The sequence below is a fragment of the Plutella xylostella genome, chromosome 17, assembly GCF_932276165.1.
Source record: "Plutella xylostella chromosome 17, ilPluXylo3.1, whole genome shotgun sequence".
NCBI lineage: Eukaryota > Metazoa > Arthropoda > Insecta > Lepidoptera > Plutellidae > Plutella > Plutella xylostella.
In genome coordinates this window covers 1,599,344-1,743,522 of record NC_063997.1, presented here as the reverse complement: position 1 = coordinate 1,743,522, position 144,179 = coordinate 1,599,344, and the positions used below count along the sequence as shown (strand labels likewise).

Below are 144,179 nucleotides of genomic sequence, written 5' to 3'. Positions count from 1 at the left end.
TTCCAATTAATAATAAAATATTCTTGTCTGCATACACTTTTCTCTTCTAACAATCAACAATATAAATTATGATTCGTCCATTAATTTACCATAGCATTTGCAAATCATCTTGCTTCGAAGCGGAATGCATCTCGTAATGGATTCTGAATGTGTAATTGCAAATGCAGCTCTGTCTGTGAATATTTTAGTGTTCAATTTGTTTAAAGAAATGCTAGAAGAGACGTTTGTAAGATAGTGAGGTGGAATAAATTATGAAGTAGCAACTTATTTTTGCGAATAATATTCATGTTTTTATAGTTAGTAAGGCATTACCACAGTAACTTAGATAGTGTATAGCAGATTTTTAGACCTGTCAAAAATATTTATGTTAGAAATATTATGTAATAATTACAATCTCACACGGCCATCCGAACCCAAACTAGGCAAAGCCTGTAATTTAATTCAATAATTAAAAGAAAATAAATAAATACCTAATTGTTTGTATTGAATATGCTCAGAAACTATAGGATCGATTTCAATAATTCTATCAAGAATATTATTATTATTTAATTAAACATTATCCCTGATAGTGCTTAATTAATGTATTTTATGTCTGTAATTAATAAAGTCATCAAGCTTTTGAGTAAACTGAAACCCATTCACATAAGTATCACGTTTTTAATACTCGTGTAAGTGCGTATATTATCATGTTATCACTTATCACACCAGCCATTGGATATATGATAATTTGTGATGCATATTTTTTACCTAAAAGTTTTTCGTTTTGAAATTTCGGATCAATTCATCGTCATTATTTTGATGTGTGAGGGTTGAAATGAAAAACATAAAGGTTAATCATGCAGGACATCATCTACTATGTGTTTGAAAATTTATATCAAAAGGATAGTAAAAGCCACTTAGCTCCACTTCGGATTTATTTCAATTAAAAGGTTGCTTGCACCGTTTCACCAAACATTTAAGTGCAATTCAATCAAATTATTTCTTGTTTGACAGTAGGTATAATGTCAGAGCAAGAGATCATACATTTAATTAAGATTAACTTTTTGGTGCAAGCCAGCCTGACTATAATTGTTGCGTCGACTACAAGATCGTTTTGGAAATCGCAGTCCGGGCAAGCGTCGGCATGTGGCCGGTCTGACCCGGCGATTCTACCCTAGGGGGGTCACTCTCTAAATCGACGAATGAATGATAGAGAAATTGTCACGCAATCAAACGCTTAAGAAATCGAGATAGTGATGTCGATTCTGAAGGCAGAAATTCTAAATTTAGTGCTGTCAAAACGTGAATTTCTTTGTTTAAAATTCGACTCTATGATTGTTTCCGCAAAAGTCATTTTATGCTAGCAATTTTTTTAGTTTGACAGCGTTAAAATAAGAATTTCTGCCTTCAGAATCGACATCATTATCGTTGTTAACGCTGCAGTTTTGTTTTTCCTAAGTTTCGGAGCGCCGCGCTAACCACAGCTCTATCTCGTGGTATTAAGCGTGCCGATTCCGTGACAATTCTCGCTCGTTCGTTCGTCTACTTAGAGAGTGACCCCAGGATGGTATAACAATTCACTCGAGAGCCGGCTGCTCCGCACACGACCATCAGCGCTGGTATCGAGTGGAACGAGACCGGGAATAATTACTATCGATTCGCAACGACTTGTCGACTGCAGGATTAGTCGCGTTTACACCGGACGAACTTGTTGCACGGATATGTTATTGACACGGTTAAATAATTTATTGAGAAATCAGTTTGTGTGTGATATCATATAATTACACAGGGTAAATAAAAACCCGATTATCCGCCATTTATACCGTATTTACTTAATATCACACTATTTTATTGAAATCGTGTTAATTATTTTGTTGAATATAATGATACAATGGCAATGAAATGAATGTAGTTGTGACAAGCTATTATTAAGGTTCTTATTATGGAATTTAAGAGTTATTTGCACCAAAAATTCAAATCTAAATTAAATCAATTTCTGGCTTACTCTTATAACTGTATGCAAGTCATCAATAGAAATTTTAAAAAATACGTCCTTATCCGTAAAATAATCTTGCACGTACCGCTCGCCCAGTGTAAACGCGCCCGCACTAGTTATTTACATGACAATATGGCAGAGGCCGTCGATGGGACGTATTAATGGAGCTCCGTCCCGTGGGACGCCCTCCTACAGCGAGCGCGGGGCCGTGACGTCGTGTGGCTACATCCACCCGTGTGGAAACGGCTTTATTGCCAGGTTTCTGTTTCATAATTTGCTAGTGCGTGTAATATGCCGTTTTCAGGGATCCGTACACGAATCTGTCTGTTAAGGTAAGTCCACCTGTCGGTATCGTTCGTATCGGACAAAACGGATTTTCATAAATACACTCACGTGCAAAGAAACAGTTCCAAATACAAAATGCAGACACCAAATGGCCCCAATTATTTTAAACATTGAATGTTTTTACAAAATATTTACGTTCTTAGTTGGTAATATTCTGATGCGCCGTAAAATGTACTTAAACATTGCAGATGGCGTCATTAAGTTAGCTTTTTCCGTTTAGAAGTAATTTGGGGATTTTCTAAATTGAACTTTTTCATTGCCCGTGAGCGCAACCCACAGTTTCATATTATTAAAAAAGTTAAGAAATTTTAATATTATCTAAGATACGAGTACAATTATTAAAAATAAAACTAAGCAAAAATTCAAAATTTAAAAATAATGGCAGAACTCTATTAAAGACTGAAACTTTTTTTTTACTTTACCGCAGTCGGCACGTATCGTCACGGGGAGGCTGGCAGCGTCCCCTTATCAGTTAATTACTGTTGATAAATAAATAAAAACTTTATCTATCTATACATACACCTACCTACATGGAAAAACTATGTTTGACTAACAAACTTCTTACATATCTGAAATATTTAGTGCCTAACAAAACAAAATCATAATTACCTTTATTATTAGGTATATTATTATCTAAATCATAAGCTCTGATTATGCTACAATTAGCCTGTTTGTTGTGGTATATAATTACATTAATTACGCACTGATCTAATATAGCCGTGGTCGCACGTCACTCCTGAATCCTGAAAGTTGACTGAATAATTTAGCTCTCAATTACCTGTGTCTGATTCACTCAAACAACTCCAAATTGAAGTTGGACAGATAACTGGAGGTGTTGTTGTGTGATTTTAACACCTATCGTGATCACTTTGAACCTATAAAGCAGATATTTATTAGCGATTGTGAACTTGAAATGGTGAAATTTAAACGCTTTTGTCTATCTGCCGTAAGTATTCACATCAAACTTTCGATTGTCGTACATACAACAATATAAAGCAAGTCACACAAGTAGGTAGACGTTTTCCTTGGCATCTTTTGCAATGTCGCTGCTGGCCCCATAATTAGTTTACAGAACTGATGACGTCATACGGAATTACTATCAGATGGACGCATAACCTGTACAAGGCCTTACGGAGAAAAGTTGTTTTAATTCGGCGGGACCTCTCTTATCAGATCACTCATATGCAGATTCACGGAGACTGCAACGTCTCCAAAATGATCACGATCGATATAATAATTAGCAACTACGGGGCTTACTTCTGTTTGAGCGTCTCACGCACTACTTAGCAGAGTTTAGTTGCTAATTTTCCGCTTGGCCGTTTGTTTAGATTGCTAATTAATGGCCAGTCGTCCCCCAGGTGCTGTGTTGATAGCTGCGAGACCAGGGAGCCAGCAGAGGCTACATGTATTAATGGATTGTAGTATTTGTGGTTAGCTAACATGCGCCCGGGGTGATTTGGAGATCTTGCGATGAAGTGCTTGTATGCTTTTGGTTAACCACTTCACTCGGTGGAGGACTGAGGTATGTGGCACTGTAGATTTGTGCCGAAGTTATGTCTACAGTACAGTAGTAAGTATGAAAAAGTTCCACAAAATGCCGACACGAAATAAGCCTTTTTTGATATTATTACCAATAAATACTCATAATATTTATATTTTTAGTTGATAATACTCTGATACGCTGTTAAATGTACTTTAATATTGCAGACTTGTCGTTAAGCTTTCATAAAAAATCCATTTTGGAATAATTTGGTGCTATGTCACAAGAACTTTTTCATTGTTCTCAGGTACTCTAGTACTATCATTTTAATTTTAGTACTAAATATAAACCTTTATTATTTTAAAATACGAAACTGGTTATTATAGCTCACATTAGTAATATTTCAAAGCCATCAAAATAAATCCCCCAAGACTCATATTTAAGTAGGTATCTTCTGGCTAGTAAAGGAATATTTAAACATGAGAGACTGGCACATATTATATTCAAAGCCTTTGCTTATTTGATGAGGATAATGTCGATAGAATCTGTAGCTTTGTTTCATTTTAAATGTACTAATGTAAAAGCTTTTTTAAAGACATATTATTCTGTTTTTTTGTTGTTGTTAAATCTGACTTATTTATTATATAGTTATGTTTCTTTATGTTAACCATTATGGGAGTGAGTCGGCGAGTTATTCTGGCCAACTATTACAAATTCGTGAAAAAATTGTACTCCTGTAGTAAAAAGTCACGTAGCCAACCTATCATTTTTCGGCATAATATTCTAAAGTACGTATTTAATGTTATTTCACTTGTCTCTTTAAGTAAGTACATCATACCTATTTATAAGCATTTCTACAACTAGCTTAAATCTCCGTGTCACCATCTTATCTTTAATTATACATTCCGCATCCTCTGCCATCACACCGACTGAAACTTAATATTCTGGCAACACCTTTAAGTGTTGCCAGCCGAGCGCTGAGCACCAAACATTTAATCCAGCTCATAACAGCACAGATTACAACGTAACGTCCGTCGAAACTGAGGCACAGATAAGCTACAGTACACAGTATACTCAGTATACTGTGTGTACCCACCGATAACCGCCATTGCTGATGCAAATGCAAGTACGATTGCACCCAAGATGGTCGTTACACGTCGTATTCGCCCACATGTGTGTGTGTGTGTGTGTGTGTGTGTGTGTGTGTGTGTGTGTGTGTGTGTGTGTGTGTGTGTGTGTGTGTGTGTGTGTGTGTGTGTGTGTGGGTGTTTTGATATTCGGTCATAGATGCCAGTTGTGTTGACTGGGCGGGCAGTTGAGGTAGTTTACATCCGGGAACCAACTGTGGTTTGCAAACAGCTGGGCGATTGTGTAACTTCATTACCGAAAGCTCAATGACACAAGGAGGTTATGGGTTATGTTTAAGTAGCTCCATAGATGGTGGTGATATCACCATCAGTAAAAAAATATCCGATGGTCATCGGTCCCGCGAACTAGAGGAAGTCTCACTCTTCTTTTGCTTATTCGTTTTATCCACTCGAAAACTCGTATTCGTAACTCTTCGTTTTAGAAAAATAATAAGGTTATTGAAAGGTTTATGTAGTCTAGGGTCAAAATAAGACCTAACAACTTGGCTATCATAAAATATTCCATAAATTAACGAAGTTCCTGTGCAGTGTCTGCGTCGTTAGATTGAAATTTGTATGTGGCATTTAGGGTTGCGTATAGTACACAGTCCTCAGAGAGATTATTATCATTGTGTATGGATGCAGCATGTATGTAATCTCAGTGAGATTGAGCCGACCACAGCCGACAGAAACTAGGTACTAGTGTACGATAGACAGGAATTAATTTCATATCCAATGGACTGCCATTGGACTTGGAACGCTGAATACAAAGCAAGGTTTAAAAAGGAACAGAATGATCTTTATTTTGCACCACGAAAGAAAATATTACAAAGTGAAAACTATTGATGAAGGCGGTCTTATTGCTTAAAAGAATCTCTAGCAGACCAACTTTGGATAGAACAGACCATTTTAACATAATTTAACATAACATAGTTTAACACTCATAGACCGGAAGTCGTCAATGTACTTTGTAATTCGTTGAAAAAGATTAACACATTTTCTTACGTTTTTAAAAAAATAAAAAAACACTTCGTGAAAATGCCAAGCTTCCGATAAAGTAATAGCACAAGACCTACAGGTCACTGAACAGCCCCATGGCTATTGTATTGAATTTTTGAAGGTGAAGTAATTTATTTTAAAGCTACCATGCCGCCATAATACCTCCTGTCTAAAGCTAAAATAATAAACTACAGAAATAAGATCTAACCACCACCTAAGTTTTAGTTGGGAAATATCCAATATTTTGTTTAATAACACGTTTCATAAGTTCAGCTTTAAGATATCGGGCGCTCGAGACCCTTCTAAATTTTCTATGACTATCAATGAACTTTTTTGGGTCGCATCCTTATTACTAAAAGGCTTCGCAAGTTTCATGCTCCATTTTCTGTCAATAGACGATAATAATACCGCCAAGCTAACTAAAAGGAACGAATTTGATAGCATCGATCTAGTTTAACGAAAAATACCCTACAGGGAGGAATTTCGATGTACCTACGTCAAGATAGCGGTTTTTGTAAGATGTAAGTACACTTATTTTTGTTTACGGTACCTTCGAGAAAATAATCTATGGGCAGGTTTTTAGCCATTAGTCTAGTCAAATCTCAAGCGTTAAGCATATGAATATTGTTAGTTTTTAAGTACCAAATGGTTGGCATTTCTCACCAATGTTTAATTTATCCACAGATAAAAAAAACCCTAAACATTTCGAAAATAAAGTACTACCTGTATTCTATATATTGTTATTAGTTAACCGTTCGGTTTATTTGCATTTCTCGATGTGCAATACTTAAGTATCTACATTTACATACAACTGAAAAACATCTCCCCACATGATCCGAGGAAAATTCGCACCCGCTACAATTTGCAGCGAAATTTTTCAGCGTAATCTACTTTGTAATAATAATATAATTTTCGGTATAGGATGAAATATTATCGCCTCGAGCGTTTTGTAAACAAAGTGAGCCCTCTTAGGTATAAATGTTTGAAAGGCGAACCGGGTCACGGCTCTTCAATGTCACATTTCATTACACAAATAATACGGAGATTAAAACTTCTGAGGCGCATTTCTATTTATATTTATATTTGAACTCATTTTAATCCCAATGAAGAGGGGATTTGTAATTTTGAAACTGAATTGCTTATTTTTTATACGTTTGTTATGTTATTATAACTGTGTATTTTTCTATTTGCCCCTGCCCCGACAAAGTAATTACGAGAACTAACTACAAAACATTCTAAATTCTCGTATTATTAGTGTAAGTAAGTACTTTTCATAACTACTTATAATAGAAATCGAAATGAAGCAATTAAATTTAGTTTCGAATGTATTGCAGTTAGATTAATAATCTGATTTCGTTAAATGTTTATTGACACTCACATTGACCCGCGTTGAAGGGTGTCTGACTGTACTCTGGCGCGGATAATCCAGCGGTTCCCAAACTTCAGACCGAAGCATCCGAGCGAAGTCGGCTTACTCGACACTTGTAACAAGAAGGTTTCCAAACTGTTTCCTGCTCGTGGGGCTTATAGGTTTGTGACCGCTGCCGCTGGAGCACAGTACCAAATAATTCAAGTGGCGAAATTTCACAGATAATCGGGCTTAAATTTTATATTATAATACTGAGCTTTTGTAAATTTTAATTGAAATAAATAAATTAGAGCTATTTGGGGTCGAAATAATGGTAAGTGGATCTTTTTCATTGCTCGTGAGTGTATAGGCTATGTAACTTCTATCCTTGTTTGAGGACAAATAATTAATGTTCTATCTATCTCCATATCTGTATAATGATGAGCCTTCGAAGGTCTCCGAGGACACAGTGCAGACTCTGCGGCCGCGGCACTGTGCCCGCGACTTGGCCACCACTGGAGTGTACTAAGATTGCAATAGTTTGCGCAAGTTTTGCTCGATACAATACCGAATCGATTGAGATTATCGCCATCGAAATCAAAATTTATTGAAAGGATCTGCCGAATATCCAACTACCTAACTACGAAATGTTTGATAAACAAAACAATGAGGTTATAAATAGCAAAGTATTTCATTGATTCTCTGACAGCCTGCCTTACTTAGTTATTTTATGATGATCATAATCATTCGCCATTTATAAGCTTTATTACATTTAGCCACCGTTTTAGGTCTTCTGTCCAGCAGACATCAGCACCTACCTCCACAGGGTGTTTCACTTAAGTAACCACTTAACTTTTAAACTTCATCTCTGAATTTCGAGACAGGAAATCAATGAACAAAAATCGGTATCTTCAACTGCATTCACGTAAGGTTGTTTTTCGCGCGCACCAGACAGCTTAGTCTTGCCGAGCTTCGTATTTAATCCTCGAAAAGTCGGATCTCACGTCCAGAGTCACGAGGGAAATCAGACCGTATGTCCAATGATAAGTTGCCACTTGAATATAAGTGTAATGTAATAGACCAGCTGAGAGTAATGTCGTGTGGAGGAGAAAATGAGGCAACTATTTTTAGTGGCGTATGATGGATTATTATGACTCTTGTTGGCAAGATTGATTGGTATGTACTGTGTTTTATTAAACAACTTCGTTTAATATTGTGTTGTTGGAATGTTTGGGGTTGTTAGGAAGGGATTCATCTTGTGCTATAGCTAATGTATACCTCGGGTGTTATACACAATGTATCTTCATGCATCATAATTTTATTTACAAAACATCGTTGTATAAAACTCGGCAAAGAGGAGTACTGTTTTGAAAATGTAAATGCTTATGCGCCGAGGCTGCAGTGTAGTGAACAACAGCAGCGTCGATTTTCATTATCATATGAAAATATTTGTGCACATATTTATGTTCAATTATCCCGTCAAAAGCATTCCATTTAGTAGCCATTTTGCTGCACATAGACTGCAGATGGTACTCTAACATCGTTATTTCAAACGTCCGCACCTATTATGTTTTTATATGGGTCCCATTATTTTGAACAGTTATGACTGTGTACATGGTTTTAGGTTCCGATGTTATACGTTTGTATGCATAATTATGTGTGTGTGTGTATGTATGATATTTTGTAGAACCTAAACGGATATTTCTTCTGGAAATAGATATTACCTACCCTCCTACCTACCTTACCTATATATATCGAAAAGTTTAATGCTGTGTTAAATTTTATCCCAAATATTATCTTATATACGAAACACAGATCCAGTTTTATTCTTATCTTTAAGTGCACAGACAGTGTAAATCGCACTGTGAAACCTTCAATATTTTATAACGTTCAAGAAAAGCCCCATGAATATTAACTAAAGCGGTGAGCACCCCATTCGGGCATGGGATCGATTCATTCATAATTGATCCGATCTTAAATAGAACCGAAAACGTGAAATTTCGAGTCGGGGTTTATATCACCCTGTATTGCTACATACTGACTTCCAATGGCTTAAGCTAAGCAATAAAATTAAATGTACGTAGGTTTAAAAAAGCGCTCATTTTACAAGACATTGCGAGGTCCAACAGAACAATGCCTGAATGGGTCAACCTAGCGCCCGATAGAGAAAAATTCAAGGCAGCAGCTAACGAGATACTAAACGAAAGTGAAACTGACACGGACCTATCCGACGAGGAACAACAAACCACACCACCAGTCACGTGAACACCTGGCACCAACACCCACAATACAAACACGCATCACATCAACGACATACCGCAGCTAAACCTATCTCAACCTCTAAAGGACTGGAACAGGATATCAGACCTGAGCAGCAGCAGCACGAAGAAGCATGAATCACTAGTACCCAGATATGCCAAGAAGGCTAATAACAAGTTACGCTCTCCACAAACCTTATTCCTACCCGTACCTTACCTCCTATATTGGCTTATTAGGGTGCATACTCGGTCGATTATACTCACTTTCCTTACCTATCCTTGAGCGTGTGTTCCCCCTCCCTTTAAGAAACTATGTGCTGCCTGGTTGGCCTGGCGTAATCTAGGATGCAGGGTAACTCCTGACTGGGTTTTGTGCAATACATACATACATACGTTGTACGTAGGTTTAAAAAAGTGTTTGTTTGTATTTAGGTAAAAATGTACTTTGTAACACCGGGCTGAAAATTTAATTTTTCTTCGTGCCGTCAATATCGGCTTACTTACTAAGTCACTGATAAAAATCATCATGTCATTTTATGTTTGTGACCTAATTAATTAGCAATGAATAAACAGAGTCTTTGATTGAGACATGACTTGACCGATAGAAACCTTTATTTTAGGTTTTACGGATACAGGAGTGACTTTTTAGACTTTTCATAAAAAAGTAATGTGTCCGGATATATTTCTACTAGGATGAAATTGCATAAAATTAATCTGTTACAGCTGGAAAAAATTACTTTTATCCATATTTTATCTTGATAAAACCGATCATGGCTTCAAAATATGAGTACTACCTCTTTAAATCCTTTGAGCAAAGTCTTTTTACGACTATCAGATGTAAAATTTTAATTTAAAGGTAATGGCTAATGCTGTGGTTCCGACCGTTAAAACCCCGGCCACTGGACTAGTAATAAGGTTAAATAAGATGTCTGAAAGACGGGTCAAGGTTTGAATCTCATCAGAATCCTCTACAGTGGCTCTTAATTACATTCTAGGTCTCGGTGCCCAAATAAATGAATTTAAATTGATTATTAGAGCCGAGATTTATTACTCTTCAGAATTGGAATCGATTGAGAATACTAGAAGTACTTAGCCAGTGGTAGGAATGGAAGATTGAGAATGGAGTGGATTATTGTTCTCTGATGATTACTGAAGTATATACGAGTAAGTTTCCAGCTTTCTTTATGTATACGGCCTAAGGCGTGTAGACAGCTTGATACGGCGTCGCGTTTTTTACAATGAGTGGTTGTTTTTTCTTTACGAATTTTCAAAAGTTCTTAAACAAAAATTGTTTAGAATTACCTCTTAAGTCCCATTTTCGGCTTACTATAACACCCTGTATAACTATTTAGAGTTCTCAGCGCGTCAAGCAATCAAAGCTGCATAATAGGCCGCACAGCCTCCGTTATCTAAACTGCACATCAAAATTTAGTACATCATGTATTAAATGGGTCGCATGCAAGTTCAATTTGCAAGAGGCCTACTCTGAAAAACTGGTACCCTGTGTGTATGAAATGAAATGAAATCGTTTATTTTTTTGACGTAGCATACTACAATTACTTCTCAAAAGTCATAAGTCAAAAAATTGATTTAAAATGTATGTTTTGACGATAATGTACGCTTACGTAATATTTCGCCTATTCTTATAGACTAGGCTGTGGTAACACATTCATTGAGCAAATAACAGAAGATGCAAGTATGTATGCAGTTTACAGATAAAATAAAAAAAAAAACATTTTTATGCAATAAAAGTGAAAGCTTTCATGTTGAACAACATTTCTTCTAGTAATTTTAGGTCGTGAAAACAACCTATCACAAAATAATCAATCACAGGACCGAAAAAAAAGAAAAAAAATTCTCTCTGATGGGCAAAACCCAGGAATTTTTATGTAATGAATTTTTCATCCAAATATATAAAAAAATACCTACATTGAAAGACCGTACTTACTACATCATTATCTTTTCAGTCTTTCCATAGCTGTAAGTAACTGAAATTTCGATATGTCCCTTTATTCTGAAGGTGTGTGTAGTTGTTCCTAAATCGGGAGTGTCCCTCCTGGTCATCTAGGCTTATGTCCATGGAGATAAGATAATCCGGATGTCAACTGATATGAGCGGGCGCATCATCAAAGCTAGCACTAATTGAATGCTGTTACATTTTCGACGATCAATCCAGCCAGTAGATAGGTACTGGCTGTACCGTGCTAGGCTACTAGGGCATTTGGGTAGGTTTATTTATTACTAGCTGTTCCCGCGCGCTTTAAAAAGTTTTCCCGTGGGAATTCCGGGATAAAAAGTAGCCTATGTTCTTTCCCAGGGTCTAGACTGTATGTATACCAAATTTCATTCAAATCCGTTCAGTAGTTTTGGCGTGAAAGAGTAACAGACAGACAGACACAGTTACTTTCGCATTTATAATATTAGTTAGGATTAAATTCTTTATTGCACAATAATAAATATGTACATAGGCGAACTTAATGCTAACAGCATTCTCTTCCAGCTAACCTTGGGTGTTGTGGAGAAAGTGATAGGTAGTGCGGTAAACTGAGAGGAAAAAGATAATTTGTTAAATACCTATAAACACTAGAATATACTTACTTGTATATAATACATGTATAATAAATATATCCCTATAAGTTACATACATATACAATACATAAACCTAATACATACTATACATAACAAAAATAATATATTTATATAATAATGTCATCGTCACACTTACATACTACTTACAACAAAACATGTGTATTATATCAGTAAAGCTGATTGTTCTGTTTATGGTTTTTATAACTATTTTCCTGTAAGCTTTATAATTTACCTAAAGGTGTGTTTCTAAAGGGATAGCCCTGGGTCCAATCCCGGTCTTGTCAGATAAGTATTGTGACTGTGATGTGACACAAGCAAATAATAATGCAATAGGCAAAATGGAATGGAGTAAATTGCTTATTTAATCGTATGTGTGTGTTTATTTACGATCTATATAACCAATAATCTAAGTGACAAAATAAAACATCATTCTACAACTCAGCATATTAAAAACTCACAGGCTATAAGGAAACCTTGGATTACAAAAAACCTCATGAAGTGTATCCGACGTCGCGATCGATTGCATCTACACTCGCGAGCAACCAAATCGACTCAAGCCTTGACGGCGCAAACATACATTAATACAAGTAAAATTATGAATAGAAATAATAAAAATGATATGTCATTTAAAAGCTTAAGATGTCAGCTTTAATTTGATATCATTATTATTGAAATCCATTCATCATTTTTGAAATAAATGATGTCTGAACGCAATTGTAGGAAAAACGGGAATTTAGGAAAAAAGGGTATGGGTATCGTATTATACAAATTAAACAAAAAATGTTAAGATAAAAATTTATTTATTTAAATCAATACTTTGTATTGCCCCCTCTTGCCCTAATTACAGCCTGCAGCCTGTTTCTCATAGACCTTATCAACTTTTTGACAGTTTCCTGAGGAATGCCGTCCCACTCCTCTAATAAAGCTGTCTTCAGCTCGTCCACGCTTGCAGGGACTGGATTCCTGGCCCGAACTCTTCTTTTGAGCTCGTCCCATAAGTGTTCGATGGGATTCAGGTCAGGACTGAGCGCAGGCCAGTCCATCGTGCGCAATTCCTTCTCTCTCAGAAACTGCCGACTGACTCGTGCCGTGTGGCAGCGGGCATTGTCGTGCATTAGCACGAAGTCTTCACCGACAAATTCTGCATAGGGCACAACATGACCGAGTAGAATGTCGGTGATGTACCGATCAGCTGTTAACCCGCCTCCTCGGCCGCCTCCAGGCACGAAAACAAGTGCGGTTTTTCCCTCTAGAGAAATACCAGCCCACATCATGCAGGAACCGCCGCCATATGCTACTGTTTCAGCGAAACAACATTGGGCAAATCGTTCCCCCGGACGCCGGTAGACCCGGCCTCTCCTGTCACTGCCATGCAGACACACTCTGCACTCATCAGTAAACAGGACCGACCGCCATTGCGCAATGCTCCAATCGAGATGCTCTCGAGCAAACTGAAGACGCGCTTGTCGGTGGCCTGCAGTCAATTTGGGGCCTGATGCAGGTCTTTTTGGTGTCAAGTTGGCTTCCTTCAAGCGTCTTCTCACTGTCCACTCGCTGACAGCCACTTGTCGTACACGTCTCAGTTCTTGCTGCACATCAACGCCCGTAAGGTGTCGATTGCGCAGCGAGGTTGAGACAATGAAGCGGTCGTCTCTCTCTGAAGTGCAGCGGTGGCGGCCCGTTCTTGGTCTTCGATTGAAGGCACCAGTCTCTTGGAACCGTCTGTATACTCGGGATACAGCAGACTGGCTCAAGTGGAGCTGGGCAGCGACTGCTCGCTGACTTAACCCTTGTTGCAGCAAGGCAACAACTTGAGCAGCTTCTTCTGGTGTGGTATCCATGGGTTTGCGAAAACAAGGAATACAATGCAACGAGATGTGTACCGGTCAACTTGCAACAAGCGACTGATAAGGTACACCGGATGTGGAAAGGTTTTATAGCGGGATCAGGTAGCGCAAGGCGTGGATTCCTAATGAGGTAATTAACACTGACGGGCAATTAAAATGCGTCATTAAATCTGCGCTTAGTTTTTTTTTATGGTATTGATCTTAATTGAAAGCCTAATTCTTCAGCTTTCGAATGACATATCACTTTTATATTTACCATTTATCGTTTTAGGAAAATCAATGTATATGTGCGCCGTGAAGGCTTGAGTCGATTTGGTTGCTCGCGAGTGTAGAAGCAAATAAAAAAGTGAATAAATCTAATCCGGACATTCAAGAACGCTATAAATTATACAGAAACTATTGTAACAATACTATTCAAAATCTAAAAACTGAGTATGAAAGAAACTTATTAGAAAATTGCAAAGGTAACAACAAAAAAACATGGTCAACTATTAAAAATATATGCAACTTAACAAATAAAAATTCGAACAACAACTTTAGACCTATTAAAAACAAAATCAAATGCAGTTGACTCGCTTAACAATGCTAACGTATATTTTTCAACGGTTGGGGAATGTCTCGCCAAACAAACACTAACGCGACTTAATAAAACCGAGAGTGAATTATCACTAATGGTAAAAATTCCCGACCAATTTAACAAACCCAAAGACTCGTTTTTTCTTTCCCCATGCGACATGACTGAAATAGATAAAATTATATCTGCTCTAAAATCAGAATCTGCTCCTGGTTGGGACGGAATTCCCAACAAAGTGTTGAAGCTTTCTAAACATATACTGGTTCCTCTATTGACTTGAAAAGTTCCACATGGACTTAAGATTGCAAATATTAGTCCTATTCACAAATCTGGAACTTCTTCAATGCCCAGTAACTATCGACCCATATCGCTATTAACATCCATATCAAAGATCCTAGAAAAGGTTGTTAACAAAAGACTGCTAGCATATCTTGAAAGTATGGGCCTATTGTCTGATAACCAATACGGATTCCGCAACAATAGATCAACTGAAGATGCAGTAACAAATCTTGTAGATCACATCGTGACCAAACTCGATACTGGCGATATGTGCGTAGGTGTTTTCCTCGATTTTGCGAAAGCATTCGACACAGTTTCACGTCCAATTCTGTTAAAAAAAATGAAATGCTATGGAATTCGCGGTATTGCATTGGACTGGTTTACCTCTTACCTTAGTGAACGTGAACAAAGATTACGGGTTGGCGAGCACTACAGTGACAGTAGAACGATAGGTTTTGGCGTGCCTCAGGGCAGTGTGCTTGGTCCTACTCTCTTTCTACTCTACATTAATGATCTTTGCTCAATAAACCTATCCAATGCAAAGCTCTTCACCTTTGCTGATGATACGGCGATTGTATTCCGCGGTAAAAGTTGGGAAGAGGCTTATTCTGCAGCTCAAACTGGAATTGACAGAGTGAATGTATGGCTTGCACACAATCTTCTCACATTAAACGCCGACAAAACAAAGGTGATCGAATTCTGTGTCTCCAGGCGTACTGCCCCTCACTCATTGTTTGCAATTCGCTTACATACTTGTGAAAACGACCTTTTATGTAACTTCCTTCCAACGTGTCCATAGCATCAAATACCTTGGCGTTTTCCTTGACAGTTCCCTATCGTGGGCTATGCAAATAGACTCAATTTCATCCCGTACAAGGAAGCTGTTGCATATATTTAGACGGCTAAGGGACATAGCTACAGAAGCAATTATTAAAACTATTTATTTCTCACTAGCTCAATCAATATTCAACTACTGCATAACTACTTGGGGTTCGGGATGTAAATCGCGCCTACTTAAAGTTGAGCGTGCACAACGTGCTTTACTTAAAGTTTCTTATAAGAAACCCAGGCAGTATCGCACTGATGCCCTCTATAATGAAACAAAGGTACTTAGCATTCGTCGACTATTTATACTAGCCACGGCGCTAAGATTCCATAAAGGAGCTTTACTGACCTTACCGCAACTACATCGTCCACAAAGATGTTTAAAATGGACCCTACCGACTATCAAACTAAAATTTGGCAAAAGATGCTTTAACTACATGGGACCTTTCATTTACACAAAACTACATAATCTAATTGATATAGTCAATTCCACTAGATTCATTTGTAAGAATAAAATATGCACCTGGCTTCTTGGACTCAATTATGAATCAACTGAGTCATTTATACCGAAATAAAAACAGATCAGTGGTTGATTCCAACATCCCAAGACTATTTCGCAGAGCTAACCATACTTCCTTACTTATCTATATATGTATATAATACAGACACATACAATACACCACCTACCAACATCTTACTAATACTCATAATCAACAACATAATTATACTAACGTGATCACACACTCACATACTCACACACACATTATACACACACATACGCACTCATAAACACACACACATACACTCACATACACACACAAACACACACACACAAACACACACACACATACATACATACACACATAATCATAATCAATTCAAATGTAAACGGGTTTATATTTTATTTTACTTAGTTACTAACTGTACTTGTAATTGTACATATTTTCTTGTAACACTCTAATATATATTCTAAATGTTTGTAAAATAGTGTGGAAGAGTGAAAGCTAGCCCCTACAACACAGGGAATCCTAGTGTAGGGACTAGAGATAAGATGCATTTGTGTGAACTTTTACTTAGCACCAAATAAACGATTTGTATTTTGTATTTGTTTGTATTTGTATTTATCCTCTAGGACATCCTGTATATACCTATATCAGGACTTAATGGAAAAAGGATCTATGAAAAAGATCTTCACAAACCTATGTCAATATTCAATTATAATATTATATTCTATATATATTATTAAATATTCAATTAATGTTATTCATATAGCTACTTTTAATTTGGTTGCCTTGCATGGATACTTTGGGATCGTGATCCCAACTTTATCTGACTAAATAACTAATTATATAAAATAAAAAAAATAAAAATTCCGATATTTTTGTCGTATTTATATTAATTTATATTTTATAGATGCAAACTGTCCAGATCCGACGTATACCGTTTTTAGCGATAAGACCGCTTATTGTACTTATAAGTAATTTATAAGTACAATAAGCGGTCTTATTTTAATTTCAATTTAGTACCCACAACGATAAAAACTAACAAAGCACTAAAACTAAAGTTTAACATTAGACAACAAATCTTAAGTTATTTTAGAGCTAAGAGCTTCGTTTTCCGACTAGGCGTAAAACCACCGGCCATTGACGAAGCGCCGCCGTGAATAGACGATGTCGTTGTTACATCACAAAGAGGAGACGTGTGTTGCGCGGTGGAATATCAAATCAGCCCTTTGAACTAGTTTAGGTAGCGGGACAGCTATGCTTATTACTTAATATAAAGTAAACTTAATAGTCTCATGACCACAATAACTTAACACACTACTTCATGGACTTTATCATAAGAACTGCCAAATTTAAGACTGCATCTATAAAATTACATGTTGATCACCCATTAAACCTGGTTTAAGTAGGTATGTATTTATTTATTATACGAGCTTAACATGTCCGGTCAATGCAGTGATGACGGCCGTAAGCAACTCACAAGATTAGGCTAAGAAATAACTTACGTTATAATTTAGGATAGGAGAACGCTGAAAAATAAATCTTACAACATTTTACGATTGAGTTGCGAGACTTTTATTACAAGTTATTTGTTTCTGATGTTAAGATTTATTTATAAAATAAACTTAAACTTATCACAGACATCATTTACCGTGAGCCGCAATGTACAACAAATATCCTTTAATTTAGCACAAAATACTTGGCTACGCTAAGCGGATTACGGACTGGGTCCGCAGGCATTTCACAAGCGGACGATCAAACCGATCACTTCCGAAATAACGAGTTGGATAACGCAAAACGTACATACATAGTGCCAGCACTAATCCCACGACGCGTTTCCATTGCCACACATTGATAGCATTGGAAATAATCCCCCAATCATACCATTTATTTTATTTTATTTGGAAGCGCAAATATACTATATATGTATTGCTAAAGTGGTATTGTTTGCGACCGTCTTTTAAGGAGGAAAATATGACACAAAGTGTGTGTTAAAAATATTAAGTGCCATACCATACCCCGTGCTGGGTGTTCTGTTGGTACTGGAGAACTGCAACCAAGTTTTTAAGTATTGTATTTCTAAGTTATCATTTTGTCCAATTGTATAAAATAATATTCGCAATATCGGTTTCATCATCAAATTTGTGTTTTGCATATTCTACCTGTCAGAAATGCAAACATTTTAATGTTCCAATGTTTGCGCTGGTCGATATACAATAATCATTATTGTATTTATTACCTTACCTTATTAAATATTGCTGACTAAACATTTCATGAGTTTTAGAACCTTAGAAAAATAACAAGTTTAGTGTCTGTATAACAGGAGGACATAGACTCATGTATGTGTGCAAACGTATATGAAATGTTCATTAATCAACCCCTCACTAACAAGGGAACAATGGACACGCACAGCTTTATGTCGATAGAGAATTGATATCGAGATTGGTATCCTGCGAGCTGCGAGCGGCCGGCGCGAGGGTCGACCAATCGAGACGATGTGTCAAGAGACTCCAGAGCAAGCGGAATTTTGAACGTACCCTTATTGTTTTTATCATTATTATTATTAAACTCTTTATTGAACAAAATAAATTGTTACAAAGGCGAACTTAATGCTAGCAGCATTTTCTACCAGTTAACCTTTGGTGATGTTGAAAAAGTGATTGGTAGTGCTTACGATAGAAGATGGTCTAAATTGAGTACCTAACCAAAATATTAATATAACTATACCTATACAATATAAGTAAATAATTATATACATGATACATACATACATACATACATACACATATACATACATAAACTTAAAATTACTATCATCATCATCGCATAGATAGATATCATATCATTTTAAATGGTATATTTATTCTATTCTTGTTTTGTATGGTATATTTATTTACCAATTAGTACCCATGATAAGGGCAAAATTATTAATCGTAATCTGGAAACGAAAGAACGTCTCAAGAATATATCGGAAGTAATAAAAAGCGACAAAAAAAATGCACACTCAGCACCTACTGTAAGCGCAAGGGTAGTAGCGCAGTTTTTCAATCTGCATTTCATAATAAATCTCCGGGTTTTTCAAAAATGCAGAAAAAAAACACAACACAGTTTGTTGTTCGGTAATCAATAAAACGCAAACAGTAGTAACTTATAAAACGCATTTACCGAGAGCGGAGACTGTTCGAAATCTATTTTATCGAATGGCCGTTTGTGTGGGGGGTGGCGAAACGACCCACTATCTCACATAATAAGTGGTGTATGTTCATTTTGTGACAATATTTGCTTGGCTCGTGATCTATTGGAGTGGGTGAAACGCAATCAAAGACAGATTGAGATGGTATAGAGAAAGCTGTTTACATTGTTGTCTGTTAGTCAATGACAATAACCCTTAAAAGTTAAGCTTGCAAAATTATAATAACTGGTACCTACTCGTACCTATATTTTATGTTTGTAACGAATAAGCTAAATGTGTATTGAGGCGATTTTAATTCAATACTATCCCGGAGTGCTACATTTTATCCAGGAACTACCATGGGAACTCTTTGTGTACCATGGCTTTAATTATTTATTACAACAAACACACTATTTACGAAAGAAAAAAACTTACTCGTCTCGTCGCTCTGGAGAAAAATCGTCTCAGCCGCGTTTACATTTACCGAAAACCCCCACCCCGTGATATCTCCGTGGTACGAGTAAAACCCCGTGAATCAGTTTCACGGGTTGGCGGTATGATGTGGCCAGTCCATAGCGGTGCCGCATTTGGACCGCCGCCAGTGTAGTGTCTCCTTTAATGGCTTTGCGACAGATCCGACCGATGCGTTTTAAACGGATACGCCTTTTATTTTATGTACGGCTTCCTTGGTGTTTCTGAATTGGGGTCGTAAAACTTAGATTGCTCAAGTTGTTCATTTTCGTTTTTATATACTTAGGTTTTTTTTTTTATTGAATGAGTTTTTTTTGAAGTCATGCATGAAATGGAAATGTCCGTGCAATTATTTGTCATATTGTCATTATTATTACCCTCAAATTCTGTGTAGGTACAATAGATCATATTGTAAATTTGGAACAAGGTTAAAATTGCCTTTGAAACACACGAATTAAAAAGTGGAAATTCGTATATCACATTCACTCAACGTCAATTTAAAACCTGTGTCAAAAAGTTCTATGAATTCGGGGGTTAGTCTATTACCATTGCACAAAGGCTCTCTCGGTATTAATTTATATCTATTGACTATAAGAACTTAATTAGCCACTATATTTTCGGAATGTAATGCCATGTTAATCTTATATTTGCAATAAATTATGAAGTTCAAGTTCCACAGCCGAAGCTGCATTCGCGAGCGCTGAGCAAATGTAAAATAATGAGAAAAGTTTCCGAGCAAGCTTTGTTTAAAATTATATGTCGCGTGGCAAATTATTTTCCAGGGCATTGTATATTATATACTTGAGTTTTTTTGAAAGGGTTACATAAAAATATACACATTATAATGAGACACAGAAACTGACACCAATTCAAGCAACGAACTATCAGTTTATGAGAAGCTTGCAAGCGTCATCGTGATATAATAGAATATTCTTAATTTGTACAAAGCTTTTATACAAAAATGGCGGTCTTATGGCTTAAAGAGATTTCTCAAGATAACTCAATTAGGTATTTGTCGAGTCATTTCTTTTGCACCGACACTCTATATGATTATTTATCAAAGCTCGAAAGGCTCTTGTAAACTACTGACATCGTTTTAATAATTCGGGGGTGAATCTTCAAAGCACGTGGAACAATAATTAGCCAGAATTCCGGTCATTGTATGTAAATTAAATAAAACAAGGCGTCAAACTCAAATTAATTCAGGCCACAGGGTTTCCCGGTAAATAAATATAGAATAGAATGTGAACCCCTTTGCGTTATCTCAGCCTCTTTAAACTGTACAATTTAGGTTTCCCGTGAATAATTTAACTCCCTGTGGACGACACGTAAAAGCTGCGAATGTTTTAATAATTTAGTAGCTGTTTTAATATAGAACTGGTTTTAAGAGGTGTTTTAATTATTTTGCTGGATTTAGTTTACGGAGCGCCTATTATTGCATTGACGCTCACATCATCTGTTTTGTAAAGGTGGAAACTTCAGTTCACGCAAGTTCGTTGCAAAAACCATTTATAGGCGTACACGTCATTATCGAAGAATCTTATCTTAAAAACAACATAATATTAAAGTAGGAGTTTAAACATAAAGAAAATATGTATAACGAAAACTAACATTATTAGCAAAACTGATAATGGAAAAGCTATTAAATTACCTATTAAGGTGGGTGACATCAGCTCATGATTCTATGAAAACTTCATTTGTTCTACGACTTTAGCAAATGTATTTTTTACCATTTTCACAATATGGTCTGAGTGTCCCCCTTTCGACTTTCATTACCCCTTTTTAACACTCTGTATAAAACATCAGTCCTGCAGCTTAACCGTCACTAAGGTAGTACACCCATCTTAAAGTAAGTTCGTTTAAAGTTGTCCATTTACAACTTAAAGCTAATATTCAGGATGATAAAAGTTTCAAACAGTCATAACATTACTTTCGCGTCAATTCACAGACTACCTCGGAATTCTTTATTCCCGTCGCTTGAAGCTGATATTTCTAACAATATACGCGTATATTTCTGCTCTGTGGCAACTCCTGCGATTGGCGCAGCGCCAACATAGGTGCCACTTTTCAAATTTTAGTGTGAGAAATTTGAGACATTCATATTATACTCGTAGTAACCGAATTTTGGTCTGTAAATATTGACGACAATTTTCCTTTTATCATCACCTAGTAGCGTTTGTTTACGTGTTAAATTTAACGTTGATATATTTTGTTTCATGGATAAAAATAAATACTAATTAGGTATTAAATAAAATTACCTATCTTACCGTAAGTTTTTCAGGTTGGCATGACGTGAGGACGTAAAGTAAATCCGACAAAATCTTGATGATCACACACACTTTGTTCGTCAAATTGTAATAATGTACACAAATTTAATGTGTATCAGTTGGTAAAGATATTTTATCACAACAGAAAAGAAATCCCGATCCAGAATACATATAAATAAGAGGTTTACAACCAGAACCCCGAGCTAAAACTACCGCATTACCCACATGCAGTTATTTATAAAAAAACATTTAATGATTTAATTCAAACATGTTAAATTAAAATATTAATATATTTATATTTTATAGGATGTCATGTATAATCGACGACCGAATGGCGCAGTGGTTAGTGACGACCGAATGGCGCAGTGGTTAGTGACCCTGACTACTGAGCCGAAGGTCCCGGGTTCGATTCCCGGCTGGGGCAGATATTTGTTTAAAGACAGATATTTGTACTCGGGTCTTGGGCGTTGATATTTATATTTAGTATCTATCTATCTATGTATTTGTGTAGATATATCAGCTGTCCGACACCCATAACACAGGTTCTGCCTAGCTTGGGGTCGGATGGCCGTGTGTGAGATGTCCCCACATATTATTATTATATTATTATTATTATAATTGAATTCCACCACTAGTTTAATTAGTAAATTTAGGGGTACCTTGGGGCCAGCCGTTATTTTTCATCATCAATGAAGTTAATCTATCTTTAGTTCATCATCATACAAACAACAGACAAGGCCTAAACCCTTCCTTTATTGGAAGGAGACGCATGCCCCAGCAGTGGGGACGTCATGGGTCGATGATACAAATTAACCAATATTAAAAATAAATAAAGATGAATTAAATACCTGCTCATTTTTCGAATTCCTTAAAAAACTTGTTTTTTTTATTAATCTCTATCATCAAAAACGCAATTAAATTATCAAAACCAATAATAAATTCAACTCCGAACTAAAACAATGACATTGCCCTTTCTTTCGTAGAAGAACAAATTGATCATTTAAATTTTTGTCCGCATTGCATTGTGAACCTCGATGTTGTGCGGAACGCGAAGAGACGATGAATAGCCAATTTACTGGATGTATGGAGGGGAGCCGAGACAATACATGGAGAGGATTTGTCCTGCATTCCATTTTACACGACTTAAAAAAAAAAACATGTTCAGGTCTAGTGAATAACATTGAAACTACGCGATTTTCTGGCGCAGGGGGGCAATTATTACTCACTCGGCATTCCCTGGTATAGGACATATCTCGGATTCTAAGTGAAATGTTGTGTGTAGAGCACGATACTCGTATGTATCGATGTTTGAAATGATGTGGAGAGAGTGATCATCTTCATCAGTCTTCTACGTCATACTTAAACAATCATATCCGTTACACCACAGTAGCAAACTATAGTCTAATAACTCTAAGATTTATCGCCGATACGCTAAGGAGTCTAAACTTAGAATCTCAATTGGTACAATACTAACGGTCCCACTCGTAAAACGTTCCTGGGACATATATGTATTGAATAAAAACTTCTTCAACTACACCAAGGTATGTAGTAAACGAGAAGGTCCCTTTAGAATAAACTTTTTGCTAGCATGACATAATAATACAGGGAGTTGCAAAAAGGGTATACTAAGCCGAAACCTACATGTGCAGCATGGTATATCTAAGCCCGAAACTGAAATCAGAATTTGAAAATTTCCTGAAAAAAAAAACATTTTCCATAGAAACTTTGTTGGTCACGTGACTTTTTACTATATACTATATAAGAATAAAAATAGCGCTGAAATAATTTCCGTTCATACGACGCACAGACACGTACACTCCAGCCCCAAATGTACAATAGATTAACGAAAGTGTATCAAATAAAGCTACGTAACTTTATCTATCCATTCCCAAGATTAGTGAATGTCTCCTGAGTAACAAGCATTATGAGCGCGCTGTGCGGAATGGTATAAACCAGAATATGTGCTTGAATAACGTTTGAGAATAAAGCTTAAGGGTTCTTTCTGTACAACTATTCTACTGAATATCATCGCAGTAAGATCATTAAAACAAAATTCTTCACGATCAAACAGTTTTACGGGGAATTTCATGAGCAGTATTCTCACTTCAAAGAAAAAAGACTGAATAAAAGTACCTAAATAAGAAGTGAAAACCAAAACTATTGTCTTAGATAACCTCTGTGGAAAATATGAAATCGAATAAATGTGATTATTTACTTGAAAACAGTGTTAAATGTACTTTCGTTTCACATTTTCATTTAAAATATCAAACGTATTCCTCCTATTCGAATTAAGTATGATGTAAAGGTTCCTTAAACAAACTTTCCTTCTCCTACGGAACCCTAAAAGCAACAGCACCTGTGATAACAGTTCACTTTCACTTCGCTCGACTCTTGTATATGGCGCAAAGCTTTTACCCTAAATAGGGTAAACTGTAATGTTTTTATAACGAAAATGCCTGAGACGCTAAGGGTGAAAATACACGTCCGATAGCCTTCCATATTTGTAGAATCTCACAAAGCGTCGTAATATGTACCTAGGTACTTATTTATTCAATGGTTCTTTATAAAATACTATATACTAATGATTATCATATATTTTCAATTTAGTATATACCTATTCAATCACACATCATCACACAACCAAACCCAAGCTTTGTTTCTGCTTAAAAAGTTAGGTAGCCTAGCCTATGTACTGAATTTATCTGATTTACAAGCAATAACTAGATCTACCTAGGTATCTGTTAGAAATCGAATCACCTGTGACTTTGGAAATTACAATCGTTGCGTAATAGTAATTATGCATAGAAGTGTTTACACAAATTTTATCATTCTATTCGCAGATATAATACAACCTTTGTGTTGACCGTACGAAGCCGATCCGGGAACGTTCCCGGGCACGGATCTGTTCCCGGATCTGTACCCAGACCCTTAGAGGAAGTTTCCGGACAAACTCCGGGTAATACCGCGTCAGGACTTGAATTATTAATATACTGGTGTTTATAGCTTGAACAAGTTTTTGCAACTTATTTACCTAGCACATCATTGTAATTAAGTTTTAGTCGGGCTTTTAGAAAATGTAGCTTTATTTAGGAGTTCACCTTTACTAAATAGTAATGTTCTCATTAATAATCGCCACCGAGTAGTAATGAGAAGCAAAACCAATGCTCTATTCAATCACAAAATTTGGAGAAAAATATACTGAAGGAACCGAAAAATAAGAAAATAAAACATAATGAATTTCAGCCCAAAAGCCCGCGACAGAATAATATAAAGCAATATACCACAACCAATTTTAAATCACAATCTATAACAAAACCGGATAAAACAGTGGCCAAATCGCCACTAGGAGAAAGATATGACCACAAAAAAGATGGCAAACAAAATGCAAACGTTTAGCAATCAGAACCCCAAGCAACACATCCAAATAAGTATGTAGAGATACACACCACAAACAAAAATAATACCAAAAATATGTATATCGGCACAATAAATGTAAGAACTTTAAAAGACGACGAAAGAATAAGAGAGTTATGTATGTCTCTAAATGAAATTGAATGGGATATTATGGGTATTTCAGAAGTTAGAAGAGAGCAAGAAAAACTAACAGAATTGCAAAACGGATGCATACTCTATCACTCTGGCTGTCATAAAGGAGTGGGTGGCGTAGGTTTTATTATAAACCGAACCTTGAAATCCTACATAGAGAACTACACGACCATATCAAATAGGGTTATAGCAATTGATATTAAGATAGAGCAAAGAATAATAAGAGTTATACAAGTGTACGCTCCAACGGCATCAAATGGCACAAATGAGGAAGTTGAAGAATTCTACTCTCAAGTAAATGCTGCATTTCCTGAAAGCAATTCTACCGAGGTCTATGTTATAGGCGATTTTAACAGCCAAATTGGTAAAAGGCAGGAATTTGAGGAACATATAATGGGCCCATACTACTATGGCAAACGTAATGAAAGGGGAGAACTGTTTATTATGTTCTGTCAGGAGCATGGACTGAAAATCGCAAATAGCTTATTTAAAGCAAGAAAAGGACGAATGTGGACATGGATGTCAAGTGACGGAGTTACTCGAAATCAAATCGACTACATAGTTGGTAATAAACTAAACACCATGAAGAATTTCAAAGTCCTAAGCAAATTTGGCATACATTCGGATCATAGACCAGTTGTCGCATGCATTTCTACTGGAAAAATCTTAAGAAAAAGACCTATAATGAATAAACAGATAGATTATATACCCCAATACAAGCATAAAGAAATGATAGAAGAGATATCATTCGAGAAAACAAACTTCACCCCTCAGGAAATGTACGATAAACTGGAGAATACTCTACAAAACATACAAAACGAATTAAAAACACTACATAAAAAATCTTCTTCAATTTTGTCTCTACAAACAAGACAGATCATATCTCAAAGAGATAAACTCAAGTGGAAGGTAAAGAAAACCGAAGAAGAAAGAAATAATTTTAGTAAAATACAAAAAAGAGCCAGGCAAATGATAAGAAAAGATATTAACGACTACACTAACAAAATGATAGAGCAAATAATGGGAACATCTGGATCAATCAAAGATATTGAGAAAAAAAAGTCATTAGGAAAAGATATGATACCAACCCTAGAGGATAATAAAGGTACCAATACAACGACTAGAAAGGAAATATTGAATATCGCTACAATGTTCTACAGGAAACTTTATGATTCGGAAGAAACTATAAAAAACATTGCTTCCGAAACACAGGAACAAACTCTACCTTTCTTAAAATCAGAAATAAGGAATGCTATTAGTAATTTGAAGAACAAAAAAGCAACGGGATCCGACAAGATTACTAATGAAACCCTTAAATGTTACATGGAAGAACTAATAGAACCGATTCAAGTAATTTTCAATAATATTCTAACTACAGGAAAAATACCAAAGCAATGGAATGTATCAACGATAACTTTACTACACAAGAAGGGCAGTCGCCGAGATATTAATCAGTATAGGCCAATCACCCTTTCCTCTTGTCTCTACAAGCTCTTTATGACACTGCTTAAAAACAGAATCCACAAAAAAATCGAGGAAAACCAACCGGTAGACCAGGCAGGATTTCGAAAAGGATTCTCGACAACGGATCACTTGCACTCCTTAAATATGCTAATAGAGAAATATACAGAATGGAAAAAGCCACTATACATTTGTTTTATAGATTTCACCAAAGCATTTGATAGCATTAGTCACGAATATCTACAAAGATCCTTATTACAACAAGGTATAGAGACAAAATATATTCAACTGCTCGGTGAGATATACAGCAACGGTAGCGCAAGAATAAAGTTAGAGTCCGAAGGTCCTATATTCCCATTGAAGAGAGGAGTGAAACAGGGAGACCCTGTCTCCCCAATTTTATTTAATTGCCTGCTTGAAGAAACCTTTCGAGCAGTAGATTGGACAAAGAAAGGAATTCTTATCAATGGATACAGGATGACAGCTTTAAGATTTGCAGATGATATTGTTTTTCTTGCTGAAACATCCCATGAACTACAAAATACAATTTCCGAGTTTCAACTAGCACTTACTGAGTCTGGTCTGCAACTTAATGAATCAAAAACCAAAATTATGACAAACTACACACAGATACCAGTGATAGCTAACGGGAAACAACTGGAATATGTTGAAGATTACGTCTACTTGGGCCAAGTTATCTCATTTCAAAATCGTTTAGATAAAGAGATCGACAGAAGAGTGAACATGGGGTGGAAAAAGTATTGGTCACTGAAGTACATTTTTAAGTCAAACCTCCACATATCTATTAAAAGAAAGGTATTTAATATGTGCGTTCTACCAACTATGACATACGGAGCTCAGACTTGGTCAACAACCAAAAAACAAAGAACGAAACTGCTAGTGAACCAACGAGCAATGGAACGCAGCATGCTGGGTATAAAGTTGAAGGATAGAATTGAAAATGAAGTAATAAGGCACCAGACAAAGATTCAGGACATCATCACCACAATAGACAAACTGAAGTGGCAATGGGCGGGTCACGTAATGAGAATTAAAGACCAGAGATGGACTAAACTAACTACTGAGTGGATACCTAGAGACGGTAGGCGAGGAGTCGGGAGACCACTCATGAGATGGTCTGATGAGTTACGAGCATTCCATCCGCTGTGGTGGAGATTTGCCCATAATAGAGCTGCGTGGAACAAGATGGCAAAAATATTCATTGCTCAAAATCGTTGCAAAATGATCAATCACCCAGACAAGCCTGGTCAGCCAGGGTGATACAGACCACACCTCACTGAAATTTTTGAGTAAGTGAGAGGCCTCACCTGTCCTTATAAGGACTTTTAATAAGATGACATTTGGAATATAAATTTAACATCATTTTTTTTTTGCTTTGTGTTGCTTGGTCTGACATTATTATTATTTTTTATTTATTTTGAAAATTAAATTATTATTTCTGACATCAATTCTATAAGTACTTATAATGTTAATGTTAATTTTATGTTATTGTATAACTAAATGAATTGTAGGAATTTTATTGATTTTTGTTTAATTTTATTGTAATTTAATGTCAGCATAAAATATAAATTTATATAATTCTTAAAAAATGCATGAATAATTATAAAGTGAATTTAATTTAATAATTATAAAGTGAATTTAATTTAATAATGTCAATTGCATGTTAAAAATTTATATTGAATAAAGGCTTTATTATTATTATTATTATTATTAAATAGTAATAGTAAAAATTGACAAAACTGTCGATTTCGAACAAGGTATTTCGCCAATCTTTCTATCCTTGCATTGCAGCCTGTAGCTCATTAACTCTTACAATGCCCTCACATTCAATACAATAATGCCTTCAGAACGCTGCTCGGGCGGCCGCGGCACCGTCAGGTATGTTTGCCGAAGCTGGCCAGGTGACTTCGATGCCATCATGATCATCTCTCGGTTACCTGGGGAGTCCCTCTATGTGACAAAACGGAAGTTTCAGAGCGCTGCTGAGTTCGCCATCTCGTTGTATTAAACGTGCCGATTTTACCTTGCTTTGTGGATTCCACAATGGCTCTCGTTCGTTCGTTTTTCGTCAGTATAGAGTAACCCCCCTGTCGACATGCTACCTACGCTTGTCCGAGGTATGGTCGGCTCATTTTATGCCTCCCCAGTGGGCAAAGATGTCATGTATCCGATAAGCCACCGCCAATCGAAAAAAATATGATTATTTAATATATTCACGAGCAATGATAAAGTTCCAGCGAGAAAAGCACCAAATAACTCCTAAGCGGAAAAGGTTAGCTTAATAATTGCCTTCTGCAATATTGAACTACACTTAAAAGCGCGCCAGAATAATACCAACCAAAAACGAAATCAATTGTTCAAATTTCCTATTCAATGTTTTGAAAAATTGAGGCCATTTAGTGTCGGAATTTTATAAGTGGAACTGTTTCTATTTCTATGTTATGCATTCAAAAAGGGTTCGTACTAATACGATGCAGCCATTTAAGATACTAAATAAAATCAATGAATTGTTTTAAATACCGTTTATTTATCGCCATAAAGATCATTACATCGAATGACATTCCATAAATTTATTATACGTATTTAATTAGGTATCAACTAATAAACACATGTATCACAGAACCATTTGATAGTGCTCCAAATTGACCATAATATTACAGTGGACGCTCACAATATTTTTGAAAAAATAACTTGAGACACATTTAGAAAAGAATATGCGAATTTACGAATATTGCTCACGTTCGAAAACTTAATAATGAAGATGATTGAATTTATACAAATGTATCATCATTGTTACAGCTTTTGAATCTATTGCTAGTGTGCAAAATTATCTCATATTTCCCATGTCTGAATTGTTTAGATTTAGGATAAAAGTCTTGCACTATATTATAGGAAAATATGTTTTAAATATTTTTTGATAGTAGGTACAGTCTGATTTTTACACTCGTAACTTGACATGATGATTATACCCAGACTTTTTTTAATTTAACTATATTTATTTTTATAAAAACAATCCTTTAGTTTAGTTTATTTACAAAGTATTATTTAATCGAACTCATTCTTAAATTGATATTTTACAAACCTATTAAAACAAAAAACATTATTAAGTTTCGAAATTGAGCAAAGTCTCTTAAAGTTAATAGAATAAATTATTATTTTAGTACACATAAGTCTGACACATACTACCTACATTTATTTAAGTAATATCCAATAACATTTACAATAGTTTTTGTTGGAGGTAAATTTGGCACAATATTTTTTTCCATTTCAGCCTATAGATTTGAAGATAGCTTTATAATCAATGTGGCACCGAAAGCGCAATTCAGGCCTGCTTAACGTTTGATGTAATTTTAATACAAAAAAAGTACAATTTTCAATCTAGAGTCGATAAAAACATACTGCATTTTCTTCTCCTTCCCTATCTAAGTAAAACAAAGCACAATATATCATGTCCCGGGCACTGACACGTGACAATTATGTTGACACCGCAATCCGATCTCACCCAATCAGTTTCAGGATGTTTCAGGAAATACACACAAAGGCTTCGCTTCGCTGGCAGCGTTTGGTACCTACACATTGAGGCTGAATTTTAGGTTTACACTCCATTTTGCGGAGTTTTTTTTAAAATTTTAATTAGGTATTAACTAGTACCAAGTCTTCATGAGTTTGGCGTGTCTATATACGTATTTACGTACCTACATATATATTTGTGTGGGACATGATAAGGAATGATAAAAATATAGATAAAATACATGGCTACTTTTCTATGGCCTGAAGTTTAAGAGAGCGACCAATGAAGGCATGGTACAAATAATAAAAGGTAAACTGTGGTAGGATGATTGTTTTAGTGTACATTACAAGAACTATTGACATTATTATCTAAGAAAGATTTTGGTAAGTTAGTGCGTTAGTATTAATTCTAAGAAGAATAATATTCGTTATATAAACATTTTTGTTAAAACAAATACAGTGAAATAAAAATACAATCAATTTGCTCTTTTCAGAATCACTGATTAAAATGATAATATTTGAAAATATATTAAAAACAGAAGCTACAGTTTTATAAAAAAAAAACATTAAATATATCGTGACACGATTGCCACACATTTACCATAATTTATGTACTTAATAACAACAATATTACAATCATTATTTAAATTTATACACGCAGATTTTCATTGAGTTCATTAATTTATTTATTTATTACAGCCTCGTCCGCAACACATGTAAATAATTACAAATTTAATGTGACCTAAAACATCGAAATTCAGTGCTTGCCTAAATATTTATAGAGTATTTTTTGTTTTTATTACTACAATATAATATCTGTTAGGTAACCTTGCTTGTAATGTGTGTGTCAGTTTAGGGTTTATTTACAAAGCTCAATGTTAAGAATACACATTATATAGGTACTAGTTATATTCGTATTTAAACTCACAATATAGAGAAAATAACAACCTATCTACAAAATAGGCATTTCTTTTCATTTTATTTATATTTCTTCTGTATTTTTATCTATACAAAACCTTTATTCTTGTAATTTCTTTAATATGCTACTAAAATACCTAACAGAAACCTGGAAAAAAATCTGTATATAATAATTTAAAAAAATTGCTTATCCATCATGCTGTATCGGTTCATCAACAATCGATTGATCCACAAACTTCTTAGTTTTTGTATCACTAAAACAATCATCGTTCGAAGTTTGTGGGCGAAACATCCTGTGGGCTAACAGTTCATGGGTCAATCGTTTATGGATGAACCGTTTCAACTTAGCCTCCAATAGTCTCTAAATCCAGAGAATTTCAGCAAGTTATGACACTAAACGCACACACCACAAGCACTATATCTGTATACAATCAAAGAGTCCTTAGAACCACTTAGTTCCTAGGTCACTGAAGGCACTGTGTCTATATAGTAGGTGAAACCCGCCGACTGTAGCCAGCAACCTCGCTGGTGCGTTGTAGGTCGGTTCACTCGACCCTGAAAAAGAAACAATTAGTTAGTTTCCTCTTCATGGCAAGTTTCAAAAATGATCCTTGGGAGTGTCCCTAGATTAACAATACAAGAACAAGATGATGAGTCACATACAAAAACTAAGCAAAAAACTTTACGCATTTTGTTTACTGTCAAATCGTTTTAAGTTCTACTCCAATGAATAAAATCACAAATTTTGTGACCGAAATAATTCAAAGCTATTTTCATACAAGTTTGACACCGCACATACAAATGTGTCAAATTATAACGTATGAAATTAATATTTAATAGTTTTTTATTCATTAACTAATGTTTTTAACGTTAATTTGGTTGTGGAAGTTTTCACGCGCAAGCTACTTTTAAACGCAGCGAGTAGCAGCTAGTAGTAGTATAACTTTATTATTGTACATTTAAAATAACATTTAAGACTTAAAATCTATACTTAATACAATAATGGCGGCCTTATCGCTAAAAGCGATCTCTTCCAGACACTTAAGAACGAACTCCCTACGAACTAAGAGAGACAATTTTGAATAGCTAGTACCCAGTCTCATCGATCCTTTCGGTACGAATAGGTATCATAAATCGGGAATCTACTACGCTAATAACGATGCTATCTTATGTTATTTTAACTTTAATGTTAAAGACTATTTTTACCCGAGAATTTCTAGTCATTTAAAATAAGATAGCAGGACACTAATTATAGAAGGTACGAAAGTGGAAATGTAGCTTAATCTCATACCAGCTACTGTCACGGATACTATACTCTGTTCATTATATTATTGGTTTTTAGACATTCGAAATCCCATACATATTTGATGACTGCAAAGGAAAACCAACTTTACTTAGACCTAAAGAAACGGAAAAAATGCAATAACATTGTGGAAGCTCTGGAGTGACGATGACATCACTATTTTACTAAACATCTATCCAAGGTAATACAGTTATATGAAATGGTAAAACTAAGTAAAGGCAGTTTAGACCTTGGGGATATGCACAAAGGTTCCATTCGAGAGAGCCAGGTGCAGGTACTTACACCCCCACAGAGAATAGAATAGAATAGAATAGAATAGAATAGGTAAAACTAAGTATTATAGCTATGTACTACATAGATACTATGTAGGTATGCTATAATAATCATGAGTGTATGATAGTAACGTCTGTCGTATGAATAATGTTATCGATTCCTCTCCACCTCTAATTACCTACAAATGGAAAGATAAACCAAGTTTAATGCAATGAGCGGAATTATTACCATAGACATTACAATAAGTAGAAAAGTCATTCAGACGAAAATTCGTGGATCTAGCCATAAAACAAGTCAGTCAGTATATCAATGTGTAATTTTATAACAGAAAAAAATTCACCCTTGTGAAAGAATGTAACTACAGTGAGATTAGTTGTGAGTTGCTGGCTTTTCAACTGGACCGGACGTAAGAGGCCTCTTTATCTCTTATAATAATATAATACAATACTTTCTCCTGTAGAGTAGTTTTTATGGTGAAACCATGGCTCTTCTATAGTTATTCTTAATCCTTAAGTAATACCTTGCTAATTGTTCGTAATTATCTTGTAATACCTATTAGGTTGTCTGAAATTCTCCTTATTTTCTTTGTTTATTCATTACTGTATTCCTATATATTTTCTTCTGTCTTTTGGAAAACAGATACCTAATAACCTTCTTGTAGGTAATTCTATCTCTATTCATATAATAGGGAGATGCTTTCGTTAGTAGGATAGAAAAGTAGTGATTCAATTTTTGTCAATGTAGGGCATTGTTGTTCCACGTTTTCACGAAAACATTGCAGTTGATAGTTGAACTGTTATTATTCTGAGCCTTTTACTTTATAACGTACAGCGTACAGTCCAACTATAAAGACATGAAAACGGAAATGGATTCTAAATAATTGTTAAAGCTGGTATACAGTGCGACAAACTTATCTGTTCCGGTGATAGCGAGCTAAATTGATCCAAATTTCATTACTTACTAATGAATTATACATATATTCATATAAATTATATAGATGGGTTCATTAAAACCACAAGAGCGAATTAACACTACTGGCAAACTTAAAATCTTATAGAATGAAGAAACATTAGACATTTACGTGAGCTCTCACCGGAATAGATAAGTTTTTGGCACTATACAATCGATGAAGATGAACCTTTATTGCAGATTATCAATCGATATTTATTTTTTAACTTGTAAATATCAGAAATTAATAGTCTTTGCAAAATCGTACTCTTTATTTTCATAACTTTATAGATGGACAGTAAAAAACCATTAAGATCTTGAAGTTTGGATGTAGGTACTTAATATTATTATTTTAATTAAATCAAAAGGTTGTTCATCTTATTTTATAAATAAAACCGGAACATTATTATTACAATTAATTAAAGTTACACAATTTCACTGTAAATAAACCCTAATTCTAAATTATTTTGTGAATATTAATCATCGGGGAATTTACGGAAACAAAATTTGAAGATTACGATTAAATAAAATAGACACTCGACAATTCCAGATTCTGAGAATAAGTTAAAATGACATCTGACAAATTCTTTAGAAACAATTTATTAAATGTTAATGAACTCACTTTTGAGACACGAGTAATGAAAATTGTTCGCTTTAGAAATAAATTTATGCTCCTTTCAAAAGTCAACATTGTAACACAGAACACAGTGTACATTGCATAGGCAAGTACATAATATGCTCAATCGTATACAGGGCGAAATTTGGTAATTGAACTCAACGGATCCAGGTCGTTGACCTGAAGTAAATGTACCAGTCACTTCAATAGACAGGTAAGATCGCGAAAAAAAACAGTTCTTCCTTACTTACAGTTTGGTTAAATAGATATCTCTATTTGTGGTGTGATTCTCTATTTTGCCTGATTTTCCCAGGATTCAATCGGCTAAATAAAAAAAAAAAAAAAAACACGCACTCACGCCTTGTACTAATGTACTCCCTTGCGGGGTAGGCAGAGGTGCATTGCTGCACCCACTTTTCGCCAGAGTGTTATGTTAGTCCCAATGTAATAGGGGGCGGGCCTATTGCCATTTTACGGGCACATCCAAGACCCGAGAACAAATATCTGTGTTTAAACAAATATCTGCCCCATCCGGGAATCGAACCCGGGACCATCGGCTCAGTAGTCAGGGTCACTAACCACTACGCCATTCGGTCGTCTAAATATTACAGATACTTTAGCATGTAAATGCTGTTATTTGATTGCGATTTCTGAATAAGTCAATACTGGAAATTTCTCAGTATATCAGTTACATTGAATGATAAAGAGAATATACAGGTATATTTGAAAAGTGGTTCAATACTTCTGTTATATTGTACCTACGTACTTACTACTTACATATTATTTTTGACGTTGACTGTATTCTTGGAAATTATTATCATGTAACTCGAATCTATTCTTGGAAATATGATTCGGGAGCCGGCATTTTGTCACAAAAGCGTTTCGTTACTCCACCACGCACAGCGAGCTGGTATTTGACATCTCATTTAATTTCTTACGTTAAGTTATTTGCGTTTGGTGGACATTAAGAATATTCTTGGTGAGACTTTTCATCGATGCCAAAAATAGTACACTTATAAAATCTATGTCAAAAATGCTGTTGGTCTGAGGCTGCGATAAACATTGTGATTCTTTTAATGAAAATCACAATATTCTGAATTATTTTTTCGGGAAGCGATCCGTTTACGTTACGCTTACGTGTGCTGTGACCTTACTAGTGTACAAACTCACCAGAAGCAGTAAACATGGACAGATGCGGCGACCTGTCTATGACGACGGTGGCGTCACTAGCGCGGGAATACGGCGGCCGCGTGGGCTGCGTGGCCTCGCAGCGGAGAGACACCTGGCTGCGGGCGTTCGCGCTAGGCACGCGAAACCGGAGCGTCCGCCAGCTCGCTCGGAGACCGAACTCGTTCGGTGGTGATACCTCGGTGTGGTAGAGCCATGACTCCGTCTGCGGAGGAGAAAATGTTGTAGTCTGGTCACAGCAATGCTATTCGCAAGAGCTAATTATTATTGTTAAGTAATTTAGAAGATAAAAAGCCGTTAGTCGTTCAAATGTTATGCGACTTTTAGTTTTAAAGTGTTATCTGGTCATTGTTATGAGCAAGGTAAAGGGAAAAAGATGCGTGGACAGACGGTGGAAGTCGTGGCTCCCCATCATAAGAGATTAGACTGGAGTGGCAGCGTAGAATAGATGATGCGCTTGGCGAAGAATAGAGACGCCAACCTCCAGTAGTGGAGAGGCACTAGAAGAAGAAGGTTATCTGTAAACTATAAATCCACAAGCCCGTACCATGGTTAACCAGTCCAGTACCTTCTCGGGCTGTCCGTCGATGTACCACAGCAGGCTGGCGGGCGGCGCGGCCGGCGCGGTGGAGCAGTTCAGCTGCAGCTGCTCGCCCGGCTGCGCGCTGCCCGGGGCACCCTCTATTACTGGGTCTTGGTGGAGGGCCACTGGAATGAGAGGTGATGTTAGAGGATGTGTAGGGACTTTGTATAGGGATGCGGGACCTGGCTCTTTATCGTGAACTTCTTTTCACAACGATTTTCAGATTCAAATTAGGTATATTGAACTAGAAACTAACGTGGGAATTCCGTTAGTGACATACCCTTGGGTGTACCAATCATATAGGGCAACTATGGGACTAACTATTTAACCCCTATTTTTTAGTAAGTTTATTTACTAATTCAAAAGGTACAGAAATGGGAAATTAACTATCACGTATTATCAGATCTGTTTAACTAAGCAAAGTAGAGAGCTAAATTCTCCATTAAATAGTACACATGCAAATGTAACGTTAAATGATACTTCAAAGGGTGATATTCCTGAATTACTTCCTCGTTCATTTTAACATAAAAGAACGCTATTATTCTCTACTCTTTGAGTGTGTTTACGGGGAAAAATAAGAGTTTTTTTGACGGAAAAGGTCGTATTTTTTGGTAGAAAAGGTATTTCGTAATACGCAAATGTAACTAAATATACCTCTCCGCATATGCTTGAAATTATAAGCTTTGTTTATTCGTTGTATTATAATTTATAATGTTAGCCGAAATAAACATTTAGGGAGATAAAATTGAGTTTTTTTATAATAATTGAGGTAACTTGAAGTTTTGTTTCATATTTGCACTCGTTGCGGGATACCGACGCGATTATACGTGCCTAAAAATACGCTAACCTGTAACCGTTTTCAAAGGATTTGTCATTAAGCCTAGTCAGAGGCCTCCGGGAACCTTGAAAACATCTGACAGTCAGGTTGCCCACTTACCCGACAACTTCAGTGCATTGTACTCATTCAAAAACGGCAACACGGCTCGCAACCTATCACGTGAGTATAAATGCACAGCAAAAAGCGTGTGACTCGCTTGCGGGGATTCCTTCGGGGATTACAGTCGTGAGCATATGTATGTCTGTTATCAAACAAGACACTCACCAGCGACGGTCAAGTTCTTGGTCTGCTTGACGACAGCGAACCGGGGTCCCTCGGCGGACACCTCGCACGTGTAGGCCACGCGCGTGTTGTAGCGCGGCGGCAGCGCCACGCGCACCGCGCAGGACTGCATGTTGCACGCGCCGGGGGATACCGACATATTTGACGCGTATAAGACAGCTATAAGCGCTATTTTCAAGTGCGTATCGGCCATTTTTTACGTGTATAAGCGAATTTTTAACCGACTTCGAAAGTAGGAGGAGGTTTTCAGTTCGTCTGTATGTGTTTTAGAGTGCGTAGAGGCGCGTATTTTGGTAATTGCGCGTCACCGCTCGTACGAGTTAACAGCGTTGACGTGGTTCTAAGCTCGCGTATAATGGCGCGCGCGTATAATACGGATTGATACTTTTATTAAAGCGCGTATGCTCCATCGACCGTAAATGCGCCAGCCTGTAACCGCTTTTAAAAGACTGATGATACTAGACACTCACCAGCGACAGTCAAGTTCTTGGTCTGCTTGACGACAGCGAACCGGGGTCCCTCGGCGGACACCTCGCACGTGTAGGCCACGCGCGTGTTGTAGCGCGGCGGCAGCGCCACGCGCACCGCGCAGGACTGCATGTTGCACGCGCCGGGGGTTACGGAACCGGAGGTCGTGTTGAAGGTTCGGGTTGATGGCTGGAAGGAGATTCAGTATTTAGTACAATGGCTTGATCTACAGCCAAATTTTACGGACATGGGCATCCGTCAAATAGCACTACAACGCTCTGTTCAGCTGCCGCATTACGGGTTCGTTATCAACGTAGATAAACGTCACATATTGCGATTTTCCATACATACAGCACTGTAATTAAAGACCCGTGCCGCGGCTGTATTGAATCCGAGAACTAACTTATTTCTAGCGTATACATTTATAATTCTTCTCATTCTTGTCAAAGGTGACAAAATGTAACGCCGTTTTTAAATCATTCACACTAACACTAATGCCCAGTTGGAGAAAGGAGCATTAAGTGAATGTCAGCATTAAATCTATGTAGGTCTCTTTCTGTCCGTATACTGTCAAAGGAAGGCAGCTATACATTTAAGACCAACATTAGCTTAAAATCCCTTTCTGCAACTCAGCGAAAGACACATAACATAATAGAACAACTCACGACTTGTCCCGGAGTAAACCTGAAGATCTCGTTGTTCTCTCTATACCACTTGACGGAGTGCAGCGGGGGGTCCCCGCGCGCGCTCTCGTAGTGGCAGACGAGGCGCGCCTCCTTACGCGGGTCCCCGTATTGGGGCACCTCGAGCAGAGTGATGTTGTGGGCGGATGCGATCACTGGGGGCAAGGGAGAGAGATGGTGAAGATGGTGGCGTCGATGGTGTGACAGTCCACTGCAGGACATAAGCCTCCTCCAAAGATGGAGGGTTACAGGCATAACCGTGGGCGTGGAGCTTATTTAATAAAATTATATTATAGAAATATCATCCCTGTGAACGAATTCGGGACCTCTGACGACAGGGTCATTAAGTAACCAATACGTGACCGTACGTCAAAGTATCGTATAATCGTACTGAGAAATAGGTAATCAGCTCAGCTACTGCTGGAAATAGGCCGCTCCCAAGGAAAGCCATAACTTTTCTAACTCTTCCTTATACAACGGCACCCGTCTACGGTACAGAATCGATTAAGATTTTTATATAACACTAGCTAGGTTTATTTTACTTTCAAGTGCACGCGAAAATGAACCTTAGAGACCAGTGCGACTGCATTTGGTATACAGGCTCTATGTGCTAAATTTATCAAGCGTATTCTTGCGGTTGGCAGCCCTGCGCTCGCTTTTGTTTGTTTTTCCTCATGTTGCTGCTCGCTATGCTGACCTGGTAACGTACAATCATTTTATTTTTGGTCCACCTTCTATTTTCTAGCGTAGAGCGTAACTATGTCTGAATTTATAGTCATAATAATCTCGTTTATCTGGCGGGACACGGGATCAGTCTGTCAGATTTCAAATAGATATGTACGTGATATCGACAAATTAATATGTTTCCAAAGTTTGCAACACTTTTTAAAATTAACTAGGGTAGCAGTAGTTCGCTATAGACCGAGCAACGAGAAATAAGCATAAAGATGATTTTAACGAAATTTCTCAGGCTTTCTTAAATCGTCAGGCAGTACACAAATAATATACCAACGTATTTTTTTGTATTACATTCCACAACACAAACTTTTACTTCATTTACAACGAAAACAATCAACGCCCGTGTTACCGCAATAATTATAAACACAACGTCATTCAATTATTAGTTTGAAAACACAAGTTTTTAATCAAAACGCGGCGGCAACCGCACAGAACAAAAACACATTAATATGCAGTTGGAACATATTGCATATTCCAGTGCAGGCCGCAGCCACGCAAAACCGACCGCGTAAAAAGCAGAAACTAAACGTGAGAAGTCTGAGCAATGGATATTATAAACTACACCATCCTGATAGACAGATGGATAGAATGTTCTTTATTTGTTCACAACCAAAAAAGAAGTAACATATAGGTAGATAAAGTATATGTATTGTATAGATATATTCACATCTTATTTTTAGCGGCTAACAGTGGATCTAAACTATGGTTGCTCACTGTTAAAGGATGGGCCGGTCTGATTATCGTCAGGCTGCCCAAGGCACGCAGTTAGCGAGGAATGTGGAGACGAATAGGACTAGGTAATCCAGGAGGCACCTTTCGCACATTATGTAATAATGTATATCAAATACATTTAAACTAAAAATATTAATAGGATTAGAATACTGCACAAGTCTCATTAGTCTTAGGTATATTGTTTCTGCCAATCACAGCGCGTTACAAAATAGACAGAATCAGTTGTACGAATTGTAAACCCCGAAAATTTCCCGCAAGCTTATATTTTGATGACCTGTCTCGCTACACTCAATTTGGTAGCGTAAGCTACACTGACCAGCGAGAACTCGTATGAGCTTCAATTTGAACATTAATTTCAGAACGTCCTAGAGCATTTTGAATTGGTCGTACTGTTACACTATGCTTATTGCCCAATGATATCACGCTCAATATTTCCCTAACAAAATTACGAACACCTTTGCACGCGAAGTCTTATCCGAATAATTAAAGAAGTAATTCTCGCTAAATTTAATGGCCACAGCTCGTATATCACCTGCAGATGCAGAGCAGGACGGAAGCATCAGGCTGCAGCTCTCGACATTTGCAGGATTTTATTATCTTCACAGATGCAAAGTTACACGGGCACTCGCCGTGAAATAAGTGCAGTAGTGAAGTGCTTTACAGTTTTGCTTTGTACAATATGCGGCGAAACAACTGAGGTGAGTCGCTGTTTGTTTTATTTTATATGCGACGCTGTCGTCGGCATAGCTTATGGGTTTTTGATTGCGTGAAGTGGAATACCTTTGAAAGGATTCTCGCAATTTACTGTTGGAAATGTTTTTATAAGTTTTGAAAACCAACATTGCAAATAGTTTTGTGTGTAGTTAAGAACGTTTACATGGCTTTTGTAGCCGGGTTAAATGGCCTTTTGAATTGGAAACACTTCATTCCCGGAATCGTCACTAAATTGCGAAATAATAGGGGAAACGAATAATTCTAATAATAATCCATTTGTTATATGATAAACTCATTTAATGTGAGTTTCACCAATTACATCGCCGTATTTATGGCGAATCGCGTATAGTTACGGTTATCTACGTCGATAACGAACCCGCGTAGCGGCAGCTGGACAGTGAGCAGGTGAGCAGTCAGCGACTGACACCAATCTGACTGGCACTTAGGCGGTCACTAGACGATCAATTATATTGTGCAATATTGACAAGTGTGCAATATAATACTTCGTCTAGGGTTAATATTTAAGATTGCGGAAACGTCATTTGGATTAAAAACCGGGTCTAGGGTCTGCCTTAAACAATTAAGAATGTCATAAGTTTAATAATATTTTAAAGAAGACACTGAATGTTTTTCTGTAATTAAGTAGATTATCTGGAGAAAATATACAGTTTGGCTATTGTTTGCCTTTGCTTAGTGAACCACCATTCCTGAATCGAATTAACTAAATCAGTAATCGAATTATCTCATTAGACATTGAGTACTGCGGATTAACGCATTATCTGCCCTATACACATGCTTTTATAGTCCATAACATTATGCTAATGTCAGTGGTTTGGACAATTAGTTACGTTATCATAGTTATAGCCATGTTATGGTGTGTTGTGTTGTGTATATTTATTCTGGCAGGAAGGTATTGAAAGTTATTTACGGATGATAGGAAACGTTAAGATTATAATGAAATAATTTTTCCCTAAGTATGCGATGAACATGAACAACTAACATTCGCTGGTATTATGGTAATGTTTTTATTTAATGAAAAACGTGCTTCCTAAATCCGTTATACTTCAATCTCTAGCTATTTAAAGCCTTATTAACGATGAACTTCTGATTTTGGAATTATAATCATGAGTATATAGGTGTACTGTGTACACATTTAGATACAACTGTATATACTGTGAATACCTATAGAGGCCACATACCTTTAGTAAATTGGAGCGCAACTATTTAAGTTCCCTCTAACATTATTATAAGTTTACGCGAGATCTATTTTGCATACATTACTCTGATACGACTGTGCTTAGGCAAACTTCAGTTTGTCTGTTTTCGTAACATTACCACGTTTAAAGTTTATTGCTCCATACCTACTTCATTTTGAAAATTTCAACATAAATAACTAGAACATAATTGTCGAAGTATAATTTACTGAATTAGGTGGTATATGGAAGCGTCCGTAGTCGAGCGGGCCTCAGTGATCGTAACTGATCGCTGAGGTTAAGCAACAACTGACACGGTCAGCCATTGGATGGGTGACCAATTTCAAGTGGTGCTTTTCTGGACGCTTCCGTGCTTCGGACGGCACGTTAAGCCGTGGGTCCCGGTTGCTGCTTCGGCAGCAGTCGTTAAGCCTAGTCAGAGGCCTTCGGGCGGCTTGAAAACATCTGACTGTCGGGTTGCCCACTTACCCGACAACTCTCTCAGCACAAGCTTGCTTGTGTTGGGGTCCACCAACCCGCACTTGGCCAGCGTGGTGGACTAGGCCTAAACCCTTCCTTCATTGGAAGGAGACCCGTGCCCCAGCAGTGGGGACGAAATGGGTCGTGATGAGGTGGTATATTACAGAACAAGAATTATTTAACATTCCAACAAGACATATAGTTGAATTGATTTGATTTTGAAACTCCTCCTTTTAAGAGACAATAAAAATAGCATTAAGTAGGTAGGTACTTCACTTTTCGAAGCCGCTGATAGAATGCAATGCTACGGCCACGGCGTAGCATCATCATTGCTACGGGCTACGCCGTAGTATTATTTCTGCTACGGCTATACGGCGTAGCATTTTTTCTGCTCCGGTATAGTAATAATAACATCTTCTCTGTACCATAAAGACAAGTATTTTAACCCCAGCGGGGTAATTCTCCACGTCATAACGCAATAATAATAAGAGCCATATTCATATATCCATATTCACACAGAAGATCCAACGTACCGATATCGTATACCGAATTTTCTCTAGCCGCGCGTGATCGCAGAGCGTTGAATCGTTTGGTGTGGATCCAGCTGATGAATTCTAACACTTGACTCGAAAAATTAGTGGTAGGGATTCGAATATGCAACTTTGTCTCTATTTTTATTGTTATAAGGGCAAATTTTTCAATGGCCAGATAAACATTATGTGAGGCATAAATTTGTTGCTGTCACTGTCTAATACAAACATTCAGATGCGACAGCATCAGAATTATTCCTCAGATAAGCCTTATCTGACCATTGAAAAATCAGCCCTAATAGTTATATTATAAAGCAGGTAGCGTATGTGCGAAGTGAAGTGAAGTGCACTACGATGCAGTTTTTACAGCATTACTAATTATGGCTTTTGAATTACAGATGCTTTCATTTCTGTAATTTTTTTACGCATCCATAATACCTATGGAATTAGTTACCCTAATTTATCTTGTATACAGAGTGTTGCAAAAAGAGTTATACTATTTTCGCGAATTTTGAATTCCTGAATTCATTTTCGGGCTTAGATATAGGTACCTACTATGCTGCACATGTACGTTTCGGCTTAGTATACCCTTTTTGCAACACCCTGTATAGGTATGCGTATGTGAATGGCCTGCATAAACATTGGTTTTGTCGCCGCATGTAATTACAGCCGGCACACGGCTGCATTGTACAAATGACGAGGTCTTTAAATTACGTTCGGTAATTGTTTACTTATTATTATTATTATAAAATCTTTATTGCACATAAAAAATATTGTACAAAGGCGAACTCAATACTACCAGGCATTCTCTACCAGTTAACTTTTGGTGATGTCGAGAAAGGGCTTGGTAGTGCGATAAGCTGAGAGGAGAGAAGTTTATACCTACATATAAAAATCAAGACACTACACTTTAAAAATATATACCTACATATATACATTATATATAATATAACACTAATAATACCTTATGCTATATGTCCGTTTTACATACAGGCTGTCCCAGGTTAAAGTACACACGAGAAAGTCCTTTAAGGAAGAGAATAGACTCTCAGTGTTGTGAGTTATTAGCAGTTTCCTCAAGCATTATTTACATAACATTGCGTCTCCGGCGAGCAGATTATAACTAATTAAACAGTATTTAACAAGTCACTGCGAAGCACGACGCTTTGACAGGATTTGCATCGTTTAAAACGTCGTTTAATTATTCAACAGTATTTTGCTATCGGTATTTAAATGCGCTTACAATAAGTTAGTAGCTTATGCGACTATTCAGGATCCCCCGGTTTACACAGTGTTTGCAAAATTGTAAGCTTTCATTAGCAGCCGTTAACACCATCACAAGATCTGGAAAAATACCCGCAGAACTGAAGCGATCCAAGATAATCGCCATACTAAAGCCTGAAAAGCCGGAAGACAGACCTGACAGTTACCGACCCATTGCACTGCTAAGCATTGTCTACAAGCTTCTCGAACGCCTAATATATAACAGAATCTCCGATGAAATCAACGAGAAGATTCCACAGGAACAGGCAGGATTTCGACCAAAGCGTAACTGCTGCGATCAAGTTCTTGCCTTGATATAGAAAGTGGCTTCCAGAGCGGAGTGAAGACATCAGTTGCATTTGTGGATCTTACTGCCGCATATGATACTGTTTGGCGACAGGGACTGCTCTACAAATTCCTGAAAACCATCCCATGCATGAGGCTATACAGATTGCTGGAAGACGCTCTCACGAACCGGCCATTTCAAGTCTTTCTGGGGGACAGCTCTAGCAACAGAAGAGTCTTAAATAATGGACTACCACAGGGTTCAGTGCTGGCACCACTACTTTTCAACCTATACATACACGACCTTCCAAGTACCACCTCGCGGAAATTTGGCTATGCAGACGACCTTGCACTTGCGACCCAGCATAAAAGCTTTGAAGCTACTGAGGTAATACTGGAGAGAGATTTAAAGGAAATGGCAACATACTACCGAAACTGGCGTCTCTGTCCTAGTGCAACAAAAACAGAAGTCTGCTGTTTCCATCTCTGCAATAAGCAAGCCGATAGAGAGCTTAAGGTGAGTTTCCAAGAAACCATCTTGCGACACAATTTCTACCCTAAGTACCTGGGGGTAACCCTGGATAGAAGTCTCACCTACAAACATCACCTAGAGAAGTTGGCAGGGAAACTAAAGAGCAGGAATAACATCATCCAAAAACTAACAGGCACGACATGGGGAGCAAACGCTGCATGCCTTAAAACCTCCACCATGGCTCTGGTGTACTCAACGGCTGAATACTGTGCGCCTGTGTGGAAGAACAGCACACACGTCTCGATGGTGGATGTCCAGCTGAACCACTCAATGAGGCTTATATCAGGCTGTCTAATGCCCACCCCTGCATATTGGCTCCCGGCCCTGAGCCACATTGCCCCACCCCATATTCGCCGTGAAGCCTGCCTCAACCGTGAGATGGTTAAGATCCTGGGAAACCCTACCCTGCCAATCAACGAGGATCTTGAGCCCTTAAAAAAGACACGGCTTAAGTCACGTGACCCTCCTGCCAAGAGCTTCCACACATACAACCCTTCGTGGAAAGCTGGCGATGCGTGGAGAAGTGAATGGAGCGAAAACCCACCATCTCGCAAACTATTTGTACCAAGCACAACCCAACGCCCAGCTGGCTTCTGTGAACCGCGGAGTGTCTGGTGCCGACTTAACCGCCTGCGAACAGGAGTAGGCAACTGTGCATACCTCTGGCATAAGTGGGGGTGGAGCGAGTCAGCAGCTTGCGAATGCGGACACCCACAGCAGACCATAGACCACATCGTCTTCGAGTGTCCTATCACAAAATATGCCGGACCTTGCGATGACTTCACCAACCTCACCAGCAGCGCTACTGCATATTTAAATAATTGTAGTTTTTAGTGACGTGTATAAATTCTTATTTTAATATTATTTTATGTACCTGACCAGTAAAGCCATACAATAAATAAAATAAATAACACCTCTGAGAACTACAGGTTAATCAGAAGTTAATAATGACACGCATCTCTATGATTGGCCAAACTGTAATGAGAAGGAAATTTTAAGCTATTTTTTAGAAAGGAAGCTTACTGAAATGAGGAACTGCAGCAATGAATAAACAAGGCATATGCCAGCTTGTTGAACACCAAACAATACCATTGTTTAAAGATATACTTTTTCAATATATTTCTCCCATTGGCGCATACAGGAAAATATATAGGCAATATAAATACCATAAACGAAACTAAAGAAAGTATATTTGTATTTAAACTTGATCATAAAATTAGACATCATATGAGGCTATATATAAACTTATATGTATATATATATATATATATATATATATATATATATATATATATCTTCTCCGAGCTTCTCTTGTCAGCCGCGGCCGTGAGCGTGAATATTTCATGTGACGCCGACACAGAGAGGGTCCCAGCGTACAGTCAGCAATAAAGGTGCATGCACTCCCAGTCTGAATAGTGTAATCCTACAGTCGTCGAAATATAATAGCCCCGTTTGGACAGCTACACAAATTTGCTATTTACTCTTGATTTACTTGATGAAATACATAAAAAGACACAAATTCTGGCGTATTATTTAACGGCCGAAAGAAAAAAGAAGTTTTGAAGAACCAAAAGTTACTTATTGTTTAGATTTTTTATGATTTAGATTTGACACCAGCTTTCATCCCATACATTTTGGAGCTATCCAAACGGGCATCTTATATTTCGACGATTGTAAGGGCTCACACACATGAACACGATACGACGTCGCGTCGTGCGTGCCACTCTCTAGCTCTCTCCCATTGAACACCAGTGAGTGGAGGGAGATGTGTTCACGACGCGACATCGTATCGTGTCTATGTGTATGAGCCCTAAAAGGCTGAAATATATGAGATGAAGCATATTTTTTATTTGCTACACGCATCCAAAATGATAAACTGTTTTTGCTTTGTCAGACTACCCTACTACTGCATTTTTTGTGTTTTAATTTAGAAAAATAAAGTAGTTTCATTCGTCAGTAGAAAGTGTAAGCACTGGAGATGGGGAGTGACAGTTGTCTCTTTTGCTGACTGTACTGTGCAAAGGTCGGATATCCACGAGTCTGTGTTACTTTGCGATGCGTGTATATGTCTGATGTCCGTGTGTCTGTTAGTTTTGTCAGTTAACGAAAATGTTACTGTTTGTGTTTCGTTTAGAGTCCGACAACGCTAGCTTTGCAACGGGTAAAAGACTGGAGATTATTTTGTTCAACAGTTAGGCATAAAATTTTAATGAATGAAGAAGAATATTATTTTTAAAAAATTATGGTGTTGGCAATTGTTACTGTTCAAAAACCCATTCAAAAGGTGGTTCTTTTCTATTATGACACTAGTTATCCGTTATTCCTCCCATAACATAATTACTTCTTACGATATAATCTACATACCTATACTCACGAGCAATGAAAAAGTTTCAGTGACAATAGCACCAAATTAGACTTAAACGGAAAAGTCTAAATATTTTGATGAAGTTCTAAATAAAATGTTTTTTAAAATTGGGGTCATATGGTGTCTAAGCCCCTGTTTCACAATGTCTGGTTAGTCGCTACCTGTCGGATAAAATACACGCTGTCACTGTCTAAAAAATAATAACAGAGAATGACAGCATGTATTTTATCCGTCAGGTAGCCACTAACCAGACATTGTGAAACAGACCCTAAATGGCGTAATTTTTTTCAAACATTTAAACGGAATTTTGAACATAATATTAATGTTTTTAGTTGGTTATATTCTGATGCGCCGATAAATGCACTTAAATATTGCAAAAGTGTCATTAACTTAGTTTTTTCAGTTTCAGTGTAATTTGTTGATTATCTGAATGAAACTTTGTCATTGCCCGTGAGTGTATAACACGGTAAGGAGGCCAGTCAGGTGTACCAACTCTTAAAACGAGTCACAAAAGCTATTAACTTCTTGCCTCTTGTGTTACTTAAATATTTAACCTCGCTTTATGACGCATTTCAGAATATTACGTGGAAAGCCTCTGAGAGATATCATTGAAATTTTCATTCTGAAGAACGGTTATTATACTTATTATATTATACAGGGTGTTGCAAAAAGGGCATACTAAGCCGACACCTACTATGTGCAACATGGTATATCTAAGCCCGAAACTAGAATCAGAATTTCAAAATTCGCGAAAAAAAAACACATTTTCCATAGTAACTTTGTTGGTCACGTGACTTTTTTACTATGGAGAATGTTATTTTTTTCGCGAATTTTGAAATTCTGATGACAGTTTCGGGCTTAGATATAATAATAATAATAATAATAATAATAATAATAATAAAAACGTTTATTCCGTGCCATCGCACACACACAGAAAAAAAAAAGAAAACATCATGAAAAACAGTAATAAATGAACACAAAGACCTTATGACTAAACAAAAGAAATAGATGAAAGGATATGTGTGCGTTGTCTGGCACCGAAACGGACGGCGGCTCAGCTAAGGCAGTAGAAGATAATATATTACCTACTACCGCGCTGATTTTCAGCCGCTTCCCTTTATGATGCCACTGACTATAAATAAAAACTAAAAACTAAAACTATGGCAAGTGTACGGCCGGCAGCTGTGAACCAAGGTCACCCGGGGTACTACACACGCATACGGTACTACATACCATGCTGCACATGTAGGTTACGGCTTAGTATACGATTTTTGCAACATCCTGTACATGTGCCTACCTGAAATGTGTACCTGAATTCTACAACGCTGAAACACTTTCAGGATTATAACAGTGCCATTATTGTTAATATCTTTGAGGTTATTTATATCCCGGATGGTTAGGTTTTAAGCGAGAAGAGGGTGACTCTCTTTCACCATAATGAATATGAAAGAAAGTTACATAAGTTAAAAAAACCTATCCAATCCGGCTGTTTTACTGTACTCATATACGAAGTAGTTTCATGACTATTCGTTACTAGAAAGTATACAAACATTATAAATAAAATATGAAATCCGTATTACAGCGTGACCTCTAATTATTTTGTCATAAGAACCTTATTGCGGGGGCCAAAAACAGGGTTTCTGTTGCCATGGCAACGAGCTGTAATCCTAGTGGCTGCCTTATCGTTTATTCTAGTTAATATTCACTGGGGGAGTAGTTGTAAGCCCGCCAAGGTTATTAAAGCCATCAGGAGAAGCTTGTTAAAACATAATAAGGCAGTAAATTTGCCGCCCGGCCATGTTTTTGTTAAGTTTATATTAACTTTGCAGAGCGTATCATTGATAGGAGTGATAATGGTAATAAAATATGGGTTATATTCTTAGAGTGCGTATATGCATATTTATAAACATATTGTTTAAATAAAATATAAAATATAATTACATATACTAAAACAGGATTTCAACATTTACTAAAATGTTATTGGTATTAAGATTTATTTTTTACTAACATTATTTATTACACAATTAAAAATATAGTTTTTCAACAATTCACTGGAAATTAAAAGCGCCCTCCTATCTAACACCTCTTATTATTTAAACTACTTAGGTACTTAAAAATTACTTTTCAGTTTCTACTATTTCATCACTAAAGCTGTAGTAAAGTAATTTATTTTTTTATTTATTTATTTATATTGTTCATGGAGAACCAACAGCATTTGCGTCAACTTATATGGTAACAAAATTATAAAATTCTACAAAACACGGAAATGCCATTAATAGGTTCCCACCTATAGTGACAAAAAGTAATGACTTGTAGTTATAATCAAAAATAAAAATAAACTATAATTATTACATAATAATAATAGCAGCAAGCGCCACGTCTAAGTACACTGTTTATTGTTAATGAGCCTACTCAAAACTTACAAGCGAAAACGTAAAGTAAGAAAAACACTTAAGATGCTAGGAACTTAGGAATATTAGATTAGATAGTTAATTAGGAGCTACCCACTAAGTAGATGCCGACGACGCCTTAATAAGAACGTCTTTTATTTTAGGTAGACTACTGCAGAACAAATCAACTTCAGAATCTGAGAGAACCCTATTATATGTATTACTTGCCCGTACCAAAAAACTATTCTGCCGGTAATTACTATTAGACGTCGGTATATGCAATAATGGCCTTTTACGAGTCCTGTGATGAGGAACTCTTAATCCTATTTTACGTAATAGATCAGGACTATCAATAGAACCCCTTAAAACTTTGGCAAGAAAGAGGACATCGGAGATATCACGACGCAGATATAGAAGCAAAAGATGAAACTTTATGCATCTCTGTGCGTATTTCATGCGTGGCAATTTAAATTTGAAACCCAGGAACCTAGTAAATCTCCGCTGCACTCTCTCCAACCTATCAATATATATACCGTATTGGGGATTCCAAATTTGACTGGCGTATTCCAGGTGACTACGGACATAAGCACAGTATAATATTTTAAGGGATTTCATAGTTTTGAACGGTTTAGATACCCTCATTATAAAACTCATAGCTTTACAAGCCTTACCTATAATATTGCTTATATGCAGATCAAACAACAGTTTGCTATCATGAATGACACCGAGGTCTTTAGTGTGTGAACCACGTTTCAGTACCTGATTTCTTAAAATAAACGTGCTATTAAAAGGGATGCGTTTACGGGTGAAAATTATAAAAAAACATTTGTCCACGTTTAATTCGAGCTTGTTGGTGTAACAGTATTGATCCAACCTGTGGAGGTCATCTTGGAGGAGCATCTCATCAGAAGGGTTGTTGACAATTCTAAATACCTTCATATCATCGGCAAATAAAAGATACTCAGAATTGACAAAACACCGTTCAATATCATAAACAAATATTATAAAAAGCAAAGGCCCTAATAAAGAACCTTGCGGGACTCCCGATGGAATGCTCATCCAAGACGAGGAAAACCCATTGAGTACAACCGCCTGACTCCGATTCTGAACATACGAAATAAACCACCTCAGCAAGCTGCCTCTAACACCTAAGTTTCGCAACTTTTGAATTAGTAGTGCATGATCAATTCTATCAAAAGCTTTGCTGTAATCAGTATAAATAGTAGCTACTTGATTGTCGGAATCCATCTGTACAGTAACGAAATCATTGAAAAGGACAAGGTTGGAAACCGTAGACCGACCCTTAAGGAACCCGTGCTGAGCCGGACTGAAAGAAGCACTAAGTTGATTGTACAGTTGCCTGTAAACTATGCGCTCAAATACCTTAGCGACTAAGCACAGTTTCGAGATCGGTGTATAGTTTTCAACTCGATCCTTTGGACCCGATTTATGGATTGGTGAGATAAAAGCCGATTTCCATTTCCGAGGTACGACTCCTTCTTTTATTGATCTATGGAAAAGAATTGCGAGAGGAATTGATAATTCTGTAGCACACTTTGTGATTAATATGGCCGGTAGGTCATCTGGTCCAGCGGCTTTAGATAAATCAAGCGATTTTAGGAGCTTTTCAATTTCACTGAGATTTATTTCAATTGACTCAATGTCACTCACAGAAACTTTATCATAAAGATCATGATCGATGCTATTAAAATGGGTGTTACTATTATTATTAAAAGTAGAATGAAAGTAGGCCGAAAAAAACTCACTTATACCATGACCAGAATCACTTACAGTACCTGCATATGTCATACTTGAGGGAAAGGCTCCACTACCGCGTTTATCTTTCATGTATGACCAAAAAGCTTTAGAGTTTTTTTCAATGGCAGACTCTATACCCGCTATATAATTTGTATAACAATCTTTTTCAACTTTTTTGGCTCTATCTCTTAGAATTTTCAAAGACAGGTTATCTGAAATATTGCCATATGTCTTGAATTTTATCCAGTATTTATGCTTCTCTTTCAAAATTTTTACGAGTGCTGAGTTATACCAAGAAGGGTAAGATTTATTGAGCGATTGACGCGTAGGTACATGTTTTTGTCTGAGATCGTATATTAAGCTATAGAACATGTCAACGGCCGTATCAACATCACCTTCTAAGAGTTTCTCGGCCCAGTTGATTTGCGCAATATCCTCAGAAAGTCTAGCATAATTAGCACGAGAATATGAAAATACATTGCGAGGTTTAATTGGGAGTGACTTGTTAATAAAAAGTGCCAATTGAATAGAAATAGCCTTATGATACTTATCTTCCGACACTAGTGGATCGGGACATTCTATGACCTTGACATCAAAATTAGAAAGCACTAAATCCAATATACGGCCATAGCCATTAAAAATACAATTATATTGCCGAAGATTGCACAAATTAAGAATGTCAACAAAGTCAAGCAAGTGATCACGGGACGGAACAAGAGGGGTCATTACGTCCGTTGAGTCCGTTCCGCTTACCAGCCAAGTTATATCACTCATATTAAAATCACCTACTATAAGAAACTTGTCATTACAGTTAAGATTTATTAATGATGTCATTTTATCAGAAAAAATATTAAGTTGTTGGATAAAACTGTTGCCTAAATTTTGTTTACATAGATACAGACAGCAAATGTGTAATTTACAGTTTAATTTGGAACGCCTATCTTGATAGGAAACAGTCACCCATATGTCTTCTGCCGAGGATTTCCACTCATAACAGCAAGCTGAATGTAAAGTACGCTTAACCGCAATCAAGACACCACCCCCAAGGGCTTGTCCAGTCGCCGCGTAGTCGCGATCCCGGCGGTATACCACATACCTACTGTCTAGGATCTTTTGAGTCCGCAATACCACCGAGGAGCCAAGATTCCGTAAAAGTAATTATATCATAGTTATTGAGTAGCACGTTGCGAAGACACTCCTCAGTTTTAGTTCTTAGTCCTCACGTTCTGGTGGTAAATACTTAAATTAGCCATTAAAGCATAATAACCCGAAATTAGAATAGCAATACGGCACAAAATCGCCGGTGAAAGGCGTAACAACACTCAACTCTGATAATCGACCAATAACTGCAGCAATCTTTACAAATAAATAGTAATTAAACACTAAAACTTTTTTTAAAACATTTGTTGATCTGTGTAAATGCATAATAAGACAATATACACAGTCTATATATACAACAACACACCAGTTTGATATTTGTATTGCAAAAACAGACATTCTCACTTCCATCTCACAAAAACGGCACACCCACACCGTTATTCTTACAATATTAATAGTTATTGTATGATACAAACCTAGCATATACGAACAAAGTGTAGATTTAAATAACACCATACTCATTAAATTAACATATCCAAAAACATACATTACATATTCAAAGATTAGTCCACATTTATGTAAATTAATGTTTATACGGGTTACTTTATAATAACTCATAGACGGAACGAATATTAAAATATAATAAAATGACCAAGTGATCGTTAACAAGTACAGTGATACGGTAGTGAGAGAGTGAGAGTAAGTACGCTGCTACTAAACCTCAAAATCTTAATTTAAGACATCGTATCCGCACTACCGCGGTCCCCCGACGCTATTCGAGACTCTCCTCAGGGGTTCTATATTCGATACAAAACGGTTTATAAATAATACATAGGATTCAGGACCAAAACACGTGGGTGGACGTAAATAATACAAAGGCATTGGTCAGATAGAAATACACCTGGTGTTATTTCTAGACGAAACCACCTTATCTGTTACATAATTTAATTTCGCTTTCTAAAAATGTTAAAAACGACGACAAAGAAATGTTATGCCTAAGACGCGCTACGGATTCTCTCCAACTACCTATAGTAGAACGTAACCAAAAAATTTTTTTTTCGAATTTAAATAAATAAATATGCACGTGGCAGTCCGACAATGATGTGGCTACACGAAATAAATGACATTTGTTATAAGTAAAATTTGTATATTCGTATAAACTATAAAGGGTCACAAAATATGCAGAAAACTTGTGATAAGACATATTATTAAGCATACATACGATCATATTTCATTGGAAATTCCCCCTGAAAATATGTCAACCGTTTGCCCTTAGGGGAAAGGGAAAACATAATATATGATTTCGCATCATACACGTATGTATCACAATGTGAATCGAACATAAATCATAGGGGTACAAAATAGTACTATTTTCCTGTAGCTTGAAAATATTATCTCCGTAGATTTAAAGATCCGCCAGTTGTATAAAATGAAAGACCTCACGAGAAATCTCTAAAATTACTATAGAGTGAAAAAATAAGGCGGGACCTGTAGGAAAATTACCTTAAATTCTTTTGCTCACTAAGCCCAGCCCATCCAACCTTTTCGAAAACTAGCTCTACGATAGACGATTCAACATCATCCAACGCCATCTTTCGTTTACGTTTATAAATGTCGGATTATCTTAGGCCCGGGTCTCCTATTTACTCCGTAGGTCGCGTCAAGTGTCACCGCCGTAGGCCGCGTCACATTGTTCATTATGTCTACGAGCCAACGTCGGCGTGTGAGGGAGACCGCATCAGTACATTTCAATAGTGAGCATTGTGACGCGGCCTACGGCGTGACGCTGGACGCGACCTAAGGCGTAAATAGGAGACCCGGGCCTTACTGAATAGGGAATATGCGTAATTTTTTTTTATACTTTTATTGGATAGTTTTACATCACTTTATGTAAAAAAAAATTCAACGCCAAAATAAGTAATTTAAGGTATTTTAAAGAAAGTTAAAAAATTACAACCATCACGACCACTTTGAAATTCCAGTCAGGATGGCGGGCTGTCGTGACGTCATAATCGTTTAATTTCACGGCTCAGAATAATGAGTCCCGTCAGTCGGCATAGATTTTTTACCTAATCAAGTAATCACAGAGTACTTTTGTATTTTCAACAAACCAATGTTGTCATGGTAACAAACGAAAAAGGAAGTGTATAAAGTGTGATCAGTGGCTGTTTTGTAATGGTAATAAAGTGTGACCAGTGGCTGTTTTGTAATGGGAGCTCGTAAATAGCTGCTAGTAGCTCTTTTGAAATGGGAGCGCGCAAACCAGAGGACCTTTGTACACAATATTACGCTATTATGGCAATATGAATATAAAGTAATATTTGTATTGTATGTAAGTACTTACTGTAACTTTGGTTCTCAGTAAGAGAGACTAGGGTTAGTGGGTCATTCTATTCTATTATCTGTGGGGGTGTAAGAACCTGCACCTGGCTCTCTTGAATGGAACCATTGTGCATATCTCAAAGGTCTAAACCCCCTTATCTAAACTATCGAATAAGAGTATATAAATATATGCATATTCCCTAATATTTGGGCACACGGCTCTCGACTTTTCAATAGTCTTTGCTGTCCTTTTCCGCAGCTGGCCACAGTTTACTCGTTCATACTGCGTAATAAATTTAATGTGTCTAGTTCTTCTGATTACGAGAATTCTTCCATAACTTAGTTTAGAAAAAAATAACAACTTTTGAAATATACTAACGACTGCCATTATAACCTAAAAGTAGAAAGAGCAACTTGTGTCATGTTCATGTCATAATACTTACAATGCAAATTTAATTTTACTGTGTTGCAATATGGAGCATATTTGAGTGGCTCGTTGACTAGCGAATGGCTGTTTACGCCTCATTACAATAGAACAACTAGTGGCAGCCCATACACTACCAACAAAAAATATAAAAAGTCTTAAACTTTGCAAACAAACAAGCATATCAAACAAGAAGTGGAGAGGTTAAAGGAGGCTAGGATCTACTCGTATTGGAAGAATTTTTATGTGATCCATCGTATCTGATCACAACGAGCATCACAAATACTCGGTGACATTAACATTTCTTTGTTTACACTTGACATTTATTTAACTATACGCAAACGCAAAGAAGTTATTATTCTGAGATTGATATATAAAGAATTATGACGTCACATCCGCCCTAAGAAAATGGGTGACGTTTCTCGGAAGTTAGAATTTACCGAAGTTTTTTTGTACTTTTCAACTTCATTTACTTGCTCAAAAATAAATTATAATCAAAAATAATGATGGAGTCGTAGTTATGAAACAACAAAGTTTATTATAAATAATATTTGACCTTTATTTGAACCACTTGCATATTCCCTATTGCGTGGCTGTTCCCGCGTCCGTCCATGTAAATCTAATAGAGCTTAAAGTCCGTCAAGTCAAAACAAGTTAAACTAAATTAAAGTATTTTTTATTACGCTTAACTTTTTCCATAATCTTTATAGCAAAAGTTTGCCATTTAGAGGCGTTAAACTTTATCGTTTTTCTTTCGTATCACTAAAGCCCATTCACGATTCCGGTTTTAAAGTATGTTGTTTTCATACAGGCAAAGAAATGAACATGAAAATTATAAAATAATGAACTCTACATACACCATTAAGGACATAAACAGTCACATTATGTTATTAGCGTAATTTAATATCATTCAAGTAATTTACGAGTGTTTTATGTGCGTCTACAAGATTTCAAGTAGCCTGTCAGTGGTATTTCATGATGAGATACTTACGTACTCTTTAAAGTAGCTACGAGTAACTATTTTGCAATTAATTTCGTCACACATCTGTATTAGCGTGCGATTTTAAATCAACTACCTGTAGCTCAAATACCATTGAACCATCATAATTCAAAACATACTCTTGTAATTCCTACCAAGTACAAGGTGAATAGCTACCCTAACTTTGTTTTGGACTTCTTCTTTGTAGCGTGACGGTAACAAAACGAGACACGAAAATGAATCTAGGCTTTGTCACCGTGGTGAAAAGTTAAGCCAGTCAAAATAGCATCTGTCGGTGACTGCCCAAAGTCACGTAAAAAGTACGTTTATTAATTTCACTCGGCTCCTTTCATACAACCCATTGACTGGTGCACCATAGTTGTAAGAGTATCTCAGTGCATAGCCAATTGAAGATTTTACTTTTTTATTTTTTTAAAGATCTTACTTCAATATTAAAGTTTCAAAACATGAATGTTAAGTAAATCTCTAGCCTCACCCCCCTCCCCCTGCCTTGAGTAATGGTCGTTTGCGGAACTTTCCGGATTGTTGTCACAATAAAATTTGTTTATGCGGCGCGGGCCAGGAAACAACATCCTTTGTCTTCCATTAAAGGCGTTGCGGCTAGAATGGACTTGTAAATATCACTTTTACGTGTTTTGCTTGGCTAATAATGGGTCTCACTCAAGATGCAGGATCATATACTTTCAGCAAGATGTAGGAGCATATACTTTCAGCCTAGCAAGACGGAATAAAATTTTATTTAATAGGGGGTTACTTTTCTTAATCAAGGCCATAGTACATGGCCATTTAAGGACCTTTCCCATAAGAATAAGTAAGTCAGCCTGCCAGACAAAAAAAAACCGTTTCACTAATTTGCCAGGCTGTACAGGTTTCGTTTTATTTCACATTCACTTTACCGAAAGTCAGGTAATTCTATTTTAAGATCGACTTAAATTGAAATAAAGCCTTAAATGCCGAAGTCAAGCTAAGTGGCTTTTACTAACGGTTCAGTAATTTTCAGGACGACTTAATCGTGATTATTTGATATCGATTATCTTTCTCTTATTTTAGTTTTCTACCTGTAGATCATTACTAACACGTGTTACCGTAGTCGAACTAACACCATTGCAGGAGTATTCAGAATGTCCTTATAACCATAACGAAAGAGTATCTGTAACGGGTGCTATCTTTCTTCTCGTACTGTCAATCATATCCGTAGCCCTAAATAACACACATTTATAGAATAACAAACTTCTAACACCCTTTCTTTTCAGCCAGGGTCCAAGCAAGCAGAAAAGGAAACGCAAACCTAGCGCTCCATCTTGACAGCACAATACAACGCTTGTTCACTCACTTACAAAAGGTAATCACTTTACGTTCGCTGCAAACAACTAGACCACGATTGCCTCTCAGCAAATACCAGGATATGCCGGAGTTTGCCGGGACGTAGACAGAAATTAAACCGAAGCATACAGCCCGCATGCCACACACTGATTGCTATCATGCACGGCATTGGGCTCACTATGCCTACACCTTGATTCATCAAGACTAAATTCTTGAGGATTTGGCATTTTCAAACCGATAGTAGATTGTGTAGAATCGTCCTAATAATATATTATTTTAGTGTTTATGCCCGCTAACAGATGTCACTATCTAATTGCCTGCATCGCGGTATTAAGATTTCTTTTGATACAATGACTTTCTGGTTGTTACAAATATACGTTATTTCTGTCAGCAAATAGTGGTTTGATTTGGACTTTTACATGGTCCTTCGTTAGCCGGATTGCGGAATCAGAAAGTCAAATTTTGGTCCGACGCAAGTATCGGGGAACAAGCAGTCCCTGAAGGTGCTACGGGTGGTTGGCCAGTGCGTCAGCCAGCGAGAGCAGCCAGTGCAGCGCGGACAGCTCCAGCTTCAGCATCGGCAGGCCTGTGTCACTCCGCGCGTGGGCGGCGCAGGCGCCAGCCTGGCGCCTGCCGCCTCGAGTGGGCAAATCTAGTCGGCTGCCGCAAGCGGAAGACGATACACGCGCGCGCTATTTGTTCCTATTTCGTACTAGTTTATAAATGTCGTATTTAGGTATTTAAAAATGGACATAAAAAGAAAAAAAGCAGCAAAAAAATACTGTGCCGTATTTAATTGCTTAAATACGGATCGAAATCCAAATTTAATTTTTTTTAGATTACCAAAAGATGCTGACAGGTAAAACTAATCTAAGTATTTTATTGATTTCTTCTACGTTCCTTATTTGAAATGAAATTAATCCGAACTACAAACCCTTTTTTTCTCCATGTTGAACAAAGTCTATTCCAATTTTTTTTTCGTTAAAGTATTAAATTTACAGACACAACTACCTTCAAAATGTATTAATGAATCGATTATAAAATGTGAGCTGAGTGGGATTCGTGCTCAACTAAACTAAAACAGAAAATCATGATCAATTTCATCTCAATATTATCACACATTATCAAACATTTTTTGACTGAAGTAAATGTTTTACGTAGATATAGATATCTACCTCTTTCTTTTACTTTTACTTCAAATAATAGATCTATGAATAGGTTTTTAACTATGAAATTGCCGTAGCTTCAACTAGTCATTTCCAATAGAAAATAAGTTTGGAATAGCTTTGTATTCTAAATTCAAATTATTTTGTTTTAATATCATGACATTCTTTTTACAAACTCAGTCCGTTGCTTAGTAAACGTTGAAGTCTGTGGTGCTGAGGCAACCCTAAGGTGGCTTCTTTTTCAATGCGTATAACCACGTATAACTTATTATGCACCGTAGTCCAGTGAAATAAGGCGCATATTCCCTCAAAAATAAATTGGTAGGTAAGTAAATAAAAACGTGTGCGGCTGGAGCGCGATCTAAATTAGATCTTATTGCTTATGGGATGGAGTCATATTTCTTTGATAGCCATTGCGAAGATGGACTTCTGTACCTGGTACTAGTTATTATTCTGTGGCATCGGCAGAGTTCCTGAGTGCCCAGCGACTGACGGCAGCAGTGGCGCCGCGAGCAGCGTCACCACGTCGGTCCACGCAGCGGCAAAAGGACGAGCAAGAGAGAAAGTATATCACAGGAATCACAGAAAACCGGTATCCACAAAGTGAACCAAACGTGAGTAGATTTTGACATTATCAGCTCAGAGAGTCCCTCAAAAGTGTCAGTGTCATCAGTGATCAGTGAACCTTAGAATAATTAATTGAAGTGACAGTGTCAGTATGGACAGTAACACAGGGGTATAATCGTGACAGTTCTGACATTGCGAAAAAGAGACGCTTAGCTACATTAAGCGTAAGAAAGAAACGTTAAGCTGTAAATGTTTTTTGTCCTTTTTGCTGTGGCGCCTGTTTACGTCAGTTCTCTGTGCCAAACAATGAAACAAATGAAAAATCTGTGCCAAACAAAGGCTGACAGTTACAACAAAATTTTCTAAATGCTATTTATTTTTGATTTGCTAGTGATTTGTGGGTGTTTATTAAGTTTATTAGACTATTATCATCACTTAACGAGTGTGTGACATGGGTGGATGGATTTTGTTCGGTTGTACAGAGCATATTGAACGAAAACACGATGGAATGATGGATGAGATATATTTTCACATGTAAGTAGATACTATCAAGTTTAACAAGCTTACATTCATCATAGTACTATCTATTGGCTCGATTTTAATATAAAACAATACTAATTTTAATACTGTAAGGTCTTTTAGTATCAGTTTTAAGTAAAAATTACGAGGTACCATATCATAACAAATCACATGGTGTTGCAAGTTATTGAAAATTTATGTTTGTTTGAGTGAGAAAGAGAATAGTGCACACGGCGATTGCGAATCTATTTGTAGTTGATCTGAGGACAGTAAGAAAATAGAAATATTATCTGTAGTTGAAACGCTCTCGTCTCTTTGGTAGACAGTAGGTAGTTAGAATAATTATTTAGTCTTAGAATAATTTTACAAATATTCGTCAGACGGGGAACCTATGCCCGATTTTGGATCTGTGAAAAAACTAATTTAAAACTTATAAAAAAATTTTCAAAATTTCTTTGACTTATCAAAATTCCAAACATTGTCTACGTCTATCAAAATGTCTTTTTGTGTAAAAGGTCAACTTGGATTAATTTCTAATATTGCAAGAGCGTATGAAAACTATAAAAAGGCACCAAATGACCGGTTAACTAAAGAATCATACTTACAAACCAGACTAGAGGCATTAGAGGCTCAATTCAAAATTATTACTGATACTCATACAAAGATACTGTCTGAAGCATCCGATGAAATACTAGATAACCACGAATATTTCTCAAGCGACATGTACTCGGAGGTAGAAGAAACGTACATTATGTACAAGTCAGACCTAAAGGAAGCGCTATCCCGCGTCGTGTCTATTGCATCGGCTGCTTCTGATAAGATAAACAAACAAGCAAATACCAAGGGGGGATCTCATGTTCACTTGCCTAAACTTATAATTCCGGTGTTTTCTGGCACATATGTAGAATGGATATCATTTAGAGACTTATTCTTATCATTGGTCCACAACAACGATGCATTAGACAATGTACAAAAAATGCATTATTTAAAGGCGCACCTCTCTGGGGAAGCTGAGCAGCTCTTACGGCATGTACCAATCACAGCTGCAACTTACGACGAGGCCTGGGTGACGTTAAATAATAGGTACAATAATAAGAAGTACTTGGTCAATTGTCTAATGCAACGATTTATGGATCAATCTTACATTGTAAATGTAACAGCTGGTGCAATAAAAAACGTGCTAGATTTAGTGAATGATACTTTGAACGGTTTGAAGAATCTAGGTGTACTAACCGAGTCTTGGGATGTGTTCATCATTCACGTGGTTTGCTCAAGGTTGGACTCTGAATCCCGAAAAAGTTGGGAAGTTAAAATAAGTACCTCAAACGAACTGCCAACCTTGAATGAATTAATGCAGTATCTAGAAGCTCGATACAGATCCCTTGAATTCCTAGACACCGAACCAGAACCAACACATTTACATGCAATGCACGTAGCTGCCACCAGTGTCCATGCAGGAACCATAGGGTGTGCCTACTGCAACAAACGTGGCCACAAAATCATCCACTGCAAGGAGTTCTGTAAGCTACAATATGAAGCACGACACAAGTTTGTTTTAACCAACAGGCTATGCTATAATTGCATAGGCCGTAATCACTCTGCCAATAGCTGCCGCTCCATCAACACATGCCGCATCTGTTATCATCATCACCACTCATTGCTTCATCCGACGCCAGCTTCGGGGTCGCATGTGGGTGGATCCAAATCATCACTGGCCGTAGAAGTCAAGGCAACAGGTGCCAATGCCAAAGCAGCATCGGATAACCCTGGATCATTACCATCGAATACAGTCCACCGTTCGAATCAACTAGCATCATTCCATTGTCATCAAATCAACAGCATGCATACAAAAATTACATCAGGTGACAATGGTAAGCAAATGAATGAAGGCGGCCACAAATTGAGAATCGACAGGGCCAACACACATTCAGCTTGGTCACGTCACTCAAGCCATTGGTCATCATTCCAAAGAAGCCGAATATCAAAACGTTCGAGGAAATCATTCAGCACACAGTCCCACGCTCACGACCCATCCATCAATCACTCATCTGCATGTCCTACCGATCCATTCAGTCACAGCTCTGAAGTCCAGTCTAGTTGGAGACGAACTTGGATTTCTAATAATCATCATCCCCAGGTTGGTAGTTATTAGGTAGATTGATTACGCAAATTTTCGAAAAAATTGGGTCGTAGTATCGTATTTCGTGATAATAAATTGTATTGCAAATTAACTATGTTAAATTTTATCTTATCTGTCATCAACTGTTATCGTTCATCATTTAATATATTGTTATGTTGTATATGTCTTTATGTCTGTTGCAAATTCTTCATAATATCGAGTACCAATCTGTCTCAACCAAAGCGTGTATTTTCTACTAAATAGTTTTAAGATCGCGCAAGGTGCATACCGATGCCATTTTTATCTACCTTTTGTTTCTATCAATGCATCTTGTAACACCCCCTTGACCTCATGGTGGGCGGTAGTTAAGAACTATATGTTCTTGGTGGGCGGTATGTAGAATCGTCCTAATAATAATATTATTTTAGTGTTTATGCCCGCTAACAGATGTCACTATCTAATTGCCTGCATCGCGGTATTAAGATTTCTTTTGATACAATGACTTTCTGGTTGTTACAAATATACGTTACTTCTGTCAGCAAATAGTGGTTTGATTTGGACTTTTACAGATTGAAAGGAAATTCTTGGAAGGAGACCCGTGCCCATTCAGTGAGTAAGTCGATTTCATGAAGTTCAAAATATTTATATATTTATTTAACTCTTTATTGTACAAATATTACAAATTATCGTGAAATATCGCCCAGAGCCTTATAATGGGTTAAAAGATTAATTTGGTATTTCACGATTTCTGAGTTTTGGTTCTGATCATGCGCAATGTGACTTGCAAAACGTTCATAAGTCCCGAATAGTGATCCCGTATGATGGTATAATCATAGTGTGCAAGCTAACGTGTCTCTTTGATGCCAGGTGAGTGTCGGACTGTGTCGGACGCATCTATGTCGCCTCGGTAGATCTCATTATAGCTTGACATGTCGGGGACCAGTCGAGTGTGCGTTTGATGCTGTTTAGACTGGTATAGTGAGATCAAAGGGTACCCACTAAATGGTTGTCCAACAGCTTTAGCAATATCTTACTATACACTTGTGGCTCACACTAACTCGGACTGCCAAGTCCATTCACTACGCTTATACCTAAGGTTTTTAACTACTATTGATTAGAACCCTTGCCAGTAGATGCCATCACTATCTTCTAGCTATACATAATATTTATAATAGGTATATATCGATGCCGATGTCAACATGGCGTCCTAGTGAGGCAGGGCTCCTAGTCAAAATATTTGATAAATGGCCTTCCAAATTTTAATAACTTTAATCAAGTGAAATGGTGCCTTGAAATATAAATCAAGTCTACATTTATAATGTCACAACCAGGGAATCGGGAGGCGTCGGAACCATTTAGGCTAATTTAATTTCGTTTGTATGAAAGGGGCCTACAGGCACCTTAGTATTATCGGATTAGCGCCGTAAAATTATGACAAATATCTAAAATCAGATGATGTACCGTTGGAAATAAGTTACTCATATGAATTTCATGAGCCATATTAAGAAGAGTGAGATTTTACTTTACAGTTATTTATTTTGAAACTAAGATAAACATTATACCAATATAATTTATATTGGTAATCTAAACAATTAAATCTAGACACTCGATAGCGTGTCAAGCCAAGCTAAGGAAATAGCTGGTCAGCGCAGAGTAAATTATACAGGGTGTTGCAAAAACCGTCACAAATTTGGACATTCTTATTTAATTTTCGGGCTTAGGTGTGATATATACTTACCCTCTTTTTGCAACAACGTGTATGAATTTAAAGATTCATTAAATGTATTGAAAGTGCTTCAGTTCAAAGTACCTACAGGAAAAAACTAGGTAGGTAGTATATAAACCGGTGCTCGCAAAATATCCAAAGCTTTTTAAATCGGTAAATGGGCTAAAATAGAGAATAACTGTTGGGTTTAGCGATCAAAGAAAGAAAAATGTGAAAATACATGAAGTACAAAAAACAGGGCGACAAACTCGCACGAGTTGGATCACACATGAAGGGTTTATTAAATGGTACATATATTTATCATCATCATCACAACCCATTACTTCCCCACTGCTGAGGCACGGGTCTCCTTCCAATGAAGGAAGGGTTTAGGCCTAGTCCACCACTACATATATTTATATAAAAGATATAGCAATAAAATAAATAAGAAGTAAAACATAAAATATTAATTTTCCAAAACATGTATTTTCTTACTTTTCACAAATTATCTATGAAAAAAGTTATGTTTTCTGTCTTTTTACATGGCACAACTACGTATTGATTTAATTAGATTAGGTTTATCCAGTTTTAAATTTTCCTCACTTCGTACTATAGAACTACTTGTCTAATTTAATGCTTATAATGTAATATGTATGTTCCTGAATTTCGGGCTACGCAACCCAAAAAATATCAACAACATAAAACAATAATTCACGTTTGTAATCCCTTACGTGGATATCGCAAACATGGATTCCGTTTTTTTTTTTTTACTTTGCGGTATTTGTTAGTTCCCACTCTACACGTATAGTACGGTCAGGTTTTTATGCCTTTTACTACTATGTGCAATTCAAACTCTAAAGCAGAGCTTTTACAAATTATAGCGTACCTTATGAGATTCTTCAGAGGAGACTCGAGCATAGGTAGCATCTCTAGCTTGCATCGCATCGCATGTGAAAGCCTAAACCACCACAAACAGTTTGTGTGGCCACTACAACCATGCTTCCTCATTCTCATACCCACACTTTAAACTTGTGAATTACCTAGTACATGTGAGTACCCCTTTCAAGGGTGGGGGTAAAAATATAGTCGATCGTCCTTGTATAGAAGTAGGTATATCGCACCCTCTTAATAGCTCTTCGGAGGCGATAAATCGGCTATCATCCCCTTTAAATTGACCCGGCTGACATGGATGAAAAAACGTGCTGAATTATGGGAAAAAATCCGAGACCAAAAAAAGTTGAATGGGACTTAAAAGATACATAATATAACAATTATATAAACGCACTTATTAATAACGATTCAATAACAACAGCTTTTTAAATTGTTGGTGAAGTATCAATATATATTTTATAAAGAATTTGTTTTTTACTAAAAAGTGTACTCACCTACAAAAAGCCCCAACACGAGTACTAGGGACATGGCGTCTGGTCTAAACGTTCATAGCACTGCAAACTATTTCCTCGCACTATGCATCACACTTTTCCGCTCAAACTACCCGAGAGCTCCATTGCCATCCATCATCCTCAGTTTCCACCATAAATAATAAATATAACAAACTGTAATAAAATAACTAACAATGTTTTAAAATTAGTAAGCGCGTGAATCCACGGCTTCCATGAATCCAACTGTGACTGTGACGCACGGGAAAAATGCTCAAAAAGTTTTTCAACACTGCACCAATCCAGCGTACGCGATGTTGAGACACGCGGGGCGATGCGGCCTCCGCGGCGACCGAGCACTGACTGCGGCAGGCAGCATCCCTGTCTCCCCTCCCCCGCGGGATGCCCTACTCCTCACCCCTACCCCTCCCTTATCGCGATTCCGTAATTAGATAAATGTCATTGCTGTTGTCTTGGAGTTTCTTTTCCCTCCAATTTTATTCCTCTGTAATAGACTCCTTGTCTTTTAAGAACCTCATTTACGTGTTTGTCGCGAATGATATTTTTTCCCCTTTGTGATACTGAGTGCCGTGAGGAGGCGCATGTGACGGGCTGGTTTGCGGCATTTGCCGTTATTTGCGGTTCACCGATGAAAGGGCCTAATGGTTTGTTTATGCGTGCGAGGATGGGACGCCTCTTTTTCATGTTTTACACGGGTTTTTTTTGTAAATTAGCAATTTTTCGGGTGCCTATTTATATCGTTTTTCATGTGACCATCAAACAGTAATCGCCTACTGCTGGACATAGGGCTGTTGATGAGGCTACAACAGACCACAGGGCAGCCTTAACTACGCGATGTTTCCCCTCTATTGTTCTTCACTCGAGAACTCCAACGGTTATCGGATCTCCTGCAGGTAGTTCCGGCTACAGCCACTTCAGCTTTCATAGGAACTACTCATTCCTGATAATACGCACCAGAATCATAGATATATGAATAGCACGCAGTAAATGTGTGTATTGTAAATGGGAGCTACTAACTAGCAATCAATACAGAACGCTCCTCTGCCTTTACAAATTGGCAATGCATGGCCCGACTTGAATAGCCTATAGAATAATGATAGGTACATGAGCCTACAATAGTCACATAGTTTCATGTATCCTTCCCGAATATTGTAGCGGTAGAATTTGAAATTCTGTCGGCATTTTGTAGCCTAAATTTGGCAGATTATTTTGGTTCAATAATATGCCGACAATTTATGATGACTATCGGCCTGTACAATGTGTAATGATTGCTTTACAATATTGAAACAAAACATTGCGTATTCCGACATAGTAGGACTAGAATAACATATAAAATAATTTTAGTAAGTTTTTTCTAGCAATTTACTATCAGTTCAGGTTCAGTGGTATACTGAAATGTTAGTGCTTATTTTATTTGTATCATGTTGGAGTGCCTTAAGATGAACAAAAGCTCACTCGAAGACAATAAATATTGTTTATGAAGCTGTGGTTTTAATAAGTACATGTATAATTCCATTAATTTTAAAGTTTTTAGTTGGTAATATTCTGATTCGCTGCTAAATATACTAAATATTGCAGATGGCTTCATAAAGCCTCTTCTGTTTTCCTTTTCCGTTTAGGAGTAATTTGGTGCTATTATCCATGGAACATTTTCATTGCTCGTGAATATATGTCTTCTTTACATACTCGGCATACTTAGCTCTTCCAAAGTTCAAAGGTGTAAAAAAGGTCTGATGACTATGACTACTAAGACTAAGCTAGTGGAAAAACTTCTTTCACCATTTTAGTTATAGGAAATATAACTTTTCCGTGTGTGCTTATAAGTAATACGTATATAATGGCCAATCCATATTTGAACTTATCACTTATATGGCATATTCTTATCGTATATCGATAAAATATAGAGTTCATTCACATTTAGAGTCTTTCGTCGATATTATTTATTCAGACAGAAACGTATTATTCATTACATTTTTGATAGGAGCTCCTGAACAGGTTTCCGTAATGGGCTATTCAGAAAAATATCTTCGTACAAAATGTGAATTAATAAATTACAATAATCCTAAAGTAAACTTAATTAAGTAATAGTTCAAAATCGATATTTACTTTCTACTTTTCTACAAAAGTATGTATGTGTTTTGTATGCCACGTATGAAGAAGATGATACATAGGTACTGTTTTTTTCGTGCAGTGACCATACAGAGATATTAACATTAAAAAAAACAACTCTTGTGACTCTACCCTAAGCGGAAATAAAATATAGTAAGTATACGTTTCAAGTTAATAAAATATATACTTAATACTGTTACTCCAATCGCACACTCAATGATTTCAATCAAAGTACTCTTTAATATTTATTCGCCTGAAAACGAACGGTGAGGACCTGCCTGAAAATATTCACGGTTCACGCTAATGCCGTGAAATGTTTAGCGTAGCGGCGGCTGAAGCTGAAGGCATCGCCTGAAATAAACTTGCTGTGGTCTGAATTTGGCTGTTTGAGGATGACCCCCGAGTCACCCGCTTTAGGCTTAGTATACCCATATAGCAACATCCTGTACTCGTATACAGGGTGATTCGGAGTGTTACGGAGCTCTTCATTCTGAATAACTTTTGTTATAATGACCTTGGGATATAACGAAAAAAAAGATGCTTCCCCATACAAAAATTGGTTGTTTACGTGACACTGTGTATGGGGAGTAGATATTTTTTTTTCGAGAATATCCCAAGGTCATTATAACAAGAAGAAGAGCTCTGTAACATACTTCCGGATATGCACCTACGAAAGACTATACTATATATATAAACAATATAGAGGCATAATACAGGGTGAGTCTTTCGTAGGTGCATATCCGGAAGTATGTTACAGAGCTCTTCTTCTTGTTATGCCTCTATATATATATATATATATATTAGTAGGTACTCGTAATGAAAATTTAAACTCGAGTTGGAGTCTGATATAGTCGCAGTGGGGTCTTTACCTGATACAGACATACCTACTTATAAATCATTTTTTTCAGTAAGCATTTACTGAGTTCCGTAGCACGTTGAATATCGCATCGCATGCCAGCGTTTCTGACTCGCAACTTGAAGTGTTTGCGCGAATCGAAACGGCGCTTTTTAATGGAACTACGCTTTTCAATCAGCCCGCTTCTTTGAAACCTATACCTACTGTCTGCTACCCACATCAGTGACGTACTTATCCTAACTAATATTATATCCTAACTAATATTATAAATGCAAAAGTAACTGCGTCTGTCTGTCTGTCGGTCTGTCTGTCTGTCTGTTACTCTTTCACGCCAAAACTACTGAATGGATTTCAATGAAATTTAGTATACATACGGTCTAGACCCTGGGAAAGAACATAGGTTACTTTTTATCCCGGAATTCCCACGGGAAAACTTTTTAAGGCGAAGCGAAGCGCGCGGGAACAGCTTGTCAAGTATATTTTATTTACACACCTACGAGTATGTCAAGGTTCTTGAGCCAGAGGAATAATTACCAGTAATTAACAACTTCTAAAATAAAAAATATGTACGATTTTACATCATGAAATTTTAAATAATGTATGTTAGCAAATATATTTTGTTACTTACTATTTATAGATAATGGTATCTCGCATAAAAAATGGATTAAATCAATCCTGAATCTAGCAGCAAACTTGACCAATTTTAATTGGACCGGCTTCAATACCTGTCACTCAGCTGTCATTGACGACGTGACAGTGACAATCGCGGCCTCGAATTGTAACACACCAAAATACAGGGTGTTCAACGGTCCCCGAAAGTGACAAACACATGAAACAGGAATAAATCATTCTTTATATGTTACGGAATCGCCGTCCGCAAAAAAATGCCAGGAAGTCCTCTATCACCCTGTTTAGTATTATTAACCCAAACGCTTAATATAAGATCGCTTTAGAACCAACCGCATCTAAAAAAAATACAGATAAACAAAGCAATAAATAATTAACTTTAATTTTGAAAGGAAGCAAAATCTGTTTATATCGTTTAAAATTCAAACGACACAAATAGATATATAAATTCACTAATATATTCCTCCTCAATATATAATTAATCTTTGCATTTTCGGCTAAGTTAAAAACCCTGGTGTAACTGTCTGCACTGTTTTATTTTCTCAATAAATCCTTGCGTTACGCCGTTGCTACTGCTTTTTTATGTTAATCCCGGCTGTGATGTAAGATAATATCATATTTATAGTGCTAAAACAAGACTGTTGGAATAGACATACATAAATCAGAATGTTTCTCCTCCTTTTATTTGTACTGTTATATGTTAATACGCCTTTTTTGTATGTATTATAACTATAAAGAAAAGATTGGCTAAGCATAAGCCTCTCTAAATACAGCATATATCATTGTATTCGAAGAACCGATAAGTATTGGGGTTGATCAGTTTTGTCTTTTAACTATTTCTGATATGCATTTAGTTGGTACCGAAGGTACCGTGGGTATTTCTGATATGCATTTAGTTGGTACCGAAGCTATTAAATCTTCTGGAGTTGATGTCAAAGGAAAAAATTCTTAAGTACTCATTACTTAAACACTTCTTTTGAGAACTACTTTTGTTTAAAGTTTAAGATAGTATATTTCCCTTGAGAATATTACATCAACATTCACTTAAAATATTAACCTAATTTTCTTATTAACAATTTACGATTGTACTTCATGCAAACTGAACGCGCTACGAGCTACGAGCTACGAATTACTTGCTACGAACAACGCGCTACGAACTGTTCATGTAAGGTTGAAAAGCTGCCCCTACAAGAGATCAGACCCCTTAGCATGAATTTTCATCGTGAACGTGAAGTAGAATTCATCGAGTAATTTTGTATGAAAATATGAACAGCGCCCCTGGCGGTCGGTAGCAGAACTAAAATTTCCCTACAAAATTCATCGAGTAATTTCACGTAACGTTCACGATGAAAATTCATGCTAAGGGGTCTGAATACTTTTCGACTTTGCGATCGTTTTCCAATACATTCATAAACTTTGTTCCTATATTATGTTTTGAAAATACATAACTATGACATTATATTCAATGTACGTTGGTTCATAGTCATTGTCACACTGTGGTCAGCTGGCGGACGGCAGGAAATGAAAGATGTCGCCAGCCGCGATCAGGGGAAGGCTTTTCATGTTAAAACTAACGCTTTAATGCTGTATAATTCAACTAGAAGTTTAGTAAATAAACAAAAGTAATACCTATCTACATAGATTAAAATAACTAGCAGTGCTAGTAAACTTTAGACAGTATAATCTAATGTACAACATAATATGTAGGTATATACTAATCTCCGCATTCGTAGAAAGTTTACAAGAGGCATGCAAGCATCATCGTGATACTCGAAGTTTGACTTTTCAAAGTCTTTGTATGTTTGCCCCTTTCTGTTCGGATACTGTCAAAGCAATGCAGCAATATAAGTAAGCGTCCGTCTATCAGTATCGTACGTATCGGACCAAACGGTCATAAATGTATGGAGAAACGGCGTCGGCAACGCCGATGAAGTGGACGCATTGGTGTGAATTTCAATACAAATAATGCTTAATGCGATGCGTCCGTAGCGTACGATGCGAAAGGTGGACGCTTATACCATAAGGTCGATCTTAATTTAAACTTCTTTCTTGCAACTCAGCGTAAGAAGAAAAATTATAAATAAAGTATTAATCCAATCACTTTGAACTCACAAAAGTGTAACTCGAATAAGAATCCACAGCGAAACCCAAGTAAATGGGTGCACTTCCCGAGTTGGAATAGTTTACAATAGCAAGAATGGAGGTTTTACACTCAATGAAAATGTGCGAAGAAATTCTAAACTTGCTCCTTTCAGATTTGTGAATGTTGGTACTCAAACACCATTCGAAACCTTTTGGAAGGCGTTAGAAAATCAATTGTTGGTAATAAATATAAATTAATAGGTATTATACCTACGTATTTATGGTTTTGGAATAGGCTACTTTCCTATATTTAAGTTTTTAGCTTGGATTAAAATAGTATACATAAATATGAACTTTATGAAAAAGGTTGCCTTTACTTATATCTTGTGATGTTTTCACTCGTTACTCGAGTGAGACGGCAATCTCCTCTCAGGATATTACCTCTACACAGTGATAAGTTAACACAACATGATCCGTGTTTTAGTTCAATCTTGAATTTATAACTTAATGGGAGAGGCGAGCCCGCGAGCTGTGCCTTTTCAAAAAGTTTTCCCGTGGGTATTCCGGGATCAAAAGTTGTTTCTATGTTAATCCAAGCTTTCAGTTTTCAGCCTACCAAGTTTATTGAAAATCTTTTGAGTATCAGTAGTAATATAGTTTAATCCCACAGGTAACCATTATCCTGACATTGTGGAACAGACCCTTTGACAAGCAATACGTATAAGTATTACGATCCATACTCATAAGACTAAATTACCTATCCATTTATTGATATCAGACGTAATTATGTATTTATATTCATAGACACTACACCTATTACAAATGATAACTTTCTCCCCACAGCGCGACTGGACCGAGCGTGCAACGATATAAAGTATACAGTATAAAGGCAGGTGCACACTGAGCGCGGGATTGTCTGAGACGGTTTCATTTCCGGTCGCGCGGCTCCGCCTGATCTCCGGACACCGACAACCTGACACCGCAGCTGGTTTTTCCGCTTTTCACCGGTGAGATCGTCCGGGTTTGTTATATTTTATGAAATAAAAATATGCTTATATCAGGCATAAAAATCTGTGGAACTATACATATTTTATACTAATGCATACTGTTAATAACAAAACAGTGAATATTTTGTAAAGTTTATTTAATTTTGTATGCATCATTGAAAAAGAGTTTTTGACATTACGCGACAGTAAGGTCAAGATAAATAGTCGTTGCTTAGCACTTGCTCAAACTAATGCTTAGCCAAGTACGACTTCACCTGAACTAAGTCGAGTTGCAATGCGTCTCTAAAATAGACACTACATAGCGTCTGCTCGGCTAAGTCACTGGCTTAGAACCTGTTATGTCAAATCTGCGTCAAATGTATATTTATTTATCTGTGGTCATAGTTTCATTCCGTAGTTTTTTAGCAAATTTGGTATAAATGTGCCTGAGAGCATAGAATAATAATTTCCTGAGAGTGTGGCAGTTAGTTTAGTTTCGTCTATTTATCTTGGCCTAATATTTGTATCTTCTGTAAGTGCTACTTACAAAATCTGTTGATACTGACAAAATTATGGAAACATCTGCAGATTCTACTGATCACAAAGTTATCGAATATAAAGCCTATAGAGCCAAAATTAACTAAGACATTTGTCCTAAGTTGTTCTAACCGCAAGATACGGACTCATTATGCAATAAAACGTTATAATAGTCGCAAAAGGAACAAACCTTCTCTCCCACTTTACAGCAAAAGATATATTGCTATTATTGGGTTAGAATAATGCAGCTTTTAAACGACTTTACGCGGATCGATCGTATGAGTTATGGTCTCGCTGCATATTGTTTGCCTTGTGTCTGTAAGTATATAAATGCATAAGTACTGTATTGCCACACAAAGTTTAGACCTGGTTTAAGTGATGTTAATACGTTATTTGACAGTGCTGAACATTTGTTTTACGTACACGTACTACACTTTTTGTGGTGAAGGACATCAGAGTTGAACTTTTTTTTCCATTTTTGTTTATTTATCTTCTACAACTAAGATACAGCGTTAATAATAGTAAGAACACTGATTGTAGGTAGCAGCAGTAGGTGGTGCGAATGCCAGCAATGGCACTTGTATGTATAAAAGATACTACTATTGTTTCTTGGATTTACGAAGCAGCTATGGCTGTCCCCTCTTTTCAAGAGTGGGGATATGGAGGACCCTGCAAATTTCAGACCTGTCTCGGTTCTTCCAGTTTTGAGTAAAATATTTGAGAGGGTCATACTCAATCAGATGCTTTTGCATTTCAATGAAGCTCGATTGTTTCATAGCCAGCAGTATGGTTTTACAAAAGGCAAATCAACAACCGATGCCGGTACTGCGTTAATTAAGCACATATTTGACGCCTGGGAAGACCATCACGATGCTATTGGAGTCTTCTGTGATCTGTCGAAGGCGTTTGATTGTGTAGACCATCAGACTTTAATTTCGAAACTGAGATACTATGGAATAGGAGGAAAGGCTTTAGATTTGATAGCTTCATATTTAGACAAGAGGCAACAAAGGGTCGATATTAACAATACTAAATCACAGGGGGCTCATGTAAAGATAGGCGTCCCTCAAGGATCTATTCTAGGACCATTTTTATTCCTCATTTATATTAATGACTTGCCTTTTATGGTTGGAAAATTGACTAATATAGTTTTATTTGCTGACGATACTTCTTTGCTTTTTAAAGTTAAAAGAAGTGAAAATAATTTTTATGAAATTAATTCTATTCTATCTGACATACACGATTGGTTTACCGTAAATAATCTTTTATTGAATTCTAAGAAAACGAAATGTATTAAATTTACACTGCCGAATGTTAGACAATGCGATACTAACATTATTCTAGATGGGAATAAATTGGACCTAGTTAATGATACTGTCTTTCTTGGTATGACTATAGATTCAAAGTTGCAGTGGGGACCTCACATTGCCAAATTGGCTGGAAGGTTGAGCTCCGCAGCTTTTGCTGTACGGAAAATTAGACAACTGACCGACGTTGAAACCGCCAGATTAGTTTACTTTAGTTATTTCCACAGCTTATTGTCGTATGGCATTTTGCTTTGGGGTAGAGCCGCTGATATTGAAACTATATTTGTATTACAGAAAAGAGCCATCCGCTCTATATACAAACTTGGTTCCAGGGATTCATTGAGAGAACTATTTAAAGAAATTAACATCCTTACAGTTCCATGTCAGTTCATTTTTGCCAATTTAATGTATGTACGAAAGAATATTTCCACTTTTGATACAATTGGCAGTAATCATGACATTAATACTAGGAACAAGCATAAATCGTTTTTAGGGTACTGTATTAGATTTTATAATAAGCTTCCAACAGAAGTTGCTCAAATGCCAGAGAATAAGTTTAAGTGTTACATTAAAGAGAAACTCAGTAAAAAAGCTTATTATAAAATTGATGATTACTTAGAGGACGTTAATGCATGGCTGTGATAAGTAGTTAGCTCTGCTCATATTATTATAATAATTATTATTAAGCTTATATGTATTGTATACCAACTAGTTTTAAGTCTTTTTTTGAAAAGATGGCTCAGGAGTTTCTTGCCTCCGTTCTTCTCCTTAGACAGAAAGAGCCCCCCCTTATCCGAACGGAGAGTAATTTGTAAAAATTGACGTTCATCAGAAAATTTTATATTTGTACGATGAATAAAAAATTTTGACTTTGACTTTGACTTATTATGCATGTCAGGGCTAATTATAATTTACCAGTGAAACCAGAAATCCAATGCACCTTTGCCTACTTAATATCATACAATGCTATTACTTTATCTGTGGGGGTGTAAGTACCTGCAACTGGCTCTCTCGAGTGGAACCTTTGTGCATATCCCCAAGGTCTAAACTGCCTTCCTAAGCTTGGACCATTTCCCACCACGCTGGTCCACTGAGGATTGGTGGGTTCACATATCTAGATGTGCCAAATCTAGATATGCAGCAGGTTTCCTCATGATGTTTTCCTTCACCGTAAGAGCGATGGTATATATTGTACTTAAGTTAAAAGAACTCATTGGTACATGTCAGCGCCGGGATTTGAACCCGCATCTCTTGCGTGAGAAGCGGGCGCTTACCCGACTGAGCTACCATCACTCACCGCAATATCATACAATATGCGTGTGGCGTGTATACTTGTGTTTGTAGCTGATCAAAAGTAAAAGTACCTAATTTTTCATTTCGTCTTCGCCAAGTGACGCTTCAAGGGCGCCGATCGACATCCGACGCGATACGTCAGCTCTCCTATTCAGAACCGCTATGCATTTGTGAGGCGATGGTTAAATAAAGTAATTTTGTTTTCTATTATAAGTAGTCGTATTTAAACCTAATGCACCGATTTGAAACTAATGAGCTTTTTTGTACCAAAATTTATTAAAAAAAAATTTTTTATTCGTGTACAAATACAAAGCAATCTATGTATCTAAATTTATGAACTCTCTTCAGAAAAAGAGTTCTTTTATGAATTTGAAGTCAATCTGTAAGTGTGTCTATTTAATTACTAACTATATAAAGGTAGGTAATAGTGAATTCGAATAAATATATTATAATTTATTTATAACAAAGAAAGAAACATTTAAATGACACACTGAACAATAAAAACAGAAACAAGAAAGAAAAAGAATACTACAAAAAAATATAAAAAACAGAAAATTATTAAATACAATACAATACAATCAAGCAATTTTGCTGTCCAGAGCGTCAAAACGGCACCAACTCAGCATGTGCTGTGGCCAAAGATAAGACATATCTTACAGCTACAACTCATCGAAACGCGGTCACATGGACTAGGTTATCAATTTCCACAACTGACATCTGCCTAGATATAGGAATGCTGCGAACCGAATAGAATCAGACTGGACAATCTAGACACGTCATCCGTTATCGTCACGGCGCTGTCTGTCCTCGTCACGGGGCAAGGACGACCTCAGGCTCCTCCACTCGATTTATCTTCCAAATTGAATCGTCCAGAGTGAATCTGTGATATGGTGACATTTTACTACATAGTTATTGATTATAATTTATCAGTAGTACGGGTTTTTGTTTATAAGTAGTGTAACTTTGTGTAACACTAACTGTAAAATTGGGGGTGAGCTGCAGCTGGCTAAAGACCATCGGTGGCCGACTTTGGTAGGAGGAAAATAGAACATACTGATTGCATACAGTCAGTCTTACTAAGAGTTGTTAGGAAATAGTATGCAAATAAGAAGAAAAAAAATCGAATTATCTATCCTACGTCATATCGTCGAGAACCCTTAAAGCATGAAAGTATTCATTTGGATTTAGATAGGTACTTCATAGCAAATCATGACACAGGTAAAATAGGTATAAATATCGATGTGTAAATTTTTGACCACGTAAGCAAGGACTATTAGGATATTACTCTATGATAAAAGCTCCTTACATAAACATGATGTGCTTGACAAAACCCACCCCTCCTAACAACACTGCTACAATTACTCCACAACTTTATACAACCAAAATACTCCTGGATGGGTTCTCATTCGACCGCCCAAAGCTCATTTTCTGTTGACAAAAACGAAAAACAAAGTTTCAAAAGATTTTTGCAGCGAACAATGGGAAATATTCGTGAAATTTGCGAATGATTTCGACATACAATGTTACTTTAAAGTTGTTTTCTTTGAATACTGTCACGGTCGCTGCCCCGGGGCGCATTGTGCCATCGGTACTTTGTAAATTGCGAGTTACTGCTGAAGGTATTCTATGTTTGTTGGTTTTTTTAGGAAAAATATTTAAGTACTCAGGGTCTATTGTCGACCATTCGCCTTTAAAGTCACTGTTAGTCGCGCGTCATAAGTCATAAGCGTCTAACTCAATAGAAACAGCGAACATTATGCAATAAATTTAACACTAGACTGAATAAACGAATGGCTGAAAGTTGGCTTCCTTTACATTTTTTAAAAGTATTTATTTACTTTTTTTACCTATATTTCTGATCCATTGTCAGCACCCGACTTATGGCCAAATGGGCACAATATGCATAGGTACTTTTAATTGTACATTGCTCGATGAAATATGATTGCCTCTATAAATTGTACTAGAAGAGATAATCATTACGACAGGCAGCCTAATCGCTAAAAGCAATCATTTACTGCTACAACATAATCCAGCTCCCATCGTAACACGGAACGACGTAAAGCCAAAACTGCAATCAATTAGAGGCCGATTCTGGGCCCAATAAAAGGGGAATAAAATCACACCCCTAATTTGTCCCACTCCCACTAGTAGAACAGTCAAATAATGGAGAAAAGCTGTATTTGCAATAGTATTTTTACCTAACAAAAGTTACCAAAACCAGACATCGCTTTTTCTTGTGTAAAAATGGCATACTTAATCTTGGCAAAATGTTAGAACTACTTAGGTAGGTTTTTTGTTACTTGTTAAAAACATAACACATACATAATGATATTATATAAGTGAATCCATTCAAAGATATATAGGTTAATGACGAAGCTATTTGTGGATCGTAGATTTTGAACTGAATTTTTACATTAAATATGCTTAAAAATACCTATATTCAAAGATTGCCTGTCAGACATCGCTTACGATATAAGGCCCCCTTTTTACCCTTATTAAGTTTCAACTTGTGTAGGTATTTTATTAATTAAGTATTTTCGGTGTACAAATACAAATGTACAAAAGAGTACTCTCTCATCTTGCAAAGGTGTACAAACATAATTTATTTATGTGTATTGTGTATATACGTATTTGTAAGTTGTGTTGTGAGTGTGTCTCATTCTCATCAGCCTTACTAGCACGGGGAGCATTTAAGACGTGACGTGACAAAAGTTCTCCGCCGCACTCGCTATTGAGGCCGCGTGATATGAGTGAACGCGATGCAAAACTTTTTGCCACGTCTTAATTGCTAACCTTTCTGGGCCGTACTTACATCTTCTTTATTTCCCTGTTCCCGCCCACATTACAGGCCGCAATAAAGGGCTACATTAAACACGCTCAATTACACACGGCGTAATCTATCGGAAACTATTGCCGTATTTTTAAACTCATTTATTTGTAAGTAGGTTGCAATACCTTTATTAGTGTTGTTGCAGTAGTATGGCACCCCAGAGGTAGGTAGATATTGGTGAATCCTAGTTGGTATCGGTGACAAAAGGAAAAAAAACGGATTTTAAAAATATCGCCAAATAACACTGCCCAGCTCAAAATATAACCCTTTTATATCTCTAGTCCATCCATCCAAAGGTTGTCTGGAAGAGATCGCTATAAGCGATAAGACCGCCTTTTGCACCCTAGTTAAGTGTCTATGTAAAATTGTTAATCATTTCTTGGTGTACAAATAAAGAGTACTCTATCTATCTATCTATCTATATAACATGGATACATAGGTGGAACGTGAATTATACTTACGTTTTTATCGGAGTGCATCGATAAAAAAGCCGTACATCCTGCGGCCGCTACATGGGTTCGTTATCGATAAACTCGTTTAATCTGTCTGTATTCCATCAATCAAGCGCTTTATTTATGGCGAATCACGATTATAATGACGTTTGTCTACGTCGATGACGAACTCGTGTAGCGGGAGCAGGTGTAGATAGAGAATTAGGTATGTAAGAATATTTCCATTTCAGATTTTACGTAGAATATTGAACCGTAGAGTTACAACTTACTACCACTCATTAATCCCTTGAGCATATTTAGCAAATAATATTGTTTGTCGGCAAACCATCGCAGAACGTATTGAATTTTGATATTATTATACAGGGTGTCCTTCAAAATTATCTTCTCGTTGCAATACGAAAGGGGAAGCACACACTTAGAAACACATCAGACATCAGTATATTAAATTGAGCATTAGGTATGTTTTTTTTTCTTCTGTTAGATAATAATGGGTTGTTATATTGTATGCATGTCTGTGTGTTGGTGACTATATAATCTTATTGATAAAACCTGCACATCTGACCACCCACATGTAGATGTGCAAAGTCACCAACCCCCGAAAAAAACGCACTCACGCCTTGTACTAATGTACTCCCTTGCGGGGTAGGCAGAGGTGCATTGCTGCACCCACTTTTCGCCAGAGTGTTATGTTAGTCCCAATGTAATAGGGGGCGGGCCTATTGCCATTTTACGGGCACATCCAAGACCTTAGAACAAATATCTGTGTTTAAACAAATATCTGTCCCAGCCGGGAATCGAACCCGGGACCATCGGCTCAGTAGTCAGGGTCACTAACCACTACGCCATTCGGTCGTCGTCATATTACTGAAACGTAACTATAGCTTAACCATTCCAATTCCATCATCCCTCCATACAGCATCCTGTACCCGTGTACCCAGTATCAATGTTTGACAATACGTCCTGAAATTACCCGCCAGTACAGAGCCCGCTCAGCAAACCTCAAGACAAGGCACGAGCCTCACGGAGCCATCCCCTAATTGAGCGCAGTACTCGGGAGCAGAACTACTGCACTCAGTGGCTTTAATAACTGTCTCGTTGGACCTTGGTGTAGAACCCAGAGTATTTAAAAAGGATTTTTTTTACGTGAAACATTATTTTTTTGGCAATTATGGTATGGGTATATTATAGGACTTTCCGGCAAATGACGCGCCCTAAAGCTGCATACAGACCAGCCCAACAAACGCCCAAAGATGGATATTTATCATACATAAGGGCAGATTGCAGCAACGAAGGTCAATGAAACCCATTCGTTGGTGTTCGTTTGGCCGGCCTGTACGCTGCTTAACGCAATCATAATAGTGTAGCTAGCTGTGCCATGTAACGGTTTATTATTATTTTGAAAAGCGAGTGGTTGAGAATAGGCCACCTGGGCTATAAACGCAGAAAAAGCCATAGAGATTGCGATAACAGCAGCTTTGTGCTTCTACGATAATACATTTTCTAAAAAAACATTGACTCTTATTTTATTTCAATTCCTATTTACATTATTTTTTATATTACACATCAACAATAATAATTTTATATTCACCTTAAATTATTGTAGCCATAACTTTAACTAACATCCCAATGGATTTAAGAGTCCCGAAAATTTTATGCCACAAATAATATTTAGCATAAATTTTATTTAGGCCTAAAGTAGTTATTATGATTATTTTCCCTGAGGTCCAACTATAACGACCTTATAGGTACCATACACATTTAGGCACTTAAATTTGAAGCCGAAATGCGTTGTAAAAGTTTCCAGTCTCAGTTGAAATTGTTCCCGAGGGATCTTATAGTTCTGTATCTAAATATCTCTCCTCAAAATAGCTAATATTCATTGTATTGAAACATAAAAGTAGTAGGTACCTACTTGAAATACTAGTGCGACTCTTGCAGTCGAAATAAGTATGTTTTAAAGCAAGTTTTTAATGTTCTTGTGGTATACATATATGATGGCACATAGGCCAAATTCGGCATTTTTGTCGTTATAAATGCCATGGAATTTTTACGATGCATCCCTTATAAATAAAGCTTTTGGTTCCATATTTTAAACCGAATATTGGCCTCGTAATGTTTCTTTGCGGACAGTTCCGGACAACATCGACGAATTATTGCAGTGACCGGGCTAAGATCGGCATTTTTAAAACTTTTACTCTATATCTTATAGATTAACCCCCTTATTCATAAAAAAAAGTTACTGGACGCTTTAGGCCTGGGTCTCCTATTTACGCCGCAGGTCGCGTCCAGCGTCACGCCGTAGGCCGCGTCACGATGCTCACTATAGAAATGTATTGATGCGGTCTCCCTTACACGCCGCGTTGGCGCGTAGATGTAGTGAGCATCGTGACGCGGCCTACGGCGTGACGCTGGACGCGACCTACGGCGCGTAATAGGAGACCCGGGCCTTAGCTATTGAACTGTTTTGTCACTCTTGACAGAGAACAATTTGTTCTTTAACAATATACGAACAAGGTGGTGTGTTAGTGCAAAAATGAACGTCTCGAAAAATAACACCCCACTTCTGCCACTGAGCTCTTATTTTGAATTAGTTGTGTTAGAAGATTTGTGACTTTATTTATTGGTTGAACAGTTTGACAGTAAACTACAAGTACCTACTAACAGTTTTTGGTTATAATTTGTATGTGACTCACCATCTCTTTTGTATATTTAGGGCGTCTTGCACAACAAAGTTAAATAAAATGACAGTATAATGTCAGAGCAAGAGGTCATAGATTTAATTTTATTTAACTTTGTTGTGCAAGACGCCCTTAGGGTCACATTTACCAAACGCTAAACGTATTTAAAATTTAAATACTTTTGTACTAACTGACAGGCGTTTGACAGGCTATTAAATATGTTTAGCGTTTGGTGACTTTTGGTATAAAATGGGAGAATGTCGCAGCCGCTACCCAAAATAAAGCTACATAGAGAAATCAGAATGTTTGTATGTATTTACCTACGTATATAATGTCCTTGAATGTGTGACGTATCAGCTTGTTGCACCCAATCAATTAACCATACTGATTGAACAATCAATAGGTTTATTGACAGACACGACCGACACAATTTGATTTCAATGCGAACATCAATTATTGGGCAAGTCTGGAGGTCTGGCATCACGCCGTCTTGTGTTCTGTAGAGTCAACTTAGAGGATAAGTATGTCTAGTAATAATAATTATGCTTTGTTATAAATTGGTTATACTATAACCACTCATTGGTTATACTATGTCCAGCAGTGGATGATTATTGGCTGATGATGATAACGACTCAATCAGAGGCTCAAGAGATTGATCCTAAAAGTTACAGATGAAAGAAAGATGTTTTGGAGAATATTTTAATGGTTAGGTACTCATATTATTATGTTATGTATGTATGCCACCCATCGCAAACAGTTCGATCCTAAGACTCATGTGTGGTCAAGTTATAAGTATGAATCAAATTAACATTTTATCGGCATAATGGTATGAATTTCGTCATGAACGTGTCAGTGAATCATAAAGTGTTTTCGCTGGGGTAGGTACCTATCTCTTTTGGATGAAAAATGGTAAGCTCTTTCAAAGTTCATAGAGGTTTTTTTTTAAAATAATTTAAGTACCTACCTACGTTCTGAAATAGCAGCATCTGAAATAGAAACATTAGTTACACAGTTAAATATGTAACAATTTACTAACTAGTTTGCTTTAAAATAACCTCGAATGTGGAGGCCTGAATAAGTCTAAAATGTCGCGGTTTGTTGCAATTTGCTCCCATTTTGATGGTAATTCGGCGGCCCCGTCGAAACTGACCACAAACTATAAATGTGCCTCGTTTCCTGTTGTATTCAATAAAACTTACTAAATTGCATGTTTTTCGTGCGTTTACGTGTAGGTTAATGTAACTGAAGAGATTCTAAAAGGTTTATAACAATATATTAGCTATCTTTCTTATTAATTAGTCAAAAAAAATCGAATTAGTCAGTACAATCAAATATCCGGATAAAAAGTAAATAAAGTTTTAATTGCATTATGTATATATTAATTATGTGTTTATTTTGCTTACGTAGTAAAAACAGTAAACTTAACAAATAAGTAACTTTAAATATCCATATTATCTTTATGTGCATGTAACACAATACTTTATTTACTACCAACCGAACCAATTCTTTTTTATATAAATATTCGTAGTAGAGTAGCGTCACCAAAAAAATAAGCCTCAATGTGGAAACACTTCGTTAGCTACACCAGGGAGGTCACTCTTCATATCGAGTGCAGTTTTGTTTGGCCCGCGGTCTAACCACTGCTCTACCTCGTCGCGACTGCGTGATTTTTTTTAAATAGCGCGACGAATTTGAGAGTGGTCCCCCAGCAGCGTTTACAGGGTGTTGCAAAATGGTATATACTCGTACTAAGCCGGAAATGAAATTATACTGTCAAAATTTACAAAAATAGAATTCATTCTAACTGAAATATTTTTTTCGCGAATTTTGACATTCTTATTTCATTTTCAGGCTTATATGTAACATGCTACACACGACACGTAGGTTGCGGCATAGTATACCCTTTTTGCAACATCCTGTATGCGTATTTTCCCCATATCATCTATTCACTTCCGTGCCTGGAACTTGACCCAGGACCCTCCGATGCAGCGCACCTGGAACTCGCCCGGGGTCAGCTCGATGGGGTCGCGCGTCTTCTCGCACTTCTGGAGAATGAAGTTCAGAGACACGTAGTAGAGGAGCACCTTCAGCTCTAAGATGGCGAATCTTGAGGCTGTGGAATAAATGTAGATGTAATATTTCATCATCATCATCATCAGCCAATAACCATCCACTGCTGGACATAGGCCTCTCCCAAGGAGCGCCACAACACTCGGTCCTCGGCCTTCCTCATCCAACCACTACCCGCCACCCGCCTAAGGTCGTCAGTCCAGCGGGCAGGAGGGCGTCCCACGCTGCGTTTGCCTGTTCGTGGTCTCCACTCGAGAACTCGTCTACCCCAACGGTTATAGGTTCTTCGGCAGATATGACCAGCCCACTGCCACTTCAGCTTGCATATTTTGACAGCTATATAGGTAACCTTAGTCCTCTGACGGATAACCTCATTTCTGATACGATCCATCAGAGAAACCCCAAGCATAGCTCTCTCCATAGCACGCTGAGCGACTTTAAATCGGTGGACCAGTGATGAGATATTTGCTACTAAATAATTCAGGGAAATTAGAAAGTAGGTAGTGGAAACCGAAAATATGCTAGAATTTATCATTGACGATGTAATGGTAGTTTTTCTCTCCGTTCACTAAACGGAATTTTATTTAGAAGGGCCGCGTACGTAGTTAGCTACTGCTAAGTGGTGACTCTCCGGCGCTTTCTCGATCGGTGTAAAAACAACCACGTCTGATGATGGCTAGATAGTTGAGGCAGTGAAGCAATGGAATAAGGTAGCTTAGTACATTTACCGAAAAATAAAATCTATTCAACAGAATGAAAAAAATAGTGTTGTTCAAAATCACATCTCACCAATGCAACTCCTAGGGCCACTGCCGAAAGGTATGAATGCGGACAGCTTGATGTTCTGTTTGTTCTCGTCGCTGAAACGTTCAGGCTTGAACTTTTCAGGCTCTGGGTAGTACTTCTCATCCATGTGAAGAGAATTCACAAAGTTGAATATCACCTCGCCTTCTTTCACCTGTCATGACATACGTTTAATGTAAATATACAGGTTGGTCTAAAGGTGGTAGAGTAAGTCAAAAGGAGGGAAAAACTACAAATATCTTAAATTTTTGGGTGGAAGCGCTTTTTCGGGATCGTATTAGTGGAAAATACAAAGCTGGTATCCATGCCTTAGTGTTATTTTTTGCAACATGTTATGGCTGATGAGGATGGCCATTAGTGCTTCTACAGTTTTATCTACCTTATTTAAATAAGTAGGTACATACCGTATAGGGTTTTCCTCCTTCTCTGGGGGGAGGCAGTGTGTACGGTTTTTGGCACACTCTGTCCAAGATCAATGTAGGAGGCCACTTTCGCAGTGTTTCTAAAACAAAAATTACAGATTAGATCTTAAATGTAAAAGTAGCTAACGATGGCAATGTAACCTGTAGATGAACTTTCTTTTCTGAAGAAAGATTGTCATTTGCGTCCCGAAGTTGCGATACCGCGCCTGACGACCATAGATTTCTAATGTGTCTGATTTCATAGGATTCAACCGGTTTACGCTCTATACTTTCTATTATGTGCATATTCTATCCACTCACCGTTCAAAACCCCATCCAGGTACTTCAGCGTGGGCACCCCATCATAAGTGACGGTGCCGTGCTTCTCATGATGCTCCTTAACTTCCTGGTACAGGGTCTCTTGGACCTCGGGGTTCAAGGCCAGCTCGTGGAACGCCATGACCAGCACCGAGGCCGTGCTGTCGAAGCCAGCGAGGAAGAAGATGAAGGCTTGGGCCGCCAGCTGGTCCATGGACCATTCTGGAACAAGTGGAGCTTTTAGATGAGTTTGTTCTTTTCAACGGTGACTATATAGCACTAAAATATTAAATGTAGATTTTGTGTTAAATCGCGATTTAAGAAACGTCAGTCCATATAAATTTATGATATAAATCAAGATTTAACACTAAATCTAGATTATAATTTTGGTGCAAGTCGCCTTTAAACTATAGGTGCAATGCATGCAATAGCAATTGATGTTTTACTTCATTCCGCTCGTTATTACTTATTCAAGTACCTCATCAGGTGTAAATACACTCATACTTGAATACTTCATTAGGTCATCACCCATATTAGCGTAAATTACTATCATGAAGTTTTTCCTGATTGGATTTACAAGTAGCTAAGGAGTCACTAGTAAATATGAATTACCTATTAGTAGTCTGTATTACCTATGGTTGGTAAAAATATTGAAACTCACTTTGTACTTCCCCCTTTGGCTTCACTGCTGTTAATTCTGTTGTAGCGAATCCAACTGTATCTGATTTGTCCTCAGTCGGGCCATCCAATGTACCTAAAACAGTAAAATATTCACATCACTCCTATCACAATAAAAAGAACAGAAGCTAGTTGGTAATAATAATACAATGATATTCACTCTCTAGTACCTGTGATGTGAAGTACTCCAAAGAAAGCCTACAAGTGTTTTTTTTTCTCTGTGGGAGCCTCCCTGACTGACGTATCCACTGTATCTAATATTCGTCCTGCACACCTTAGGCAGTCAGCTACTCTATATCTAACCTGACTGACTAATCCTTTCACCACAGTAACAATCACTAGTCCAGCTCGTTACCGACTCACTAAGGAACAAAAAGTACTGTCTAATCTGATCGGGTAACCCTTCCACCACGGTGACAAACGCTAGTCTAGCTTTACCGATAAAAAAAGCGGGCTAAGTCGGCTCTTAGACGAAAAACGAAGTTTCCGAGCGTTGTTGCACCGGCCACGACTCTATATCGTTGTATTAAACGTACCGATTGCACAAAAGAGCTCGCGTGTTTTTCGTCAGTACAGAGTCTCACATCACGACCCATCACGTCCCCACTGTTAGGGCACGGGTCTCCTTCCAATGAAGGAAGGGATTATAGGCCTAGTGCAGTACCTTTAGAAGCCTCCATGAGCAGCTGGATCATGTCGGGGCGCTCCACGTTGTTCTTCTCTCGGTACTCCATGGTGGACGTCACGATGTGCTTGAAGAAGTCCAGGGAGTCTTTGGGGAATATTTGGAAACCCTGAAAATGCAAGGAGGCAAGCATTATTAACCATCACCTGGATATTGTCTGGAAGTTATTGGAAATCTGTATGAAATTAAAAGTTTGTATTAAGTGATTTGTTTTATTTTAAGTAGGTACTCGTAATATTGTATTACAGTATAGCTATAAAGTAACAGCAAATATTTGATCAGTCCGATATGGAGCACAGACAGACCAAGGCTAAAAAGTACATAGAGGTAGAAAAAAAGAGACACCATCAAAACTTAAACACATGCTAAACGCTGTGAGTTGGCTTTTTTTAAATTAAAATAAATCATGTTTCCTCTTTTACTCACGCTTTTAGGGAAAATGACGGACAGGAATATCTTCGCTTTCTGCACACTGGAGAAGTTGATGATCTTCTGTCCGTACTCATAGAACCTGTTCTTCTGGTCCTTCACCGAGTTGACCTCGATGCCGAAGGCTGTGGAGGCGATCACGTCGTTGGTGTAGCGGCGGATCAGCTCGCCAACGTTTATGTTTTGGCCTTCCGTTTCTGGAAATACATGAAAAATGTATTAGATAAATATTTGCAGAGTTTGGTTTTCAAAAATGGCTTAAAAATTTTATTCTTCTTACCTTTTTTTGGGTCCGGTGTCTTAAGTCTTAAGAAATTTCTTGTAAAACAAGGTAATTAGAGTTATAGCTTAGTGAAATTTTGAATAATATAAGTATAAGTACGCTTTTTTGTTCGCATTCTCCACTCAAGAACTCGTTTAGCCACCAGTAATGTTATTAAAATGTTACCACCGCGCATGATAAAACCATTCTGGGCATGTATTATTTAGCGACTTTGTTGGTTTGTCGTCGACACGATAAGAAGAAGAACGACCATTGCTGACTTTTTGTTTCTGAGGACAAAACCCACTTCGGGTCACCGAGACAGCGGAGTAGTAGTAGCCATCATCATCACCAACCTATAGTAGTTCACTGCTGGACATAGGCCTCCCAAAACACGCCCCTTGATGCAATCTATAGCTTTCCGCATTCAATCATTACCAGCCTTTCGCAGGTCGTCACCCCAGCTAGCCGGAGGGCGTCCTACACTACGTTTGCCTTGATGTCCACTCCTGAACACGTTTTGTCGGTTATCGGTTCTTTTAGGTAGTAGTAGTACCTTTCAGATGCTCCACGATGTTCTGGCTGGTCTGGCACATGAAGGGCACCATCTTCCTCATCTTGGAGCCGGTGAACGCGGGGCTCAGCGTCGACCGCATATGCCGCCATTTCTCACCTAAAATTTACATATTACTATTACATTATACGATATACACTCACGGGGAATGAAAAAGTCCCACGATCCATTTTTAACTGGAACTGAAAATTTTCGATGCCATGAGTATACATTAGTTTGAATGGTATTACCTATAGATAGGTAAATTGAAGAGAAAGATCGTAATTTTGAACAACTTTTGTAGACTGAATGGCGAGATTGGCGAGATAAATACCATAAGTATAATGGAAAACAGTAGCTAGGTACGTACGCTTAGCGTAAAGAGCTTGATAATTTACACAGACACACTGAAAACACTTCTATTTTCTATCACTCTTATCAAGCATCATCAAATATAATGTACAATGGGTGATTATAAATTTAATCTACAGTTTACAAGTAGCCTCTTGTACCTTCTATTTTAATATACTTAACTGTCATTACCTAACACTGCACAGGGTGGCAAAAATCAAATAGTAGGTACCCGGAAACGGTCACAGCTTTTCATCATCATAAATTTTAGTAAATTTATGACACTGCCACCACTTCAAGACTACAGGCATTTACAATCTACGAGATATCACACAAAACAAATATTCGCCTTGGCCGGGATGCGAACCCTGATCCTAACGAACAATTGTTACTAACCACTACGCCATCCCGACTATTCGTCAATACAAACAAGCATAATTTTAATAGCAGGATTAAAATGGACTGTGTGTGTCATTCTGAACAATATATTTTATCATTTTTTTATCACCACCATCAAGTAGTTATCCCTAATGGAGACAACAGTAATCGGTAGAGATTATGATGCCACATTTAAAATAATTGCGCGGTGTAGCGAAATAATATTGCACCACACAAGGAAAATACTGCGGCTGCGTGAAATCCGATGTAATTGCAGTTCATTGATCTAACGCACACAGTTTCTAATAGATCTATATCCAATTTGCATTTATCAGTAAAATATTATGACATGTTTGTGGTTCTTTTGTCGTCCTTCGTCCGGAGAGCTAATAATGTCCTGTAGGTTTAACTTTCACCAACCTTAAAATGAGATTGAATCTATTACAGTCATGCTTTGATGTTTTAACAGTACGGCTATCTTCCCAGTAGGCTAACTGTTTGTTTATTTACGTACGTGGGGTAAGCGCAAAACTACCAAATTTTGAAAACTCGGCATACCAAACCGATAGGCCGCCGCCGCCGCTAAATCAGTCGACAGTAAACTGTTTGCCTACTGGAAATGCAGTCCTTATTCATAAAAAAATCTCATCTGAAAGTACACAAACCTTGCATAGAAAACAAGCTCTCAGAGAACAGCGGATCACTGAAGATCTGGCGGTGGTCGGTGAAGTAGTCAAAGTCCTTTACTGTGACCTGCTTTATCAACTCCGGGTCTCTTATCGCTATAGTCCTCGCTGTCATCTGCACCAGGCCTATGTACCTTAAGAAAAACAATGCATTTTTTTATGAGTCATCAAAGGAATTTTATCAATCTTTTTTTTAAGGAGTAAGTTAGGTATAATTAAATTAGTCAGCATACTAGATTGATATGACATTGGATAAATTGGAGAAGATTAGATATAATGGCATCGTATTGTCACATGAATGATGCAAGCATGATTTAATTAGACGCAATTAAAAATCAATAGCTACCTACTGAGAAACTTACTATTTACTCATACTTGCTTCAGTTATCAGCGTTGCGTTTGTAAGTAAATCAATAGTGACTTATAATAATTATTCACCACACCACACACCTTCGATTCAATCACCGCTATCATCAAACGAAAAGTTACGAATTTGAAGCAAGCCTATCTTTCAATGTATGTAGACATCTAGTAAAAAACAGACCACGAAACACACGACAAACCTACAACACTGATATTTTTTGACACTCTTGGAGCCTTAGCTAGTGAGTCATCAACTGTACCTTATAATTGCTTGTCAGTCGCTGACTGTCCATCGCTCCCTGGGCAGTCAGCGACTGACAAGCAATCTGACCACCTACTCTCATCATAGCGACTAACCCTAGTTAGCTCTCGTGTATGTTACTGACACTATACGAGTTAATAACCAAACCTAACCAACGTTAAATACCCCCGATATTCAACACTAAAAGTCGTATAAGTTTTGAACGGCTAAGCTGATTTTGATAAAATATTACTAAAACACTCGGGGTAACATGAACTACTTATTATCCAAAAATAAGTAATCGAAAATCAGTTCAGCCGTTTGGGAGTAACGGCCAATTCACACACTGTTTAGTGCGAGTGTTCAGTAGACATTGCTGGGCTTGTTGTAGGTATAGACATATATGGTACTACCACAAAAAAACTTTAAACACTGTTTAACAGGTGTTTAAATCGAAATTTGACAGATTTTGTAGGTGTTTGACAGCGCTAAACACCTGTTAAATACTGCCTAAGTTTTTGTGGTAAGGCCCATAGTATTTGCAAAACATTTGAATTTGCCATACATAGTCTGCAATGTACTCGTACGTCTACTCGCAGACTACACAGACACGTTAACTTATAACACCTCTATTTTTAAAACTAAATTACCTGTCTTCAGGAAACGCCTTGTAAATTTCATCCAGTTCATGGATCATGTTCATCAGGGACAGGCTGCTCTTCAGCGTATTCCCGAACAACGGCACTCCCGGCATAAAGTTAATGCCGTGCTTCTTGAAATAACTATGATTGTCATAGTAATTGTACAAGCCGTACGCTATAACCACTGTTATTATGAATATGAAAAACTCGACGATCATTTTGATATAATAATAATAATATAATTATAATAACACTGTTGATCAACTGGATACACACTTGATATGTGCGCCGCTCGGGTTGTACTAAGCGAGCTGTAGATATAAGATATGACGCAATGTCAAGGATGTCCTGTCTATATACCTGCGATTGCGCATTGGACGTTGACAGTGTGATTGTCATTGATAGGTTGGTCGCGATTCTGTGCCACAAATTATATTATTAGAAAATAAAAAATGTATAAGAAAAACTTTATCAGTATAATAAGTGTACCTATTTAATAGAAAAAACAAATTTTCCATTTTCAAAGATTTTGTTTGGTCATTGCTAAAAATATCTTTTGTTTGATTTTGCAGGTGCAGAGATAATCTCAATCCAATCAGAGCCAAAACGTTACCTACCTACACGGCCAGCACATACACACGCACACATTAAATTTATATTATAACACCTCTCTTTTCCAGTGGGTCTCGTGGCAAGACTTAATTAAAGAGGCGCCTCTATTGCTATTCATTTCCGTAGTTTTTTCACTAATACTCGCTTTAGTGACTAAATAACATGTTTATTTTCCTGTTGAACTATCAATTTACAAGTGGTTTTCATACTCTAATCTACATTATATAGAATATAATCTTTATATATTTACTCTTCTCAGTTACATATTATATATCTTTGAATACCGTAGCTAGTTACCTCATAGTGATATTTACTTATCCATATTGTGTGCTTTGTTCCAATATTTGTGCCCACACATACAGTATAGCACTTACTATTCATAATCATATACCTACATCATTATAGGATCCCACAATGGGCATTTTTAGGTATATTTATGATAAATCAGGGAGTAATTGACATATAAATATCTCCACATGATCCATTAGATTTTTTTGTTCCAAGAAATACTTATAACGTTACAAATTTAATTTTTCCATACACCATACAAAATTTCGTAGTTGGTTTCCCACTTTGTATGGGAGATCAGAGGCATATAATTGCGAGGGTATGTTTCTCTGGGAAAAGTTATTCATTTTAACGAGTAGGTAGAATTTTCGGGAGCTTCACTCTTGCACTTCGCGCACATCTTTAAACAAACATCTGCCTGGAATCGAACCCGGGACTATGATTGTAAACTGTAATGATGTCCTCCCAAATTAACCCATATATGCCCAGAGGGTCGTTAACGACCCACTTCAGTTTTTTGCATATTTGCACTTAGAAACTGAATCTTAAACATATCCCAAAGTAAACCCACTTGATGATAAAACTAGTTAAGGGCATATCCGTGTTACAATGACTCTAGGTTCCAACGTGATGAAAATCCGTCCTCACCTCTGAGCCGGTTGTGTAGCCGGACCCTTGGAGAATTGACATCACGTCGTCTCCGAAAAAAGTCGATTCTTTTATTTCAGATACGGTTTCTTTCCAGTTTCATAAAATAAAGGTAGAATAAATTCATAATTTGACATATTTTGCAATCTGAGATATGTAACATGAGTCAATTGTTAAATGCCGCAATTAATAAGGTATTACCAAATTATGTATTACTTAATCATGTGGGTAATACAAGCACTTGAATAAACTTAGGTAGTGAGTTTAGGTATAAAAATATAATCGTATATATTAAACTTTTGTATTATTTACAGATATACTTAACTATAATATATGTTAAATCTTATTATTTAAATAACAAATTCCTTCAGTAATTTACATCAAAAATTTACATTCAGCTCTATCACACATTTACAGCCATAACCCTAAGTTGTGAAACTCCAAAATCAAGTTTATTGTATAATACATAATAATATGATTATTATCCTTCCTAGACATCTGCAAACTGAAATTTTACTAAAAAGTGACAAACCCAATTCAATAAAAAATTACACTTTGTCAGTCCCAATGAGCCCCTCCCCAATAACTCTACTAACGGCTACCTTACTACCACCGCTGCTAATGTCGGTGGCGATACGGTTCTTTGAGTTATAGGGGAGGGGATAATTGGGACCAGCATTCAATAAATTGTAGTCTGTGCTAGAATTTGGTTTGTCACTTTTTGAATGAACTTCAGACTCCAAATAGTCCAAATCTCATGGTCTTCCTTAATTCCTGGAGCGGAACTTGACCCAGGAGCCGCCGACGGCGCGGATGTTGAAGTCTCCTGGCGCCAGCTGGACGGGGTCCGACGTCTTGCCGCACTTCTGGATCTCGAAGTTCAGCACGATGTGGTAGAGGAGCACTTTCAGCTCCAGGATCGCGAACCGAGATGCTGCGGAGGAATTACCAATTGGTATAATTTTAAAACATCACTGTATTACGGAATACGCTGAACTACTACTGGGGAACGCTCAGTTTTTAAGGGAGAGGGAATACACGAAAAATAAACCTACCGATGCAATTCCTAGGTCCAGTTCCAAAAGGCATGAACGTAAATGGCTGGATCTTATGTTTGTTCTCGTCATTGAATCTTTCAGGCTTGAACTTTTCAGGTTCCGGATAATACTGTTCGTCCCAGTGCACAGAACTGACCGAATTGTAGATACCGTCTCCAACTTCCAACTGAAAATTATAGTTAGATCAGCTACCGTAATATCACCACTGAATAGCAACGTCGCTCGCCTGTCAAACATTTTGTCGGACCATACAAGTGCAGCGATCACAGGATTCGATACTTTTATCGAAACTATACAAACATATGGAAAAAGAACAGTATCGTCAACTGTCACTGTCAAAATGTAAGGCAAATTTGTTGGTTCCAAAAGTGACTTTTGTTTTTTCCATAATGTTTGTGTAGTTTCGAAAATAGTATCTTATCCTGTGATCACTGCAAAGTTATCCCACAGGTATACATGATGAGATAGTTGGGATGAGTTTTATAGCATGGAAAGCATAGTATTTTAAATTTAACCCAATGTAGAAATCATGTAGAGTTTGGACCAAGATTTCTCCATAAGGAACTTAGTGCAGACCACAAATGTTATAAGTACATCATCCTACATACATAACAAGAGGTGTATATGAGATCATCTGAATGCATAAACACTGTTTTATTACACTTTGAATAATTTCAAGTACCTACTTATATTTAATGATTATCATTGTTTGACTCACTTGTACTGGCTTACCACCTTCCCTTGGAGGAGGCAATACGTAGGGTTTGACGCAAACCCTGTTCGTTATTACCGCCGGGGACCACTTCCTCAGTGCCTCTGTAAAGCATTTGTCTATTATAATAACAGCTGTACAAATACCAGAAACCGTACCACCACCGACACATAGCAATCAACATTCCATAAGCAACGTCGCCCGCCTGTCTAACATCTATCAGATTCATACAAGTAACGATTACCGATTTGACAACCGAGCGTTGCATTGCTAATGTTTAGGTAATGGTAGGTGGTAACGCCACAGTGTTCAAAAACGCATGTCTTACCATTAGCAACACAATCCAGATACGTCATCTTCTGTACGCCTTCATACGTCATCTTTCCGTGTTTCTCGTGGTATTCTTTCACCTCTTCGTAAAGTTTCCCCTGAGCTTCAGAGTTGACGGCCAGCTCGTGGACTGCCATCACGATGACTGATGCTGAACTCTCAAAGCCTCCGAAGAAGAACAAAAAGGCTTGAGCAGCCAAAGTGTCGGGTGTCCATTCTGTAGAAAACAGAAAATGTTATTTAACTTTCCAAGGATATTTTTTCCAAGGTATTTTCTGTAAAAACAAAAAAAAACAGCTTAAGAAATAGATGATATTCATAAAACTTACGCCTCATTTCACCCTTAGGTTTGATGTCCGCTTCATCGGTAGTGGCGAATCCTATGTCATCTAACTTGTCGTGGGTTTGCATCTTTAATGTACCTGTACGAGATAGGAAACACAAACTTAAACTATGAGCCAAAAAAATAAATTTCAAATGTTACGGACAATACGTTTGTATAAAATATAAATTGAGCTTCTTATATTACTTTTTTGAATGTCAAAGTTCAGGGGTCATCGTGTTGACTTTGCTATGTCAATTAAAATTATGATCAGCAAAAAAACTACTGTTATTACCCTTTGCAGCTTCCATCAACATTTGGATCATGTCTGGTCGTTCGATGTTGTTGTTTTCGCGATGCTGCATAGTCTTCAACACTATTCCTCTGAAGAAATCAGTCGTTTCTTTCGGGAAAAAGGGGAAGAACTAAAAAAGAAGTAAGTAAATGCTTACAGTTATCTATAAATAAGTACCTAAGTAGCTACCTCCTGTCTTAGAAACTTGGCTCATCAAAAACCTTAATAAGTTAAGACATTTTTATTCAGATTTTCATGCATGCAACTTACCTTTGACAAAGCCGGTATAGTCATGACGATGAAAAAGGAAAGTCTTCTCGTCAAAGAGTTTCCCACCACCAAGCTTTGTCCGGCCTTGTAGAAATCATTTTCAGGGTCTTTCAGCGAGTTCACTTGGAGACCAAATATCGTTGAAGCGATGACGTCATTCGTGTAGCAACGAATCAGTCGAGAAGCGTCTATGTCTTGTCCTTCGGTTTCTGAAACATTATTATGGATGAGTGGTATGTCCGTAGTAGAGAAGGCAAGTTTATTGCGCTTCTTGTATACCTATTACGGTTATTGTAATAGGATTGTAATATCAACATTCCTGAAGTGGACAGGACATCAAATGAGCCTTTTCTTAAATGTTACTTACATAGAGACATTCCAACAAGCTGACATCCGTTATAATAAGAGAATTTGTGCTGCCTGATAATTAAATCACTCAGAATCGCGCCACGCCATTGGTGCGCGCTATCAATGCTGCCCCGTCGACTCGCTCTGAAACCTGCCTTATCATTGGTTGATAATTACCTCTCAAGTACTGCACGATGTTCTGGCTGGTCTCGTTCATGAAGGGCACCATCTGCCGCATCTTGGAGCCGGTGAACGCGGGGCTCAGCGTCGACCGCATGTCGCGCCATCTGTCGCCTGTTATCAGAAGTGGGATAAGTATTCATTATGTTTCTACCTTTTTTGGCCTAAGATTTATTTGCCTAATCTTATATTGCATAGTAATGTTTGATCAAAGTCTCGTTTCGCCGAAAATCGTATGGCATAAATCTCTTTTAGTAAAAAGTTATTTCGCATAATCTTTTTTAGCCTAATAATGGTATAGCCAAATCTTGGATAGCCTAATAATGCTATGGCATAGGTTATACAAAGTATTAATATTCGTTTGGCTTCAACTTTGATGGAGCGTCTCCCTACATAGCGCAAACTGGTGCCTTGTATTGTGGCCGGTATGTGGGAAACGCTCCGCTCCGCTTCGCTGCGCTCCGCTTTGCTCTTCGTCGCACCTATCTTTAGGTTTCAATTCCATCGGGTTTAATGGCGTTTGTAATCATTATATTGGTCATTCACTTTCGATATTTTCATAATTCAATATCGTGATTTTCGGGATGTAGGTGAAAAATACCACAATTTGTACATTTACAACCTACTTCATATAGTATTTACTAAGATAATATTAGGAGAAACAAGATTATAACAATACGAACAATTTGAGCAAACGAGACTTAGGTGTTTCAAGTTTGTGCAAAAAGAGTTTTAGACGAAACGAGTCTTAAGCCTCGAATTCACTAGGGCACAAGTTCTGAGACTGTTACAGAACATCTACGGTGCGTGTTCTCAGAACATTTTGGTAACATGTCGTGATACAGAAGTCGCGCACACGTCCACACTCTGCAACAGCGGTCGCTAGACCTAGTAAAAAAAATATACTCTATGCGCTAGACTGATGTCGCAGGAAGTTCTGTCTCGCGAGCCAAAACACGGAACCTGTTCTGCGACACGTAGATGTCGCTGTACGAGTATAGTCGCGTGCGACGTCGCAGAACAAAGCGCGACGTCGCGGCGACACGTAGACGACATGTGCCTAGACAGGTTCTGCGACAATTTGTCGCCTAGTGAATACGAGGCTTTATGTCAAAGTCAAAGTCAAATATTTTTATTCATCGTAAAAATATAAAATTTTCTGATGAACGTCAATTTTTACAAATTACTCTCCGTTCGGATAAGGGGGGGCTCTTTCTGTCTAAGGAGAAGAACGGAGTCAAGAAACTCCTGAGCCATCTTTTCAAAAAAAGACTTAAAACTAGTTGATATACAATACTTATAAGCTTAATAATAATTATTATAATAATATAAGCAGAGCTAACTACTTATCACAGCCATGCATTAACGTCCTCTAAGTAATCATCAATTTTATAATAAGGTTTTTTACAGAGTTTCTCTTTAATGTAACACTCAAACTTAAACTTATGCCACATAAGTCTTGGCGAAGTGATGATTCTACCAAAAAAGTTTAGACCTTACGAGTTATGCGAAACGAGTTTAGGGCAATAAAGATTAGGCGAGATGAGGGGAACCCAGTCAATATAAATATAATGCCTTCTCGTTTTTCCATGTAGAGCTGGGGCCCTATGGAAAGGGACCCTATCAAAACTAAATAACATTTACGAAGTTTAGTGTCAAATTCAATACATTTTGAATCTAAAAATCTTTGTCAAAACAAGTTCACGATAGGTATGACTGGACTAGGTTTTTGTTACCGTAGTCAACCGTAGTGAAATGATTAGTCGGGCTGACATTATCATTCGTAGCAAACAGAAGAAAATCGCGTTCGCAATAATATTATATCAGCCATGTTTATAATAAAACAACAAAGTTTTGAGTTATTTTATAAGATAAGGTTATTCCCCTCATAATTATCGTCTGCCATCTACTTGACCACTACAAAGCGTCAGTTTTATTTGTGTTTTGATAATAACAAAATTATAATCTTAATCTAAATGATGATAACCAGTACAAGCCGGTATGAATTAGTTCACTTGACTTATTTTATTTAATTTATTTATTTTAACACTTTATTGTACACAGAAATATAAATACATAACAATTGAACAACACAGTAAAAGCATACAATGGCGGGCTTATTGCCAAAAAGCAATTTCTTCCAGCCAACCTTTGTTGGTGGATAAAAGAGTTACTTACGAGCTATTAAGTTACAGGTATAATAACAATACTAATTTAATAGAGCCTACAATTTTTGTTGTAGTTATTTAGTAGAAGTAAGAGGAAGTTCCACTTTCAAATAACCGAGACAAAATGGCCCCATTTATTAAAATATTTTTATATTTTTACCAAAATAATAACGTTTTTATTCATAACGTTTTTAGTCGGTTCGAGATATTTTCAATGTTGCAGAAGGCTTCATGAAGCCTTTTCCGTTTAGGAATAATTTGGTGATATTGTCACTGGAACTTTTGTATTGCTCGCAAGTGTATTTTTCTATTTTATTGTTCTCCTTTGAATAAACCGCTGATGCATGTTTAAATGGACGGTGGACGGAAACATCCACTTTATTCATCTCACGTGCTCCTTACTACAACATAGCGCCGGCTTTTATGGTCATTTATCGTGAACCGAATAGTATTAAAGTTCATGTTGGGATTACTCTTATATTTTCTTGTTTGGTTGTGCAGTTTACAATGAACGTGATGATGATAAAACATAGAAGTCCCAGAAATCGAGGATGACAACTTTTGTTATAAGTACAGCTATTGAAATTCGTTAAAAAATACTTCTTGAAACTTTGATATGTGACTTTTTACTATGCAGAAGCAAAAAAATACAATTTTCAAAATCTTGAAGAACAAAAGTTGGTCGGATTGACCCCCTTAGTCACCCCCTTTCTATTAGTATACCACATTTGAAATACCCTGTAGACAAGGGCAATATTTTGTACAGGTGATAACATACCGTAAGTGTGTGTTGTGATTTGTGATAATGTTAGCAGATATACAAATAGAGACATAATGCGATGTGAGCTGTTAGGTATATCTGATCAGGTAATTTGTAATTTATAAGGCAACAGGTCTGGTAATCATTAACTTATCTTATTTGAATAATCAATTCTAATCACATATCTAATAGATACATTTAATCACGGCCAAGGCGCGTGTCACTGTTTTTTTAATCAAAATCCATTATTGTTTATCAAAGAAAATAATATATTTAAGGATAAATATCTAATATTAGTTTAGATTATCTTACATGGTGTAATACTTATACATCATTTTATACGGTATGATCAAAAGCTCAGGCTACAGCCTACTACAGTGCTTCGAAGTTTCAGATCGCTACAGTCCCCTCTCTAAATCGACTTACGAACGAACGCGAATTATACAACGAGATAGAGTAGTTTTTTTATAATCTATGTAGAGTGACCCCACTGACCTAAGACAGGTAGCAGGTCACGGCTGTGGAAGGTCAATGTCAAACTACATAACTAGTGGCGCTTCATTGTAAAGTCAATTTTGCCCAGCAGTGGATTATTACTTTCTGTAGAATGATGCATTAATCGCTAGCCTAATCAAACCACTAATAACTATAATATTGCTAACGACACCACCGCAGGATGGTTAAGTATGCCTTAAGGTAGTCAAACTCTTTTTAAGTAAGTAGGTACCTCTTGAGATAATATTGTTAATAGGCAACGTCAATATTCATACATTATTATTGTTTTTTTACTTAGATAATTGACGATACGATAACACACGATATTAGAGGTGCATTTTGGTGAACAAAATGACGATATAACCTAACAAATGTTAAAAAGCCCCGACAAACAAAACTAAAAGTCGGCATAATAATTATTACATATGACCACAGGCATGTGCCCTATGACCAAAAAAAAACAAATTAAAAGTCGTTTCAGCCGTTTGGGAGCAGCTACGCTATCACAGACAGATACACAGGCACTTTAAACCTACAACACCTCTATTTTCCGTAAAGGGTTAAAAAGACAAAGGTCCACAAAACGATGCTCACATACCTGTCATCATGAAGAGACTCTCATTGAACAAGTCGTCAGTAGCAAACCGCCGGTGGTCCACGAAGTGGTCGAAGTCCTTGACGGTGATGAGTCTGATGATGGACGGGTCCCGGATCAGGTACAGCGGCACAAACCCTTCCACGTAGCCGACGTAGCTAAGAAGTGAGGGCAGAATTGGGATTGTTATAAATAATGCAAGTAAATATAAACTACAGGTAGAGTGTATTGTGTTAACTAAAAGTAGTAGAATGTAAGCCAAAAGAGGCTGAGTCAAAAGGCATTCTAGGCAAATATTTAATCTACGTTAAAATATATTTAACTTAGTTGTTCGTACAAACTTTTGGGAAATCTTTTTTTTCGCGAATTTCCAAAAGTTTATGAGATATATCAAGTATCATATCAACCCTGTTCGGCTTACTAGATATACCAATTTTTAAATACCTTCATCATGATCACAAAGATCTTCTCATACACGTAATAAATATTATGTATGTAGGTATTACCTTTATTCGTATTTGCGACTATAAAGATGAGTTCAACCTGTTTTTGTTGTTGTAAATAACACTGTAGGCAGGTATATCAAGTTAAGATATTATTATGATGATGATGATGACGTAAGTACATTATTTAAAAATCATTTCGTTGTTGATGCGTGAGAATTTCAACCAAAAAACGGCAATCAAAACAAGCATATTCCATATTCGGAGCTACCGGTTATGACCTGCGCAATTTATATGACATTGAGATAAATTGCCCACACACATAGAACAGAATAGATAACAACGGTAATTGTAGCAATCATCACCAAAAACAGTGTTCTATCTAAATGAGTATTATTAGTCCCGGAGGATGTCATAAACTAATAGACCTGATAGGGAGTACACTAGTAAAATGTATAATGGTGTACTTACGGTCTTTTGACATGAGTACTTTAAGATATATAATTATGTACTATAAGGTAAGGTACTACGTGTACTTTAACAATTCATTTTACAATCAAAACATTTGATAGAAACAAATCAAATTGAATTTATTATTATTTTTAATTCTACTCCTGGTTAAAAAACATACAAGTTATGTAATAATAGGAATAAGTTAATGGTATTAATAACTACATACCTAAGTTTTACGTCTGTATTATTTTACTCAGTTTCCAGACCATGGAGCTCAGAAATTCATGGACAGGTTAATACGTAGTTGTAATGCGTATTTTCCTGGTTTTCAAAATGACTTCTTGAACGGGTCGTCTGACACATTCAAAAGCTTATAGCCTTTTTTACTTTAGATAAATATATTTTATAACAAAATTGAGATAAATATATTTTATATAAATTACCTTTCACCCGGAAAAGCTCTGTAAACACGGTCGAGATCATAGAACATGTGATTCTTCCCGAAGGAGCTTTTGATGATATTTCCAAACATCGGGAACCCGGGCAGGAACTTCATATCTTTACTCTTGAAAACATTCTGATTCTTATAGTAGCTGTAGAACGCGAACGCTACTAACGTTGTTAATATAAATATTAATATTTCCGCAATCATTTTTGCTTATTTAAAGCGTGCGTTGTCTCTAACTTTATGTTTTACACTGATCTGGTGCCGAGTACAATACAGACCCGTGTCATGATTGAGTAGCTACAGTCTAACCAACACACTCTAGCAATTGTAAAAAAAAATAGCTACTTAGTAAATAGTAATTGATCTATGATTGGCATTACATCTTATATTATCACATTCCTCGATTGATCTTGTATGTTTAACAAAGACTATGTAGGTAACTACCTCCTATTTAGAATTTATAATACAAAAGTTTACACCTGCAAAATACAAAAGTCCTTATTTATGGCTCTTGTATGATTATCATATTGGTGAATCGTCGTTCTTTCGTGAACAGTCTTGTAAGCCCATTCAATATAGTTTATAAAATATCTTACATACTCATACGAGAATTTTGTTGGAACATGTTTCTAGTTTTATAAAAATATTATTTGATAATTATGACCCAAGGATTCACGATGACGGAACTAAGCTCTATATTGTCTATGTTCCTTGACACAGTGGCTCCCTCGCTGCGTGTTTCAAAATTTTTAGTCAGACTATAGTAATTAGATGATAACAGCAATACAATACGCTAACCTTGGCCGAGACAAACACTTTGTAGATATACGTATTTGAGTAAATACTGATGGAATTTATCTGTTATTAATCCAGAGCCAGGTCAATTGTAACGTTTCGCCCTACCTCCTGCCTATTTAACTCCTACCTAAAGGATTTACTAGAAGATATTTGAAAACACCTAACAAAACTAAGTTGAGTGAAATAAAAGTGAAACAAATACTGCTTTGAATTGGCCATGAAACATCCAGGGAAACCCTACGTTGTGTTGTAACCCAATAAACGAAAGATAGTGAATTAAATAAAACTATGACCTAGAACTGATTACATACTTCCTACCTGCCTATAATTATTGACCTATATACTACAACTTTGATGTATAACTTTTATTTGTACGATAAATACATATTTACAGGTAAGTACATAAAGATAATAATATAGATAATAATGTTTTTTGGTGTTGGTTAATAAGGGAAGCCCCTCCATACGCTTTGTAGGCCTTGATCACTACACCCGATTGAATCAATATATAAGACTCTAAAATAGATAAATAATAGCAAATATTCAATCGGAGCCCTCGTGGAACACAACCATTGACTTGGACATTCCTCCGACCAACTTATTAATCACTTCCCTTGCTCCTAACCTTATATATTTACATGTTTTATATTTATTTCATGTAAATAAATCAACATGAATACATGTTGTCAAAGCTAAAGGGACAATCATATTTATAATCATAAATTAACTGAAACTAGAATAGTTCAATAATTTACATTATAGTAACTTTATTAAATCATGAATTTCATAATAGATAAGTATTTGAAAATATAATAATATGACTCTAATTTTGTAGCCAAGTGGGAAGTGATTTAGGTATTATTTTAAAAGATTAAATATATAATATGAAATAGTGAATATTCTTTGATCTTATTGGAATATAGGATAATTGTTATGAAATAGTGAATATTATATAAACTTATTCAAATATATTATAAATAGTTGTAATAAATATATCCTAGCTAACTTTATTCCTACTATATCCGTGCTATATTTATTTACATTAGAATTTATTGATTTAACAAGGAAACAAACACTTCTATGGGTAAGAATTTACATAACTTTCTGAAAATATGCAAATTGGACAGGAATCTGATCTACCTTCAAGCCATTTGTATTTATTGAGCAATATAGGACCAGAAATGATTTAGTTTAAGTATCTAGGACCCTTATTTGTGATATCTTGACACTTATTAGAGTAAATTTCTCCGTCAATCAATTCTTTCCCTGCGCTGTTACTTGTTTTTAAACTCAAAGTCAAATAATCTTCTCTGCCATATAGATACTACAATAAATCATCTTTGAAAAGTTTATTTAAGTATGTATCTACTTTATTCTTTGAATAATTACTATAGCATAGATTCTATAGAAGTATTTATTTACCTAATGAAAAATCAATAATTTGAACAAAGAACCATAGAACAAATTTGAAGGTAGGGGTATATTTTTTATTTGATAAGAATTTATTATTTTTGAAGTGAGATCTATTGTCAGGTTTTAGTTATTTGATAATCATCATCATCATCATCATCAGCCCGCTTCTGCCTATTTGTATCTATCCAGAAGTCCCTATTCTAAACTAAAATAAGTTGAACCAAAGCTAGGGAATGTGTAATGTCTAGGTTTTTCTCTAGCTAGCTAAATACTGAATGAGCGAGGTAGAAGACCTTTAGTGTACCTATCTAATCCCTGTACCAGTGTGATGGAAATTGCAGCCGTGGGTTAGCGTCCTTCAAGAAATAAAGTGTATAACTTCTCAATCATATACGAGAGACAAAAAGTAAATAGAAAGGTGACTTAGCTTCGCACACGGTGTTCCGCCTCGGCTCCACGCGCATGGTTCTCACGGCACCGATCACCCCCTCCATCCGACCGTCTGCTCACCACGGCTGCTCACACAAAAGTGAAGAGTGCCCACGCGCTGCTCGCTTACGTGGATATTATCCTCTACCCTCAACTCGCCGATATCAATATTAAGGCTCACCTACACTCAGAATAATTATCTTGATTATTCTGTGATCCGAAATCGGTACAACGAAGCTTGGCACGAAGTTAGCCGACACCCTGAATGATTTAATAGACAACTTTTCCAAAAATCCCACGGGAAAACCCTTCCAAAGCGCAACAAATCCCTCGGAACATCCAGTCGTAGTTTAAATTCATTATTTGCGAAATAGTTAATGTTTCGGCATCGATGGAACATTACATTCAACCCCTTATATTTTTGTAGTATCGCAAGTATATTATAATTGAGATATGGAAAAAATATACACAATAATATACACCACCCTTTATTTTCGCAAATATCAAATTCATTGAATTTAAACGATGAAAAATTTGTAAAAGGAAATTCCGATCATCACCTCAATATGTCTGTGTGTGTGAGTGTAAAATGACTCAGATGATTAGCCAACAAGATCCCCAGAAATTATCAAAAATCATCGACCATCCCTATTATTATTTATTATTTACATAACTATTGATCGAATACTTAGTAGATTATTCATGCTCCAATAAACCGGGAACAAGGGGATACCCTGTCGATCAGAAGGATCCAATGCTAAATGAGAAACCACAGAACCTTAAATTTATTTTTAAGAATTTTGTAGCATCTTTAACACGCCCTCTTAGAGCACGAACTCTCCCACGCCCTATGTTTTCGACGATGCATCATCAATAGAAATTAATAAAGTTCAAGTCTCATTCTAACAATCCCCAGGAACAATGTCCACCAATCTCCGAGCTTGATGTAGAGTGTAAAAATATCAAGTATCATTTTACCAAAACTAGAAAGAGAATTATTATTGTGAACCATTATTGCATTCATGTTTACAACTGATTCACAACTTTTCAATCCCCCTCCAATCCAGCAAAATGACAAAATTTTGTGTTAAAAAATATTTTTTTTCTCTTTAAGTAAGTACATGTTGAGTATAGAATATTATGAAGATACTGTACATACAACAGTATAATTTGACTATGCTGTCCTAACCTAACACCAAAATCTTCATAAATATTCTCTTTTGTATAGTGTTGTGTGATTAAGGTGAAATCGGAATCTTTCCTTCAGCGCAGGAGAACAGCCATGATATTTTACTAAAGCCACTTTCACTTAACTATATGATTGTAGGTATATTTTTTTTTCAATACATAGGTAGGTTCTTAGATATTCAATTCACCACAACTCTCATCCTCTTTCTCTGATTCACGCCACTCTAATAAACATCAAGGCCTTCTTCCTCCCCACTGATTAATCAATAAAATATCATGTATCTAATTATTAATTTTCTTTTCTATCACTTACCTACCTAAATTGAAAAGAAAATACATCTAGTTTATTTACACTTCGATCAGAATGTGTTTTTGGTGTAAAGTGTATTTGTTTTCCGTCATGATCAACTTTTGTTATGTAGATATTTTTCTAAGCAAATTGTTTCAAAGTAATTGTTTTTTTTTTTTTGTGTAAAGTGTAGTGTGTCGTGTGGAGTCTGTAAAAGGTACTTTGTAAAAACATCTATAGCCTGTATAGACGTCTCATGTGTTAATGCGTGCATAGCTAACTTCAATAATAAATCGACTAAAGCGTTTGTACCACGTTTGTGCCCGAGTAGAACCGCCTTTCTTCGCCAATTTACTACAAAAGCAAGACTAAGAGTGTATGGTGTGTAAATTACTTGAACCAATTTGCACACTACTAACTGACGGTCCGATATTATACCCATATTAGGGTCGGATGGCCGTGTGTGAGATGTCCCCACATATTATTAAGTTAGTAGTTTTAAAATGAAGTTAACTATCTTTTATAAAAAAAAAAATTCTTTTAAGATTTTACTCAATATATTTTTTTTTTTAAATTTTATTTAACATAAGTAGCAATAATTCTTGTATCTACACTAGTTGATCATTTGGAAAATATTTGTGAAATAAAGGTAACTTTTGGAATAAGTTTATTTTTTTAGCTAAATAAGTACCTATATAATAGGTAACTACTCAATCAAGTCTTACAGAAACAATATACCAAAGTTTCCCTTATAAATGTGTGTGTGTGTGTCTGAACGAAGTATCAATAAACCCTTCATTTCCCAGTTGTATTTGTCATGATTATAAATCCCACTCAATATTAAATAAGTAAAACTTCATTCTTCATCATCCTTTAATCAACTATGTAAGACCTGGCCAGGTACCTTTAACATTCTTATCATTCAGACTTTAAAATGACGTTTAAAGTAGTTTTCTTCCTTCCACATTCTTTGCCCTTTCAATTTTTCGAAACATTATAATCACGACATAATCCCCAGGAAATGGCAATGTAAATACCCTACCCTTTTGTTTTCTCTGTAAAAGAAAATTATATCAGATCAATTTTACCAAAATTGAAAGTTCCTACTCTCATGTAACAGACAAATCCACCCCAATATTCCATCGATACCAAAACATTAAAATACCGCCATCTAGTTTTTTTTTCTACAACCTATTACACTAATACACTATTTATTTTATCAAATATGTCTAACTACTTCTTCTACTTCTACCATTTTCTACCCTCAGTAACTACCTAAGTCGAAAATAATGTTACTAGGTAACTAAAAATATTTCTGAGATATTACAACTCTCCTTCACAACACAACCCCTATTTGAAAAACACGGTCTCCATTATCCTTATTCTAGGCTGTTTGTGTAAATGTGCCTTACCTGTCTAACTGTCAAATTTATTAAAACTAAACTGTCAATGTCAACCTGACATAACCTTAACCTGTTTGGCTGTTTTTTTTTCCGCACTAATCAAAAGAAAAGCATGCGTCGTTGTGTTCAACAACATCGATCGCACGAAGAAATCTAATGTTTACCCGATTAAACTTACGAAACTCTAAAATAATGAGTGAATCTTACAGGTAAGTGTCATTATTCTTTCAAATACCCTGTATGCATGCTACTAAACTAAGTCCTCATGCCCAAATTATCGTGATTCAAAATAAACAACCTCTGAATTGTTAGTTATTTATACATACAATAGCTCTGTTTTACGGATCTTGTGTTTATAATAGACCTATTGTTATAAAAATCTAACTCAATTAAATATCTCCCATACAGTTTTTAATTGATACTGACAAGACTAACCAACATATTTTAACTTATTGTCAACCCCTCACCTTTTAAATAAGTACCTATCCTAATCATTTGGTCTCCTATATTTACATAATTTTATTTGAATTATACCTATATCATTATTTGTTTTATTTCAGGACCAAACATAACAATGCAAACCCAACTACACTCTTTGTTGAACTAAAACCCATGATAAACCACTGATCAAACCATCCACTGTGACAAAACATTCACAATCCCTCACTAATTATATACCAAAGTTACTATTCTACAATAAGTAAGTACCTATTTCTTTTCTACATATGTTGTAATCCAATTTTAATTATACTACCCTGTACTTAGATTTTGTTAGATTGCTATGAAAATCATACCCCTGTAGATCCAATATTAATTAAATCATAAAACCATTCCCTAAATGTATTATCCTATTAGTCTACTTAAGTTATATTGAACTGAATAGTCATTTCCTGAATTTTTATAATTATGTAAATCATCACAATACCTAGCTTTTCTAATTAAATTCTATTCTTCTTTTCAGGATATGACATACTTTTTGAATGCTGATGATGATGATGATGTTCTTTATTTGACAACCAAACTCTGAGATTATATACTATGAAGTAAACATCCTGACTCAGATGAAGAAGTGAATTGCAACCACGCTCAAAATAGGAACAACTAAACTACCCACATAGTTCTTAACTTACAAACAATATATTGATACTAAATGAGGTCCTAGCCTACTTCACCTGGTCTAACACTTAATGAACAACAATAACTTGCTCTACATTAATTGTTTTCTAAATTTATTGTTATGTCTGACCGCTACGCTATCATCACTAAATATTTTTTATTATTTTTTTCTTTCAAATGAGATTAATGTTATATTTTCTTTTCTTTATTAACTGTAACTCATTGTATTTGTTTAGGAAAATGTCTGATAACATCTGTTACTAATTGGCTCTCTGGAATCTGATAATTAGACATTTGGACATTTCCGATTAATCTAAGTTAGCATAGGTGGTGTTACAGTTCTATGCCAACTCCTATGATCAATATTTTATAATATATCTACTTTTCCAAACATTCAAGTATAATAATTTAAGAGCCTAGTTTTTAAACACCTAGTCGATGACAAGCAAAGATCTGATCCAGAAGCACAATCAACCACATCAACAAACCAAAGAACCCGCACAACATAACCCATACAACCAATACCAAACTGAACCAACCCAGCCAAAAGGATGATTAATAATTATAGACTAGTTGCTATAACTACCGATCCCCCCGCAACCAGGCCAGTCCAGCCCGGAACCAACCATACAAGCTCCGCCACGCAAACTCCTCGATCCACCGATGCAGCCGACCGCACCTCCAGACCAAAATCCCCACCCCTCATCTACCTGGGCCAGAATTTCTTTATCTATTCTAATCATTTCAGGTTGTTCATAAGGACTAAAATGCGCCGCGTTTTCGTTACATTTGTTTTTTTTTTTTTAAATATAATTTTTGATTTTAATAAATGTTTTACTGCTTTTACCTAAAATAAAACCATATCATTATTTTACCTACAACCCCTATTCACTTAAAATTCCCTAATCAGCTACATAATCAGAGAGACCGTTCATAGTGATTCAGAGCAACACTAATATGACGTACCTATAGATAAATCAGCCTTTATACAATTATGTTTTATGTTAATCTCTTTAAAGGTAAGTAACTTATTAAATTTCATAAATAATGTCCTGAATAAGAATCCATTATATCCAACCCCTGATGATGATTATTATTGTTTCCTCTCACTCCACAAGGAGCTTAGTCTTATACAACCCCTAATCTTTTATAATTCTGTAATGAAATACATAACATTACTACAACCCCTCCTTATTAAGTAAAATTTAATAAATGAATTATTTTCATTTTCCTCATCCTAACTTTATTAACTACCTACCTAGCTATCTTCTCAAATTCTTTCCTATTACGTACCGTTCCAATACAAAACCTAGCCTCTTGCGCTTCCTATTTCATGATAAATAATTCTTTCGTTTATAAGTTCGATCACTCCACGGCAACAAATTGTGATTATATCAAGGATATAATCACTTTCCTACCCCTAGTATGTAACAAATCATTACGAACAAAACGCAGAGAGACTTATTATAACGTAAACATGTTGAGAGTATTAGTAAAGTGAGAAATTATAACTTGCAGTGATTTTGTGAATGTAAAATAATGCAGACTGCCAAAATATTATACTAGTCTGTGACGCAATAAAAGTTACTCTGTTAAAAAAAATAACCTTCTGTCTTTTTGTTGTTTGTGGTGCAATGCTGCATAAAGTTTTTCGAACTAAAAACAAACTTTTGAAACTTTCTTCTATCCATAAAATTAAAAGAAATGCCTTTATGTGAAAACCGCCATATTGAGTAAATAGTTACTTACTTATCGCAAAGGCAAACAAAAAAACCTTAATGTTTTTTCGAGACAAACGTAAGTTACCTATATACTATGCAAAAGAGTGTTCAATATTGTGGTTTATTTGTAAATAAGTACTATCTTAATCAAATTGACTTGTAAAATTTCAGATAAAAGAACAGAAAACTAGCTGCCTGACATCTAACATGAAGAGATGAAGCAAATTCCCTAATATCCTGGTCTTTCGGTACCAAATTGTAACGTTTCGCCCTACCTCCTGCCTATTTAACTCCTACCTAAAGGATTTACTAGAAGATATTTGAAAACACCTAACAAAACTAAGTTGAGTGAAATAAAAGTGAAACAAATACTGCTTTGAATTGGCCATGAAACATCCAGGGAAACCCTACGTTGTGTTGTAACCCAATAAACGAAAGATAGTGCATTAAATAAAACTATGACCTAGAACTGATTACATACTTCCTACCTGCCTATAATTATTGACCTATATACTACAACTTTGATGTATAACTTTTATTTGTACGATAAATACATATTTACAGGTAAGTACATAAAGATAATAATATAGATAATAATGTTTTTTGGTGTTGGTTAATAAGGGAAGCCCCTCCATACGCTTTGTAGGCCTTGATCACTACACCCGATTGAATCAATATATAAGACTCTAAAATAGATAAATAATAGCAAATATTCAATCGGAGCCCTCGTGGAACACAACCATTGACTTGGACATTCCTCCGACCAACTTATTAATCACTTCCCTTGCTCCTAACCTTATATATTTACATGTTTTATATTTATTTCATGTAAATAAATCAACATGAATACATGTTGTCAAAGCTAAAGGGACAATCATATTTATAATCATAAATTAACTGAAACTAGAATAGTTCAATAATTTACATTATAGTAACTTTATTAAATCATGAATTTCATAATAGATAAGTATTTGAAAATATAATAATATGACTCTAATTTTGTAGCCAAGTGGGAAGTGATTTAGGTATTATTTTAAAAGATTAAATATATAATATGAAATAGTGAATATTCTTTGATCTTATTGGAATATAGGATAATTGTTATGAAATAGTGAATATTATATAAACTTATTCAAATATATTATAAATAGTTGTAATAAATATATCCTAGCTAACTTTATTCCTACTATATCCGTGCTATATTTATTTACATTAGAATTTATTGATTTAACAAGGAAACAAACACTTCTATGGGTAAGAATTTACATAACTTTCTGAAAATATGCAAATTGGACAGGAATCTGATCTACCTTCAAGCCATTTGTATTTATTGAGCAATATAGGACCAGAAATGATTTAGTTTAAGTATCTAGGACCCTTATTTGTGATATCTTGACACTTATTAGAGTAAATTTCTCCGTCAATCAATTCTTTCCCTGCGCTGTTACTTGTTTTTAAACTCAAAGTCAAATAATCTTCTCTGCCATATAGATACTACAATAAATCATCTTTGAAAAGTTTATTTAAGTATGTATCTACTTTATTCTTTGAATAATTACTATAGCATAGATTCTATAGAAGTATTTATTTACCTAATGAAAAATCAATAATTTGAACAAAGAACCATAGAACAAATTTGAAGGTAGGGGTATATTTTTTATTTGATAAGAATTTATTATTTTTGAAGTGAGATCTATTGTCAGGTTTTAGTTATTTGATAATCATCATCATCATCATCATCAGCCCGCTTCTGCCTATTTGTATCTATCCAGAAGTCCCTATTCTAAACTAAAATAAGTTGAACCAAAGCTAGGGAATGTGTAATGTCTAGGTTTTTCTCTAGCTAGCTAAATACTGAATGAGCGAGGTAGAAGACCTTTAGTGTACCTATCTAATCCCTGTACCAGTGTGATGGAAATTGCAGCCGTGGGTTAGCGTCCTTCAAGAAATAAAGTGTATAACTTCTCAATCATATACGAGAGACAAAAAGTAAATAGAAAGGTGACTTAGCTTCGCACACGGTGTTCCGCCTCGGCTCCACGCGCATGGTTCTCACGGCACCGATCACCCCCTCCATCCGACCGTCTGCTCACCACGGCTGCTCACACAAAAGTGAAGAGTGCCCACGCGCTGCTCGCTTACGTGGATATTATCCTCTACCCTCAACTCGCCGATATCAATATTAAGGCTCACCTACACTCAGAATAATTATCTTGATTATTCTGTGATCCGAAATCGGTACAACGAAGCTTGGCACGAAGTTAGCCGACACCCTGAATGATTTAATAGACAACTTTTCCAAAAATCCCACGGGAAAACCCTTCCAAAGCGCAACAAATCCCTCGGAACATCCAGTCGTAGTTTAAATTCATTATTTGCGAAATAGTTAATGTTTCGGCATCGATGGAACATTACACAATGAACTCGGTATCTGATTATTTTAGGCCTATTCCTTAATTTTAGCGTAATACCGTTAATTCAAAGGTGTTTCAATACATATTTTTGATATTTTTTTTATTAGGTACCTGTACTTGCATCTCTTTTTTCTTTCCGGCCTCTACGTCTATTACAGACGATTTATTCATTATCTGAGACACTTTCTTTGGTGGCTGAAAAGCCCTATTCTGGAGCGGCATATTCTATTCTACCACACGTGTTGCAGGAGAAGTTACCGACTGCTGAAACGCTATCGGGCTGGTGGCGTTTCGTTCTCCTATCCGCCAGTGTCCTCAACAAAACAATATCAATCATTGACTTTAGTTATCAAAACAAGCAGATCTTACATAAATACAGAATGTTGCAAAAATGGTATACTAAGCCGAAACCTACATGTGCAGCATGTTATATCTAAGCCCGAAAATAAAATCTATACCCTTTTTGCAACACACTGTATAAGAATTATTACCCTAGGTATGAGTACCAAACAATAAATTACATTAGGTAGCCATTGCTTTGTCGAATACTATCGACATCAATGTTCAGGTATATCAAATTTAAGTCTCCCCGTTCCATAAATGATTAACTCAAATGAAGTTCACTTTTATCCGCTTGCCGTTTCCGTGTCCACTTTATTTCGGCATAATAAATCATGCCGCCATTGCTCGTAAAATTAAAAATAAACTTTCATTAATTTTATTCTTCTCCGCCGCATATTTCCCTAAAGTAACGTTAATCCATTGTTAGGCCGGATTTGCGAGATGGCAACCTTTTATTTATTTTACTTGCGTTTTTCCCGAACCATTAATTTAACTTTATGAAACAAAATTCAAACAAACAGATTTCTTTGTCAATTTCGTTTTTTTTTTGTTCGTTTATTTACGACTTGCGTGCCGTACGTTGGTATTACTCACTGTAATGCTATAAATAATTACGTATGTAGCATCTTTACATTCTAATCTATGGTATACCGCCTCCACACGTTTACGACTTTCGCTCATAATGGTGAATCTTACAAGGAAATGGCATACAGTAGGTTTATAATATTAATTCATTTCCATGGCATAGATGAAAATTTACCTATTATTAAGTATTCTTTGTAAAATACACCATGAGTCCTATGACGTTTGATTGATAGATCCATAGGTATGTCTGTAGGTCTAGTACTTATAGGTTTGTTAGTTGTCGGAAACTAAAAAGTTTATGGTTTCTTGCATACAAAGTGGCGCCTCTAGCGGAAACTATCATGCGACTTTTGACTGATATGACAGGAGAAAACGTAAACTTTTATAGTTTCAAAAATTTCAAAACCTGTAGGTACTAGACTGGGCTGCTAAATAAAGTTGGGGTTTCCCTTGTACACTAACAAAATGAAATATAAATCCATACATTATACGACCGTCATAGGGCTCAAGCTATATTTTACAAAGTAGAGTTTTACGCTTTTAAACTATCGCAACATGGCTGCATCATCACGACCCATTACGTCCCCATTTTTGGACCCCAATACAAGCAAGCTTGTGCTGAGAGAGTTGTCGGGTAAGGCCTGGGTCTCCTATTTACGCCGTAAGTCGCGTCCAGCGTCACGCCGTAGGCCGCGTCACAATGCTCACTATAGAAATGTACTGATGCGGTCTCCCTCACACACCGACGTTGGCGCGTAGACGCCGTAGGTAGGCCGTAGGACGTTGATCGAAACGTTTACGTCAAAGTCGAACGCCGCATATAGCATAAAATAGGAGACCCAGGCCTAAGTGGGCAACCCGACTGTCAGATGTTTTCAAGCTGCCCGAAGGCCTCTGACTAGGCTTAACGATTGCTGCTGAAGCAGCAACCGGGACCCACGGCTTAACGTGCCGTCCGAAGCACGGAAGCGTCCAGAAATGAACCACTTGAAATCGGTCACCCATCCAATGGCTGACCGTGCCAGTTGTTCCTTAACCTCAGTGATCAGTTACGATCACTGAAGCCCGCTAGACTAAGTACGGACGCTTCGTATCACACCACTATTGGAAAAATACCCTTCTATAAAACGCTGAGAGCTGCGCCGAACCTAGTTACTATTCGGTAAAACCAAAGGGAATTGCAAATATATTCATAGTTAGCATTAATAATTCAATACTGCAGCACACCGCCGGTCGAAGACCTACGACTGCCATTTGTTTTTCAAGAATTTTCAGGTGTAAAGTAAGAAAGAGAGAAATTATTATATAGATTTCATACACAAACTGAAACAACACAAAAATAAGTTAAAATCCTAACTAATATTATAAATGCGAAAGTAACTATGTCTGTCTGTCTGTCTGTCTGTCTGTTACTCTTTCACGCAAAAACTACTGAACGGATTTGAATGAAATTTGGTATACATATGGTCTAGACCAGTGTTTTTCAACCTGTGGGTCGCGACCCCCTGGGGGGTCGCGAAGCTTCTGTAGGGGGGTCGCCAGAGGTCCAAAAAACTGGGTACTTTAGTACAAAAAATCAATCTCTCGTACTGTAAGAGAATTAAACAAAAGGATTATTACTCATAAACATTTTAATATGTAATAAACAAAAAATAAAATCGTGAGACGCGCGTTAATGCGAAGGTTGAGTTTATTATATTTTTTGGACATATTAGTGGACTGTTTTTGCAACACATAGAATTAAATCACTTTCCAAATTTAAGCAATTTCTTTGCTTACATATCAACTCGCATAGGTACGAGGTGGCAAATGGAATCTTAAAATCCTCCAAAGCCTGAGTTGTCAATTCCAGGGTATTCTGTTTTTCTAATTAACCTAAAAGTATCCAAATTAGAAGACTTGAATTCCAGGGGTAAAATCCAGGAAGCGTCCGTAGCTGGCTTCAGTGATCGTAACTGATCACTGAGGTTAAGCAACAACTGGCACGGTCAGCCATTGGATGGGGTGTTCGATTTCAATTGGTTCTTTTCTGGACGCTTCCGTGCTTCGGACGGCTCGTTAAGCCGTGGGTCCCGGTTGCTGCTTCCCGGCAGCAGTCGTTAAGCCTAGTCAGAGGCCTTCGGACAGCTTGAAAACATCTGACAGTCGGGTTGCCCATGCACTTACCCGACAACTTCAGTGCATTGTACTCATTCAAAAACGGCGATATGGCTCAAGTACAAATATACAGCGAAAAGCGGGTGACTCGCTTGAATGTATGTATATGTACAACCCCATCCGCAGATATTTTTAACAGATTCTCTTTGAGCTTTTTTGGTAAATTAGCCTAATTTATAGCTGCATTTAGAAATGGATTTAAGATCCACATCAGCCCAGTGTTCTCCGATATCTCTTGCTCTGAGAAGTAATTACACAATAAAATTCTCTCCTCTTTCAAATTATCTTCCTAAGACCATTTTCATACCAGGTAAGTATATAAATGCCTTGATATTCACCTCACAACCAACATCTTCAGTGTGTTGACGAAAAAGCATCAAAATTACGTAGTTATTTTGGTTCAAAGAGTACTTTTTTTTCGGCATTAGTCGTACGTACGTATGGTGACCAATGACCTACCCAATTGTAAAAGAATAGGTTTTTATATCCGATAAGTATGTACTTATGTCCGAATCCTAATCATGGAGACCATAATGATGTCGGATGGAATGAATTGGTAATACTGTAAAATACATGGTAAAAAACCAAAGGGTCAAGGGGGTCGCGAAATAATTTTTTTTACCAGGGGGGTCGCGTCGTGAAAAAGGTTGAAAAACACTGGTCTAGACCCTGAGAAAGAATATAGGCTATTTTTTATCTCGGAATTCCCACGGGAAAACTTTTTAAGGCGAAGCGAAGCTCACGGGAACAGCTATTGACTTATATTAATAACAAATGAGCATGAATGTTGCTTGGTGCTATGGTAGGTTACTTTCCTGTAATAAGTTTGAAGAAATATAAGACGAAACTCCTGAAGTTCATTGAGTCCGTATTAAAAATGATTTGTTTGTGTCAGGTGTGTTCATGAATTTATTGAGAAACACCCAGACCTGAAGGCTGAAAAGCTGATAATACCAATAAGGTTTTTTTATGTCACCAGCTCACTGAATAAGTGCCCATAGGACTCGAAATATTACTAGCTTTTTTGTTTACCTATGCATTTCATGAACGCAACAGTTCTCAAACTTTCATACCCGGACTCATTGGAAAATAATCTTAATCAATGCTAATATAAATACACTCACGGCACGGGCAATGAAAAGGTTTCACTGAGACAATCACCGAATTACTGCTAAACGGAAATGGCTAGCTTAATTACGCTTTCTGCAACATTGAAGTACATTTAACAGATCATCAGGATATTACCAACTAAAAAACCGGCCAAGTGCGAGTCGGGCTCGCGCACAAAGGGTTCCGTAGCAGCAAATATAATTTACAGTTAAATCAACCTATCTCAAAAACTATAAGAGATACTTTGATCAAACCAAAAATCGTTGAAAGAGTTAATTAGCATGCATCACCTCTATTTTTTTTAGAATTTTATACCCCGTAGTTATAAAAATAGAGGGGGGGGGACATACTTTTTACGACTTTGAGAGCTGATATCTCAAAAACCGTTCACTTTAAGAAAAATGTTTTTTAGAAAACTTTATATCATTTTAAAAGACCTTTCCATTGATACCCCACACGGGTATGTACATCGAAAAAAAAAAATTCATCCCTCAGTTACATGTATGGGGGGCCCCACCCCCAATTCTTTTTTTTACTATTTAGTGTCATATTTTTGTAGCGGTTCATACAACACATATTCCCATCAAATTTCATCACTGTAGTACTTATAGTTTCCGAGTAAATCGGCTGTGACAGACGGACAGACGGACATGACGAAACTATAAGGGTTCCGTTTTTGCCATTTTGGCTACGGAACCCTAAAAACAATCATATTTTGTACACATTTTAGATGATATGTTTGAAAAAATGCCCGTGAGTGTAGTATTCAAACTGTGGTAACTTAACACTCGACGTTTGCGTAACGTAACACCGTGGCAATATCATCTATTTCTTATTTTTATATTATTTGTAACTGGCCATTTCATAGTTTGCGCGTTTGAAAACTTGAACCGTGGCATCTCTAGACGGAAAATATGAATTTTTACATTCGTTCAAGCGTTGTACATTTAGCTGCAAAAGTCATTGTACTTGTACGGTCAAGTGCAGAGGAACCTGACCCCCCTCTCATAGTAACAATGCTTCTGAAGGGGGGCGGGTTTATCTGCCTCTTACTGTACCTACCTAAATTAAGTATATTATACGACTGTTATGTACATAGGACATCGGACATAGAAATCTCTGCTACGTATAATTTTCTGCTGATTAAATAAGTACAATTATATCACATAACATTCCCTTAAGTCGCTGTAGGTGCGCTGACGCTGTATATAGTGCATCGATGTTTTAAAAAGTTTAATCTGAACCTATAACAACTTTCGCAGTTCACTGTACACTGGGGGCCTGGCTAAAGCTTACACTTTGAACTTAGTACCGTTCTAAATGCGTACATCCTAAGAGTTAATTTTGAACAGCAAGTCGGATTGCAGCTGATCGTAGTTGCAAAACATTTAGTTTTATTCCACAAATGCGTTCAAAAGTTCTCTTGTTTCTATCCGCTTAAAGTTTTGTTACACTTTCGTATTAAAAGTTCAAATAACCAAATTTTATCTTAGAAAGGTAAGTTTTTATATTATAATCATTATTCATAACATACGAAGTAGATACCTAGTTAAGTATTAAATCGTAAAAATTGAATTGCACGTAAGACGCATTTAGTATTCTTTGTACAGAAATTCACACAAGTGCGTCCACTTCATCGGCATTGCCGACGCCGTTTCTCCATACATTTATGCAAATCCATTTAGTCCGACAAGAGGACGCTCACAATCTCAATTAAAAATAAAATATTACTATACTTATATTCTATACTTCCGTTAATAGCAAGCAAAATAAATTACAAAAACTATGCGCCCCTATAAATAACGAACGTTCGCACGGGAAAAAACTAAAACGTTTATTAATTTATTATTTTCCCATTGAAAGTGTATTCGCAATTTTGCTAGCTCAATTCACTTTGGCCTGTTGCGCAAAGCATTCACTAGTAAACTGAATGAAATAGTTTTCTCTTTATCCTATTAGGTTTTTTATCCGTTTGCCTGGTTGGGCGTACTTTATAAATGGTATTAACGCTAGCGTCCGGTATGAAAAGACTTCTAATAGAAACAGAGGTAGACGCGGCTTACTAAGCAAATCGCCGCTCTTAAAGCGATCCCGTTATAGCATGAAACACACTCTTATAAAACGGGATTGCAACATTGACTTATATATTACTAGCAGTTCCTGCGCGCTTCGCTTCGCGTTAAAAAGTTTTCCCGTGGGAATTCCGGGATAAAAAGTAGCCTATGTTCTTTCCCAGGGTCTAGACCGTATGTATACCAAATTTCATTCAAATCCGTTCAGTAGTTTTGGCGTGAAAGAGTAACAGACAGACAGACAGACAGACAGACAGACAGACAGACAGACACAGTTACTTTCACATTTATAATATTAGTTAGGATTAGGATTTGCGTAAGGAAAGGGCCAACCACTCCAGAAAATGGCACCCTCGTGGCCCTAAATCTCATATCTGACATTACTTTGTTTGAATTCGGGCCAGCGGGTGACATTATCTTTAGGAAAAATGTTATGACGGGTGCATTCTTCCTTTTAAAATCATTGGATTGTAATATGTCCGATATCACTAAGAGGAAAGAAACGGCATGAATAGAAGGTGCTACACTGCCGGGCAATGAAAAAGTTCCACTCACAAAATTCCAACAACAAAGGACACATTTTTTTCAATGTTTTAATTTAAAATTGGAACAAAATATTACCAATTTTTGTTGGTAATATCCTGATGCTCTGTCAAATGTACTTCAATGTTGCAGAAGGCGTCATTAAGCTAGCCTTTTCCGTTTATCAGGAATTTTGTGCTTTTCTCAGTGGAACCTTTTCATTGCCCGAGAGTGTATATTCAACTTCAATTTTCAAAACTCAACAGCCCATATCGTCTACCTCAGTAGATATAAGAAGGCTCTGCCGCCGGACGCATCCACGCCAGTGGTCTGATGCGGCCGTACCATGTTGCAGCTATTGAATTCTATTTTTGGAATTCTGTTATTTGTCGTGTATGGAAATTGTGTTCAGTGGTTCTGTGCTGAATTTTTTGAAATATCTATGAAAATTATATAAAAAGAACTGTGGTTTGAAATCGCGTTTTTGTGCGTATTTTTTACTTATAATATTATGTATATTATATCCATAGACTAATATTCTGTGTGTAGTGATTATATCTATCTAGTTGGCAGCCTGTTGGGCAAAGATATCCTCTAACATGCCTTACCCACATTTCTTAAGAAATATTTTAAAACCTAAGTATTTGATATGAGCATTTTCTTGTGGTTTGATCCATAGAATTACACAGGAGGGAAGTAAAGCTATGTGTATCCATTTAAATTTAAAAAAATCTACTTAAAACACACGATTAATATTACACCCTTTCATTTAATCATTTAAAACGACCCTTAAGCCATTACAACATAGTAGGTAATAGGTATATGTAGATGATATTCGTGCGAGCCAATAAATGCTGTAAATCAACAGTATACTTTTTATAAAATCCGCGTTTCAAATTGAACCTAACGGATCCGTTCAAATAGCTCAACAAGCAATTAATATTTCATCTCCGTTTCCCATCAATACCACTCTTACGTTAATTGGCCGAAATTCGACCATTTTTTCGTGAACAACAATAAAGTGGGATCGAGTGAGCTGTTTTGTCGATATATTTTTATCCTCCGTTGATATAGAGATCGTAACAATTTATTAACAAAATGCCTACCTACTTAGTATCGCTTTGCCTCAAAAGTATCTACATATATCAGTATTTATGTATTTATTTTTTATATTGTTCATGGAGAACCAACAGCATTTGCGTGAACTTATATGGTAACAAAAATATAAAATTCTACAAAACACGGAAATGCCATTAATAGGTTCCCATTCCCACCTATAGTGACAAAAATTAATGACTAAGTTTTAAAATAAAAATAAAAAATAACGGTAGGATTCTATTTTACAGTCTTTACATAGCACTTGACATTCATAACACTCGTACCTCTAGTCTAGTTACCTTTATTTCCTTCAAACCGTTGCCAGACTAATAAAACTCCACCTGTCAGCCGGCCCTCGCCTTCCCTGCGAGCCTCAGTCGTCCACTCCACACATTTCGCTCGACAAAGCCATATTTCCCGTTCGAAAACCGATTTATGTCCTCGTTTCCGACCGTTTATTTGTTTGGAAACCGACACGAGTGATTAAGTTGTAAAAAAACGGTAAAAAACGATCTTAAACGGATTTTTTCGCTGCTCTTCTATTTTTGTTTCGCTGTGGAACTATTAGCGCTAATAGCTTTGGTGGATTGTACTTCGTTGGTTTGAATATTTGTCTCGTTATTTTTTTATCTTTTCTACATAATGTTGTACCTACTTTAGTAATAGTTGGTTGTAATGGTTATGCACAAACACATCGAACTTCAGAATTCGAACCCGAGACAACCATTGACCTCTGTAACTAAGCGATGATGCGATTCAAAAAACATAGAAACCTATCGTTTAACAAATAACCATCGAGCAACAAAATGCAAATGATGAGCCAAAACTATTTCACAAAAAGCATTTTATCATTCGTATTCGCATACGAGCTGGGATCCGCTGATTACTTGTGTCAGCTGCCTGTTGGCAATACATCCATCTACATAAATATTATGTAAGTATACATATAAATAGTTATTTAACGGTGGGAAATATCGGAAGTAACCCACCGATAACGATGGCGTTGCTACGCATCATCATGGTCATCAGGGGCAGTCAGTGGGTCACTCTACATTATAATAAAAAACACGAACGAACAAGAGTTGTCACGCAACCGGTGTTCTTTAAATGCAACGAGACAGCGGCTCATAAATTACATTTTTCCTAAGCTTTGGAGGTTTCAAAGTTACTTAATTTAATTATCTAAAATATTCTACTTACATGTCCAAGCTCAGCATAGGTACATATTAGTGCCGGCTACACTCTCGTCCGTTGACAGTAACTTTTTAAAACGTTTTTTTAACCGTTATCAAGACCATGAAAAAGTCGTTACTGTTCGTGCAAACTCGTTAGCCGTGGCGACAGTTGGCCGCAATCTGCACTCGTTTTTTAGGGTTATGCGGGTAGATTAAGGTAAGAGCTTCGTTGGAGACTCAACTCCAGGCATCTCACAGTTAATTGGTTGCCGTACCTTGTAAGGGTTGGTGGCAGAGCGCTTAAGCATGGAAGGGCGTGTTAAGTTGCTCCCATTCCACCGATTAGGGTTGGTGATTGCATTTTTTCGGTGGTAGAAGTGGTAAGGCAGTGGCCCAAGGAAACACATCACATCGGAATAGTTTTGGTTTCTGATCAAGCCACGCATCCGGTGAACAGCTTCCTTGAGAAATAATGCATAGTGTGTAAATGTATTCAATACTAACATAATTATATATTCCTTGAGATATATAATGCAAATATTGTGTAAATGTATTCATTACTAACAAATATATCGTACTCATAGTTTTAATTACGGAATCATCATCCGGTTACAAACAAATTCGACTTTACAGCAAAGCATAATGCCAATAGTTATCTTTTAGCTTACCTACCAACAGGATATTCAGGGCAGCTTTTGGTCTATTTTCGTATCGATTTTCTATTCGTACCTACCTTAATAATTTAACTGAATAATACCGGTGGCGGTGGCGAAGCATTAGATAGATAGCAAACCCGTATCCTGAATAAATAACTTTTATATTTTGATCATTTTGAACTCATTCAAGCCGCGCTTTACTTTCTCAAAACAAATGACATTTCCTCTCATCTAAACAATCACGAAAATGACTCCCAACACTTTACTATTACTACCCTTTGTGAACCAAAAGACAAATATTTTGATTTATTTCCCCGAAAAAATGGGGATTTCCCGGGCGAGGCAAGACATAACATACGATTACCGTAATAAAAATCTCGAACAACCAAACACCTCACTTATTATTATCATATCGCGAGGCGCAGTCACGGCTGCTGTCAAATGGGGGCTAACGCGTGTGAATTTGCCGCTAGGGGCGCTGGTGTGCACTGAGAGCAAGTGACATTTTACTTTTCATATAATTTGTTTGGCGGGCTTCGTGATAAATTATATTTTCGTTCATTTCCCTGTTGAAAAGTGATCTCTTTTTGCGAAATTATCGCAAATATGGATTATTTGTCGTTGAAAGCTGAATAATTAAGGAAAAGAGGCGCAAAAATAAGCAGTCTCAAAGAGCAGCTAATTTCGAGGTTAGTTTGTTTACTGTTTACAAACTTATTTTTTACGAAGTGTATGCTTGTTTGCTTAGGTAACAGCTATGTTTTTTCTTTTTACAGATACCAAGACTATGACCGTAACAGTAACTTGGTTGGAAACGTAGAGGACAGCATCATACAACAAAATGATTCAGTGTACTGTTGAGTGGCCTTCAGAAACTTTGTATAGCAGTGTGAACACTAAAAATTAAACTCCAGATCTAGATATTATCACCAATGAGTACTTTGGAATTTATGTACAATGTATACCATCGCTCTTACGGTTAATTAAAACATCGTGATAAAACCTGCACATCTAGATTTTCGAACCCACCAACCTGCAGAGGACCAGCGTGGTAGGAAATGGTCCAAGCTTAGGAGTGGAGTTTAGACCTTAAGGCGATATGCACAAAGGCTCCATTCGAGTGAGCCAGGTGCAGGTACTGACACCCCCACAAATAATATAATACTTAGGGTCTGTTTCACAATGTCTGGTTAGTGGCTACCTGACGGATAAAATACCTACATGCTGTCACTCTCTGTTATAATTTTTTAGACAGTGACAGCATGTATTTTATCCGACAGGTAGCGCCTAACCAGACATTGTGAAACAGGGGCTTAGTATACTATACTACCATTATTTAGTTTCAACTAACAACTCAACCAGCATTCATTGTGTGGATTACTAATGTGTTATATTTTTTGTATAGCAGTGTGTTTAAACGGAAAGGATAAATAAAAGTTAAATCAGTGTGTAATTCTTTTATTTTTATTGTATTTATTAAATGCCTAATCCTTATTTACATTATGTTCTTTCTGAAATTGGTTATAATGATTTTCACAAACAAGAGATTGTCGGATAATAATTATTTCACATGCCACTGTTTTAGAACAGTTATATCACTTGTTAACATAAGTCCTCCTTTTCTTTCCGAACATAACGGATCTACACTACATTGCGGCATAGTAACTCGATGTGATGATAGTTATTTTATAATTAATAAGCTTATAAGATTCAAAATTTTAAAACTTTATTTCGCGCCAATTTGATACAGTCTCTTTTGATAAGTTTGACAGCTATGGTACCTCTTAACCTCAGCCGACAGTGGCGCCAACTGGTGAGCAAAAAAACGGTAGTCCCCATTACGCAGCTTTATTCAAGGGACTCGTATTTCGTAGGCTTGATTTAGGGTCTCAGCACATGGAAGCGTAACGTAAAGGGATCGTTTTTTTTTCTCCTGTCAACCAGGCATTCGCGGACTTGCGTTCTACTGGTTGACAGAAGAAAAAGAGGCGATCCCTTTACGTTACGCTTATATGTGCTGAGACCCTTATTCAAGGGACTCGTTTTCCTTAGCTTGATTTAATACGTAAATTCAGTAGCCCTTTCAGAACGTAATAGGAAAGAGTGACACTCGTGGTACCGCCCCTGTTGGGAACAAATAAACTTTGAAGGTACCGACGATGCTATGTTTTCGAACGCTGCTGACGGTAGCTTTTTCGTCCTACCATCAATCTTTATCACTCATCGGTCGCTTCCAGTAGTTATGATAGGCCTTTTTATGAAACAATCCGATGGCTCTACATACCTAGGTATATTTATACATCTAGGCTATTCTTTAAAGCGGGGTTTTTCAATCGATATGGTTTAAAAGTAAATTGAGTACATTCGTAATGTTACTGCTTCTTATTTAAAAAAAAATCATGCTGGTGCCATAACTGCTGAGAATATAAGATAAGATAAGATAAGATATTCTTTATTTGCACACAAAAATATGGACAACAATACAAAACTTAATCTAACACATATGTACAAATGGCGGTCTTATCGCTAAAAGCGATTTCTTCCAGACAACCTTTGGGTGGAAGGATATTTAGATGTAAAGGGTAAAGTGTAGCAGGAATAAAGAATATACCATAAATATTTAATATACCAAAACATACTACCTACAATATATTTACATACATAATTTATATACCTAGCATCATAATACCATGTTACTTATATATAATAATAAGCATATTAAAGAGGATATAGTGATCTTCAATCAAGAGCCGAGGAAATGGTCTTTTAACATCCTTTTGAATGAGGCCAATGACGGTGCTTTCCGTATACTAAGTGGGAGATCGTTCCATAGGGTGATTGCTTGTATAGTGAAAGAGTCACTAAAGAATTTTGTGGTATGAGGTGGAATATTCAGCCGTAGGTTCTCTGAAGAACGTAATCCCCGGCTGTGGGATTCATGTCGAAAGTGAAATCGCTCTTTGAGATAATCGGGGTACGCTGGGTTAAACAGTATTGAGTAAAGAAGTGAAAGAATGTGAGTATTCCGGCGAAGGCGAATGGGGAGCCACTTGAGCTTAGCACGATACTCTGGAACATGATCATACTTGCGTAAACCAAATATAAACCGTATACAGACATTCTGGAGGCGCTCAAGTTTGTTAAGTTGCTCTTCGGTAAGATCGGGATAACATGAGTCGGCATAATCTAGAATAGGAAGAAGTAGGGATTGAGAAAGCACAATTTTGGTGGCTGTGGGCAAGAAATTTCGCAGTCTGCGGAGTGACCCTGCAGAAGCGAACACCTTCCGACTGACCTCATCAAGCTGCGTCTTCCAGGTCATAGCATTGTCCATGTAGACCCCTAAGTTTTTCACCTGTTTACTCCAAGGTATGTGGACACCATCAAAAACTATTGGAGGGAGGGCATTGTAGTCAACAAATGAGCTGAATCTGGGGCTGCCTAATATAATGACTTGTGTTTTGGTTGGATTGACTTTCAAACCGTGATTTTGACTCCACGCCAGTATATAATCCAAGTCAGTGTTGGTTTTATGTATGGCAACTGGGAGGTCGGAAATTGGAGCATGGTTATAAATTTGTAGATCATCTGCATAAAGGTGGTAGGAAGAAGAGATGTTGTTGGATATACTATTTATGAATATTGCGAAGAGAAGAGGAGACAACACGCCACCTTGCGGGACACCAGCCGTAGTACTACACCAAACAGAGTAGGACTCTTCAATACGGATTCGCTGCCGGCGTCCGTGCAAGTAACTATGAAACCAGTCAATTACCGTTGGAGATACATTAAGAGAACGTAATACCCCCAAGAGGATATCGAAATCCACTGTGTTGAAAGCATTGCTGAAGTCAAGTAGCGACAGCACAGTCAGCTCTCCGTTCTCCATACCCTGGCGAACGTCGTCCGTGATTTTTACTAATGCCGTTACCGTGCTGTGTCCTGGGCGGAATCCAGATTGGTAAGGATTCATGAGATTATTCTGCACTAAGAACCTGTTCAGCTGGTGATGGACGAGACGTTCGAGGACTTTGGAAAGGAAAGGAAGTATGGAGATAGGGCGATAGTCTGAAAAGGATGGGTTGGATTTTTTGGGCAAAGGAGTTACTTGGGCGTCTTTCCAAGAGGATGGGAACGTATTAGAGGAGATGGAAAAATTTAATATGTGGGATATGACGGGAAGGATTATGTCCAGGATAGGGAGTACCACGTTCCGACTTATGCTGTCACTACCGACAGCGTTCGTAGTGATGGCAAGTATACTTCTCTCAATGTCACAATCAGTAAAATGGCTAAAGTTGAATTCGGAAAAGTCAGGAGTTGGTATAGTAGAAAGATTGTTCAATGTTCTAAGTTTAGTTGCACTATCCATGGCTACTGACGATGTAAAATGTTGGTTAAGAAGGTTTAAGTCTAGATCTGCAGGAAAAGTTTGAGAGCGGGATTTACCAACTCCGAGTGACCTGAGGAAATTCCAGACTTTGGCTGGATCACCGTTTTGAATTGATTCATGAATATGGCGTCGTTGTGCGTCCCTACACACCTTATTGCAGTGATTACGTAGCGCAGTATATTTGTCCCTATTAAGGTCAGTAGGTCGAGATTTAAATTTGGACTTTGCTGCAACCTTCCGATTAATAACGATCTTGATTTCGTCAGTCAACCATGGTGCCGGGAAATGCTTCATTCTGACAGATCTGACGGGCGCATGGACGTCATACAGCTGGATGATAAGAGAATTAAACACTGACACCTTCTCATCCACCGTATCAGCATTAAATACCTCGTCCCAAGCTGCAGCCCGCGCATCACTGCGAAGGTTTTCCAGAACCATGCCACCAAAATTGCATTGAAGGAGAGTTCTAGGTTTAGCCTTAGGGGGGCGAATTTTACTAATATAAAGAGAAGCAGATTGCTAAATTGATTAAACTCTACTTAACTTGAAGTTCACAAATGTGAAACTGACAGTAAGTGCTGTAATTTGCTGAATTCCGATAATATTTGGAATACACACAAATACTTTAAAAGTAAATTATTTAAATCTTAGCAATACGACGGCAGCAGTGTACCGGAACATTTGTACAATAATTCGTGACTTCTGAGGTTCCGACTTGACTAAATGCGTTGCTCTGAGTCCTCTGAGCGACCTCAAGTTTAAGTTAGCTGAGGGTCTGCCCACACCTGTTTAAGTTAGCTGAGGGTCTGCACACTTTAATTTCATGTGCAATAAAGAATTTAATACAATGCAATAAAAATCTTTATTTGTAGTAAAAACAGAAAAATATAAATAGTATTTATAATTTCATAATAATAATAGACCTATGGCCAAATTCGTGCACTTTCGTGCGAATTTTTGTACGTTCTCGTTTATTCATGATAGCCGAGGCATGGTGTCAGACCTACTTACTCATAGGCTGCTCATACCCTATGATTACGGCCTAGGTGTGTCGAGCAGTGGATGATTTTTATGTGATGATAGTGTTGACTCGATCAAGCGTATCTACCTAAAGGAAAATAATTCGGTAGTGTGTGGCAACACCGTTAACTAAATGTGTGGCTCTACGGCCAAAGTTCCCAGTTTACTTAAACAACCACTCGCCTTGTTTATATTCATCGTTTGAATTAAACAAAAAGGTTACAGTGAAACACTGTAATTATTTAATTCACAAACATGGGGGTTGTCATAAAACATTATGTTACTACAAGATATACAGTGCATCTACAGGGTGTTGCAAAATTAGCAAATTTCCAAAACTCGTAGAACAAAAGATGTTCAGAATGACCCCCTTTCAGCTTAGTATACTCTTTTTGCAACAACCTGTATAATAATAATAACAAAGTAATGAAAACGGAAATGGATCTATTCAATCGATGTACCTATTCATTCCTTTAAGCATAAATCTGTTAAAAATCAATGATCCATTGGTGTTTTATTTTAACACTGAAAATTACAAGTAGTCTTTGAAAAAACGCACTCTTTATTTTCATGACTATTGTAATTATATGGACTGTAGCTTCCGGACCACCATCACTCTAAAGCAGTGTTTTTCAACCTGTGGGTCGCGAGCCCCCGGGGGGTCGCGAAGCCTCTGTAGGGGGGTCGCCAAAAATCGAAAAAACTGGGTACTTAAGAAAAAAAATATTAATAAAGAAAATTTATATATACCATAAATAATAATACTGTACATTCACATATACACCCTGTAGGGTTATTTATGGATATTACCCAATAATACAATCATTATCTGAAACTGGACCATTTCTATGATGTTTAATTTAAATATTTAAGTTTTTGCCAAAACTTTCAGCTTAAACTCGAAAATTTAAAAACTACCCATTTTTCAATTACTTTTTCGTTGTTTTGCATGATTGACACCTTAATAAACTAATTAAAATAATCAAATACATGTGCATTATTCGACTAAAATTTTATTAGACACAATAACATAAGTTCACAATGTTTTTAAGCTGTAGTGCAGAAAACTGTTGTGACATTCTTTTTTTAATTTAACTTATTTGTTTTGAATATTAAAAAAAATGTTTAACTATTTTGAGGTAAGTATTGTGTCTAATTTAAGTCAAATAATGCTTAATTTGATTGGTTTATTGGGGTTTTACTTATATGTAAAACAGGAAAGTAATTAAAATATACTTTCTAGTTTTTTTAAGCCAAAAGTAAAAAAGTTAAAAACTTAAATGAAGATATTGAATGTCTTGGGGATGGTTGGGTTTCGGATAATGCATTATAGGGTTCAATCGACTGGAAATGCCTTCCTCTATCACCTCCTGAAAGGATCAGGTCTACTTACCAATAACCCTGTATATACTTACTTAAACGATAAAAAAAACCGAAGGGTCAAGGGGGTCGCGATAAAATTTTTCCTCCCAAGGGGGTCGCATCATGAAAAAGGTTGAAAAACACTGCTCTAAAGCAATGGATAATACTATGATATGGCTGGATCGTTGATTGCTGTGTCAATGGTGGCACGGTAGCTGATAATTTTGGTTTTAACCCATCTAACCGGCCGACATATTATTATACACTTGTGTGATGGCCTAGCTGATAATGATGATGGCTTCTATCTATCTATCCGCATCCTTACATACAATATATTCAGCTACAATATAGGTTGCCACCTACAATGCAGAACCCGGATACTCGCGCGAATGCTAAAACGGCACACATTTTCCATTTTTATATGAAAGTGCAGCATTCAGCTCACATCTCCACATAGCATATTGTTTATAGTCGCTATAAAGTAGATGTTTTAAAGAAATAGCGTCAGATACCGTATTGTAGGCGAACACGTCCACTGCTGCTTACGTGAAACTACTCGTATCCAGGGCCCACTTTGTGAAAAGCGTTTTATGTATTTTCTTTAAATAAATATAATTTTAGGCTGGTGGTAGACAATTTGTGGTAAAAAATGTGTTATAATCCGAATAAAGGTCGCGCAGTAACTCTTCAATAGTTGCATTTAAAATGCATTTCGGTAATTTCAAAGAATTACGAACTTCTTTCTTAGCGTGTCGGTGAGAAAAACGCCTGTCGTTTTCTGCGTGTGGTGGGCCAGACGTAGATATGAGGTAGAGGCAAGATATGGGTCCCTACAGTTGATACTTTTCTCAGACTCCTTTCGTGTACTTTTTTTTTATTTATTTATTTATTAATCATTGCAGTGATACATAGGGTACAAAAGAATTCCCACAAAGCCAATATAACACCTACCTCAGGCACAGAATAATAACTAGTACCAGGTACAGAAGTCCATCTTCGCAATGGCTATCAAAGAAATATGACTCCATCCCATAAGCAATAAGATCTAATTTAGATCGCGCTCCAGCCGCACACGTTTTTATTTACTTACCTACCAATTTATTTTTGAGGGAATATGCGCCTTATTTCACTGGACTACGGTGCATAATAAGTTATACGTGGTTATACGCATTGAAAAAGAAGCCACCTTAGGGTTGCCTCAGCACGACAGACTACAATGTTTAGTAAGCAACGAACTGAGTTTGTAAAAAGAATGTCATGATATTAAAACAAAATAATTTGAATTTAGAATACAAAGCTATTCCAAACTTATTTTCTATTGGAAATGACTAGTTGAAGCTTCGGCAATTTCATAGTTAAAGACCTATTCATAGATCTATTATTTGAAGTAAAAGTAAAAGAAAGAGGTAGATAGGTACCTATTTCTACCTAAAACATTTACTTCAGTCAAAAAATGATTTTTTTTCTTCATAATGTGTGATAATATTGAGATGAAATTGATCATGATGTTCTGTTTTAGTTTAGTTGAGCATGGGCGTACCCAGGTAGGGGCAGGGGGGGGCAGCTGCCCCCCCCTAGCCCTCTCGAACCAGAGTTTTTTTTATTATTATATGTTTAAAAAATTGCATAAGATCGCCTTATATGCCTAAAATTGCTAGGGCTAAAATAAGAAAAAAAACACAAGTTTTCCGTTTTCCCGGAAAAGCTCTGCGGAAAAGTCATAGTAGCACATTCGTACTATCTGGGTTTCAACATCACTAACACATATTTGTGCGTAACGATATTTTATTTAGGATATCGATTAGGAATCGTTTTTTTTTTTAAAAGATGGCTCAGGAGTTTCTTGCCTCCGTTCTTCTCCTTAGACAGAAAGAGCCCCGCCTTATCCGAACGGAGAGTAATTTGTAAAAATTGACGTTCATCAGAAAATTTTATATTTTTACGACGAATAAAAAAAATTTACTTTGACTTTGACTTTGTATACCTGCTTAATTTACTGAAATAAAAAACAGAAAATATGAATTTTTCACTTTCTTAAATCAATCATTGCAACTATATCATAAAAACAAAAATATAATTTAGAAAACTTAGCTTTTTGACTTTTTTTAATTCTAATGATATAGTTTTGACTTCCATCACATAAATGACAACTTTAAGGGGTGAAATATAAAAATAAAACATTATTAGCTCAAATCTTCAGTTTCAGTCTCTATCATTAGTTATTCTGTTCTAAGTTCCTGCACCTGGCTCTATCGAGTGGAACTTTTGTTGTGCATATCCCCAAGGTCTAAACTGCCTTCCTAAGCTTGGATTGTACCATTTCCCACCACGCTGGTCCAATGCGGGTTGGTGGGTTCACATACCTAGATGTGCTAAATCTAGATATGCAGGTTTCCTTACGATGTTTTCCTTCACCGTAAGAGCGATGGTATGCATTGTACTTAAATTCAAATAACTCTTTGGTACATGTCAGCGCCGGGATTCGCACCCGCATCTCTGGCGTGAGCAGCGGGCGCTTACCCGACTGAGCTACCTCCGCTCCTCACTGAGCTACCACCGCTCCTCCGGTATATACCTATTGAAAATAATAGTAATGATAATCATAAAGGGGCAGGGTAGCTTCTGGCCAGCTGTTGGGCTTTAGGGACATCAGATTTCAGAGGGAGGACCCCTGTTCCTCATCTCTGGCTTGCCTTTATTTTGGTGTCCAGAACACAGAAGAGGAACAGGATCTCCCACCTTATGCTTGGCTAGCTTGAGTGGTGTTTTGCTAGAGCAAAAATGCTCGTAGAATGATGTGTTACCCAGTAAGGTATATAGAGGGATATTGATCGATAACTCGATTATCCTGAGAGCCGTATTTCATTTTGAACCTGAACTACACATTTGTGCGTAGGTGTTTTGTCGAACAAATATTATCATAGAATAATTGTGTTTTGCTCACATTACTATGCTTACAACAACGATAAGAATGTAATATAACAATGTAGCATAAAATATCTAAAGAAAATTAGCTAAAACTGCAAAATTACATTAATTTCTTAACTCGCCCGGTGTCACGATCAATGTACGCCGGAATTTTCGTCGCCTGTCACAGGCAAACTGACTTCAAATATCAACCACTATTTATAGGCATTAACAACAAGATGCACAAGTAAATGATGCGTTTCGGTTCGAAGCGGCAAAATAAGTTTAATATTAATGCAAAAAAATGTACAAAAGCACTCAGGTTCGAAAGGGCTAGAAAATAAATTAAACGTAAATGTTCCTGCCAATAAAAAACGTGTTACCTACTGTGCGCAAAATGAAACAGGTATGAGCTGCCCCCCCCTAGCTGAAATCCTGGGTACGCCCTTGTAGTTGAGCACGAATCCCACTCAGCTCACATTTTATAATCGATTCATTAATACATTTTGAAGGTAGTTGTGACTGTAAATTTAATACTTTAACGAAAAAAAAATTGGAATCGACTTTGTTCAACATGGAGAAAAAAAGGGTTTGTAGTTCGGATTAATTTCATTTCAAATAAGGAACATTAACTGAATGAATTACAAGAAATCAATAAAATACTTAGATTAGTTTTACCTGTCAGCATCTTTTGGTAATCTAAAAAAAAAAAATGGATCACGATCCGTATTTAAGCGATTAAATACGGCACAGTATTTTTTTGCTGCTTTTTTAGGGTTCCGTAGCCAAAATGGCAAAAACGGAACCCTTATAGTTTCGTCATGTCCGTCTGTCCGTCTGTCCGTCTGTCCGTCTGTCACAGCCGATTTACTCGGAAACTATAAGTACTACAGTGATGAAATTTGATGGGAATATGTGTTGTATGAACCGCTACAAAAATATGACACTAAATAGTAAAAAAAAGAATTGGGGGTGGGGCCCCCCATACATGTAACTTCTTCTTCTTTCTTCTTTCTCCTGCCCTTTTCCCAGTTCAGCTAGGGTCGGGCCTCCTCGTACTTCGGCGCCAGGATATTCTATCCCGGGTTGTCGATGTGGTCAGGTTTTGGGCTTTCATCTCCTTCTCGATATTGTACATACATGTAACTGAGGGATGAAATTTTTTTTTTCGATGTAAATACCCGTGTGGGGTATCAATGGAAAGGTCTTTTAAAATGATATAAAGTTTTCCGAAAAACATTTTTCTTAAAGTGAACGGTTTTTGAGATATCAGCTCTCAAAGTCGTAAAAAGTATGTCCCCCCCCCTCTATTTTTATAACTACGGGGTATAAAATTCTAAAAAAAATAGAGGTGATGCATGCTAATTAACTCTTTCAACGATTTTTGGTTTGATCAAAGTATCTCTTATAGTTTTTGAGATAGGTTGATTTAACTGTAATTTTGGTTAATTATTATATTTGCTGCTACGGAACCCTTTGTGCGCGAGCCCGACTCGCACTTGGCCGGTTTTTCTTTTTATGTCCATTTTTCTATTCATAAATTTTAATAAATACCTAAATACGACATTTATAAACTAGTACGAAATAGGAACAAATAGCGCGCGCGTGTATCGTCTTCCGCTTGCGGCAGCCGACTAGATTCGCCCCCTCGATGGGGCAGGCGCCAGGCTGGCGCCTGCGCCGCCCATGCGCGGAGTGACACAGGCCTGCCTCAGGTACCTAATTCAGGAATTTATTTGTCTCAACAATTTTTTTATTATAATTTATCTATGACCTCCTCTAATCTCCACGCTTGGCAAACGTTTTGGAGAAAATTTCGGGTGCCGTTCCAAAAAATACCGACACTAACAAAATAATACAAAGTCCATCTAAAGACCGTGCCGGAACGTCACACGAAGTTTACAAAGGGAACTTTAAACCATGTCCCGAATATTTGCTGACAAAATGCAACGACTCCACTAACCAATTCTAACCCTTATCCGGGAGTGAATAGGGGATACTTTGTGGACTTCACGCGGGCATTGTGGCAAGACTTTGTAGCATGTGATTGGATCCGGAATAGTTTCAATCTTGAAGGTGAACGGGAAGAGCACATGGAATTTGTTCTAACACAGGTTCTATACGACGAGTAGCTTCCTTAACTGTCACGAGACACTTGGACATAAGTACCTCTAGTTTATTTGATTTAGCCCCATTTTCGCCATACTCTGTATAGATCATAACCAGGGATTAGTGGTAGACTTTTGAGTACTTTTGACACATCCATCAAGAATTTAATATGAAGATGACATATAATTATTATGAACCAATCCTTGGTTACGATCAAACCGAGTATGGCGAAATTGAAGCTTAATTGAGAATTCTTAGGTGTACTTTGCCAGTGCCATGAAATGCTTAAGTCCAGCTTTTGCTAATTATCTTTCAGCGAGTTTACAGGCTTCCTGTGTACATTGTACACGGTACAGTCAGCGACAAACAAGCTTGACCCCTCTCTAGTAGCTTATCACCGTCACATTTTACCATGACTGACATATTTACAGTGTTTCTCGCCAGATGGAACACTGTATTGTGTCTATATGTCAATGGGTCAGTCACTTAGTTATTATTATTTACAAAATGCACGTGTTTTTCTGCAGAGAGCTATTACTTTATTTAGTTTGTAGGCCGGCCGACAAAGACAGCTAGATGCCTCATAAGGTGTACTTATTCAACATGTACCTCCCATACCATTACCATTAATTTAAAATGCACAAATAACTATAAAAATTGGTTTAAAATGAAAAACTAACCTAGTTTTTCTCAGCAATACCTATGAAGTGTTATGCATCAACTTGCATTATCCAAGCTTTTACATTATAAAAAAAACTACGAAGCTCATTTCAGCACGGAGGATGCATGCGGCGGAGCTCATTAAATAATGGCATAATGGCGGCATTGTTCTCGTCACCAGCTCACTAGCGCCACGGCGCGGCAGCGGCGGACTCGAACAACAAACTTCCCGCGCGCGGGAAACTATTGTCTCGACTACTTCCACCAACGTCACATTGTGGAAGAGCTAACTTTTTAATTTTTGCAGATCTAGGCACTCACTTCGTACAATGCCTACAGTTTTCGGACGAATGGCTGTTGAACTGTTGACGGCCTATTGTCCCGAACAATGGACCCGTCAAATGATTTTCGTGTTTGCCCGTTTTAATTGTTTGGTGGCACTGTTTGCTGTGCGTTATTTGTTGTTGTCGCAAACTATTATCGCGCGAGGGATGCAATTGTATTCAGCTCAAGCCGTCCTAGGATCAACACTAACAAACCACATAGGAACTTAATTATATACTTAATCCATCCCTTTATGTACTTGCATAATAGGGGTTTTATAGGCAAAGACTGGTGCACTAAGTAGGATTAAAGTTTATTTATGATTATAGAAGTACTTCATGACTACATAGCTTTACATTTTGGATTAGATTATACAATTATAGCAACGGTACAACTTTGAGAACTTACCAAGTTAGGTATGTTATGAGTAAGTCTAAGTACTCATAGCATAACTTCTATAGGTATTTTCTCTATCTAACTTTTACCCAAAAGTTTATTCGATTATTGTGTTCCCAGTTAAAGCTTTTTAATTGTCATTGTCTGGACCCTGTGTGAGGTCCTCATCCTCACTCGTAGGGCAAGACCTTGAGCCCTGACTTTATTAGTTTAAAATCTAATGAGTCTGTTCGACTGAAATATTTGGTTTGAAAACCTTTTAACTATTTCCAATGGATTGAGCTAAAAGTTTCTAGTTCTGCCTCTTTTCAAAGGCAATCGAGCGTGCGGCCACACGAGCTTTAGTAAATCGAGATAGATAATTAGTTTCTACGATTAATTAGGTTTATTTACGCTTTTTATGGGTTATTTTAACGAAAAGTTGGCGAAAAGTTGGTGCAGCAATGCACCTCTGCCTACCCCGCAAGGAAGTACATTAGTACAAGGCGTGAGTGCGTGTTTTTTTTTTTTTAGTTTTACACCTGCATCTGACCTATACCAATTTAAACGGAACTTTATGAAATACAGCGCTTTGACTGACTGAATAGGGTAGTTTAGTGGGGGATGGGGGGCAGTGATGTTATTCCTTCTATTACTGTTCGTACCTACATACTGTTCAAAAGACTGACGTCACATAATATTTAGACTATAAATACGAAATATTTCAGTATTATAACTTTGTTATTTTAAACAAATGACAATGGGCGTTTTGGGACCTATGTCCAATAAAGATGAGACATCATTGGATAGCTCTTTTCAAGTGAGCAAAAAAGTATTATGGCGACAAATCCGTATAAGTTGTCTATTTTGAAATATATTCGTCGGAAGGTAGTATTTTTCTATGGCATTGCACTCTCTCTCCTGATGACAGTTAGGGCGTAACACACGTAAACACGTATTATTGAAATTGGAGAAATTACTTTCAACTGAGATAATAAACAAATACAATATTATATGAAATATGATCATTTTGTTATAAAAATTAAAAATTAATGTGAAAAACTAACAAAAACATTAAAATTACAGAAATAAAATATAAAAACTTTCAAGGTACGATTATTCTAATTGGACAGTAAATCAAGACTAGCGCTTCCGTTATTCATATTCTGCAAAAAAATACCTTTTCAACGACGTATCACTCATTTCTATTAGTGCTGGTCCCAGCTTCCATATATTGGTGCCCATCATCATTTTTGCCTTGAAATATGATTTGTTTTTCTTTACAACAAGTCATCAACTAGATAAGTACTTACTTACCTAGGTTTCATTCAAAATATTAATTAGTTCTTATTATAGTTAATAATAATATGCCTTATGCATAGAGAGCACCAGAGCACCTCATTGCATAACAATACAACTCCAAAACAAACTATGATATAACTTGGTAACAGCCTCCACATAACTTTCTCCAAGCCGTTTCACTCTCGAAGTCTCAACGAGCGAAGGAGGTTAGTTATCTGCCGAAAATCGTGCGAATATGTGCACTAATATCGGACCAAAGAGTTTACAAATCTAGAAAAAAGTAAAAAATAAATCGAATGTGTTTCTATTTTTATTTATAGTGTATTTCCAGCCAGTGCTAAAACCTAAGTGCCGCCGTAATGTGGTGGTTTATTGTGATATTTGTGACATGTCTATTTTATTACTCGTGGCAGCGATTACGGTATTTTTCGTCGAGAGGTGTTCGCACACTCCCGCCATTTCCATTTTTAGGTAATCTGACAGCTGTCACATTTGGGCGGGAAAATTTCGTTGATGCCATTGCTGCAGGTTACAATGCTTTTAAGGATCAAAGGTAAATCGTTTTATTAATAATTATCCTCTTTACAAAATATAAACAGATAATATTAGGTTATTTACTTACGTTATACCGAAGTAAAATACAACATCACATAATCTTAACTTAGTATTTTAATACCTTGTCAAACTCACGAAATTCCTATTCATTCATAAAATCATTGATGGTTTGTGAGCTTAGACAAGTACCTAATGACATATCTTGGTTTGTGACTTTCAAACTGTATACCTAACTATAATAGGTACTAAAGAAGCTACTTGAAGTTGTGTACTACTCGTACATCTACCATGCCACCACCGACCCATTAGCAATTAGCAGCGGCGCTTGCTTGTCAAACATCTGACAGATCCATACAAGTTACGTCAGGTGCCAATTTCTCCATAGTCGGTTAGAGCATAACCAGGTATTAGTGGTTGACTTTTGACACATCTGTCAAGAATTTTATAATTGATGAACCAATCCCTGATCCGTTTAGATAACCGACTATGGAGAAATTGGGGCTTAACAGCGAGCAACGCTGCTTATCGATTGTAACCCCACAGATATTCCAACTTATAACTGCAACTGCCCTCAGATACTTCGGGTTATACCAGTACCACGTGCCGACCCTCATCCCGCGCGACCCGGAGCTGGTGCGCCGCCTCGTGGTGCGCGACTTCGCCGCGTTCTGCGACCGCGGGGTACACATCCCGCCGGACTGCGACCCGCTGTTCGGACGCAACCTGATTATGCTGAGAGGTACAGTCTGCGGCGAATAAAGCTGACCTCTTCCAGAATTACATGGCTACCTACCACCATATCACCACCGCCAAATAATAATTAATACTTAATCAATAAGCAGTGTCACTCGCATGCTAAATTTTATATCAGTCAGATCCATTGTTACGTCAGATTTGACAAGCGAGCGACGCTGCTTAAGGATTGTTAATTGTTAATTTTCTGTGGTGTTAACTTAAGAAATGTGTTAGCTTAAGACAAACGAAGTTTCGGCGCGCTACGGCGTCGCTGCTGCGACTCTATCTCGTTGTACTTGTACCTAATATTAAACGAACCGATTGCATGACATTTCTCGATCGTTCGTTTATTTCTATTCTAGAATAACCCTCCTGTCAAATTAATTACGTAAGTACGTAATTAGCGCATTTTGAATTCGGTGGACCCCTCTGCCGTTGGAATTGGTGCGGCTAAATTATGTTTGTTTCCTTTTGTAGGTGTTTTATGAACTAGTTTATTGCTTAAATGGCAATTGTTTTGTTTAGAGGGATGGAATAACAAATATGTAGATATAAGTATAATTACCTCACCATCACCATGTTAATTTTAATCCTCCCATATTGTTGTCCGATGCCATGAAATTTCCACAATAGAATTATCATTTTCGTAAGGTAAATTACAAATTACTCATAATGACTGGTACTTTTATGGTGAGGTGATGGAAAAACGTAAATGGCGCCACTAGCGATTTTGATATAACCACATAAAATATTGTTAATTAAAATAAAAGCGTAAAACCAGTAATCTGCGTATAATTTTCCGTACATTACTTACCACTTATTTACAACCACAACTCTCATTTTATTCGTTACCCAGGTTCAAAATGGCGGTCAATGCGCGCGTCCCTTTCTCCCGCGTTTTCTGCTGCCCGCTCTCGTAGCATGGCGCCGCTGATGGCAGAATGTGCCGCCGCAACCATGGACTACTTGAGGATCCATGTGGAGACTGGCAAGGAGATTGATACTGACAAGGTGTGTTGTGAAAAGTAGCCTGAAAGATAGATTTTATTGTAACCAGATACTTTTAAAAGGGGGATCCCACATAGGATACAGTCTGCCGTCAATATTGTCCAGGGTCTCAATGACCCTAAAGTAGTCTATAAAACTGGTGCTATAATATAGTACAGGATGTTTTTACGTAGAATTATAAATAACGAAGACCGAAATGTGGAGACGGCCAATGGGAGTAGCCTCCTCCTGACATGAAATGAATAATAGATTATTATAGCAGAGCTGCGGCGCTTCCTGGATAACTATTCTGGCTTGTTAGTCCTTTCAATAATCTAGTGTTTCTCAACAATACGCTAAGAAGGGGAAAGATATAGACAGAGAATACTAATAGTCATTCATAGGCTGATGATTCCAATAGACCTAACTACGCTTATCTATCTCACTCCAACTCATATCTTCCCCACTGCCAGATAGTGACAGCATACGTGAACGACGTGATAGCGTCGTGTGCATTCGGCTTCGCAGTGGATTCCCTGCAAGACCCCACCAACTGCATCTTCAGGCTCGGCCAGACCGCCGTGGTACAGCACACTACCCAGGTCATGAAGTTCTTCGGATATGAAAACTTTCCGAGGGTTATGAAGGTATGAGTTGTTTTCTGGAAATTTCTGTTAGTAGCGAAATTAAAATAAAAAGAGACAGATTTTTATTACTTGGAAGCGCAAAGCTTTTTCGCAGAAAACCTTTTTACGGTGAAGATGGCGTCTGTTATTATTAGTGCCAATTTCACCATTCTCGGTTAGAGCATAACCAGGGAGTAGTGGTTAACTTTTGACACATCTGTCATGAATTTTATATGGAGATGACGTTTAATTTATAAATCAATCCCTGTCGGTTAGATAACCGGGAATGGTGAAATTGGCACTTAGTCTATGGTGATAGTATTCAAAATAAATAATAATAATATAATATCAACACAGAAACAAACTCCTTTCAAACTTTATTGGTCACGTATTGTGACTTTTGTAATAATATATGGAGAAGCTCTGGAGAAGTGAGTTTTTGTCCGCGATTTTCCAAAATTCAAACAAAAGATGTTGAGAATGTCCTCCTCCCGGCATAATCTCCTTTGCTCCTTTCGCCTTGCTATATCACCTTTGCATCACCCTGTATATTAAAATTTGGTTAACTTCTCAGCTGCTCGGCGTGAAGATAATCTCGACGTCTGACGCTGACAAGTTCGCTCAGCTGTTCAAGTCAGCGCTCAAGTCGCGTCGGGAGCAGCAGTCGCAACCCCGACCTGACTTCATACAGACCCTGGTCGACGCCGCTCAAGGTTGGTAGAACCACTGAATAATCATTAGTATGGTTAAACCAAGGACTTACTAGCGGGCTGATTATGGTAGAGGCTGGTTGAACGATCACCGGTTTTCATAGAGAAACTAATGAAATGAGAAAAAAATACTAAGAGATAGGAGAGGACTGAAAGGATTGATGGATGAATACAATGGAAATCACTTCTGTATTACTTATTGCATAAATTATTATACAATTACGTAGGTTCATGGTAGGTTCGTAATTCGCAGTATACATATTTATGTATGTGTATTCAAAGTAGACATTTTAATTCGCTACATTCAAAATAAAATGTACTTACCTACCTATTTTATTAATGAAGTACTTACTTACCTTTCCTGGAACCTATTTTTGCCCAGTTCTCAGATTCAATTAAAAACTAATTAAGTCGTGTACCTAAGAAAAATAAACAAAATCCCTATTATAATTTTCGTCAAAACGTTTCTTTATTCTGTTTTTCAGGAAAACTGAAGGATAAGCAAGAGGACCCGAATAACAATGAGGATTCGACAAATTGGACTAAAAGTGATTACCTGCTTTTTTCTTCCCTAATTTATATAATGCTTTTCATTTTTATCTCCAAAATAATGGTCGTTTTTTACGACAAATGCTACAGTTAACAAGTGTACTTAGATATTTATTTGTTGTTGCTTTAAAGCTCATAAATAAGTATTTTATATTGGATGGAAACCTATCTTTAACATTGTATTGGATTTCATATAAGCAGTTCGGTACAGTAAAACAAATATACCTAATAACCCAACTAACATCGTAGCGTTAAAAAAACTCTCATATAACTTGTATAATGGTTCCATTCGAAAATTAAAGTGTTAAGACATAGCTGTATAAGAGTGTAGGAGAGTGCTCTAACTCACTTATAACCACGAAAGAGGCCCACGATTTTGAGAGTAAAGGCTTTAGAAAGTCTGTAAAACGGTGTCATTGAAGTGTTTAAGTTATAGAAAGCCTGTAGTACGGTGTCATTGAAGTGCTAAAGTTACTATAGAAGAGGGTTTAATCCCTCTCAGCTAGAACTTTTACCGGTATAGTTGTAGTTTTAGAATGGTTATTTGACTCCCTAACTCTTATTTGTTTGGTAAAAAAGGGTTAAGTGAGTATGTTACCGTTTTTCGAATACACTTTTACCATACAAGTTGTATGTCTTTGAAAATAATAGTGTCAACAGCAATCATACGCGACAGTATTAGAGTGACAGTATTGATCATTACTAAATAACAGTAAATATAATATATTTACTTGACTTAACATGTTTTGTGAATTGAAAATAATATGCCCTTGTAATTTTACTGTAATGTATACCATATTTCCCACCTCAATTTTAATGCGCTCCGAATTTATTAAGGATTTCAAATGAAACATAAGTAAATATAAAATAGACGACTCAATTTTGTATTTTTTTGTATCCTTGCTGTATGTCCATTAGTTTCATAAATCGATTGGCATGACTGGAATGACAAAATTCACATAAATAAGTAAGTATTTTAAAGCAAATTATTGTTTATCCCAGCAATTTATAGGTTAGGTCGTCTATGCAAATGGCGAACTTACATTTAAGACATATAGACTCACCTAAGTCATCTATTACACTTTTTGAAATAGAACACCCTTAGCCAAGGGTATTATGCAGTCTTAGTCGATCCGCACAGTCTTGCTTAACACCGTTACTTTTACAGTCTACTTGCCTAACGCAATAAGCGTAAGTTAAGTTAACCTTAAAGATTAAAACTGCATTGTTGAGTTTTCCAACACTGTAAGAATCTTGTCTTACTGCACTCTTGACAAAATCTTTTTATAACCAATTCCTGCAGCCTAAATTCAATATGACACCTAAAGATTTATATGGGTATTAAAGGAAACCACTTAACAACCATAAGTGTTAACAGGTGTCAGTGAGCACTCTTATATAGCTTTAGGTTCTAGAAACAGTTTAAACCTATAACATCTTAATTATAATTGCTTTGACTAATACCATTTTAACACTTAAACCTGCTGTTAACACTAATTTCATTTGTTAAATCATCTTTATCGCTTTATGTTAGAACTGAGATAATTATAACACAGTTATACAGGTTAAAGTTATAAAAATAGCTGTAACTGAGGGTAAAATGTTTGTTGGGAACCGACCCACAGCGCAAACCGTTTGACCTTATTAATACTCATAGGTGGAAAATAGATGCAAATAAGGATACTCATACATTAGTTACTTACATAGGTAGGTATATTATTTTGGATGATAAATTAAAGGGGGGGAGGGGTAACACATTCATATCTCTTTTGCTAATTGTAGTTACATAGGTAGGTAATTTGTTATTATTGAGCACACCAATGCACTAAATACTAAATGATTAAACTAACTTTCACCAACCACCAAAATGAAAAATACGCTCGTCACTCCAACCGCCAATCTTTGGAACTTTCCAGAATTCTCCGACGACGACTTGGTCGCTCAGGCGGTATTATTCTACGTGGCCGGCTTCGACACGACTGCCAACTTGATTAACTACTTCCTGTACGAAATGGCGGTCAATCCGGAGGTCCAGCGCCGGCTGTTGGCCGAAATTGATGAGGCTGATAAAAGCGGCGATCTGTATGAAGCGGTCCAGGGGTTGCAGTATCTGGATATGTGCGTTAATGGTGAGTGAGAATTGATGGATGGGGGAGTAAATTTATCTAAGCATGATGTTAAGTACCGACAACTCTCTCAGCCCGCACTTGGCCAGCATGGTGGACTAGGCCTAAAACCCTTCCTTCATTGGAAGGAGACCCGTGATGGGTCGTGATGATGATGAATGATGTTAAGCTTTATCCCCAACCCGCCTGTGCATATTATATTATGCAACCCTCTTGGAGGATGCTCGACTGCTCGTGCCCCTTAGGTTTATCAAAAATTCGTTAGGTACTTTCTTGCGTGCAATTAATGCAAGAACCATCATGAACTGATCATCTGCGTAACATAATGTAAAATCATAATTTAAATAATTTTTACCTTATCCGATTCATAAAAAATATAATAAACTCGCGAGGAATAAATAAAACAAAATGCACGTTTTTACTTAGTTGGTAATTTAATATTCTGATGATGCGCTGTTAAATGTATACCTACTTCAATATTGCAGACAGTGTAAGTATTTTAAAAATAAATATGAAATAGGAAAGTGCCTACTGTGAACTTAACCCCGCGGTCACTGTAATAACGTAATTTCAGAGCACCCCTTATATAAAAGGGTTTTCATTAGGCCAGTTAACTGGATTTGGGTTTTGGAATGGTGTTGGTTAATGCAGCGAAAGGCCAATTTACGTTAACATCATTGTGGTTGGTACGTAACTTGATTTACGCATAACTTAGAAAATTATAATATACCTAGCCTATATTCTTTAGTTGTGATAAAATAAAATTATTGTACGGCATCATTATCGACGTAGACAAACTCACTTTGCACGTTTCACCAATCACATCGCTGTGTTTATCGCTATATAAAAACGTTTCACCAATCATGTTTATCGCTATACAGTACCGATTATCTACAGGGATAATAGTGCCCTGCTGTTGCTAGTACCGCCGCAATACAATTACAATTTCTTACTATTATTTCCTATGTGTTGTCTTTTAACCGGGTTTTCCTAAAATTTTCAGAGGTGCTACGTCTGTGGCCGCTAGTGGGGTCAGCTGACCGTAGGTCCGTGGCTCCTTACAACTTTGGACCAGTGGCGGATTTACAAATTTGCCGCCCGTAGGCCATTAATATTTTGCCGCCCCTACTGACTTTTGAAATTCAATACGTTAGTTTAATTCCGTTATTATAGTACGATTGTGAACTTAATCATATTTCTGTCATTTAATTAGACTATTTTTGCAAGCATTATCTACTAAAGAGTTTAATGTTAACCTAAAAAGTTTAATTTGACAGGCAAATAAAAAACCCGTAAAAAGACTTTAAAGCTTAAAACATCTGTAAGGTGCAGGTGGGTTATTCCGAAAGGTTTTTGGGTGAGTTGGATACATGTTCGTATTTTGTCAATTTATGAGGACTGGTTGGGTAATTTTGATTCATGTAAGGGCGCTTTGTATACTTTAATATACTACCTAAAACTCTGTTTAACAGACTTCTCTAAATACCCACGGAATTCGTAAATATTTTAGTTTCAAAAGCTCATATTTTTTTCTTTGCACGAGGGTAATTCCAAAAGAATGCGGGTTGTTCCGAAAAACATTTAAAATGAGTGATTTAGATAATTTAAGCAAAAGGATCATATGTATTTTTCGATCAGCTATAACCTCGCAAAAACTTTTTTCGCAATATTGCCTAGAACTGCCTAGAAGTACTTAAACACATTTATATGATATTTATAATTCGGAATTACCCGATCCACAGAATTTCATAGTAAAATGTTCCAAAATTCGGAATTACCCTGGTTCGCTTATTCCGGAAAATACAAAAAAAAATAAGCTAGGGTTTTTAAACTCCGAATGTAGTGAACAAAAACGACAATCTTTTGTATGAAAAAACAATCAGTTAAGTAACTTAACTAATTTCTTAATTACCGATGTGTGGGTAATTTCGAAAATTCAAAAATCCGGATATTTGCACTCTTTTACTAATTTTACGTTTTTACACAGTCGGTCCTAGCGCCCTGAGTCAACCCAAGCGAGGTAGAAGATTAAGTGGCCATCAAGGTGAATGGTTCCACGGTTCAAATTATGGCTGCGTTTGGAAGAAATCGGCAAAAATCCTGCACCTTAACTTTTAAAAATCGATTTTCAGCAATCTTATTGTCTAAGAATACTCTCCCGTAGAACACATGTGATTTAAAAAAACTAAATTGAAATCGGTTCATTTGTTCAGCCCCCCTACTCTTGAAAGGCAATGTATTGTATGACTGTAATGATCCATGATCCGGTTTTAATAATTTTTAAGGCGTTTATTAATCGTTTTCGTATTTTATAATAGTAATTTATACATGGATGGTACAGATGATACACGTATAATTAATTATAAAAAACTACTTATTTGCCAAATTTGCCGCCCCTCTCAATCTGCCGCCCTAGGCACTGGCCTTTTTGGCCTATAGGTAAATCCGCCACTGCTTTGGACCCACGGCTCCAGGGAGCAAGCATGAATTGACTGTGAGTTCAAAACACTAATGTGGTTAACCACAATCATAACATAACATATTCTTTATTTGTACACAAAAATATGGACAACATTACAAAACTTA

General features: G+C 36.9%; 3 protein-coding genes and 1 long non-coding RNA gene across 7 annotated transcripts in view; 2 read left to right on the top strand and 2 right to left on the bottom strand.

Annotated features, from left to right (window-relative positions):
- Positions 1–29,594: 29,594 nt before the first annotated feature.
- LOC105383629 lies at positions 29,595–65,677 on the bottom strand. The gene is made up of 6 exons (XM_038109022.2): positions 65,306–65,677; positions 38,680–38,852; positions 38,017–38,203; positions 36,412–36,551; positions 35,826–36,048; positions 29,595–32,070 (listed from the first exon to the last, which is right to left on the bottom strand). The coding sequence occupies exons 1-6, from the start codon at positions 65,337–65,339 to the stop codon at positions 31,958–31,960; spliced, it is 870 nt and encodes a 289-aa protein (XP_037964950.2). The 5' UTR covers positions 65,340–65,677; the 3' UTR covers positions 29,595–31,957.
- A 16,740-nt stretch (positions 65,678–82,417) lies between these two features.
- On the bottom strand, positions 82,418–100,629 carry LOC125488508. The gene is made up of 20 exons (XM_048626858.1): positions 100,358–100,629; positions 99,022–99,176; positions 94,998–95,114; positions 94,473–94,681; positions 94,203–94,332; positions 93,915–94,007; positions 93,584–93,802; positions 93,262–93,359; positions 92,541–92,709; positions 92,254–92,419; positions 89,947–90,174; positions 88,672–88,826; positions 87,281–87,397; positions 86,460–86,659; positions 86,013–86,142; positions 85,332–85,424; positions 84,674–84,892; positions 84,356–84,453; positions 83,937–84,105; positions 82,418–83,190 (listed from the first exon to the last, which is right to left on the bottom strand). The coding sequence occupies exons 1-20, from the start codon at positions 100,564–100,566 to the stop codon at positions 83,024–83,026; spliced, it is 3,141 nt and encodes a 1,046-aa protein (XP_048482815.1). The 5' UTR covers positions 100,567–100,629; the 3' UTR covers positions 82,418–83,023.
- Positions 100,630–103,356: 2,727 nt separating this feature from the next.
- Positions 103,357–109,180, top strand: LOC125489831. Its single transcript, XR_007267267.1, has 4 exons — positions 103,357–106,091; positions 106,443–106,582; positions 106,844–108,795; positions 108,891–109,180. It is a non-coding gene; the product is annotated as an uncharacterized LOC125489831 (long non-coding RNA).
- An 8,912-nt stretch (positions 109,181–118,092) lies between these two features.
- LOC119691560 (cytochrome P450 9e2) overlaps positions 118,093–144,179 on the top strand; it is a 27,511-nt gene continuing 1,424 nt past the window's right edge. Inside the window, exons 1-9 of one of the 4 annotated variants that reach the window (XM_048627096.1) lie at positions 135,274–135,858; positions 136,436–136,599; positions 137,452–137,606; positions 138,056–138,229; positions 138,783–138,921; positions 139,404–139,466; positions 141,384–141,596; positions 142,597–142,657; positions 144,048–144,087. In XM_048627096.1, coding sequence (XP_048483053.1) covers positions 135,665–135,858; positions 136,436–136,599; positions 137,452–137,606; positions 138,056–138,229; positions 138,783–138,921; positions 139,404–139,466; positions 141,384–141,596; positions 142,597–142,657; positions 144,048–144,087 — 1,203 coding nt within the window. In that variant the 5' untranslated portion in view covers positions 135,274–135,664. Of the gene's footprint in view, positions 119,954–135,273; positions 135,859–135,894; positions 136,600–137,451; positions 137,607–138,055; positions 138,230–138,782; positions 138,922–139,403; positions 139,467–141,383; positions 141,597–142,596; positions 142,658–144,047; positions 144,088–144,179 lie in introns of those variants that run through there. The other 3 variants (XM_048627094.1, XM_048627093.1, XM_048627095.1) reach the window with 3 other exon arrangements.

Excerpts from the sequence above, each read along its gene's own strand:
- LOC105383629 (XM_038109022.2), bottom strand. The coding sequence starts at position 65,339 with ATGTCCCTAGTACTCGTGTTGGGGCTTTTTGTAG. Across the intron at positions 36,552-38,016 it reads CAAGAACTTGACTGTCGCTG|TGGCCCTCCACCAAGACCCA; the intron begins GTGAGTGTCTAG and ends CTCTCATTCCAG. Across the intron at positions 36,049-36,411 it reads TCGACGGACAGCCCGAGAAG|ACGGAGTCATGGCTCTACCA; the intron begins GTACTGGACTGG and ends TCTCCTCCGCAG.
- LOC125488508 (XM_048626858.1), bottom strand. The coding sequence starts at position 100,566 with ATGATTGCGGAAATATTAATATTTATATTAACAACGTTAGTAGCGTTC. Across the intron at positions 92,710-93,261 it reads AAGGTGGTAAGCCAGTACAA|TTGGAAGTTGGAGACGGTAT; the intron begins GTGAGTCAAACA and ends TATAATTTTCAG. Across the intron at positions 90,175-92,253 it reads AAGTTCCGCTCCAGGAATTA|TTATTATTATTATATCAAAA; the intron begins AGGAAGACCATG and ends ATTATAATTATA.